General features: G+C 40.4%; 3 protein-coding genes and 1 pseudogene across 5 annotated transcripts; 2 read left to right on the top strand and 2 right to left on the bottom strand.

The window, feature by feature from the left end:
• Nucleotides 1–22,734: 22,734 nt before the first annotated feature.
• Nucleotides 22,735–24,073, top strand: LOC109196165 (ribosomal biogenesis protein LAS1L-like). Its single transcript, XM_019349503.2, has one exon. The coding sequence runs from the start codon at nt 22,930–22,932 to the stop codon at nt 23,986–23,988; it is 1,059 nt and encodes a 352-aa protein (XP_019205048.1). The 5' UTR covers nt 22,735–22,929; the 3' UTR covers nt 23,989–24,073.
• Nucleotides 24,074–26,286: 2,213 nt separating this feature from the next.
• Nucleotides 26,287–28,459, bottom strand: LOC100708935 (ribosomal biogenesis protein LAS1L-like; annotated as a pseudogene).
• A 3,875-nt stretch (nt 28,460–32,334) lies between these two features.
• Nucleotides 32,335–63,414, top strand: snphb (syntaphilin b). Of its 3 annotated transcripts, XM_019349908.2 has the most exons (7): nt 32,335–33,198; nt 42,731–42,869; nt 47,264–47,416; nt 51,731–51,910; nt 52,361–52,468; nt 53,298–53,447; nt 53,581–63,414. In XM_019349908.2, exons 2-7 carry the CDS (start codon nt 42,820–42,822, stop codon nt 55,571–55,573), a joined length of 2,634 nt encoding a protein of 877 aa, XP_019205453.1. In that variant the 5' UTR covers nt 32,335–33,198; nt 42,731–42,819; the 3' UTR covers nt 55,574–63,414. The 3 variants fall into 3 exon arrangements, with proteins under 3 accessions (XP_019205453.1, XP_005477990.1, XP_005477989.1); XM_005477932.4 differs by lacking the exon at nt 47,264–47,416 and having other exon boundaries at nt 32,337–33,198; XM_005477933.4 differs by lacking the exons at nt 47,264–47,416; nt 51,731–51,910 and having other exon boundaries at nt 32,336–33,198.
• Nucleotides 61,996–85,878, bottom strand: sdcbp2 (syndecan binding protein (syntenin) 2). Its single transcript, XM_003456965.5, has 9 exons — nt 85,719–85,878; nt 78,430–78,481; nt 77,559–77,655; nt 71,976–72,076; nt 71,027–71,191; nt 68,663–68,838; nt 66,677–66,848; nt 64,276–64,367; nt 61,996–63,528 (listed from the first exon to the last, which is right to left on the bottom strand). The coding sequence occupies exons 2-9, from the start codon at nt 78,478–78,480 to the stop codon at nt 63,474–63,476; spliced, it is 909 nt and encodes a 302-aa protein (XP_003457013.1). The 5' UTR covers nt 78,481; nt 85,719–85,878; the 3' UTR covers nt 61,996–63,473.
• Between the last annotated feature and the right edge of the window lie 19,441 nt (nt 85,879–105,319).

Raw genomic sequence — 105,319 nt, 5'->3', positions numbered from 1 at the left:
AAATAAGCCCTTCTAATTTTAAATTGACACTAAAAGTGAATTGTATAAAGATGACCCAAGTAAAAAGGATAAAGGTTTTTTAGGGCAGTGGTGTCCAAACACAGGCCTCGAGGGTCAGGGTCCTGCAGGTTTTAGATGTGTCCTTGAACCAACACAGCTGATTTAAAGGCTAAATGACCTCTGTTGAGGTTTAAATTTATAATCTTAAATGCTTATATGCTGATTATATTGCATTATATAAGAAAGGCCTAACTCTGAGTACACTCTGTGCCAAAATAGACAGGAAACTGCATGGTTTTGCAGAGCATGCTTTTGCAGCTAGAATGAAGTGAAAGTAAAACCAACTAGTCTGTTTGATCGAAACTTGTGTGTGACATCTATATAAATGACTAGGCTTCCTGTTTGTGCTTCAGACCTGAGCTTGTGTGTTCGTGTGTTCAGGTCTCCATATTCCGGAATATGTAAGTTAAAGATCATTTTAAAGTAAAAGACCACTTTTGAGCCGTTTCTTTCTTGGCCCTAAGAATACTAAAGAACTGGAATTAACAATTGGTGCCAGTGACCCGGATTCTTGTGCGGCTGAGGGCACTAATTTGGACCTTAAGGTATGATCTGATATGAGGTGGACAACAGACCGGTCTAAAAGAGTATACGTAAGCGCAAGCCTGTTGAAAATTGTGGACATTGGATGAATTCTAAATTAGTTGTCCACTGAATTGATGATTGTTACCATTAAAGTGGCTCAGTAGTGGAAATTAAACTAAATGATAAAATCTGTTAAGTAGATTTCAGGTGACATGTCCATGATAATTTGGGGAAACTAGAAATAGAGAAAAAGTAAAGTTTGGGGATAGGTGAGTAAATGTCTGTTTTGATTTTGGTGAAGATCTCATGAGAATTGAAGTTGAAGTAATGGTAATGAAACTTTGAAAGTGACAGTACTGAGATAAAGAGATAAAGAAAGGACAAGAGAAAACAGAGAAATGTTTAAGAGAATATAGAGTAATAGGTAATTGGTGAAGTGTTTGTGACTGTAAAGTCTCAATTGAATTTAAAGCCGGGCTTGGACAGCAATAGAATTGCTTGTGTGATTTTATGGGGTGTCTTCAAAGTAATTAAATTTCTGAAGAACGGAAGCGGGGCTTCTAATGCTGGGCTTACACACTGTGCGATTTTTGGCCCATTTTAAGCCGATTTTTGAGTCGTGCGACCGTTTTGGTGATCGGCCCGAGTTTGGCCTTCATCGTGCGTCGTGCATCATGTAGTATACATGGGGTAACGAGAAGCGATTAACACCTCATGACCAGCTCCCGACCATCAATCGGGAGGATTTCAAACCTGTTTGAAATCGTGAGGATAAAATCCTCACGACCGTCGTGAGGGTGTCACCGCAGCCGCTCACACTGCGCACGCGCAAACACAAATACGTCGGTGAAAAAGACGGAGTAGCACAGCAGTGCAGCGTGTGATCTGGACACAAGCGATGGAGGCACTTGTAGAACTTTGGAAAGCTCATCCAAGCCTTTTCGATGTGGCCTCACAAAATTATCACGACCACAACGACCGTGAAAATAGTTGGATTTACATTGCTGCTCAATCACAGCTGCCTGATCAATGTTTTTCATTAGCAATTTAGCAACGTTGATGGTGGTGGTGTGCGTGTCAGTGTGAGTGAAAGACAGAAAGGGAGAGCAAGCGACAGATTTTCTATTATAACCTTCATTTTATGGACGCACAGTGTGAGCACTCAGGTCGCATCAGAGCATCGGGCCGTATAGTGTGAGACCCTGCATCGTGACCTATGAACTTCTTTTTTTTTTTTTTTCTTTTTTTTTTGCCTGTCCCGTTTGGCTCTTTTGCCATCAGAATTATTGTCTAAAGGCAAAGAAAGATGCCCAACGGATTTACTTTACCAAACTGACCATCCCAGCCTTGCCGTAATGGTCCATTTGATTCACCTTTTATTGTTTATTTTATTTTCATTTGCTGAATACGGGACAGACTTTACTGGGAGAAAGAAAAGGGGAGAAAGAAACAGGGAAAGAAAAACAGCTCAGAAGAGGGACGGGGAAAAAAGGGCAAAAAACAAAAACCAACAGAGCAAGCAGACAAAAGAATACATATATCGATCACCTGGATCACCTGTTGAAAAAGAAAAAAGAAAACGAGAGTATTAGGATAAACAACATCACAACAATATATGGGAATATGGCAGTAAATACTAAATGTTAAACATTATTGTGCAGCACGTAAGATCGACAGCGCACAGTGTGCTTTGAGGTAGGAGCCAAAAAGGGTGTAGTTTGTGTGTGTGATCACCCGTGTGTACACCTGTGAGCATGGACGCGCTTGTTTTTTTTAAAAGGTTCCTTCATGTAATGATCTGCTAGAGGGTGTGGGGGGCCACTGCCCCATCCTCCAGGGCATGAAGCAGGTATGGAGGAGATCGAAACTCCAGACATCCAGGGGCCCCCAGAACACAAGAGACCAAGGAAGACCAACAGAGGGGCAGCCGCGCCACTATCCCCGAAAGAGCTGAGGAGAGTCCCAGATGAGGCGTCACTCAGCAGCCGCGGAGCAGAAGCCAGGGGGGTTGCAGTGACGCGCCTGTGGGTTCCGCCGGCAGCCAGCTGTGCCTGAGTGACCGAGCCCTAGGCCGAGAGGCCGAGGGCACCCCGCCTCCGAAGTGGCCCGAGCGAGCCCCAGGCTTCAGGCCCCAATAAGCAGCCGCCAAGGAGTGAGCCGGTGTGTACATGGGCGCCCATCCCTAGACACAAAGAACCACCAACGCACCGATGTCTGAGGGCGTCTGCCACCGGCAGGGGAAGTGGTGGGGGAGATAGGCCTCCAAACCTTGGAGGGCCTGAGATGTTCCCAGAGAGGTGGCGTCTGATACCCGACCTGACATATAGACACAGACATACAGGCACACACAGATACAAACATCCATTCCCACCCTCATGCTCTCATAAACAATTACTCCACACTCAACCAACGTGGAGACGGACATAAAGAGACGCTGTACACACAATCACACTCCCCAAGCGTACTCTTAGAACCGGGTCTAGGTACCCTTGCCCCTGGAGGAGGAAATTGCACCCAGACCCAGGTGGTGTTACCTTTTTCCCCTGAGGTGGGGAGAAGCAGACCGCCCCGACTCCGCAGCGGCAGGGAGGCCCCACATACCAGACCCCAGTCGGACGGCCAACTCCTCCTCCTCCTGGCCCCCCCCCGCTCCAACAGGCCGCAGAGAACAGGGGTGTGAGAAGACTCCAAACCTTCCTCCACCCACTCATATGTAGTGTTGGTGTATGTTTGTTCTAAGGTGCACATAAAAAGAAAAAAGAAAACAGAAATATTCAGGAATTAGAAAAAACCATCAAATCACTAGAAGAAGCCTACGCGTCCGACCAAGATCAGGAAACATTGAACAAAATATGCAAAACAAAACTAGAATTAAATGAGATAATTGATAAAAAAAACCAAAATTCTTAATACAAAGACTACGCTTACAAAATTATGAACATAGTAATAAATCCGGTCAATTTCTAGCAAACCAGCTAAAAATAAATAAAGAAAAAACAACTATATGTGCTGTTCAAGATTCATCTGGGAACACAGTATATGAACCAAAACAAATAAACAACATTTTCAGGGATTTCTATAAAACGTTGTATTCACCACAAATAAACCCATCTAAAAAGGAAATTGATCAGTTTTTAGACAACATAACTCTCCCAAAATTATCAGACTCTCAAGCAATTGCACTGGATTCGCCACTGACATCAGGTGAACTCCAGGAAGCCCTGATAAGTATGCCCAATAATAAGGCTCCAGGTCCAGACGGCTTTCCTGCAGAATTCTACAAAGAATTCTGGACGATTCTAGCACCAGTTTTTTACAGAACGTTGTTGGAAATCAAAGAAAATGGCAGACTTCCATCAAATATGAATTCTGCAAACATTAATCTCCTGCTAAAACCAGGCAAAGACCCTGTATATCCCTCAAGCTATCGTCCAATATCCCTTATAAATGTAGACCTCAAAATAATCTGCAAAGCCCTCTCGAAGAGACTAGAGAAAATAACCCCCCTTTTAATTCATCCTGACCAAACTGGTTTCATAAAAGGTAGGCGCTCATCAACAAATACACGTAGATTACTTAATTTGATAGACTACTCATACAGTAAAAACCTTGAAACTACAATATTATCTTTAGATGCAGAAAAAGCGTTTGACAGAGTTAACTGGAAATTTCTATTTACAACTTTAAACAAATTTGGTTTTGGATCTTCTTTCATCAACTGGTTAAAAATATTATATAATTCCCCAACAGCGTGTATCAGAACGAATGACCAGACATCCTCCAGCTTCTGTCTCCTGAGGGGCACCAGGCAGGGATGCCCACTCTCCCCTTCACTGTTTGCGATTTTTATTGAACCACTAGCAGCAGCAATTAGACAGAATTCAGTAATTAAGGGCATAAAATGCAAGAATGTGGAACATAAAATCAGCCTTTATGCGGATGATGTGTTACTGTATCTCCAAAATTCACAAACCAATATCTCTGGGGCGATTGAATTGATAAACTCGTTTTCAAAAATTTCAGATTACTCAATTAACTGGTCAAAATCTACAGTCCTTCCGATTAATTGCTCCTTCCATAATTCCTCCTCTTCTCCACTGCGATCGGGAAATATAAAATATTTAGGTATTAATGTTTCTCCCAAGCTTGCAGATCTAACTAAATTAAACCATATCCCACTTTTAAAGAAAGTAGAAGGTGATCTGACTAGGTGGAAATGTCTACCCATATCACTCATGGGAAGGGTTGCCGCTATAAAAATGATGGTCCTACCAAAAATAAATTATTTATTCTTAATGATCCCAACTAAACCGCCACAAGATTGGTTCAGATCTCTAGATTCATATATGTCCAAATTCCTTTGGAAAAATAAGCCACCACGTATAAGCTTAAAAACATTACAAAAGACCAAGGATAAAGGAGGATTAGAGCTACCTAACTTTCAGCATTACTTCTTAGCCAACAGGCTTCAGTTTATCTCAGGATGGCTAAAACATACCCTCTTAGATGAACCTTGGCTAGATGTAGAGCAAGCACTTTGCAATAATCTAGAGATTTCAGATCTACCATTTATCAGCTCAAACATCCAAAGACATGAATGCTTCAAAAGCGTCAACATCAGCTCTTCTCTGACAGCATGGTGGGAGTTTCTGAAGTTGACAGTCTTCATTAATCCCATGCAAACGTACACCCATTTGGAACAACCCTGACATATTACAAAACAATAATATGATAAACTTTACAGATTGGAGTGGTAAAGGAATCAAATATTTAGAACATATACTAGAAGGAACAGAATTTATTTCATTTGACAGTCTAGTTACACAATATGGGATCAACAAGAAAAGATTTTTAGAGTATCAACAAATTAAATCCATAGTAAAAAAGAAATTTAAATCGGGCCAAGTTGAACTACAAACACCACCAAGTGTGGTTCAATTTCTTACTCTTAAAACCCCCAAATTACTGTCCAAAATATACAGAATGCTTTCTAAAACAGATGAATCAATATCACTTCCTATTGCAAAATGGGAAGCGGATTTATCAGTTAACTTAGACCAAAACTTCTGGTCTCAGATCTGCTTAAAAACCTTTCATCTAATTAGAAATCCCAGTCTTCAATTAATTCAATACAAAATACTACATAGAGTGCACTATACAGGTCATCGGATGTTCAAGATGGGCTTTACGTCTACCAACAACTGCTCACACTGCCAAACCAACTCACCGGACAATTATATCCACGCTCTTTGGTTCTGTCCACCAGTTCAGAAGTTTTGGCGCGAGATATGTGAAGACTTGTCAAAGTGTCTGAAATGTAACATTCCAACTTCCCCTTTAGTGTGTTTGTTGGGCAGCTTAGATAATGTCACTACAGAAAAGAATATAGCCCATATGGTTTTCACTGCCCTATGCATAGCCAAGAAAACAGTCCTCATGAACTGGAAAAATAAAAATAATCTTAATTCTAACCAATATAGAAATTATCTATTAGATTACATTAGTCTTGATACAGCCTCTGCCACCACATCAGATCAATTGCTCTGGGCTACTTTGATCAGCTCCATCACCTAGTGGGGGTGGGGGGTCATAGTTTGGTCCCGCCTTCACTGTTGTGATTGGTGTGGGGGTAGGGACGGGCTTAGGGCGTCGGGGGGTTCCCCGGGAGCATCTTCCGGGGGGGGCTCAACCCAGGGTAGCGGTCATGGCCAATTGGGGGCTCTGTTGGCTCTTAGGTGACGCTTTCCTCGTGGCTGCGTGCAGCGGAGCTAGAGGAGGGTCTGTGCTGACGGACGTGGGTTACTGACCTGGTAGCCTGGCTGCCCCTGGGTGGGTCCGGGACGGGCGTGAGGTTCTGGGGGCGCTCTGTCTCTGGGCTGGGACCCTAGCCGGGCCTCGGGGGCTTGGGTCCTGGTTGGTGTGTTGCCGGGGTTGTGGGCGGGTGGGTGTATGGGGGCCCGGCTCTGGCGCGGGGTGCCGCTGGTGCATCGAGCCACCTTGGGGGGCTCTTCAACTGGTGGGGGAGGTTGTTACACCTCGCAGGAGCTCTCCTCTCTTCAGGAACTCTCTGCAGGAGGGGGAGATACAGGAGAGGTGGACGAAGATCTCAGCCTGGACGTCTTTTGTCTTGTGTAGTCTGGAAGATGAGTGGATGATGGGGTGGGTACAGTTTTCTCTGTGGTGGGGTCAGGTGGACTGTCCCGGGCTCTGTGGGGCCGGGCTGCGCTGCTGCACTGGGCCCCGGTCCGGATGTGACTGGGCCCCGGTCCGGATGTGCCTGGGCCCCCTTTCCCTGGCGGGTTGTGGAGCAAGGGGGTGCCTACTGGGTCAGTGGGGGAGCTGGCCCCAGGGAGGGGTCACTTGCCCCTCCCTTCCTTCCCTCCCCATCTCCAGCCGCCTCCCTCTTCCCGCTCCACCACAATCACCCACACATGCAGGGCCTTGGGGTGGGGGTGTATCACCAGGGTGCAGAGGAGGCATCCCCCCCCCTCTGTCCCCTTCTGGCTGCCTCTACCTCAATTTTATCCCACAACTTAGACATTCACATTACTCACACTCTCATTACATATAAATATAGGATCTTGGGGGTGGGCAAGCTATATGGAATCCAAATCACCATCAGGGTGTACACCTCACCCCTGGCGTCGTTGCCCACCTCTCAATTTTAACTACACATAGACATTGAGGGCTAGCAGGAGGGGCTATGCGCTTACCTGCTGCTCTCTGGCAGGTAGCTCCATGCCCTCCTGGGTTTTAAATGCACCTTAGACCTATGAACTTCTAACCCCTGCGAGTCAGTCGTACAGTTTGTGCAGAAGCTGAATAACGCGGCTGAAAAAAATCGCACAGTGTATGCCCAGCATAAGACTGCACCAAGTTCAGGGGTGGGAACCCCCTCCCTTTTCCAGACGTGGGAAAGGGTCCTCCGGCGTGAGGTTATCCCAGGTGGCACCTGCCAATGACTTGGGACCTTGGTTCAAAATAGCCACTGGTATCTACCAGTTTGTCGTCCGGGACGACATTGTGCAGTTTTTGGGCAGTAGAACCCGTGTTTCGGGCGTGTAACCTTAACTTAGAACTTCGGGAAAGCCTTGGCTGAGAAAGGCCAAAATAGAGCTTCAGGCAAAGTTTGGGTTGGTTGACGCTTTTAAATTGTGTTAGGGCAGTAGATATGAGGCCACGGTCCGGGACCGAGACTGGTTAATCGATCGCAAAAAACCTGGGGTTTATCCGCTGGGCGGTTATCGTAAATTTGTCGAAATTGTGTAGGTGTTAAAAGGGCAGGCCTGATAATGGTTGTAAATATAAGACGTCATTGTAATATAATGTGAGACATTTTATGTAGGGGAAGTCTGTGAGCTGAAAGTAAAGCTGAGAGTAAGCTGCAGTGCTGCGGCTATCTCTTCCACAGCATGTCTTTCATCCTGTTTTCCTTCTTTCACCCCAACCGGTCGCAGCAGATGGCCGCCCCTCCCTGAGCCTGGTTCTGCCGGAGGTTTCTTCCTGTTAAAAGGGAGTTTTTCCTTCCCACTGTCGCCAAAGTGCTTGCTCATAGGGGGTCATATGATTGTTGGGTTTTTCTCTGTATTTATTATTGTGCTATCTACTGTACAATATAAAGCGCCTTGAGGCGACTTTTGTTGTGATTTGGCGCTATATAAATAAAATTGAATTGAATTGAATTGAATTTAGACGGTGTGTGTGCGAAAATGCAAATTAGTAAGCTGTGAACTGCTTAAACCACCGTTGGTTTCACAAATAATGCTGCATAAAAAGTTGAATGCGTGTGTTTAAGACGCCATTTGTGTTTATTAGAGGGCATAAATAAATAAATAAAGTTTTGAGTTGTTACAGGATGTATAGTAATTGACTGAGTTTTGATATATATATTGAGTGCATTGTATATACCGAAGACTAACATATTACTTTCAATAGTAACATTTCTTCAGCAATAAATGCTGGTGTGTTTATTTTTTTCCATTTTATGTGTGTGCTGTGAGAATTAGTAGAGGTTTCAATTGTTTTTCTTTGACTTGCTCTTTCTGATTATGAAAAGCATGTCTAAAATACTCTTAGGAAAGGGTATTTTAAGTGATTTTAACTGTGTGAATGCTGTGAGTACTGTATTTGAGTGATCCTGTGTGATTTGTACCGAATAATAAATAAGTAATATTAACAAGAGAAGGTAAATAGTAGAGTGAGTGAAAAAGTGGAAGTTTGAGAGAAAAGGTGGTGTGTGTGAGACGATTCCTGATGTCTGAAAGAGCTCTGCTGAGCACGTTGAAGACGGTGATGTGAATGCTGACAAAGGCAAAGAATTTAGTATAGTTAAAAGTGTGTGTGAAATAAGGGTGTATTGTTTTTAGATCAAGACTTAGTAGAAGTAAAGAGGGTTTGTAGACTGTAAATACAAAGAAACAAGAGCTTGATTAGCCTGTAAAAACAGGAAAGATAGAAACAGAAAATATGGCTCTGAGTAGCTGTGTGTGTGACAGGAACTTTACATGCCCATAAAAGGAGCTGACTGTGTCAAGGGAGCACCCAGAGAGACAAACAGACGAGTTAAACTCTAGGCAGATGAAGCAAATGGAGGTTTTAAGAAAAGAAATGAAAAGGATATTAATTGTATGCTTTAGTGCAGTGGTTCCCAAACTTTTTTTGCCAGGCCCCCCTTTGTTTTACAAGAAAAATGTTCGCGCCCCCCCCGCACAAACGCATCCTCCAAACACACACACCCATATTTTGCTCCATTGCGGTTTATTTCACACCTCAGACATTTAGTAAACAATTAAGCAAATACAAGTAAACGGCAATAAATTACAGGTAGTAATAAAATATACTACTAACTCTTTTACGCTACGTCCACACCTACACGGGTATTTTTGAAAACGCAGCTGTTTCTACAGGGAGTGCAGAATTATTAGGCAAATGAGTATTTTGTCCACACCATCCTCTTCATGCATGTTGTCTTACTCCAAGCTGTATAGGCTCGAAAGCCTACTACCAATTAAGCATATTAGGTGATGTGCATCTCTGTAATGAGAAGGGGTGTGGTCTAATGACATCAACACCCTATATCAGGTGTGCATAATTATTAGGCAACTTCCTTTCCTTTGGCAAAATGGGTCAAAAGAAGGACTTGACAGGCTCAGAAAAGTCAAAAATAGTGAGATATCTTGCAGAGGGATGCAGCAGTCTTAAAATTGCAAAGCTTCTGAAGCGTGATCATCGAACAATCAAGCGTTTCATTCAAAATAGTCAACAGGGTCGCAAGAAGCGTGTGGAAAAACCAAGGCGCAAAATAACTGCCCATGAACTGAGAAAAGTCAAGCGTGCAGCTGCCAAGATGCCACTTGCCACCAGTTTGGCCATATTTCAGAGCTGCAACATCACTGGAGTGCCCAAAAGCACAAGGTGTGCAATACTCAGAGACATGGCCAAGGTAAGAAAGGCTGAAAGACGACCACCACTGAACAAGACACACAAGCTGAAATGTCAAGACTGGGCCAAGAAATATCTCAAGACTGATTTTTCTAAGGTTTTATGGACTGATGAAATGAGAGTGAGTCTTGATGGGCCAGATGGATGGGCCCGTGGCTGGATTGGTAAAGGGCAGAGAGCTCCAGTCCGACTCAGACGCCAGCAAGGTGGAGGTGGAGTACTGGTTTGGGCTGGTATCATCAAAGATGAGCTTGTGGGGCCTTTTCGGGTTCAGGATGGAGTCAAGCTCAACTCCCAGTCCTACTGCCAGTTTCTGGAAGACACCTTCTTCAAGCAGTGGTACAGGAAGAAGTCTGCATCCTTCAAGAAAAACATGATTTTCATGCAGGACAATGCTCCATCACACGCGTCCAAGTACTCCACAGCGTGGCTGGCAAGAAAGGGTATAAAAGAAGAAAAACTAATGACATGGCCTCCTTGTTCACCTGATCTGAACCCCATTGAGAACCTGTGGTCCATCATCAAATGTGAGATTTACAAGGAGGGAAAACAGTACACCTCTCTGAACAGTGTCTGGGAGGCTGTGGTTGCTGCTGCACGCAATGTTGATGGTGAACAGATCAAAACACTGACAGAATCCATGGATGGCAGGCTTTTGAGTGTCCTTGCAAAGAAAGGTGGCTATATTGGTCGCTGATTTGTTTTTGTTTTGTTTTTGAATGTCAGAAATGTATATTTGTGAATGTGGAGATGTTATATTGGTTTCACTGGTAAAAATAAATAATTGAAATGGGTATATATTTGTTTTTTGTTAAGTTGCCTAATAATTATGCACAGTAATAGTCACCTGCACACACAGATATCCCCCTAAAATAGCTAAAACTAAAAACAAACTAAAAACTACTTCCAAAAACATTCAGCTTTGATATTAATGAGTTTTTTGGGTTCATTGAGAACATGGTTGTTGTACAATAATAAAATTATTCCTCAAAAATACAACTTGCCTAATAATTCTGCACTCCCTGTATGCGTTTGGGCCTTTCGTCAACACGTAAACGGCGTTGCGATTCACCGAAAACGGAGATTTTTTAAAACTCCTTTTTTGCGTTTACGTGTGGACGAGAAATACAGAGTTCGTCACGCAACGACAAAGGTATGTGCCTCTTTTCACGTCACGCTGTGCGCCACGTTATTGTTTACATGAGATGAATTGCAGAATGGCAGATAGAGACAAAATACTGTTACTGTTCATCTATCTGCAGTTTTTACACGCTTACATACACACACGCAGTTACTGTCCCTGCATTTAGAAAGGCAGAGGCGTCACGGTGTAATTATTTTACGTGTAGTTGTTTTTTTCCTGTGTAATAATATTCAACATTGCTGTCAATACATTTTTCAAAAAATGCCTCTCTGTGCAAAATGGGTTCAAAAACAAAAACAGCTGTGGGATACTGTTTGTCCGTGATTTGAACCGGGGGAACAAATCGTGGCAGGATCAGCCTGATATTATTTGTATCCCACTGTAACTTTACTGTATAAAGAGCTAACATGTCCAAAATGTCAGGAGTAGTTATTACAAGAAGTGTTTGTCAACTAAAAATCAAGAATGTTGGATACTGTTTGTCCGTGATTTGGAGAGCCCAGCGCTGCTCCCGATGCAGGGAAACTAATTTTGCAGGGGAGACCTACCTTGGCACTTGTGCAGGTGAAGCCAAAGGGAAGATATGCTTCACCATATTTTCTAGTCTTTGGCTTGGAAGGAAGTTGGTTTGGAAACATATTTGGCGATGCTTCATCTCCTGCTTTGCGTTTATGTGGGAGCCCCGTCAAAAACCTGTCCACAGTGTCCAAGCCCTCTTTTTTTTTTTTTTTTTCTTTTTTCATACCGCGCCCCCCCTGCAATGGCTCTGCGGCCCCCCTAGGGGGCGGGCCCCACACTTTGGGAACCTCTGCTTTAGTGTGTCAATACAGGTGGATTTCTCTCAACATGGAAACTTGAGTACAGCGGCAAAAGGATAGATTAACAGAATTGGGAGGAAAACAGGCCAGGCTTTGGCTAAAATTTTACAGCTTGACCTCTCACTTTGTCCCTAACCTGAGAAGAAGCTTAAAGGACAGTTAATCTCCTGATGAAGACAGACAGAACATCGTGGACTTGAAGAATTAACAGCAGGCAAAAGACAGTGCAACTGAACCATAACACTGACGACTCCAGCAGCAGCATGAAAGAAAGCACGTGATAAAAACATGCACGGTGAACTGCAGGCTGGTAAGAACAGTGTGACATGACTGTTTGAAGGCAATGAATGTGATATTTTGCCAGGCTTGTACTTAACCTAAAAGGAAAATACTGAAAAGATCAACAGAGAAGAAACAGACTGTGTTGTTGGAGATTTTAAGGCCATACAGGACACTGTGAAGAGAGGGACAGGGACCAGTCAGAGGTCAAGCCCGGACGAGTTTGAGTGCGAGAATACAGGATATAATTGGATTGAAATTGAAGCCTGAACTCATGATGGTTTAGAGATGTCCACCACATCACAACAAAGAGGTAAACAAAAAGAAGGTAAAAATAATGAAAGAAAATAACTGACACTTACATTAATGAATAGAAAACACACATACACAAATTGTTACATGTGAAATTATTTTTGGAAAGAATCAGAAGTGAGATAGTTTGAATCCAGAGCTCAGTGAAAAGATGCATGAATTAAACCTGATTATAACATACCCATGCAATGAAGAAAGCAGCTTACACTCCATTAACATGAACGCAAGGAAGAACACGCTTACACTTATATACATGACATAAGTTGGTATTTCTGACCAGAGAGAGAGAAACGGGTCGTTTAAGCACTCATGATAATAATGAAAATGTCTGAGTTGTGTTATTTTCAGGGGCAAAGCAGACCTGGATCAATTTTCCACATGCAGCGGTCGGAAGAAAGTTATAGGGTAACATTACTGGGCGATGGGTCCCTGAACCTCACAAGCAAGCTCTGACTCCTGGCTGAAGACAAGGGATGCTGTTATTTAAGGTGGGAAATTAAAATTTGGGTTAGCAAATCGGGGAAAGAGAAAACTGACTGTTTAAGTGGAGAATTGTGAAGGGGTTTGAAACACTGCAAAAAGAAACATATACAAAATCACACACACACAAACAGAAAATGCATTAACCTTACAAAGACAAGAGAGCTCATGAAGATTAATGCATAGACATTGATTAAACCTGGCTAAGAACACAAACATATGCAATGAAAATCAGCTTGCTACTTTTATGAGTGACAGAATGGTGTGAATGTTTAATAAAATACACTCAAAGCTTGAAGTTGAGGAATAACTCAGAGAAGCTATATGACAAGGGAGTGATTTATGGGAAAAAGAAAAGCGATTAAAGTAGTTTTTATAAGAGTGACTTAGGAGTGCTCTTGTACTGATTGATAAAAACAAGTGATTAGTATAGAAAGAAAATGAAAATAATTCAATAATGTGGTAATGTTTAAACATGCATTTCTCTTGTCACGGCAACTTGTTGAGATATGACTCAGTATGCAAATTAGCTGAAATGAGTGGTGACGAAGAAGCTTCCTGTGTGTCTGTGTGACTGAGGCTTTCAATGGAGGAAACAGAGCAGTGACTTAGGATTACTTGGTGAAATATATAATGGTAAAGTAACAGGATAATTCATTACGGTGGTCAGATCTGTTCAGAGGGGCAGATTTGGACAAGAAATTTATAATTTAGTGATGACACATTGTTATAACGGGTTTATATCTTATGCTAAAACTAAGTATGTTAAAGTGCTTAAAGGGGAACATTATTGTGTGCAAAACTGTGCAGCTTTTGACGAGATTTTCGGTGCATTGAACGGGTGAAATTGTGTCAGTTGACCTGGGAGTGTCAGGACCCTGGTCGCAAAACTTTTGTGTGTTTAAGATTTTTGAGGTTGTTGTTGTAGTAATGGGTTGATTCTGTCGGTTAGGTTTGTGTTGTTTTCTTATTTTAATAGAGGGAGTTTTATTAAACATGGACATGTCTAGAATTGGGCCCATTATTTTTGTAACAGTGCACTTAGGGAAAACCTGTCAGGTGATTTTGTTTTGTGCTTTGATGAGCTAATAATCAGCTCTCTTTTTATCATTTTTGTTCTAAGCAGGCCTGGAACAGTGAATAACAGCGCTGATTGAACTGATATATTGTAGGGAGGACCTTGAGTGTTGATGGATAAATGCTAACACGCTTATACACATAATTAGGTTAATGTTTTTGACTAGAGAGTCTCGAAAATGATAGGTTGAACCAAGTTTGAATAATTAAGAGAACAATTGATACACATAGCAGACAACTTAGCGAGGCGTTGTAGGGGAAGGTGTTTGTTTCCTTTACAGGAGATTTTGGGACCACAGAGACGACCGCAGGGGTGGCGAGCCTGAAGGGAGGCGAGAATCCAGGAACCGACCAGAGGAAGGGGGACCACAAAAGAAGCACAGAGCACGACAGTTCAAGAAATGTGTTGTTTAGGAGGCTAAAAGCATGTTAAGGTTAAATGTGAGCATAAAAGTAATAAAGAGTAATGAGAGGGACCTCAGGAATAGTTTGCAGGATTGATATGTTATGTAAATTGCCCAAGAAATAGTGTTAAGACTAGGGATGCAACGATACCAATTTTTTCAAACCGATACGATACCGATACTTGGATCTGAGTACTTGCCGATACCGAGTACAAAAACCGATACTTCTACCACACACAAGTTAAACTTAACCAGTAGTAAAGAAACGACCCCAGACAACTCTTTAACACAAACGAAACGTTTACTGAACGTAAGGGCAGAGACAAATACTGTACAACGCATCCCTTTTTTAAACTCAAATGATATTCCAATTCCTTAACCAAATGAAAAACACTGTATAAATGAAATAATTCCCTTTGAAATTATATTAAACAACCCAACTTATGTTATCACCTTTTGGTAAGTGACTCACTAATATACATTCCAAAACACGTTATATAAATCCACTAAACACACAATATTCACTCATGGGCCCCACACACACTCACATTCACACTTGTTGCAGGCCTGTTTGCTGCTCACGCCGGACGATGGAGAAAAATCCTCTTCTCCCCAGTAAGAGCACAAAAGTCTGACTTACAGTTCCGTTACTCGGTAGGTCGCCGTTCACCAGTCCCACACTAAATCCACTCCCTGCGGACCCGATGCTGTCTCCACAGCGCGTTAGCCAGTCACTGTCCAGCTCTCCGACAGTCCATAGCAGCTGCCTCCATGGCGCAGCCAAGCAGTCCGGGCTAGCCTTTAGCATCGGCGGTCGTAGCTGGAAACACAGTTTTCCACGGTGGTGCGACCATTCAAACAAAAAGTCACTTCATCCACACTCTGTTGCGAAGCTCTCACACGGTTAGCTTTCTAGTCACACACTCTTTTGTGCTAGTTAACCTCAGTAAAACTAGCCGAGTCTCTCACTTTGGTTCAGCTAACCTCGTGCATCTCTCCATGCCGTTCTCTTCTCCTCCTCCATTGCAACAGATACACAGGTCCTGTTTAATGCTACCTTCACGGGCCTCCAGAAAATTAGAACTCTGAACAATATTTTAACTCCCTTCAGAGTTACATACCATAAAATAATACTTTTATGATTAACATAACAGTTTGATTGCTCTAATTACCTGTATTTACCTTGTGACATATTACAGGGCAAATTACATTCAGGGTAACATAACATCAACTGTGAACACCTTATGTTACCGTGGCGTTTAAGTCCATGGGAATTATGAGTATCTACTCCCAAATTCCCATCCGGGCTACATTAGTATCGGTTCATGGTATCGGTTAACTTTTACGAGTATGAGTACACACACATTTTACAGTATCGGCCCCGATACCAGTATCGGTATCGGTGCATCCCTAGTTAAGACTGGATTTATGTTACCCGTAGAGGGGGTGGGAAAGCTTATCTCTAAAGAGGCTGTTTCCAAAGTGATAAATGTAAGTAGGCCCTTTGACCAGGAAAAGCTAATTATATCTGTTGTGGCTTGGGAAATCTGGAGACTGGATTTCAGTCTCTAGATGTCCAAAGCTGGTAGAGGCATACCCTAAAAGACTGGCAGCTGTAATTGCAGCAAAAGGTGGTTCTACAAAGTATTGACTCAGGGGGCTGAATAATTACGCACACCCCACTTTGCAGTTATTTATTTGTAAAAAATGTTTGGAATCATGTTTGATTTTCGTTCCACTTCTCACATGTACACCACTTTGTATTGGTCTTTCACGTGGAATTTCAATAAAATTGATTCATGTTTGTGGCTGTAATGTGACAAAATGTGGGAAAGTTCAAGGGGGCCGAATACTTTTGCAAGTCACTGTATGCATCTGTAGAGGTTTACTGGCTCAATGGCGCCCTCTTTCAGAGGCAGTGGATAAAAGGCTGAGGTGAGCCTGAGGTAGCTTGTAGAGCAGAACGCTGAAGAAATTGCAATGATTTATTCATATTTATTATAAATAATTCTAATTATACATCTTGCTTCAATATTTGTATCTTGTGTCACTAAAAATACATTTTATTTTAGTTTTATACATTGATTAATGACCTGCAGAATCTCCTTATCATATTAAGTGATTCATAATTGTCACTTTATGCTTTCTCCATCTCTAAAGTGATAACATCCTTGCATTACATACTTTAGGTTCATTTTCTGCAGGCAGGTTTCTGACAGAGAACAGGCAGATTTACATTATAACATGCAGCGTTGTATAGATGGATACATAAAAAAATGAAAAATTACATGTATGTGCTAACTTTCTAAACACTTTGTTACATTTATGATAAAGTAGATAAAACACATTTATGTCGGCCTTGGCTCATAGTTCTTGTCTTTAAATTAACTTTGTCTGTGTGTGTTTCAGGTCCTGCACTCTCAAAGACTGAATGAACCAGCATTGCAGCCATGGGTCACTGTGAGCATCACAGGGAAGGTTGAAGCCGCCCACTGCACCTGTATGGCCGGAGTCGCACCCATGTCCCTGCTCTTCTGTTTAATGTAGAAGCAACAGTGTTGATCCGTGGCACAAGGACTGTTACAGATGAACCTGCATACTGGGTTTTGCTGGGTAATATGACCAAGATACAGCCAGAGGTTGGCCATAACATAGACTTCTCCTCTTCAGCTGCTCAAAAAAAGGCTCTTGATCAAAACATAAACAGACCATCCATATTGAAAGGTAAAAGGAGCCATCCTCAAAAAAGAAAAATCCCACCTGCTATAATACCATAATATTTTATCTAGGGGTCTAGATTTATGCCATGTAAATAATTTGCATTTACTGAGTATGTACTGACTGAGTAGCACTGTTCAAAAGTTGAATAAAGAAACAAACTAATTTTTGCCTTTGTTTTTTAATTAAAACCACTTTATAGAATATCACATCAGTTACAATGTAGAATCCATGTCATTTATAGTTTACAAATGACAAAATGTTTACATAAAATCATGACAGTGTTTACATGATATCACCCACTACTAACATTATTTACTGTATCTTTTGAAAAAAAAAAATACCACTATTTATACAGCAAAAGACTTAAGAATATTTAACAGGAGCAAGTTTCATTTTTCCCTGGTTTTACTACCACACTGTTCACCAAACCTTCACCATCTTATCCAGAAGGGTCACCTCTTCACCCTCACATGGAAGAAGTAATCTGATTGGCATGGTGGTTTGTTTGAAGCAGGACCCTTGTGTAGCGCTGGAACCCAGTCACGATGTGTTTCATCCATTTCATAGGCTGGTTTGCTGCAATAACGCCAAATAATTAGCAACTCTATAAATAGAAGATAGTTCTGCAAAATCACTCAGTAGGATGTTTGTTCTAATTTGCTATGACCTCAGAGTGCATCGCAAATAAAACTAATAGGCTATAAAGAGTGATATGAACATATTTAGAACTTACCGGAATGAAAATGTCTGGAGAACACCAACAGATATTTGGAGATGGAAGAGAGCTGGATATCAGCTCGTCTCACAGCTGCTATCCAGGCTAGACGCCTTAATTGGTAACATCCGGCACATCCGAGGAGGAGTGGGGAGGAGGGAGAGAGGGGGCTGAGTCAAGAGGGATGCAGGGAGATGCACTGGATGGCTGCCGCGTGAGGAGGAGAGGCACAAGGGTATATGGACGGAAGCATCTGCGTCACGTTACGTCAGATTGATCTTTTTAAAGGGAAACACTACTTCATTTGTCGGGCTTCAGTTCAGTGCAAGCTACAGTTCCCAGCTTCTTTAACACCAAGAATACTTTAGAGACAGGGCTGCTGTGGTCTGTTACTGTTACTAGGTAACACTGCAATAGATATATAGTTATGGCTATTGTGAAGATGTAAAATATTCGTTGGAAGTGATCGGCAGGATTTTTAAATGAGTAAATCAGAGGGACAAATATAGAGAGGCAAGGCACAGACGTGCAGAGGAGGGGAAGTGAACATTCTGGGTAAAGGATGTTGAGGTAGAAAAAGAGGAAGAGCACAGAGAAAGTTCGAGGATGTTGTGAAGGAGGAAATGCAGAGGGTTGGTGTGACACAAGGGGATGTTGGAGGATGAGAGAGGAGTAGACGAGCAGCCAGTGTCCAAACAAAAACTTTGAAAGACGTCCAGAAAGACTTTTGTACAGTCTTCAAGATAAACAAGAGTTAGTGAGTTTTCATTGTCCTCATTTAAAGTGCTATTAAATGGTTAAATGGTTTCTTCCTTTTACATAGACCTGTAATAAAACCTGACTTCCTTTTATTTATTTTTTAAGACTGTGCCAAATCTCAAAACTGTCCTATACTGACCGTCAACATTTTATTTTAATTAAAATATTTGCTGCTGTTTTTGGAGATAAGTGTGAGTGTGTGATATCTCTGGCTCTCTTCCACAGCATGTCTTTTATCCCGTCCTTCTTCTCTCTCCCCAACCAATCACAGCAGATGGCCGCCCCTCGCTGAGCCTGGGTCTGCCAGAGGTTTCTTCCTGTTAAAAGGGAGTTTTTCCTTCCCACTCTTGCCAAAGTGCTTGCTCATATGGGGTCATATGATTTTTGGGTTTTTCTCTGCATGTATTATTGTAGGGTCTACTTTACAATATAAAGTGTCTTGAGGCGACTGTTGTCGTGATTTGGCGCTATATAAATAACATTGAATTGGATTGATATACGGGCACCTGAGCTCTCTTTTAGAGCAGAAAGAACTAAGGGACAGATAAGTAGGACAGCTCCTCACAGAACGACGCTCAGTGTAAATTAAACAGAAGTATTGCCTTAAATTGAAAAAAAAAATCCTTTGATAATGTAAACCTGGGATAATGACATCGACAAAATCTTGGAGATTCACGCAACACTTAGTTTCAAGCCTTTAACCATCACTCAGATTCAAATGGATGGCTCTGGGGAAAATTGGGCATCATTTTGCCCCAGGACACTTCCGCATGCGGACCGTACAAGATGGGGTTTGTGTCACTAAAACTCTACCTCCTAATGCAGCTGCCACAAAGTGATCAAACTAAAAGAATCTTGAACTGATAGCCACCATCTTGCTACTTAGGAAATGGTAGAAATGTAAAATGTGACATTTTTAATACTCGTGAGATTTGATTGGTAATTGTATCTGTGCAGTTTTTCTGTAATTTAGAAATTGTTTCAAAATAACTTCCTGAAAATTGCCAGGTGTGTCTCAAGAGCTGACAGGACTTGATGGTACAATCCCATACCTAAAAGCACTGCCTCTTGCCTGAGGTCTTGAGTGAGAAAGGGATGTAATAGCAGCATTGGGATTGTCAGGTGGGCACCGTTCACTGTCAGCGTGTCACTGATTTAATCCAACAAACACTCCAGACTGCTCAACAGCGATGCACGGTGTCCTAAGTGTGTCACCTCTGCTTAATGGTCATCTCGCTGCCCGGCTTTAGTCATTCCTCTTGATTTACAACCATTTGGTGGATATGGATGAAGAGGACAGCCGCTTAATGCTGTCTATAGATTTAGATGAAGATCAAATCACTTTGTGAATAATTAACAGGGAAAACTAGCTAATTCCCATAGAGTCACCTTTTCATTAAAAAAAGACTTAAACCTGCTGAGGTCATCAGCGCATCAAAATTCAGGTGATGGATGTGAGTATTGATTGTAATGGTTGCAATTTTTCTGCAGCAATGTAGTCTTTATTTTCTGAGGCACTGCAGGGAATTGATAAAAAATTATAGTAACCTGCATAGATGTGAGTAAATAATGATCAGTGTTTCAAAATAATCAGTGTTCACTCTTGATTAAGTATAATAAGGTACATTTCTTGAATGGAATTACAACAACAGGTCTCAGTATACATTTGCAAATAAAACTGCTATTTAATACTTTCTACATTTTCATGGATCTGTGTATGTATGGCTGAACATTTTTACTCTCAATGCTGCTCCCTAGTGGGAAAATTAAGAAAACACCATGGCAGGCATCATGAAGAAAGATGAACAATGTGCACACATACAGTACGACTTTTCTTTCCTTATATCAGTAAAGCTGAAGTGCCTTTTCCACAGTCGGTGTATGAAGATAATTAGCTGATCACATGTTCAGTTCATATTTCTATTTGTGTTTATGTAAAAAAAATACACATACAGTGCTGTGAAAAAGTATTTGCCTAATTCACTGTTTCCTGTTAAATTTATCATGCTTACATGTTTAGGCGTCATCAAAAAAAAATAAATTTGTCCTAAGATAGCCCGAGTTATGATAAAATCTATTTTTCAAATAATGGTTTCATTTATTAAGTTTAAAAAAAGAAAAAGCTGTCTAAACGTACCTGTCACTATGTGATAAGTAATTGCTACCTAAACCCAGGGACTACAATAGAGCATTTGCCATAACTAATGATGAGGCTGTCACACTGCTGTGGAGGAATTCTGACCCACTCTCCTTTCTAAAAGTGTTTAATTTAGCCACACTGGAAGGTTTTCAAACATGTACGATCTGTTTAAGGTGATTCTAAAACATTTTATTCAAATTTAAATCTGGACGTGGATTAGGTCACTCTTAAACCTTAACCTTATTTTCATTGTTTTGACATGATGTGGACTTGCTAGTGAGTTTTGGGTCATTGTCTTGCTGTGTAACCCAAGTGCACTTTGTATCAGGCAAGAACTGATGGACATTCTCCTTTGGGATTTTCTGGCAGAGAGCAGAATTCATGGTTTCATCAATTATGTCGGATCATACAGGTCCCGAAGCAGCAAAGAAGCCTCAGACCCTCACACCACCACCACCATGTTTAACTGTTGATTTTTGTGAAATGCTGTGTTAGGTTTACATCAGGTGTAAGGGATGCAAACCTCCCAAAAAGTTCAAATTTTGTGCTGTCAATTCATAGAATATTTTCCTAAAAGAGACCATCAAGATGTGTTTTGGCAAATGCGAGTTGAGCCTTTGTGGGTTTTTTTTTTTTTTTTTTAACTCATAGAGCTAAAAAGGTTTGACAAGCTTTATCTTTGACCCCTCTGCAACCCTGAATTGGATAATAGGATGGATGTTTGCTGCTTTGGTGTTGGCTTTTTTTCTTTGTTGTTAAAAATTAACAAGAAAGAAGCAAACTGTGCAAACAAATGCACCTGGAAGTGTGACGAACATAAAGGTCGAAAACATCCTTGATCACAAAATATAAAGAGAAATAAATCCTTCAATAGACTAATGTGACATTAAATTGACATAAAATATAGGGAATAATTATTTAGAAAATATTACAGAGATGTTTTGTTTTTCTATTGCATGTTTCAATCTCTTAATTTTCATATTTGCCGGTCATAGCAGATGGACCCACCCCTCGCTGAGCCTGGCTCTGCCGGAGGTTTCTTCCTGTTAAAAGGGAGTTTTTCCTTCCCACTGTCGCCAAAGTGCTTGCTCATAGGGGGTCATATGATTGTTGGGTTTTTCTGTGTATGTATTATTGTAGGGTCTACATATAAAGTGCCTTGAGGCGACTGTTGTTGTGATTTGCCGCTGTATAAATAAAATTGAATTGAGTTGAACTGAACTGAATATTACATTCCCCAAATGAAATAACTCTTTGATGTAATACATAATTGCATTTTTCACCTTATTTGTTTCCCAAAGTTTGGTTTTCTTTCAAAATATCTTCATGCATTTGTGCTTCACTTGTCTGTTCACTTTTCTGTTATGGCCTACTGATACCCGTTACAACACTGTTCATGACATTTTATGTTGTCTGTTAATAAAATTCACAACATGGTATAATGTTTGAATTTACATAAAGGAAACTTGATTAAACACAAACATGTTGGGTGGGAAATTCACATTTATTTCTGCATGTCTGCCCCAGCAATTGTTCAAAGTCCAAGTAAAGTAGGAGTATCCTGCAAAGGATTCACCTGTGCATCCTTAGTCAACAAGCCTCCTCTCTCCTCTGTCCTCCAGATAAATTTCTGGATCACAGGCAGGAGGACGAGGAGACACAAAATAGACAAAAAGAAAAATGCTGGAGACCTGCCTTGTTCACAACAGAAAACGCTCCCTGCAGTCAGAAGATCAATGGAGAACTGTGGCTTCATTCACCACAGCCAAAGAAAGCTCGTTTATAACCAGCATCGTGTAAATAAGCGCTCTGCGGAACCATCGCTCCATCCTCCAATCCAGCAGGTAGCGCCAGCGTGCCTGCGGGGTGAATGTCAGCCGCAAACGAAGCCGAAAACGAACGTCAGCGTCATTTCCTGGATGCTGTTCGAATAGCAACGGTAAAACTCGAAGCTCTGAACGCGGTCCTCTGTCATATAAATCTGCGAGTGGTCTCTGCGTGGGGCGAGCGGCTTTTCCCGGTGAGTGAGCGATTGAGCGTCCGGAGCGCGCACAATGGAGAAAAAGGGCTCTGAGAAAAACCGCCATGTGGTACCATGGCTTAACAAAGCGGAGTGGAATCAGGTTCGGGACTACCTTTACTCGATGGACTCCTCTCTGCAGAGGTTTGCGTTAGACAGGATATGGGCTTGGAGGACCAGGTGCGCTGATAGTTTCCCCGTGGCCGTGGAATGCACAGTGTACCTCGTGCGCTGCCAGGTGGGGGACCGGTCCGGACAGCTTACCGGAAATGACTTGATCCTGATGTACGGGACGGCCCTGGTAAGATTTCTTAATGTTATCATGGAGGGGAGAAGGGCCCGGCCGCTGAGGCGACTGGCTGGAAACTTGAACATCCCCGAGTGGTTGGTGGATCTAAGCCACGAAATCACGCATGGGAAGCTTCCTTCTTTGAAATGGTGCCGAAAGGGATGTAAGGTGGCCCTGGAGTGGCTCCAGCAGGAGTATTGGTCCAGACAGCTGGGAGGAGCCCCCGATGAGCGCTGGGACTTGCAGTCGCATGGCGAGGATGAGGACGTCAAGCGCCAGGAGGATGAGCTCGTTGCCAGGCAGAAAGAAGTGGACACCTACAGAAAAGCTCGGGAGCTGCTGATCTCTTATGAGAAGGACCAGCACCAAGCTTTTGATGGGTCTCCTGAAGACAAGGAGAAGAGCTTGTGGCAGGCCCCCTTAGCAGACATGAGTTGGTTGCTGGGTGAGATCAAGCAGTTTGCACTGGAGTCCAGTGAGCTGTTGGTTGATGTGCTGCTGAAGGACGGATTTCTTGTTCCCACCATGGAGCAGCTGGAAGCATTAGGCTGTGCAACCTCTGACAGTGCCAGTCCCACTGAGCCCAGAGTCCCACAAACCTTCCTGCACTTTTGGCTGCCCCTGCTAAAGATGCTTAACTCTCCATCTTTCATTCACCTCTTCCTGGAGAAGCTCTTTGTGGAACTGAAGCTGCTCAGCAAAGAGCCCGACGGTCACAGGTGTTTCTATATTTCTGCATGGATTTCAGAAGTCCTCCTCTGCAACAACAACAAATTTGAATGTCGTCCTGTTCTGAGTCAGTGAGTCACCAATCTGACCTTTTGGCCCTCGAGGCCTCCAAACGTTTGCACATCACAGTTGATGTTGCTATAGAACACCCTCAGGTGTTAGTGATGCCGTACACTCTTCAACGAAGCTTTTATCTGATTTGAAAGTTAACAAAATAGTTCTTATGTGAGACTTGAATTGTAACTGGCAACATCCAGTCTGAAATGAATTCAAAGCTTGCTGTAACTCGTTGATATTGGCCTAGGTTCAAATGAAATATTACAAATGTTCCACATAAATACACGGCTGCTTCAGTGTTTGCAAATGACAATAGAAATGAATAGAGTAGAATAGCCTTTTACTGTCCTTCTACATGCAAAATGCCATGATAGGTGCTGCACACTGACTGTGCAGCAGTAAAATATAAACAGTAAGACAGCAGGAATGAATATGGAGTAAAATATGTCACATTTATGCGTCGTGACATCCAGTTTTGTGGGACTGCGTGCGTGGTATCCCCAGAGGATACCTGGGTGGGGGTCTCAACATTTGTAACTGGATAACTGTGGTCTGGAAGGGAGATGGTTTTTATGACCGGCAGGGAGTCACGTACACAGAGACACACACACACAGTGCTTAAACTGTTACACTCACACATCCACATGCACACTCACTCACGTGCACTCACATAGACACGTGGGTACGCGCACACACAGGCACTCACGTGCTCGTGCATACACACAGAGACAGAGTTTGGAGCACACCATGGGGGTTTTTATGATGCGGTCACTTTTATAAAGCTGGCTGTAACTAACAAAGGGGTGAAGATTTTTGCAGAGGGACACCGGCCTCGTCTTCCCTTCTAGAAGAATGCATGCTTAGATGAAGATGAATAAAGGTTTTGTGAAAATAACTACTGAGTTCCGGTGCCGTCTCTGGATGCCTCGACAAATAAAAGAACCGGGGTAAAACTGATTTCGCAACAAAGCCTACTTGATTTGTTTAACCAGGTTTCATCTGAATAACATCTGCATCAGTCCAATGTGCCCATACACGGAGCATGTCCATCACGGAACATAAGCTACCAAGATGGATATGATGTAGTTTAAAACATTCCCAGAGATAAGAAGCAGCAGAAGAACGACACGCTTCAGCTTAAAGATTTCCTAGAATTATTTTTTATAATATAATTCTATAAAATCATGTTTAAAGGAAAGTACAATTGTTGTGAAGAGCCATAACACAAATCATTTGGGGCAGTTCCACAAAAAAGAAGAACATGGGCACAGGTAAAGACTTCATTCACCTCAGTGCACCATCACTTTTGTACACCACGACATATATTTGCACACATGCTTGTCCTTATTTATATTCATACCTACATCTCTGTATTCATCTAGTCAGCTCAATATTTCTCTAACAATGTCTCTGCTTCTACACTCATTTTTATGAGTTTGTTGTATATTTGCTGCTCTGACAACTCAATTTCCCCTCTGGGATGAATAAGTTTTCTCTGATTCCAGTTAATGTCTATTAAATGTGCGTGATCAGTGGCATGCAATAGAATTTAATGGCAAAAAAGCATTCTTTTTTTAACACGTTGGGGGTTTACATGTTGTTTTAGTGAACAACCTTGGGTGAAACTAACTCTGATCAGCTGTATGGAAACAAAATAAACAGTCTTCATATCAGAAGCTCAACCTGCACGGTGCTCACAGCTCAGTCAGCACCAAAATCTGATTTGAACTGACCAAACTGTACAGTACCTGTATGAATACTATGAAGGCCGGAAGTGAGAGGCTGTGAACTGGGACGGTCTGTGAGACTGAGATTACCCAGAATGCACCACTGAACGACACAGGAAATCATTCCTGGCTGTGGACATCTCCCTGTACAGCTCCTCCATCTAATGCACGACACACACTTTTGTTCTACGGTGAAAATAACAATTTGTTACAGTTTAGCCTAAAATGTCAATGATATATATTTCTCCTCTGCAATATTTTGGACATTTATAATGGAGCTATTTATATATATTACAGCTACACCTTATATTTTGTAACTGTGTAATGTGTTATTTAATTTTGTTCAGTGTGTTACTGCTCTTATTGTCTTGGAGCGACTGTAACCACACAATTTCCACAGGGATTAATGAACTCTTCTTATTTCACTTTCAGCTCCAGCGTGCAGAGAATGTGTTAAACTTTTTCTCTGCCACCTACTAACAATAAACACAAAGAACATAAAGGCTTCCACCTGGCCCAAATGACCACAACTACGACACATTTTCAGTGTCAGTTCATCAGATGATCAGTTTTCAGGATGTGTTGTTTGGTCTATTAAATGTCACACACTTGCAAAGAGCATGGTTTATTTGAAAACACAGAACATTTTGTCTCCTGAACGTTTTATTTCTGCTTCTGCCTACATGTTTAGTTGACGAGCTCGACTGGACAGAAACAATCACAATAAACAGACTGTGCTGAACCTGCACTGTGCTCGTGGTTAAAGCTCCCACAACATTTTGTCTTCTGAACATTGTATTTTTGCTTCAAAACTGCTTCTAGCACAACAAGAGTCAGCGAAGGCTGGAATGAGACTTAAAACAGCTTCAGTCCACATTTCAGTCTGTTGAGGTCGCTGTTGCTCTAGCGGAGGCCCTCAGCTGGCCGGGCTGGAGCCGAGGCCCCGGGGATGCTGCTACGTGTCGTGCTGCTCTCCAGCTCCACTGGCTGGTCAGACACAGTCATTATCGAATAACTGTCCACCATGACGCACGACGGGTCGTCCGACTGTCCAGGAACTTTACCAATGGCATAGTTCTTCCATGAGACATTATCAGTGCACACCTGCCACGGAGAACCTCTGAGGGCAAGTGCTCTTTCAGCCTGCACGTCTGCCGATTTGCGCTCCTCACTTCTCTCCGAGTCCATCGGTGAGGAATGCAAGGGACGGGCGTCCTGCCGGGAGTGTTGCATCTCGTCCAGCAGCATCCCCACAGTATATATGGGCTGCCGCTGCTTCTGCTGCAGAGGTGTGCTGGCCTCGGAGCGCTCTGTCTGTGTGTAGATGGAGCAGGGCTGGACCAGCTTCTCTCTGGTTTCCTGAGGGGGGGGGGTGCTCCATGTCATCCAGGATAAGCTGGATCAGGTGAGGCGTGCTGATGCAGGGGGCATCCAGACATGCAGAGAGAAGCTGCTGCCACCTCAGCTGGATGCGGTTGATGAAAATCCTGTCCTGCGTTTTGGCTTTCTTCTGCAACTTTGTCTCAAAATGATATTCAAATTTGTTGTTGTTGCAGAGGAGGACTTCTGAAATCCATGCAGAAATATAGAAACACCTGTGACCGTCGGGCTCTTTGCTGAGCAGCTTCAGTTCCACAAAGAGCTTCTCCAGGAAGAGGTGAATGAAAGATGGAGAGTTAAGCATCTTTAGCAGGGGCAGCCAAAAGTGCAGGAAGGTTTGTGGGACTCTGGGCTCAGTGGGACTGGCACTGTCAGAGGTTGCACAGCCTAATGCTTCCAGCTGCTCCATGGTGGGAACAAGAAATCCGTCCTTCAGCAGCACATCAACCAACAGCTCACTGGACTCCAGTGCAAACTGCTTGATCTCACCCAGCAACCAACTCATGTCTGCTAAGGGGGCCTGCCACAAGCTCTTCTCCTTGTCTTCAGGAGACCCATCAAAAGCTTGGTGCTGGTCCTTCTCATAAGAGATCAGCAGCTCCCGAGCTTTTCTGTAGGCGTCCACTTCTTTCTGCCTGGCAACGAGCTCATCCTCCTGGCGCTTGACGTCCTCATCCTCGCCATGCGACTGCAAGTCCCAGCGCTCATCGGGGGCTCCTCCCAGCTGTCTGGACCAATACTCCTGCTGGAGCCACTCCAGGGCCACCTTACATCCCTTTCGGCACCATTTCAAAGAAGGAAGCTTCCCATGCGTGATTTCGTGGCTTAGATCCACCAACCACTCGGGGATGTTCAAGTTTCCAGCCAGTCGCCTCAGCAGCCGGGCCCTTCTCCCCTCCATGATAACATTAAGAAATCTTACCAGGGCCGTCCCGTACATCAGGATCAAGTCATCTCCGGTAAGCTGTCCGGACCGGTCCCCCACCTGGCAGCGCACGAGGTACACTGTGCATTCCACGGCCACGGGGAAACTATCAGCGCACCTGGTCCTCCAAGCCCATATACTGTCTAACGCAAACCTCTGCAGAGAGGAGTCCATCGAGTAAAGGTAGTCCCGAACCTGATTGCACTCCGCTTTGTTAAGCCAGGGTAACACATGGCGGTTTTTCTCAGAGCCCTTTTCCTCCATTGTGCGCGCTCCGGACGCTCAATCGCTCAATCGCTCACTCACCGGGAAAAGCCGCTCGCCCCACGCAGAGACCACTCGCAGATTTATATGACAGAGGACCGCGTTCAGAGCTTCGAGTTTTACCGTTGCTATTCGAACAGCATCCAGGAAATGACGCTGACGTTCGTTTTCGGCTTCGTTTGCGGCTGACATTCACCCCGCAGGCACGCTGGCGCTACCTGCTGGATTGGAGGATGGAGCGATGGTTCCGCAGAGCGCTTATTTACACGATGCTGGTTATAAACGAGCTTTCTTTGGCTGTGGTGAATGAAGCCACAGTTCTCCATTGATCTTCTGACTGCAGGGAGCGTTTTCTGTTGTGAACAAGGCAGGTCTCCAGCACTTTTCTTTTTGTCTATTTTGTGTCTCCTCGTCCTCCTGCCTGTGATCCAGAAATTTATCTGGAGGACAGAGGAGAGAGGAGGCTTGTTGACTAAGGATGCACAGGTGAATCCTTTGCAGGATACTCCTACTTTACTTGGACTTTGAACAATTGCTGGGGCAGACATGCAGAAATAAATGTGAATTTCCCACCCAACATGTTTGTGTTTAATCAAGTTTCCTTTATGTAAATTCAAACATTATACCATGTTGTGAATTTTATTAACAGACAACATAAAATGTCATGAACAGTGTTGTAACGGGTATCAGTAGGCCATAACAGAAAAGTGAACAGACAAGTGAAGCACAAATGCATGAAGATATTTTGAAAGAAAACCAAACTTTGGGAAACAAATAAGGTGAAAAATGCAATTATGTATTACATCAAAGAGTTATTTCATTTGGGGAATGTAATATTCAGTTCAGTTCAACTCAATTCAATTTTATTTATACAGCGGCAAATCACAACAACAGTCGCCTCAAGGCACTTTATATGTAGACCCTACAATAATACATACACAGAAAAACCCAACAATCATATGACCCCCTATGAGCAAGCACTTTGGCGACAGTGGGAAGGAAAAACTCCCTTTTAACAGGAAGAAACCTCCGGCAGAGCCAGGCTCAGCGAGGGGTGGGTCCATCTGCTATGACCGGCAAATATGAAAATTAAGAGATTAAAACATGCAATAGAAAAACAAAACATCTCTGTAATATTTTCTAAATAATTATTCCCTATATTTTATGTCAATTTAATGTCACATTAGTCTATTGAAGGATTTATTTCTCTTTATATTTTGTGATCAAGGATGTTTTCGACCTTTATGTTCGTCACACTTCCAGGTGCATTTGTTTGCACAGTTTGCTTCTTTCTTGTTAATTTTTAACAACAAAGAAAAAAAGCCAACACCAAAGCAGCAAACATCCATCCTATTATCCAATTCAGGGTTGCAGAGGGGTCAAAGATAAAGCTTGTCAAACCTTTTTAGCTCTATGAGTTAAAAAAAAAAAAAAAAACCCACAAAGGCTCAACTCGCATTTGCCAAAACACATCTTGATGGTCTCTTTTAGGAAAATATTCTATGAATTGACAGCACAAAATTTGAACTTTTTGGGAGGTTTGCATCCCTTACACCTGATGTAAACCTAACACAGCATTTCACAAAAATCAACAGTTAAACATGGTGGTGGTGGTGTGAGGGTCTGAGGCTTCTTTGCTGCTTCGGGACCTGTATGATCCGACATAATTGATGAAACCATGAATTCTGCTCTCTGCCAGAAAATCCCAAAGGAGAATGTCCATCAGTTCTTGCCTGATACAAAGTGCACTTGGGTTACACAGCAAGACAATGACCCAAAACTCACTAGCAAGTCCACATCATGTCAAAACAATGAAAATAAGGTTAAGGTTTAAGAGTGACCTAATCCACGTCCAGATTTAAATTTGAATAAAATGTTTTAGAATCACCTTAAACAGATCGTACATGTTTGAAAACCTTCCAGTGTGGCTAAATTAAACACTTTTAGAAAGGAGAGTGGGTCAGAATTCCTCCACAGCAGTGTGACAGCCTCATCATTAGTTATGGCAAATGCTCTATTGTAGTCCCTGGGTTTAGGTAGCAATTACTTATCACATAGTGACAGGTACGTTTAGACAGCTTTTTCTTTTTTAAACTTAATAAATGAAACCATTATTTGAAAAATAGATTTTATCATAACTCGGGCTATCTTAGGACAAATTTATTTTTTTTTGATGACGCCTAAACATGTAAGCATGATAAATTTAACAGGAAACAGTGAATTAGGCAAATACTTTTTCACAGCACTGTATGTGTATTTTTTTTACATAAACACAAATAGAAATATGAACTGAACATGTGATCAGCTAATTATCTTCATACACCGACTGTGGAAAAGGCACTTCAGCTTTACTGATATAAGGAAAGAAAAGTCGTACTGTATGTGTGCACATTGTTCATCTTTCTTCATGATGCCTGCCATGGTGTTTTCTTAATTTTCCCACTAGGGAGCAGCATTGAGAGTAAAAATGTTCAGCCATACATACACAGATCTATGAAAATGTAGAAAGTATTAAATAGCAGTTTTATTTGCAAATGTATACTGAGACCTGTTGTTGTAATTCCATTCAAGAAATGTACCTTATTATACTTAATCAAGAGTGAACACTGATTATTTTGAAACACTGATCATTATTTACTCACATCTATGCAGGTTACTATAATTTTTTATCAATTCCCTGCAGTGCCTCAGAAAATAAAGACTACATTGCTGCAGAAAAATTGCAACCATTACAATCAATACTCACATCCATCACCTGAATTTTGATGCGCTGATGACCTCAGCAGGTTTAAGTCTTTTTTTAATGAAAAGGTGACTCTATGGGAATTAGCTAGTTTTCCCTGTTAATTATTCACAAAGTGATTTGATCTTCATCTAAATCTATAGACAGCATTAAGCGGCTGTCCTCTTCATCCATATCCACCAAATGGTTGTAAATCAAGAGGAATGACTAAAGCCGGGCAGCGAGATGACCATTAAGCAGAGGTGACACACTTAGGACACCGTGCATCGCTGTTGAGCAGTCTGGAGTGTTTGTTGGATTAAATCAGTGACACGCTGACAGTGAACGGTGCCCACCTGACAATCCCAATGCTGCTATTACATCCCTTTCTCACTCAAGACCTCAGGCAAGAGGCAGTGCTTTTAGGTATGGGATTGTACCATCAAGTCCTGTCAGCTCTTGAGACACACCTGGCAATTTTCAGGAAGTTATTTTGAAACAATTTCTAAATTACAGAAAAACTGCACAGATACAATTACCAATCAAATCTCACGAGTATTAAAAATGTCACATTTTACATTTCTACCATTTCCTAAGTAGCAAGATGGTGGCTATCAGTTCAAGATTCTTTTAGTTTGATCACTTTGTGGCAGCTGCATTAGGAGGTAGAGTTTTAGTGACACAAACCCCATCTTGTACGGTCCGCATGCGGAAGTGTCCTGGGGCAAAATGATGCCCAATTTTCCCCAGAGCCATCCATTTGAATCTGAGTGATGGTTAAAGGCTTGAAACTAAGTGTTGCGTGAATCTCCAAGATTTTGTCGATGTCATTATCCCAGGTTTACATTATCAAAGGATTTTTTTTTTCAATTTAAGGCAATACTTCTGTTTAATTTACACTGAGCGTCGTTCTGTGAGGAGCTGTCCTACTTATCTGTCCCTTAGTTCTTTCTGCTCTAAAAGAGAGCTCAGGTGCCCGTATATCAATCCAATTCAATGTTATTTATATAGCGCCAAATCACGACAACAGTCGCCTCAAGACACTTTATATTGTAAAGTAGACCCTACAATAATACATGCAGAGAAAAACCCAAAAATCATATGACCCCATATGAGCAAGCACTTTGGCAAGAGTGGGAAGGAAAAACTCCCTTTTAACAGGAAGAAACCTCTGGCAGACCCAGGCTCAGCGAGGGGCAGCCATCTGCTGTGATTGGTTGGGGAGAGAGAAGAAGGACGGGATAAAAGACATGCTGTGGAAGAGAGCCAGAGATATCACACACTCACACTTATCTCCAAAAACAGCAGCAAATATTTTAATTAAAATAAAATGTTGACGGTCAGTATAGGACAGTTTTGAGATTTGGCACAGTCTTAAAAAATAAATAAAAGGAAGTCAGGTTTTATTACAGGTCTATGTAAAAGGAAGAAACCATTTAACCATTTAATAGCACTTTAAATGAGGACAATGAAAACTCACTAACTCTTGTTTATCTTGAAGACTGTACAAAAGTCTTTCTGGACGTCTTTCAAAGTTTTTGTTTGGACACTGGCTGCTCGTCTACTCCTCTCTCATCCTCCAACATCCCCTTGTGTCACACCAACCCTCTGCATTTCCTCCTTCACAACATCCTCGAACTTTCTCTGTGCTCTTCCTCTTTTTCTACCTCAACATCCTTTACCCAGAATGTTCACTTCCCCTCCTCTGCACGTCTGTGCCTTGCCTCTCTATATTTGTCCCTCTGATTTACTCATTTAAAAATCCTGCCGATCACTTCCAACGAATATTTTACATCTTCACAATAGCCATAACTATATATCTATTGCAGTGTTACCTAGTAACAGTAACAGACCACAGCAGCCCTGTCTCTAAAGTATTCTTGGTGTTAAAGAAGCTGGGAACTGTAGCTTGCACTGAACTGAAGCCCGACAAATGAAGTAGTGTTTCCCTTTAAAAAGATCAATCTGACGTAACGTGACGCAGATGCTTCCGTCCATATACCCTTGTGCCTCTCCTCCTCACGCGGCAGCCATCCAGTGCATCTCCCTGCATCCCTCTTGACTCAGCCCCCTCTCTCCCTCCTCCCCACTCCTCCTCGGACGTGCCGCCACTCCATCAGGCGGAGCTCTTGGTGGAGGACATGAGGGACACAACAACAACAACCGTGGCGATGGAACTGTGGACGGACTAACAGGGAAGCCGGGCACAGGTAAGCGGGGCCCGTTTACGGAAATCATCGGTGCCATCCGTGGATGCTGCAGAGCTCTCTCAGTGCGGAGAATCCGTCTGCGTGTAGTGTACAGAGTGGCTCACAGCAACCGTTACAAATAATAAGTGAATGGAGCCCCCGTGCAGGGAATTTGTGGAAAGTAAAGCTCTTGGTTGTCGGGTCAGGCTGTTTCCTGGCCTGTCTGTTTGTTTTGGTGCAGCTGATGGAGGCATGATGATGATGATGTTGATGCGCAGTGCGCTTCCTCCGGCAGATGTTTTCGCGTCTTGTCATCCTGCGCGTCCATGTTTGAACTCTCACGGGCCTTTGGGCGTCAGATACAGTACACACTGTCCACACAGCGTCACAGCTGACAGTTTTTAAAACCCCTGGCTCCGCATGCACAAGCAGCTCACACCAGCTCACACTCAAAGTGAGTGTCATCCATGTTTCCAGGCGGCAGAGTCGTGACGGGTTGCCTGGCGCTGCAGTTTGACCTTGCAGCATTCCTGTTTTTCCACTAACGTAACGTCCTGCCTGACAGATGACAGAGCCAGAGCTCTTTATTCATGTCCACATGGCTTTTACTCTGATCATATCACAGAACAGTCTGGTTTCCGTGAGGAAATTCATTTGCGCACAGTTTTCTTTTACGTGTTTATGACAAAAGGGTTTTATCAGGCTTAAGCCTGATTTTAATACAGTGGTAGAGAAGCGTAGTCAGTGAATGAATGGAGTTATGAAAGGAGTTTGATTGAAGATTCTGGCACAAGGATCTCCCTGAATATTCTTGGCACAGAAAGCATATTGTGCATTTCTGTGCCAGTGCTGACTGAAAGAACACTTTTCTTCCATTTATCATCATAAATGCTCAACTTTTTTTTTTTACAGTTAAGCAGGTAGACACTGAGAAGTACATCGTGTGCAAGCAAATACTGTTAAATACATTTGGACACTAATGCACTATGAGACAGTGAACCCATTTTCTTTCATCTCTACCATTATTGGATCTTTCATAGTTGTTTTGGGTCTCTGTAATTGTTTTGAATCATTTGTTGTCTTTTTGAGGAAATGCGTATATTTGTGCACTTGTTTTTAAAGCCATTCCATCTTTTGTTGGCATTTTAAGTTCCATTTTCATGTTTCATTTGTTTGTTGTTGAGTCTCTTTTATCCTTTCATTTTGAATCTCTTTTTAGATACCCTTCAAAAAGGGGCTACCAACCCAGGCACCCAAGGAGTCACAGGGGCTCTTGGACATCTGAGCCTGTTCCTTTAGGACTGTTCAGTTCTCCAGCCACACTTATGAACCTTAATTAATATATGAGGCCACATACGGTCAGTACACTGTCTGAAACAGAAGTCCAATGCATTGCTGCAAGCTGTAAGATTGAGCTGTCCTTTGCAGCATTGCCATCTTGTCAGCAGCAGGCTCCTTCCTTCATCCTGTTCCTCAGCGCACCCAGCCAATAGCCACTCTCCTTCTGGTCACGTTCCAAACAAGTGGTGGACTGACCGTTGCCATGGGGACTATGTCACCATGCCATTTACCCAGATGCACTCATGGAGAGTACATTTTAGGAACAACAAGCAGAATTATTCATCCTTCAAGTGTGACACTGCCCCGGTGGTCTCTCAGTATATGAAATACTCTTTGTTCTATTTGTTGTAGTGTTAATCACATCTTCAAATCCATGAATGCTGCAAAGGAAGAAAGGGTCTTCCCTTTTAGTATAGGTATAGCCCACATGTGCAGTAAAACATGTCACTTTGAATTCCAGTTGTTTGCACAATATTTCTACAGTAACTGGAGATAGAGTTTAGTGGTTATAAAAAAGAAAGAGCAAGGGAAATAGCAGAAAGCTTAATATTACATAATACTAAGTTTAATTGTATAAGTGGTTCTTCAGACCTCAGTTACACACCTAGAGACCAGTCTGCGGCCCTCTGGCAGCCTCGGATCACTAGGGAAGATTCCCTGAGCAGATAGTGATTTGTAGCTGAAGGTTGCTGGTAGTATTTAGTAGCAGTTGTTAGGTGAACCTGGTCATAAAGACAATACTGCACAAACAACCTTCATATAATTGCTTTGGTTGCTAGATTGCTGCAGTCACCTGTTGTTATTTGCATGGAAGATGATGACTTGCTTGCAGACAGGGTGGCTGTAGCTCAGGAGGTAGAGCAGGTCCTCTACTAGTCGCAAGGTTGGTGGATCTGTTCCTGGCTGTTACTGCTACAGTTATACTCCAGTACATCTGTTGGAGTATGAACTCTGGTGCTTCCATCAGAGTGTGAGTGTTTTTAGGTAGAAAAACTACATGTATAAATGTATGAATGAGGCAAGTTGTATAAAACACTTTGAGTGCTCAGGTAGACAATCAGCTCATTTACCACATACTCGCTAAATAACCACCAAGCAGTAGTGAAACCTGAAAAAGTGCAGCACAAAGAAACTGACAATGTTTGCTTTAATAAAATGTATGTCTTACTGCTGAAACCAACACATTTCCAAACACTGCAACTTTTACTATGAAGACAAACAGTCTCTGTTTGCATTCACACAAAATTCACCATCACTTAGAGACCAAGGCTAGTGATTGGTGGTTGCAAGGGGGTCAATGACCAGCCTCTATGCCTCTGTGACTTACTTTAGCAAAGGACTTAACAGGGAATGGCAGCAACCTCCAGTAACCACTCACCACTGGTTTCTCTAGTGACCAGTGTTTGCCTGGTCACCAACTGGTTCTAGGCCTGTGTAACTTGAAGCTAAATGATGCTACAGGTACATAAAGCAACTAATTTAACAAATTGAATCATTATTACAAATTGTTATTTGTAAGGTATTTTCAGTGTTTGGAATGATAATCGAGTGTGAGTATGCACCCCTGTTTTTACATTACAAAAACAGAGATTAAGACTCATCTTCACAACATGTTGGTGGAAATACATCACCACAAGTGAGATTTCTTATGATCTCATGAAATCTTCCAAGTTGTTCTACTGAACAAAGGAAAATAAATCAATAAAGGATTAAAAATAATGGTTTGGAACAGCCAAGTCCAAACCTTAAAGTTATGCAAGGAAACTTAGCAACATTAAAATATGTTATAAACTATGAAATGGGCAATAGGTCAATGCAGGACTCATCAACAATTATTCAAAAGATTAGCTGCAATTATTGCTGCACAATGAAGTCAAACCAGAGGCTAAAAGCAAAGGTTATAAACAATTTCCTCTCATTTTTTTCAGTTTATATGTTTAATTTCGGTCCTGTGACAAATTGACGATCTGTTCTGTGTGTATTCCATCTCTCGCCCTTTCGTAGCTGTTCACAGTGAAGAATTGAATACATACATTACTCAGGAGATGGTGGAGACCAACACAGAAAAAACAGAGCAGCTATTCTTCTATCCATCCAGTGTTCACAAAAATACCACTTTAGATGATACACGACTGAAATAGGCAGGAGAGATAAGCAATGTAAATCGACAGTGAAAGAGATTCATGTAGGCAGTGCTGAGTCGTACACTGTAATAATGTGATTGTGATTATTGATTTCCTGCTTTTATCAATGCTCTTTGGTTCACACACACTATTAGCACAATCATTTAGGCTGCAGCACTCTGGCGTGGTTTCATTTGCTGCTGCTTGGCTCACTAATGACAAACCTATGGTGTATTGGATATTTTGAGCATTTGACCTGATTATGCTCAGACAGCCCCTTAGAAATCCAGAAGTGCTTTTTAACCAAAGCCAAATGAGGGCAAAAGTCCAATAAATGCCTGATGTATGGAAACTATAAGAGCACCATTAACCCTGGTGAGCATAAAAGAAAAAAACAGAGTCTAGTTATTAATGATTGATTATATTTGTTCAAGGATTAGAATATTATTTTTTAATCCTCTTTGTTATGTTAATTAGTAAGAGCACTGCTGTAGCAGCTTTATTGCTGTGCTCTGCTGGACCTCATTCTGCATGCACTGCGGCAATAGGGTGACTCTGCAGGACTGGCCTGATCTGCGTTTGCTGTTTTGACCTCCTTACTGAATGTGTGAATGAGTGTGTATATGCTCATGGCTCATGTTCATGGGGAAAGGCTTGTAAGAAAGAGGAGCTGGTCTTTACGTTGCCATCTGTTTTGAGAAACTGACATTGCGTAGCCTTTACTGCAGTGTGTATTTGCATCACCATCAGTTGCTGCTATAGAGGCTCGCTGTGGGTAGGTTTATACCCCCTTTTTATTGTGAAAGAGCAATAAAAATTGATTATTTTTAATTGCACCTCTCTGGAAACCTCAATTCAAGATTTTATCGGTCAATACCAGCTATTTGCCAATGCTATCAGTATCAGCATTTGTAACGGAAGATAAATTAAAAATGTAAAAAAGAGACAAACACCCTTCATCCATGTAACGAGTGTTTACATTGCATAGTTTGTTCTCCACAGTGAACTCTGCAACTTCCCTGTCGGCAACATGTGTTTGGAATGCCACAAACACGACAACCAGCTGATCCAAGCAGAGTTGGGACGAGCATAAATCAAATAAGTACTGAACTTGATGCATTTTTAGAAAACTTCCACAAAGAAATGCAGAGGATTAGTGACCTCTGTGATTGTTATGAAACAAAGTCCCAAGTGTCTTGTCGTTTTTTCCTTTAGCTGTGCTGTAGACTACAGGGACCAAACCTGACGACAGCTAACAAACAGATCCACCAGTAGATTTTTAGTTATTTATTTACATGTAGTGTTTACATGTAATTTGTCCTTTGTTGGAAAAATCCAGGAAACCAGCACCTCTACCATCAACATCATAACCATGTTTTTTTTTCTTGTGTTGGTATTTATAGCACTTACGGTGGAGGGTCATATCATTATGTTTTTCCAGGTAGGATGCTACTAGAAGCTGCTGACTGTGCTGTATGTTAAGATAAAAGAATGAGTCATCATCCAGTGTGATAGAGACTGTTTACCTCGGAGAGCCGCAGTGTTCCATTCAGCCTACAGATTTATTTTTTAAATCAGATGAGGAGTTCACTGCTTTTGAATTCTTCGCTTTCACTAGTTTGGGAGTAGTGTAGCAAATAAGACATAATTAACCTTTGACCCCTAACACTCGGAATATATCTAATTCTGACACTGTGATGCTGGAGCCAGCAGCTGTGGTGGAAAACTTCCTGATGCCTAAAACATATCCATACCTTTCTAACACTTCAAATGGACACAGTGGTGGTGTTTCATTCATTGTGATCTGCTTTATTTTGCCACCTTTTAAGTACATTAAGGTATTTTTTCAATGAAGAATTGTCATCCAGTGAAATGCTAAAGACTTTAATTTAAAAATAATTACAGAAAGGGTTGTTTGTGTATTAACATTCTCTCTTTTTGTGTGTAATACTAACCCTGACCACAAGCTGAAACACATTAGTAAAGGACTGTGTTCTATAATAACACTTGTTGCTGGAGTTTGACCTATATAAAAATATATGTTATATAAAAGATGGATGTCACCACTGTGACATCTTAAGCTATACCCTGATTTCTGCTGATTTGCACTATTAATTATGACTTCAGTTGTTACTGAAATAAACTAATGGGAAATAAACTAATGGGAGACGGGCCTTTTTTATTAATAGACATCTATAAAACAAAACTGCATGTTAAAACTAATGGAGCCATGCCCTGGTGACGCTTAGAAAGAATGCAGGTGTAAAGCTCCCCCAAATTGGGTTTACGTTTAAGACCCGGGAAGCCATCTTTTATTTACAGTCTATGTTTGCCTTTTATTCGATCTTTCTCATTGATTATTGACCCCCTCCAAAGAGGAGATTTGTTGAATTGTTACAGAACAACCACAGTTGCTTTGTAAGATCAACACTCAGCCCACAAGCACATCCAAACACACACCAGAGGTGTTGAATGGCTGTTCTGGAATAGCAGCAGTGACTCAGTGTTCAAGACCCTATGGCTATCAAGCAGTTTATGAACCTCTGGTTCCCAGCGTTTTCCTGTTTATTAGATAGGCTTGCATTATGCATTCAGGAGGCTCTGGTAACTGGTGTGAGTCACACCTTCACACACACACACAGCCTCCAGTCCCCCTATAGGGTCCAAGTCGTGAGTTATGTTACCACTGCACTCTGCTCGATCTAGATGAAAGACTAAAGGAGGAGTTTAAATGCAGACTTCTGAGTCTGCATTCCTCTCACACATTATGCTGTGCATCCTGGAGTAAGTCAGATCCTTGTTACTGTTTAGTACTGCCTGTATGTACTTTCACTTACTGACACTGCAGAACATTTGTTGCAGATACTCTGAGATTCATCAAGGTCACATCATGGTTGGACAACAAGGACACACTGTCTTTCATGAGAGACAATGCACTGTGTGTTCTGCTCCAGACATATTGGGGGGTGAATAATGCTGAGTTTGTGAATGTGTGTGTATGTAATCATGCCATTCCATAGTCCTGTGTGTCCAGAATCATCCTTCTTTCAAACCTCCTTTCCTCAGTTACCACTCTTCTTGCAACACGTGCTGTCTTCTCCTTTCATCTCATTGGCTTCTCTTTCCTCCTCTCATCCTCACGTTTTCTTTTCTCTTACCTCCTCTCCTTCATATACCAGCTTTGTGTTTCCATGTCGTCAGCACAGAAGCTGCTTGCCTGTTCAGCACAGTCGGGCTGGGTATGGTGTTGCATAACAGGCCTAACTTAATAAATCATCTGCATCATGTGGTCTGGTGTGGTTTGATCTGTGGTGACAGCAGCCAAAGCAGGATGACATGCTGACTTGAAGTTAGATATAAGATAGTTAAGACAGCTAAGATTGGTAGATATGAATTGTAAGATAGGTAAATTTTACTCTAAAAAGTCAGAAACAGTGAAGTTAAGAGAAAATGTTTTAAATTGTCAAGGATCTTAGCCAAATGGTATCTCTTAATGTAGATTAAACACATTTCCATGCTGGTTTCACTTTTCAGATCTACAAGTCACATTCATTAGTCCAAACACAAAGAAGGTGTCTTACCAGCTAAATTCATCCTTTATATACCAATCTAATAATTACAAATACAAAACTAATAATCAATATAAAAGGTCCAGAAAAAATGGAATAAGTTCTCATTTCTTGCTTATTTAAACTCAGCTAGTTGAATAAATATCTCTGTAAGCCAAAGCATTAACATTTCTCCTCACTGCATCTAAGGAGCCCAGAAAAACAATGCCATAGCATTTTTTCTCCAACACTAAACTTTACAGTTGGCACTCCGGCAGGTAATGTTCTCCTGACATTTGCCAAACCAGACTTGTCCATCATAGTGCCAGATAACGAAATATGATTCATCACATCACAGACCACATTTCCACTGCTCCAGAGTCTAGTGGTGGTGCGCTTTACTCCACTCCATCTGACATAGCATTGTGCTTGGCAATGTAAGGTTTACATGTAGCAGCTCAGCCATGAAAACCCATGAAGCTCTTGGAACATAGTTTTTGTGCTGATGATGCTGCCGGAGGAGATTTAAACTACATACTATAAAATTTGCATCTTTAATGTTAAATGGGCTGACACTTTGTGTCAACGTTGCCATGGTCCCTAAACGCTTCCACTTTGCAATAAAACCATCTACTGGTGGGATATCTAGGAGGGAAGAAATGTTGCAATTCTGGCATCTAATTACAGTATCACACTTGAATTCAGTGAGCTCATTAGAACAGCCGATTCTTTCACAAATCTTTAAAAGGACATACTGTGTGGCTAGGTGTTTGATTTTATACACCAGAATACATTATAACTGTCATCCAGTACTTTTGTCCCTATAGTTGATTTCCAGGTCACGTCACACCATCAGGACCCATCCATCCATCTATTCTCTTCCGCGTATCCTTTTCAGGGTCACGGGGGGGTGCTGGAGCCTATCTCAGCTGTCTTAGGGCGACAGGATAAAAGACGCAGCATGTCTTTCATCCTGTCTTCCTTCTCTCACCCCAACCGGTCATAGCAGATGGCCGCCCCTCCCTGAGCCTGGTTCTGCCGGAGGTTTCTTCCTGTTAAAAGGGAGTTTTTCCTTCCCATTGTCACCAAAGTGCTTGCTCATAGGGGGTCATATGATTGTTGGGTTTTTTCTCTGTATGTATTATTATAGGGTCTACCTTACAATATAAAGTGCCTTGAGGCGACTGTGATTTGCCGCTATATAAATAAAATTGAATTGAATTGAATTAATAGGCAGGGTGAACCCTGGACAGGTCACCAGTCTGTAACTGGGCTAACGCACAGACACAGACAACCATTCACACTCACATGCCCTATGGGCAGTTTAGAGTTTCCAATTAACCTATCCCTACTAACTACATGTCTTTGGACTGTGGGAGGAAGCAGGAGTACTACAGCAGATTCTCTGTGGACACATTTTTCTGTGATGTGCTCCTGAGGCTGGTTCTCTGTCTGGTTTGTGTTCATACAAAAACACTAACATAAGGATCTTGTGTGTGTTTTCATTAGGATAGAGATTTGTGCCACTGCACGGGTCTGTGGTTTAGATTGCTCACTGCTAACTATGCAACAAGACATCTCAGACCAGCTTTAAAATTGCGATAGAGAGCCAAGGAACAATGGAAGAGGATTTAAAGTTAGAGCTCAGATGTGGATGAAGTTCTACAGTAGGTAGATTAATAGTATCGACAGGATTTGACAGAATAACTTTATTCTAGCTGTCTTTGTTCACTGACTTTAGAAGCGGAAGAGAATATGAGCGAGGCTTTTTGAGCCAGTCATGGTTGATAGGAAAACAACACAGCAGAGAAGTGTTAATGCAGGAAGCTGACTGACAGCAGGCGTCCTGCGTTTCCACACATACAGAAACCTGCCTCTCAAGGGCCCACCAAATTGTTTGTGGTGTATTATTGATGAGAATAATCCTCCTCTTTCCCCCCTCCAAGTTCTTCTTTCATTCGCTTTTCTCTCTTAGCCTATCTTTCTATCTCACAATACAACTCAGCAGGATTTTATTTCTAAATATTTTTGGACGTACTCACACTGCTGTGGCAGAAACCTGCAACATGTATATATGTGTACATTTACAGATTTCTTCCTGCTAAATGGGAGTTTTTTCTTCCCAATGTTGCCAGGTGCTTCCTCATAGGGCGCTGTAATATAAAGCGCCTTGAGGTGATTGTTGTTGTGATTTGGTGCTATGTAAATAAAACTGCACTGAATCTGTCCGGATACAGATGCAACTCTCACTTCTCTTTGCTCACCTCTACCACTGTTATTTGACCTGGAAACAGACAAAGGAGTGGTGATTGGCTAGTTGTAGCACATGATTGGAATGTGATTTGTTGCTGAACGCTGATGTCCGCTCTGTGCAAGCTAAGTGTCAGCTTGTGTCAGTAGCACAAGGGAGCCTGATGAAGGCATCTATAGCTGTGCACATGGGCAGTCAGCAAAAATCATGCTTTATTTGAGTGTGTAACAGTCCTCTCTTTCTTTGTGTGACTCTGTGTTCACTCACTGCCCATGTCTGTTTTCTGTCAGACTCCAGGCTCTCAGTGTAGAGCTGAAAAACTCAGAGAAAAGGTTAGAACACAAGAAACCTCAAGTTACACGAGACGTTGCCTGGCTCCATGTCTGCCCCTGCTCCGCCCAATCAGAGGTCTACGTCGGTCTCTCGCCGGTAAGTAGAGTAAAGACCTGTTTTGTGATACCAGTGCTCACCTGTGATAATTAATTCTGTGCACTGTAAGGTAACCATGGTTGAAAATTCTGCAGGGAATAAGTATGTCATATTGTGCTGTAGTGTCTCAGAGCCCTGAGAAATAAGTAGAGAAAAATTCATTTCAGTGATTCATCGTTTCTTAAATATTTTCTGTCTGTAAAATTAAAAAAATTAAGAAGCAAAAAAAGAGATTCATCTGCTAAAAACCAGTAACTTCTTTTTATTGTACTCAATTCGACCACAAGAGCCTAAAGTGTCCTGCCTCATGATCTAAACAGAGTGAAAAGTATAAATACTAAACCTGGGTATTGTGTGGCTTGCGGGCAACATCCAAGCCCAGCCTGGCGAGGTGTGAGGTGCGCATGAAGGTCAAACATAAATAAGTATACATTTTGCAGTTTATCTCATTTCAGACACCAAACACTCTTTGATAAACTCCTCATCTCCTGTCTTTTGCAATTTTGTGAGAAATCATAATTCAGCTTTTTTGCTTTTATTTTTCACTACTTTAAAAACCACATCATCAGAGACCAAAGTCTCAGTCTCTGATAATATTTAGGAACCATCGTGAAATGGAAGGAGAAATAGAAACATGTTCTGTAGCACGATGGATTGCCAAACATATGGTTCCCCAAAAACATGCAGCTTTCCGGCAGTGATAATAATATATACACATATAATAATAATAATATACACAGATAGGACTACATCAGAATACATACATCTCAAAATATCACCTTCTTATATTGTTGCTTTCTAATCTTGCTGTAGTATCCAAAATAAGGTCATGCTAAACAAAAAACAACAAAAGCACATTTAAATCAACAGTTATTATCTCTACTACTCCCAGACAGAAACATTGCAGTATTCTGGCTCAGTTCTGAAGACAAACCATATGGTGCGATGACCTATGGGCATCTCAATCCTGGCTGCCTAATGTCAGCCATATGTGGGCAACAGATTAGCTAAATGTCAGCCACAAGTTAACCAAATAAACCATAAGTGGCCTTGAGCTGACTGAAACATATGGTTTACAGAAACATGTGCAGGACTACAGTATTCACCATGTAACACATTTTTTGGTGTTGTGTTTATTTTTAAAAATGAATACCTGCTCATTCAAGGCTTTTTCTTTATGTTTTAATATGATGCTTTAGTATCAGTATAGATTTGTGTTACAAGCAAACAGACCAAAAAAAAAAGATCTAGCCTTTGATAACAGCTCAGCATACAGATGTGTGTGGACAACCTTCATCAAGGCAAACAATAGCTGCTTTGTGGAAACTGAAATATGAAATTTTTTTTATACTATTCCATATGGACATAGATGTAGTGCTATTTGTAATGACCATGTACACTGAAGTTAAGGCTAAAGTACAGTGTTAACATACATCAGTTCATGAAAGGGAACGTTGTTTCCCATCAGGTGTCTGGTTAGTGGATGTGTACAGTATCTTTCATAACTGTTTACCTGTGCGCATTCTAATAATGCAGTCTGAAAGTGTCTTTAAACGATAACACATCATCATAAGTGTTACTAGTTTGGGCTGAAACTGGGAACAGGAGCCTAAAGCTTTCATAGTCATTGTACGAAGCCTTACCAGTAGTTCTTTCAGCACAGTTTCTGGTGCTTGATAAATACAAGACCAGTGTTGGTCAAGTTACCTGAAAAAAGTAATTAATTACTGATTACTTCTCCAAGAAAGTAATCCTGTTAATTTACTGATTACTTATTTTCAAAAGTAATTAGTTATTATTACTTAGTTACTTTTTAAAAACATGATACACAACCTGAATACATAATAAAGCAACAGACCTTTCTGCCCAATTCTATTTTTTCTGCATAATCCATCTTATAAAATTGAATCAAATGAAAGAGTCTTTTTTTATTAGGTTTAATCTTTTAACTTTATGCACATTGCATCAAGCAAAAATTAAATCATATGCAACTGTCTTTGACTTGAAAAAATTTGGTTAACATTTAAACCTATTTTCTGCATATTCCAGAATATAAAATAAAATAATTTTTCGTGTTTACACTTACTCTTTCAAATAGATGCAAGTAAAACACAGCAAAAATAAAAAAAAATTTTAAAAAATGAACAAGATTCAGCAGCACTAACTCCTGTTGCTGTTTTCTGTGCCTCACCTGTTTAGCAGGAGTGGGGCTGGTGGAGGTTTGCCTGGTGTCAGTGGGGGCAAATTTCACATCTCCAACAGTATAATATTATGTGTAAGAGCACCCTGTGTGTGTGTGTGTGTGTGTGTGTGTGTGTGTGTGTGTGTGTGTGTGTGTGTTAAATCTTTAACAAATATTCATAGTCAATGTGGTGCCACTTTTTAATAAGTGAGAGAAAATAGGGTGTTTTGAAATTAATTGATAGTCGTTTTAAACAGTAATAAGTAATTTAAATCCATTAATGAGTCATTTCTAAATTCTAAAAATTTTCAGCAGCTATTGATGACGCATGGGGTGTGTTCCTTTAAGACTGCAGTGGGAACGGAGAGACTTGAGCTTTTTCCGACACGGTTAGCTGTCAGTATTTATGAAGGAGTACAAAAATATAAATGAAAAGTTAAGGCAACATTTACTGTTACTGTTACAATTTGTCGCAGGAATAATTAAACATTTACAAAATTACACCACCAAATGGCAAGCTGGCATTGCAGTTAGCACTGAAACTCAGTGAAACTCAGTACTTTCAATAAAGAATGTATAAAAATCTTGTGAATAAACAGTTAATGAAGCTGCTGATTGCAAACCAGGAAAAACTGTCATGTGTTCTTTGTATTGTAGCTTTATAAGTAAAATAAATATCTCTGTCTTTATTTAAAAAGTGGCCCCATGCTCAGTTTGTTTCTGTACTTCCTGTAAGTAACTCGTCTAAGACTTGTTGATGAATAAATGGACTTAAATTGAGAACTAGAGTGCTGTGAAAAGTATTTGCTGCCTTCTTGATATCTTTTTTTTAATTTACTACATTTACATGTTGAGATCATCACACATTCCACATTCATTGTGCCCTTTCCAAATGAGGTAGCACTCTGGAATCTCAACCCACAGTGTCCTTACAATGACAATAAATCTTACAAATTTTAATATTAGACAAAGATAAATACAAAATGCATTTTTAGATGATGATTTCATTTATTAAAGGAAATAAGGAAATATAAGGAAATATTCAAACCTTCCTGGCCCTACACGGAAAAAGTAATTGCTCTCCCTAATTAAATAATGTATAGAATAGAATAGAATAGAATAGCTCTTTATTGTCATTGTACATACAACGAAATTGTTGTGATCAACCACATTTTTTTTAAAAAAAACAGAGTTCACTTTCACTGGTCCACCCCTCAGCTTGTGTCCTGAACCTTACGCAGCATGTTACTAATCCAAAATGGTAAGTCCACCTATAATTTTGGAGTGTTCAAAGTAAGTCTGGATCTAAATCCAGTTAAGATGTTTTGGCAAACTGTGTGTTTGTGCTTGAAAACCCTCCTCTTTTTTGAATTAAAACATTTCTGTAAAGAAAAGTGGGCCAAAATTCCTCCACGGTGATGTGAATGACTCAGTGCCAGTTATTGCAAATGCTTGATTGCAATTCTTACTGCCAAGGGCGGCGTAACCCATTATTATTGTTCCACCAAGGCTAGTTAGGTTTAGATAACTTTTTTCTTTTAACAAATGAAATCATCATTTAAAAGCTGCATTTTATATGAACTGGGTCTGTTTGTCTAATATTAACATTTGTTTGGCGATCTGAAGGGTGTAAGTGGGACCAAGAAGAAATTGGGAAGGGGGCAAATACTGTTTTCATAGCAGTGTATGTTCTACATGCTGTAAATAGCAACCGACTTGAACCGAGTGTATTGAGTATATTGATGTTCTCTCCTCTAGCCACTGGACTGACTTGGCCTGTTTACTGGACATGGGATAAAGGATAAGATGTATTTCTTGTCTGTAGGGACCACTGTTGACTTTAGCACAACCATTAACTTGTTTTGGAATGTGAATGCTGCAATAGTATTGTACACATAATGTGTTGTTATATACTTAATGCATGAGTGATGGACATTGATTTTCTTCTGTGGTCCAGTTTGACACTAACAGTACTTTAATACCACAGAAAGCCAATGTGTTGTTTCTTTCAGCTGATGTGTTAAATAGTCATTGCTGTCATCTAGCAGTTGCTTGCTATGGTGTATGTGTTGGCCACAGACTGGTAAATGATCTCTCAAACTGGAGCCAAGCTGAATCTGTCTGGTGGGTTTTTACAGGAAAAGCTGTGTAACTGCAGATGGATCAACATGTAGTTGTGGTGTCCTCCCTCTCTCTTATTTATTTTCCTCAGATTCAACCCTATGAAGGTGCTGCAGCCCAAACGTCGCTTGCAGCAAATACTGGCGTCCTCGCCCGTGCCGGTACCCAAGCCGGCGTCTGGGTCGGGGACTGCTGTGCCAGCCGCCACAGCACCAGTGGCCATTCCTGTGCCCGCGCCCCCTGCGTGAGACACACTTCAGTTACAGTCTGAGAGAGCATGCTCCATAGCTGTAGCTGTAGCTTTGGCATGCACTGTAGCCACTAAAACCAAAATTGGAAATTAAATGTTGGAAAAATAAACAACAGCACACAGGCAAGTTATGGTTCTAACCTGTGAATAATGCGGTGAAACGTGATCGAGTAAGGATTTATCTTTGTAGTCAGGTGTGTGGCTTCTCCTGTCAACATCACCTGTTGCAAAGCTGCACAGGTCACCTTTGTCAACGATCAGGCAAGCGGTTGACACAGAGTAGATTTTTTATTTGAGTCTCCTGATGCTGTGAATCTAGTTAATTTCTCTTTTATTTGGTAGGCAGTAGTTTTCATGATAAAAAAGATGTGTTTGTTAGTTTAATAAAAAAGTTGGAATGGAACAGATCCAGATCTACTATAAACGGTGTCATAGGATCACAACTGCTAAAAGTAAAAGTCGATTTCTTATTTGATTGTTGTTTGCACTGAAGACTTTTTCTAAGACGCAGTACTGAAACTCAGAAGTTGGGATAAATATTTATCCCCAGCATAGATAAGAATAATTTAGCAGAGCCACAGACATGTATGTGCAGGTAAACTGAAAAGTTTACCATCAATAGCTAGCTTGTTTAGTTAGCTAGCGTTACCTCTGGATACTAGATGGGTACTTGCATGCAGTCAATGCTAAAAGACTTATTCTTGTTATACAGCGTAGAGCTAGTTGATGACGTATAAGGTATAGTGCTGTTATTCATTAAGAATTAGCTTTAAACTATGTAAAGCAACAAGAGACTTTCAAAAAAAGTCTATGTATTGAATTTTCCAAAATCTGCTATATTTTGGTTAACTTCAGTTGGTGTTTGGTACAAGAAAACCTGCACCATGCTACTGTTAACATAAACCCTAAAGGTTTATGATTAGTTTAGTGTGGAATTAGAATAATTCTGTATAGTGCATTAAAACTTAAAGCCAAGAATATGCTTCAATGTGGACACAGACATGGACTGCTGGAGACCCAATGGCCAAGTAGTCATTCCTCTTATACTTTGTCACCTGCTTGTTCTTCACCTGGGGAGCATGCGTATTTGTGCATTGTAATGTAAAAATGTGGTCCCAAAAAAAGCAGGCATGCCTGGAGTCTATTATACATAGAGCTGTAGCAAAATGACTCTACTTCTGTTTGACTTCATGACATCTTTATAAACATTTTTTGATTAGAGTTGTGGCCTCGGGTTGCTCGGTTCACGACTTGTGCAAAACAACATGATGTACTTTTTAAAATTATAGATCCATGAATAAGATAAACAAAAAAGCAAGGTACGGTTTTATTGTGTGACTACCATCGATATGATAAGTCACGACTGAAGTGTAAAAAAATGAGAATGGTCAAACCAACTTCCAACACATGTATACAGTCTGTGGCCAGTAAGGAGCACAGAAAGTGGCAAGAACTGTGTGCGTGTTGTTGTGTCACATCACCTTAGAGTATAGCGTCTGTGATACTATCATGTACTTATATGCAAGAATTGGTGCTAATCTTTCAAGGATTAGGTTTAGTGGCTACATGCACGGTAGAAATGGCACGTTTAATGTGCATACTGTGATCACTGGTTGACCGCAGCCACTCACTCAACAGCACTGTGTGAAACACTCATGTGCAGCAGCATTGCCTGTAATGCGAATGTGCTTTTGGTTTATCGAGATATTGTTTACTAAATCAGTTTCAGCCTCTTGAGCAAAGTTGCTTTCGTAAAGGAATGTCTCTTCACTCCTCTCCACCCACTCATGCTAACACCTGACAACTGGGAAATGCTTGCCTCAAGCAGACAACACCCACACCCCAGACATTAGTTCCATCCCAGCAGATGGCTGGGATGAACTGTCACGTCCTCAACACTGTTGTACTGTGTATTTTATCCCTTTCCAGGCTCAGTGTTTCTGCTGCTTCTCTCTCCCCATTTCTGTGCTATTAAGTTGAGTTGTCAGTATCTGGCTTCCTCCCTAATTCTGTAACACAGGACACGGTGACTCAGTTCTGTAGCAAAATATACAGTAAAAAATGGAAACAACAGGCGTGTGTTCATTAGTAGTTTAAATATAATGTATCTGCCTATTACAAACTGTCTCCAGCGGTTTATTATATAATCCACGTGACTAAGGATTTAGTTTTTCTTATTTGACCTCATGCTTAAAATGACTTTTTGGAACTTTTGCTGAACATTAGCTGCATGCTCAAACAAACCCTGAGTAAAAGTATTATTAATCTTTTACAGGGCACTCAAAATTCAAAATTTCATTTATAGTGTTACAAGAGTTTTTGTTTGTTTCTTTGTTTGGTCATTTGTTTGTGCACACATGTCCATGCATGATTCCATACACCACTGATTGGACTTGGTGTATTGCACCCATGCTTAATTTTTTTTTAAAAAAAAAGTAAATTAAAAAACTTTACCGTAGGTGCTTTGTGACGATAACAGGACAGTAATCAGCTTCTTCTCCGGTAACTTCCTCATTGTGTCGATGGACTTAAGCTCCATTGTCTTAGACGACAGCAGACCATAGCAGTCCTTGTTCTGCTCTAGAGACCTGGTAGAGTCAGCTTAGCAGCATTAGTTCTAAACCTCTTTGAAGTACTGATTAATGTGGCCCTCAATTCAATCATCAGCTGTTTCTCTAGTAACTTCCCCAGTCAGTAAAATCTTGTGACAATTAAAAACAGTCAAACAGTTTTGACCTGCAATTGTCAACCATGGTCTTCTGATAGTTCAACATAGCAGCAAATGAACTAGCTCTCCACCAGCAGTGCATTTTGGTTTAGAGTGAACCTTCAGCTTGTTCCAGATCTACAAGATTAGCATTGTAAGCTGCAGTGGAGCTGGAGAAAGAAAAGCTCACAGAAGAAGAAGCTGAGGACCGCCCAAACAGTTAGATGGTCACTTTGCCATCATGGAAACATGACATAGTTAACAACTGAACTTTCAAAATAGAGTGAAATGAACTCATGAGCAACTTAAAAATTCAATCAAATTGCAAAAACATTGTGCTTCATTAGTTTTTCTGTGTTGGTGAAATAAGTAAGATATGTAATTGTGGGAAACACTGACTGTCATACTTTGCTTTATACATAAAGTATGAGATACATATACATATATATATATATATATATATATATATATAGATAGATAGATAGATAGATATAGATATAGATATATATATACGTATATATATATATATATGTATGTATATATATGTATGTATATGAACAGACATGAACAGCAGAAAGTTTAAAGACAGAGACGAGTTATATACAAGACTATGTTTAGTGTTTAGTGCGTAGTTTTCGTGTCCTGTGTCCAATACCCTCATGGCTGCTCTGATTGACCCTGCTTGTCCTCCCCTCCCAGTGTGGTGGCCAGTGATTGGGCAACAGTCATGTCCTTTTAAAGAACAACAGTAACTCAATTGGTGAACATTCATTAAATACTTTAAAACCACACAGACGCTGACAGAAGTTGCCAATCACAGATAACCCTGCTTTTTTTCTAGCTACCACTGATATACTTAAACTGTACTAACAGTTTAAGTATAAAAAAGCCTAGAGGTGAAAATATATACATCACTAATTGTACTCTTTGATATTATGTGGTTTTACTTGGTCTCTATGGTGGTTTTGCACAGGTGTCAGTTGTCTTAGAGTTTAACTTTTTTTAATTCACTTGTTAAGCTAAGCTAGTTTGCACTTGTCATCAAAAATGGGGGAAAATTTTTTATAATTTTCACTTGTGTCGGAGGTTTAAGAGCAATGAGCAGCTAAACATATTGACAGTTAAATACAACAGTGTTGCACTGTATATTCTGACAGTCATTGTATCAGCTTTGTCAGAGATTAAATGTGTTTTCTATAAGTTTGCTGAGATATCTTTGTGAAAGTGTGTTGCGAGTTAGGATGGGGCTGTTATGAATATTGTTGTTGCCGCTGCTTCCATGTTACTCTTAGAAGACCTAAAACATTTTATCACTTGTAAATTGTGTTTCAGGATGCAGTGTTAGTTTACATTCCAGTAAAAGCCTCATAGCAGTAAACTGCTCCAATTAGCGGTGCAGTATAGGAAGCCAAACAGAGGAGCCTCAACATTGAAGCATGGCTTTTAGAAAGCAACCTCTCCTGAGCCACTTCACTGTTTGAGTTCTTACACTTTAAGATTATGCTGAGAAATGCTAAATGTCAACCAACCTTGCCTCCCTTCAGTGTGCAGCAGGCACATTGCCACCCTCTGTGATTTAACACCCTCTTGTCTCTGGTCAGGTTTGACTACTGCAGGTTCATAGAGTTAGACTACGTGCCCATGGAGTCAAGCTATATGGTGTCAATGCGCCCAACTAAAGGCTATGTATCTACCAAGTCACCGACCAAGGGATACGCTTCCACCAAGTCTCCGGATCGCCACAGTCGTTCAACAAACTCTCCCTCCACCCCTCGCTCCCGGTCTGTCCCGACACGCTCTTCTTTCCTCCCGATCAGTCTTGATCCTTTAAAGCATGGGAATGGCAAGATGTTTTGCACTGCTGTAAATGTTTTGTGTCGCTACATTCTAGAAAACATCCTGTCTAGTCTGACTCTCTTCTTCTTTTCTGTCTGATTGCTCCCTTTTAGTTCCCTTCTGGTGAAAGCTTTCTTTTTATTATTTAAGTAATGCTAATTTGATGTCCTTTTCAGTTTCAGCATTGTTGTGAGTGCCAAGAGGAGTGTGTGTATTTGTTTCTCAGGCCAACATGCTGAAATATTGTCCTCTGTGTATCTGTGTAGACCTGTGTTGTATTAGCATGTTGGTGGACCTGGACTGAAGTGTTTCCCATTCATTTCTGTGTGAACTGTGGATCTGTTTCATGGTGTTGCCAGGAACAGATTAACATGTCTCCTCTTACTGTGTACCAGGCGCACTCCAGCTGCGGCCAGTAATAGAGATCCCTATGGAAACGCTTCTCTCAGCAGCAGCAGCAACTCAGGCTCATGTAAAGGCAGTGAATGCAGCCCCACCAAAGGGTAAGAGGTGTAACACATGTCTACTAGCTCTTGTACCAGTGTAGTCCCAGTGCTAGAGCTAATTATGTTAGCAGATGCGGGCCACAGATTCTGCATTCTTCCTCCTAATGTTTCCCCAAATTCCAACACTAACACTGCAAAATAATGACTCCTCCAACTTGTTAAAATGTGGGCTTGTTCTCTAACAGCAGTGCACCACAAACTCTGCACCACTACTGCATTGGTGGAAAAGAGGTATAATGTTAGTGCCTTGGGATAGAAAATGAAACTCTTTGTGACTTTGTCACCTCAGTGAAAACAGAACTTAACATGATTTGCTGTCTTATTACCTCAACGAGCTATTTAATTAATATCCATCATTTTAAAAACTGAGGAGATATGGCTGCCAATTCACATTTCTGGAATCATTTTTATTAACTGTTTTCTGAATTTTAGCGATGATATGACATAAGCAAAAATTATTTACTACAGTTGGCTTTCCAAAAGTATGAAAGGCCACATTTGCAGTTTCTTCTTTTCTCAGTTTATGCTCATTGTTTGAATATGTGAATGAAAATATGGTGAGTGCTGTTAAAGAAAAGGAAAAAAGCCCACATTACTGATAAAACAGCAGCTCTGAGCCCCAACCTACTATTTTGAAGATAAGCAAAAAGTTATTTGTGAGATCATCATCACCGATGACTTAGACCTCAGAAGGTTAAGAGTGTTTGACACTCTTAATTCTGAAAATAGTGATGTTTGCTTTCCATCCATCCCTTCTTTCTTAACATCTCAAAAATTGGAAAACAGCACTTATTCTTTTCATAAACTGAAGTCCTGTCTGTTTTAGACGCCATCAGAAGTACACGTCATGTACAGACAACCATGGCATTCGGCCTCCTCCACCAGAGCAGTACCTCACACCCCTTCAGCAGAAGGAGGTGTGTATCCGACACCTGCGGGCCAAGCTAAAAGAAACCATCAACACCCTGCAAGACAGGTGAGATACTGAGACAGAATGAGAGACTGGCAGGTCCTAGAAAGCAAGGTTTTATGTTAGTTCTTCTTAGATCTTTTATATTGATCTGTGCTTCTTACAGGTTCTAACCATTTCTCTGTTGTCACCCTCTTAGGGACACGGAAATAGATGAGTTGAGAGGCCGGCTTTACAGAATGCAGGAGGACTGGGTTGAAGAAGAGTGCCACCGTGTAGAGGCTCAGCTGGCCCTGAAGGAGGCGCGTCAGGAGATCCAGCAGCTCAAAGAGGCTGTGGATACTGTTCGTGCCAGGCTGAGCGATGCCGGAGGCATCAGTGGAGACGTAGGGGTCCAGAAGTACTTCCAGGATATCAACGCTCAGAACCACAAGCTGGAGAACCTTTTGCTGAGTATGGAGTTGGCCCAGGCTGGATTAGCAAAGGAGGCGGAGGCTATGCCAGGCTGTCGGACCCGCGTTGGGGGTTCAGCACCAGCATCTGTTTCAGGAGAAAGTCCTGGCGGAGTACCCAAACTTACTGTAGGAGGAAGAGGGTCTTGCTCTTGTGATGGCTCCCCAGCCCGGTCTTTAACTCGGAGTTCCACCTACACAAAGCTGAGTGATCAGGCACTGGCGGACCGCAACGACAACGGGTCGGATTTTCCTTGTCTTTCAGGTGACGGCACCCAGGACAGCGGCTTTGTGTGCTGTGGGGAGAGTAACATCCCCAGCCGGGCTGACCTTCTGCTGGAGGCCGCATTCCTTTCTGAGGAAACAGCATCTTTACTTAATTCCTACACGCAGACCTTCTCCCACTCTCTTCCCCATTCTCATCCCCACTCTCTGCCAAACTCACTGTCTCACACCTACTCACATACCTTACCTCATTCTTTCCCTCACAATTTGTCCCACTCTGTGCCGCATACTATGCCACACTCTTCTACCTATGAGAAGCTGTGCACAGGGGAGCGGCTGGCACCCTTTCGTTGTGGTCTCGGTGGAGTGAACTGTATGAGCCACCCCTGCCTCTCCCACCACCATCTGTACCTGCACCCTTTAAGGGAGACTGGCATTCAGACAGAAAGCTGCCCCATCCCTACAGCAGCAGGGTATCCCTCCGATCTGGATACCATTGCAGAGCAACGTACTTTCCGGTCCCAGGCCTGCAGCCCCACTTCAACCTGGATGTCTGATGAAGGGGATGAGGAGTTGGACTCCATTACCACCACAACTTCAGTAACCACAGCAACAGTCATGAGTACAGCAACAGAGCCAATCCCCAAAACTCCAGTGGTCCCATCTTTACCACGGTCCGCCACTGTTGCGTGTTCCATGGAAAGTCCTGTGCATAAAGAGAAAGAGTATGGAGAGGAGGAGGAAAAGCAGGAGAAAGAGGAAAAAGAGAAGGAAGCATTTGTGGCAGAAGAGCAGGTGGAGATTGTTGTGATCAAACTGGCAGAAGAAAGGCAACAGACGCTGATTAGTTCAGTGGGAGAGAAGATAGAAGGGCAGGGTGCTGAAGAGAAGCTGGCTCAAGGAAAACTCTGTGATCTTGCTGAGATGCCAGCAACATGGCAGGGTGAGCTTAAGTTAAGAGGATGCTGTGGAGAAGGCAGGCAGGGTGGGATATCATTTGAAAACCTCGGAGTTGTGGACACGCAGCAAGAAAGCTGTCCTTTACAAGAATCAACCCAGGTAGAGACACCTCACCTGAGTCCGAGTCATAAAGAATCGCCTCCAGCTATAGAAAAGCCTCACACAATCCAGCCAAGAAGGTCTACTTCCCATGAGGAGATAGGTGGTGTTACAGTAGTGGAGGTGCACGATGAGGACAATGATAACGGTGAAACAAAAGAGCACGGTGCCACAGGGGACACTGCAGAAGAGAACGGAGAATCATCTAGCTCTGGGACGATTCAGAAAAGCTACTGGAGTCGTCACTTCCTAGTTGATCTGCTTGCGGTGGCCATTCCTGTGGTGCCGACGGTGGCATGGCTCTGTCGCGGTCCAGTCCGGGAAGGACAGCCAATGTATCACATAGGATCACTGCTGAGAGGCTGTTGCACTGTGGCGTTGCACTCGCTGCGCAGGGGAGGCGGGCTGAGGCACTACCCCGCAGGCGGGGGAGACCTAGGGGGATCACAGATATAAGAGGAAAATCTGTTCAGCACCTCTGTGGCCCTTAACCATGACCTTTCCTGTATAAGTTTTCTCTTGGAAGATTCAAGTGCAAAAAGACGAGGACTTCCTGTCCTGCAGTTTCCGCCCAAGAATAGGCAAGAGGGGTATAAGAAACAGGAAATGTGAAGCTCTTGGACTGGCAAGCTCTGCCCTGTTTTGGTTCTGCTCTGCAATGTCTGTCACCCAATGTTCCTCAGCCTTGCTACCAAGATGTCTGCCAGCTCTACTGGCTTGTGGAAAAGTAAATGAGCTGATTGAAATGAATGATGCCTGGATCTTTGATGCTGATTGTTTCTTTTGATCTTAAATGCAGGGAAAACTGTAAAAGATTCATTGACTACTTAACCTATGAATTCTAACACATTTGAATGGTTGTGTGTGCATATGTGGCATATATGTATAAGAGCTTGTATACATGTGTAACCAAGTTACAAAAAGCTACAGCTTCACCAAGTCATTAAGCAATGGCTGAGGGGAAAATCCACTCTAAATCAGAATTTACATGTTTCCTACAACTGCAGATGGTTTTCATTGATCTTCAAGACTGAAATCTCGGAGCGTGTCTGCCATCATGGCGGGATGACGTAGACACAAAACTCAGGGATGTTCCGAGGGTAGAAACACACAAACCTATTAAATTTGCTTCATAAACATTTTCCACACCTAACTGTGGCCAGTTCAGTTGTGCTGCCAAGTTAAACTCTACTTACTTTTAATCGTACTATTTTAGTATTTTAGTTGTTAGTTCTCTCTCTTGGCCAAAGAAGCATTTTGGTTGAACTCCCCCTCCTCCCAAAGGAATGTTGTTCATCATTAAAATGACCTCTGCCAAAAATCCTATGTAGATGTTTATTAATCAAACACAGTAGGTTAATCTGAGGTGTGTATACATCAACTGCATAGAAGCTGATTTCTAATTTTCTGCTGAGATTTTAGTTTCTGACTCTTTATTTCATGCATTTAGCAGTTTGAGGCATCTAAAAACAAAAACCATGATGCCATCACACTTAGGATGAGACTGTTTTTAAGATAAGTTAAGATAGATCTTTATTGTCACTGTTATAAGAACAATGAAAGACAGTTTGGCATCTCTCCATTAGCAGCATAGTAGATTTTTTTTACATTAAAATTACTTTATAATAAGAGATAAGAGATACACAGATACATACAGATGCCAGAGTATTTTCAAGCTTTTTAGAAATGTGTAAATGTAGCATTTCCACAAAAAAGCTTTTTTTCCTGGAAATGATTGATTTTGGCTATAAGATTGCATATGTGGCCAAGCATTCTCTTCTACTTATAATTTGCATAATCATCACTTGAAACAAAAAACAGGCTTTGTCCTTGTTGAATGAAGACTTCATGTTGCGCCTTTTGTAGGCAGTTATTTAGTGTGCCAATTAACCTGATAAAAGCAAGTACCTTGTTTGATTTCTGCAAATTTTTTCTAAAGACTGCTTAAACATTTCCCTGTACTTGACGTTGACGTTAGAATGTGCACTTTAATTTCTCTTAGCCTCTGCATACCCAGGAGGCCAGCCAGAATCTCATTAATAATGAAGGAGATGTTACTTATTATAGAAAGTCCCTGGGTGATTTACCTATTCTGCCATGTTCGTTGTGTTTCTACCCTGAGAGCATTATGATTAGTTCTCCTAAATAAATAAAGCTATTCAAATGTATTAAATTCAAACTAAGATCAATGCCACACTTATAACTATACACTAAAAATAAAGCTCAGTTGAGAGCCAGCCTGTGTCTTTGCAAAGATAAACTCAAAAGTTCAAAAAGCAAAGCTCTCTAAATAAAATCTTAGATTTGTTTCTGTAATCCATACAAGAGCTTTTGTTTTTGTTTTCATTTTATGTATCTATTTATTTATTGGGGCAGTCTACTTGTTTGGGAAGGTAATAATAGTAACATGCACATTATATTTTAGGGTGGAATATTTTCCATACTCAGTCATATTGTCTTATATGGGCCTTATCTGCTTAAGCTTGTATTCAAAGCAAAGTTGCCAGAACCAATTCATTTGGTGAAAATAACAGACCTCAGTTTGTGTTACTTAAGTTTAACATAAAAAGTCACCTGATTAAATCTAATTGAAATGTCATATCACGATCAAACACTTGTTTGTAGATCCTCACTGGCTCACTGTGGTATCTTAGTGTAGCTCTGAATGGAATGAGTTGTGCTCAGTCTGTGATCTGTGCTGTATATTTCTGCTAAACTTAATGCTCTTGTGGTGTAGTTTTAACCGTCACTCTGGTAGTATGTATTCCAAGTCCACTGTACAAGAGCTAGTCAGTCACTGCTAATAACTCATCTTAATTTGTCTAACAGATCATTTTGAAAGGCATTTACAGACATCGTGTGCTACATGTCAGTCGACAGTTCAAATGTACATTAATAAGATCTGGGTTTTAAACGCACTTAGCATCAGGGTATTTTTTTTATTTGTCTGAATGTGTGCATCACGAGAGGACTATGATGAAAGATGAATGTGTAAATGAGCAAATAATCAAATCATGGCTGGATTATGAATGGGCCTGCTGGGCACAGGTCTAACTGCTAAGACTGCTAGAACAAAACAAAAGGCTTCCAAGAAGTTGGAATGGGATCTGAAAGCTCACTAAAGAGCAATATGGCTGCAAGGAGGTGGAAAACAAACTGCCAGTAGCTAACAGATAAAATGCTATGTAAATGGACTAATTCTCATTTAACACTTTTCTCTCCCAGAGTACTCAATACAACATGCCAGATTCACCCAAGCACTGTCTTCTATGTTTTTAAGTGCTTTCTAACTAACATTCACACAAATTGATGCTGAGATGGGAAAGCAACTTGGGGTTATTATCTTGCCCAAGAATATTTGGTACGCAGACTATGGGGAGCCAGGGATTGAACCATCAACCTTTGCAATCAGTAGAGGACCTGCTCTACCTCCTGAGCTACAGCCACCCGTCAGTCATATGGCAATATGAATGATGACAGAGTTTAAAACTACTCCAAAAAGAAACCAAGCAACTACAAAAATGACACAAAACAACTACAAGAGACGTAAAACCAATGCAAGAGATGTCTAATGACTACAAAAAGATGCAAAATGACTTCAGAGAGACCTAAAGTGACTACAAAGTCATGTAAAAGGAAAAAAACATAAAGAACCCTACAACGAGACAGGAAATGACAACGAGTACTAAGGTCTGCAAGAGAGCTGGATAAAAAAAACAGAAAGCAACTACAAAGAAAGAGAAAGTCGCTGCAGTGATATAAAATGACCTCAAAGATGTATAAAACAAACAATTGTTGAGGTGCCTAAACTGTACAGAGATTAAAATGACTTCAAAGAGATTTCCCAAATGACTTTGAAGCAACAAAAACATGCAGAGAGAATACAACTGTAGAGATGTTTAATACTTAAAAGAGATGCAAAATCACTTCCAAGAGATTTGAAGTGGCTACAAAAATATGAAAAAATGACTTCAAAGAGAGCTTAAGTAAATACAAATAGATGTGAAATTCTATCTAAATGACTACAAAAAGATGTAAAAGGGCTACAGGAAGAAGAAAAACAACTGCACAGACATAAAACCACAAAATGACACTGAGACACAACCACAAAGATGCTTAAAACAACTGCATACAACTACAAAGACACACCAAAGAACTTCAAATACATGAGGAACAACCACAAAGGGAACCACAGCAATCAATAAAAGAAAAATCAACCACAGAGGGAAATCAAAGCAGCGCAAAATCACCAAGATGTTTGTGGAATGTAAAGTTACAAGCAGATGCAAAACTACTATAAAGTGACAAAACAATCACACCAAGTATTTACAAAATGTTTTGGTCTTCAGTGCAAACTCCTGTGCCCAGGGGGCGTGTTTGAATAATCCCTCCATGGAATAACTCTAAATCTGTCCCGATTTAAATGTCGAATGAAAAATGTTACAACACAACCAGCAAAAAAACAGAAACTCAAATTGTTCTGCGTTTAAAAAAAAGGCTTTTATTCTTTTTTCTATTCTATTCTTTTCACCATTTGGTTTATATTTTTTGCACTACTGTTCACTTTATGAATTTTAAGCAATTACTTGAAGTTGAGATTGTAACTTAGCACTGACAAGTTTGAGGTTAGCCCGAAAATTTCATGTTCTTCATAAAATGTCATAACTTTTTCAACATAAGTTGAAAGTGAAAAGATGAGAGGGCATCTGTTCTCTAATGACAGATTCTGATCTACTGGTCCTCTTGCCTTCAACTCCACTTTTTATTCTGGTTACAGAACTAAGCATTGTGTTGATGAGATAGCAATTGAAGTCGAACTTGGACTGGCAATACTTTCATGTAATACTAACTCGATTATGATTATTGAACAATTTATTGTCATTTAGAACATTTCTGGTAAATCTTATACGATTTTAAATTCCAACAAATGTGTGTTTCTTTAAGAAAGAAAGAAAGATTGTTCTGTTCTGCAGTGACAGTTTAAAGTGAGCAGCTGAAGCAAATATTAGGTGTAAATAAGATACTGCAGACATGCAGGTAGGCTTGTTCCTGTGAATGCTGTAAAGCAGTATTCTCTCATCTGTAATAAGAACTGTTTATTTTAGCCCTTCACATTTACATACATTTATGTATTAACATACATAGATGCCATAAAATTTCTAAAAAGCTCTCATTTCTAAAGCATAAATTTTTCCTCATACTGTGTGATCCGATTATGTAATTGTCAGATGTCAGTGACAATCATGATAATCTGAATTAATGCATTGCTATCCATGAAAAGATTGAATGAATGCCTTATGGACACAATCACGAGGTTTTCTCAGCATCGTTTGCATTGTTATGATTTGTGCACGAGCTGTGCGCCCATCATGCAGCTGCATTGTGGGAAAGGTTTGGCTAAAGATAATGAAGAGGCTAAAACAGTTCCCTGTTTTACCAAAAGCCATAAATCTGTGAGGGAACTGGTGTGACAATATGGAAAGCTACCTCCTCCTCTCAACATTAATGTATTATGTACCAAAATGTCTAATATAACAATCATGTAAGTGATCACTGATGTAAACCTGCACTGTACTTTGATGTGACAGTCCTGCTGTTAAGTGCTACTGACTTTTGAAAACAGGATGACAGAAGGACCAAAGGGTACATCTACCAAGCAGCAAATGAAAGGTGGCTGGTTTGATTCCAGACAGAGACACAAATTTTGTTTGCGTCAGAAAGGTCATCTGGTGTAAAATATCTGGTGCCATATCAAACATGTGGAGCTACCTGCTGTGGCGACCCCTTGTAACAAAGGAGCACTCAAAAGTAGCTCTTTAGCAAACAGCTAATTGTCAATGGTAGCAGCAACCATCTCAGCCGTCTTCATTTAGCACCATTAGGTGGGCACATGTTTATTCTCAAGGCTACTGTTCCTGAAATGTTTAATTGAAATACACATACTAGATAATGAAGATTTGACAAGTTGCTTTGATAATGACTTTTAGTCTCACATGCACAATTTGAATTAGATGTGGATTTTTGATCTTCTTGTTTAATTACTTTAAAATCTTAAAAAAAATTGGAATGCAAGGTACCATTCTTGAGCATGATAAAACGTATTTTGTGCATACGTCTTCTTTTTTTTGCAGCTATAGTAATATCTTCCAATGGTCACTTTTTAAAGATTGTTTTGGGACTTTGGAGATTCCGTATTAGCAGCTTTAAGTCTGTTGCATTAAAATATTCCTGTGGTGTATTTTTACCATGTGGAACTTTAAAGCCAAGGAGAATGCCCACGCTGGTACTGCAGGTGTGCTGAAAAATGTAGCTGTACCCGACTCTGTCCTAAGATACACCTGAACTTCCTGTTGTAGTGTGCTGTTATGTCAGTGTACAGTGTGTGGGGGTGACTGATTATATATACGTCCCCTGTAGACACGTGATTTAAATGCATATGAAAGGACGACAGAGGATGTTTGGGTTTGTTTTGTTTTTTTAAATCAGACAATATTTGAATGTGTACTGTCACTTTACGCTTTAGTCCTTGTCTGACTGTGTGTGTTCCCTAACCTATGTAATAGTAACTAACGTAACAGAGGTGGAGTCATTTAACATCCTTCCACTGAGGACATTCAATGCCTTGTGTAGGAATTTAGCTGACATCATAAATATTGCCAGATAATATCACATAAATGAACTATTTTAATGGCAACAGTAGTGTGTACAGGTAAAGACATCAGTAGGCTACATCTCCCACCACACTGTATAAAGAAAGAGCAAAAGCCCCTATATTAAAGAGCATGGAGGAAACCTCTGCTTTGCCTTTGTGTTTATTCCCACACCAGCTGATCTGAAGCAACATGAGAAATGCAATGCCTTGAGACCGAACACAAATGTGAGCAGAAAGACTTTATTTGTTTACAACATTATCATGGTTACATTCGTATATAAACTTTTAGATTTTTCTAGCGTTTATTTTTACAGAATGACAGCGGGTTGGGTTTTTTTGTTTGTTTTTTATCAGATTGCATACCTAGAAAATTAAAGGAATACATGCATCCGAACGCGAACAGCATTAAAAGGAGAAATTTTATATAACAAGTAGAAATTCACAACTGTGAGCTCTGCTGAGTCTTGCTGTGCTCATCAGTCAAGGAAGGAATTTTACAGAGGATAGGCCTTTAACAAAACTTAGCAGAGGACAGCAGTTCACTGGATAAACCCATGATGGGTAATTTAAATGCTTTCATTTGACCGATTGATTTTTCAGCATCAAATTTAAGCTTTCAGTTTTCTCTCATTAACATGAAGCATCACAAACACAACAATTATGAAAAAAAAATTGTTGGAACTTGAAATGGATATAGGAGAGAGGACCTCTTATAAGGTTAATGGAAAGTGCACTTAGTGGGTCTGCCTGGCGCCGACCCCTCCAAACAAAAACCAACTGTTTCCTCGATTCTTTGAAGCACAAAGCCTCACAGGACTCCTGCAGCCTGTGGTGCGCTGGGCACTTGCTAACTCATGTCTTTTACTCTGTCATAGCTCTTAAAGAGTGTTTGTGGACAGTCCCAGCTGCATAGGTTAATGATAATGTACTGCTGCTTCCTTTCCTTACACTTGCTCCCCGGAATGTGCACACGCACCATCTGCAAACTCAATGTCAGAGGCTGGAAATGTGTTACAAGGATATGTCGCCATCTCTTGGAAAAAGCGGAAACTGCTACTCAGACCTGGGTGGTGAAATGTTGGGATTCTTTTTAATGTTGAAAGAAAAAGAAAGAATGGTAAACACCACCATCACTTTCCCTGGCCATGTAAAAATGACTGTACACTGGAATCCACAACACATCTCTTCATATGAGTCTGCAGGTGTTAATTCAGCTCAGATTATTTACACGTTAGGGGTTGGGTGCAGGGATCAGGAGGGCAGCTGAATATCTGTGTGGACGGCTCTGATGGCTGTCCGTCAGCTTTTACAGCATTATGAAAAGGTGAATGACTCATCTCCACACTGAGCAGGAAGCTCTGGACTCATGATGGTATGCATGGCTTTTTAAAAAAAACATTTTTTTTGTTTTACTGTCCTTGATCTCAAATACAAAACAAGAAAAACAATAAGCATATCAGAGTACTAGGTTAACATATAAAACATACTAATGTCAGCAGGTGAGGGAAATGTAGAAAAGGTAAAGAATAGAAAAAAAGGCATCTTAAGATTATGTTAGAGATGAGCAAGGGCAGGGTTTGTGATTGTGATGTAAGAGGAGGTTTGGTTTGATGACAGAAATAGAGAAAAAGATAGATGAGGAAAACAGAGAGAAAGAATCTGCACTGTAGACATCTTGACATCCTCTAGCCCTCTTCCTGGTCCTCACACCTCTGGGACAGAGTGATCCATGGCTGACCGCATCAGGCCAGAGGACATCCTGCAACACAAGGACACAACCTTGTCAACAAAACGCTGCATGGCTTCCTGATCTCTTGAGCTGGGCACTCAGCCACTCTTTAGACGGCATCACTGTTTCACTTGTGGCAATAAGCACTGTCTGCCTCAATGCAATCAAAGTGCCACCACACTTCTGAGCATTTAATTCTCTACCCCACCATCACTAAACCAGGGTCTGTTCATGTGCACAGTGTGGCAAATGAGAGACCTGCCCCATGGCCCTGTCATCTGTGGATCAGGAACAGCAAAAATGCATCACAGATAAATGTCTTCAAGGGACTTGAAGATAAAATGTGAAAGATGACATTCTTGTGGAAACAATAACCATTATGTTTTTCTTTTCTCCAGTACCAAAAGCAGCACTGATAACGTTGGAGCTCATCTGTATTCTGGTCTTCGATAATTAAGCCCTGGGGTCCATTTCATACCTAATGTCAGTACACATTCCTATTAATTACTCATTTAAACCTTTAGATTGGCTCAAGGGTTGACAGGTTACTGCAGTAGGAAAACAAAGACTTGCTGGCCAATCACAGAAACAATTTGAAATTACCACTAACCGTGGTAAGCAGTATGTTAAGATAATGTTGGCTAGTCAGGCGAGAGGTGACTCAATGTGACTCTATGGCTTATTCCGCACAGATCAAGCCAAACACAATGGGTTTGACTTGAGATCAGATGTTAATAACTGATGCATGGACACAAAAAGTCTCTGCTGCATTCCTACCTCTTAACCATGTGCTCGTAGACAAACTTGGGCATGATGGTGATGGTCATGGTGGTTGGAGAGGTGGTCAGGATGTCTTTGATCTGAGAGTCCTGGAAATTTCCACACAGGCAGAGGGACATGTAAAGACTTTGTGTAATCAGTGCAAAACAAACACACTCGCTTCACAGTTTCACTCTGTTGTTGAGATGTATTCTCAGAAACAAGAAAACAAACAAACAAACAAACACTTAAGAATAGAGGAGACAAAGACTAAAACTGAACCGCCATGTGTAAGTGGACACCTTAATATGACCCATGTACTCAAAATCATCAAAATCAAAATAATTTCTATTTTCACCAACATTGCTTTAGTGTTCAGTAAGCACAGCTATCAGTCTTAAGACCAGGACACGTTTAGACGTGGTATGGTCTGAAATACAGCACAACTGCTCTACGAAGGCCGAGGGAAGCAACACAAACACAGCAGTAGCTGAGGAATTGGGGTTTGTTGTTTGAAGACTTAGCCAAACAACTACCAGGTATACAAGTACTACAGGAAACTTTGCCTTTACGCTTTGTCATTTTCAGACCTTTAAAAACAACCTACAAGTTGAATGCAATAGATGAATCGCTACATACAGGAGTTCACATATTTGTTCCACCAGAGTCAAGGGATGCAGGGACAGCACATGCTGCTACTCTGCTAAGCTAAGCTACTCATTAAATAAACTAAGGCTCAAGCCCAGTCACCACATAAGGCATTGTGTTCATCATAAATGGTCTTGTAATTGGCAGCTGGCTGCTAGTGGACATTCAGATGTGTAGGTCACTGTCTAATTTGTTTGCCACACTGTCACATATTTTGCTTTGGGTATCTTTTTTACCTTGAAAAATCATTTCTTGTGTGAAGATCAGATGTAATAAGATCTGGTCCAGTAAAATCTAGCTATTTTCCAGGATAGCTAAAACTGTCTGTACAGATTCCTCCGATATTGGTTTCCCTTCATTGGCTTCCTGTTAAATCCAAAATTGAATTCAAAATCCTGCTCCTCACATACAAGGTCTTAAATAATGCATTATGTATTTCTTCTTCAGTCACCTTTCTCACTCACTATGTGTTAATAGACCTCTCTGCATTTATTCATACTTGTTATTAATCTCTGGCTCTCTTCCACAGCATGTCTTTTATCCTGTCTTCCTTCTCTCTCCCCAACCGGTCGCAGCACATGGCCCCACCCCTCCCTGAGCCTGGTTCTGCCGGAAGTTTCTTCCTGTTAAAAGGGAGTTTTTCCTTCCCACTGTCACCAAAGTGCTTGCTCATAGGGGGTCAAATGATTGTTGGGTTTTTCTCTGTATGTATTATTGTAGGGTCTACCTTACAATATAAAGTGCCTGGAGGCGACTTTTGTTGTGATTTGCCGCTGTATAAATCAAATTGAATTACTCATGAAAAATGAACACTACATTGTGACATCTTCCACAAATTAGTCAAGTATCATTGTGATGCTTCAATCTGAGAGTTTTTGTCATCATCATCTTGTTTTAACACTGGAGTGAGGGCCAGATAAAACCACGCAACATGATGCTGCATGCTCAAGGACTAGCAGCTTATCAATCACATGATAAAGCATGACCTGATTTATGATCTTTATTTATTAAATGACCAGACTTTAAACTACAAACTAAACTCATTAGCTCATCACTGAAGGGTTTCCTGCAGTCACATAGACATATCAGGGGAGCTGAAGGCTATTCTCCCAAAGACTTTTCAGACCTGGATGCTACATCCGTCTTTTATATACTGTATGGAATTTGCCAGCTTTTATTCACATTTTTCTACAGCTTGCTTGTTTTTTTATTTATTTTTTAAACATCCACAAAACCAACTTGCCGTGATCTAATTGGATACTCTCACACAGTGAATCATGGTTCTATGAAAGGTCAAGTGGTGCAGAAAGCCAGAAATCTTCAAAAGCAAAGTGAATGCTTCTATAACCATGAGCACTGCAGAGGTGCATCAAATCGATGTGCAAACAAACCTGAGATAAGAACATGTTGCAAACCTGCATCACAGGGTAGACAGAAACTACACACCCACTGGAAGCAAACTACTCAACACTTACTAAACACCTCATAGCTGGGGAGCACTGCACTTACTTAAAACTGCTGGGCGTCCCTGTGTTTTATTACGTTCTCCTATTATGGAAGCAGCCATCTCATTGCAATCTTTAAAATCAGTCACCAAACATCTGATGAGCATTGCAAACGTTCTGAAGTCACTGTCATTTTCAGTCCATGGTATTCTCTGTACTGAACTTCATCTATCATAATACAGATTCCACAATACACACAATATGACAAAATATGCTACCAAACTATTAGATGGAAAGCCTGATATTTGCAGGAGTGAGAGTCTGACCTTGAGTCCGATGACGTTCTGTCCGTTGATTTCACAGATGTAATGTTCAGTCAGCAGGCCATTGCGGGCGGCAGAGCCATCTTTGACCAATGAGGTGATTTTCCCATTCTTGTAGATGAAGCCCACGTGACCAGAGCTGTCTTTGTGCATGGTGACGGTGCGCTGAAATGGCCTAGAGACACACACAGGAAACATCAATAATCCATATGAAGAAAGTCTTAAAGCCTTTGCTACAAACAACATGCAGCATACAACATGCCTGTCATCACAGAACTGTGACTCAGAAAAAAGCATTTCATAACAGTCGAAAAACAGAAACTAAGAGGAGAGATGACATGTGTGAAACAGTCAGAAGAGGGAGCCAAAGATCTCAGCTCCACAGATGCTATGATACTGCAACAAAACCCCAGCAGTTTAAATATTTTACAATTTTAAATTGGAAATCTGCTCACACATCGATATCACTGAGGATATGCTTTAACAGATTCAAGTTCCAAAGTGTAGCACTTCTGTATAAAAGGCAAGGTAATAATACATCGGCCAAGTAGTCAGAGATCCTTTGATCCTTTTTGTGGCTGTTATGTTTTGATGTGTCTGAGTTTTAATGTGCACTGTAATATTTATAATTTGCAAGCCCGCAGAAAAATTAACACGTTCGCGATAATTTGTTCTTTAACAAATGGTGCTTCCACTCAGCCTCCTATAGGAACACCGTAAGATACACTTATGGTATCAATTTCAAAATGCTACGTCGCCTCATTTTCAAGTTATCACATTCACAAACATAGGTGTCCAACCGTTTTACCACTGTCGAAAAGGAATTTTTGGTGACTCTCATTTCTGAAACAAAACTGAGACTGAAACCAAATAAAAAGACATCTTTGACATCAACACTGAAACTTAATAAGCACCCCTGAAAGTTAAAGTTGGACGAACAGAAAAACTATGACAAGAAAAGCAATTCATGAAAGCTTATTGGTGACCTTGTGAGAACCAACAGCACACTGTAGATGCTAGCTTAAAATGGACAGAGTCTGCTCAACTCCAGCTCCATATTATTATTATTTCAAATTCACAGTTAAATGTAATGCTTCAGTTCAGCATTTCTGCTCTTGGCAAATTGGTAGCAGAGACCTTCGCAGGTCTATGGGACCAGAAGTCTTTTTCAACTACAGCTATTGCCATCTGGTGGCCTACAGATAGAATGCAGGTGTAAGGCACTGGATTCATTTGTCCATGTGCACGTTTTCACTGTTTTTTGCTATGAGTCTGAGATTTTAAAGATATCTCTCTTTGAGACCATGCAGATGCATATATGTGCATGTTTGTGTAGCTGTCTGTCTAACATATACATATATATACATATATATACATATATATATATACATATATATACATATATATATATATATATATATAATATATATATATATATATATATACATATATATATATATATATATATAATATAATATATAATATATATATATATATATATAATATATATATATATATATATATATATATATATAATATATATATATATATATAATATATATATATATATATATATATATATACATATATATATATATATATATACATATATATATATATATATACATATATATATACATATATATATATATATATATATACATATATATATATATATATATATATATATATACATATATATATATATATATATATATATACATATATATATATATATATATATACATATATATATACATATATACATATATATATATACATATATATATATACATATATATATATACATATATATATATATATATATATATATATATATACGTATATATATATATATATATATACGTATATATATATATATATATACGTATATATATATATACACATATATATATATACGTATATATATATACACATATATATATACACATATATATGTATATATATATATACTACAAGTCTCCTCACCTGTCCCTGACCACCAGCTCAATGCGGGTCTCAGACGCAGCCTTCAGAGCCTTGTGGGCCTTGTCCGCACTCCATCCAGCACAGTTCTGCCCGTTGATCTGCAAGACCTGGTCCCCAAAGCGCAGCCCAGCCAGGGCAGCGGGGGAGTTAGCCTGCACCAGCTGGACAAACACTCCCTGAGAGAAATAGATAAAACATTCAAAGTGTGAGGAACGGAGGAAGAGACAGAAAACAGATGCAGGTAGTGGAAAGAATACAAAGGAAGGTGACAAGGACACAGAAATGGGCCATAAAAAGGTAAACAGGATGTTTATGTTCTAACTATCCAATAAAAAATAATTGTTTGGTGCATATGCGATATAAAAATACATAATAATCTCTATTCTTAGGTCTCTTCTCTGGATTCTATGTTAACCTGAATGCAAAGCAGACTATACTCCTTGGTGCAGATAGAAATCAAGAGTGGTTCATTTCAGGTCCACATTGATCCCCAACACACTTATTTCAGCTTACTTCACATAGGGCTCATTGTATCAGAACACAAAGTACATGATAACTTAACTACATTAGGAGCCTGTTAGCACTTTCAAACTACCCGAGCTGACACTCCATCTGTGGTTTGTTGCTGACTTTTTTTTTAGGTTTAGATATTCTAATAATTCACTCACAGCATCCCATCATGCCCATAAAAATGGTTGTCTTAAAAATGAAACAAGCACAAAAGCAGGTGGTTTCAATAGAGGCTTTATGAGCTTTATCAAAACACATAAATGCTGTGTCCAGTAGTAAGTTACTCATATGATTTCAGGTAGCACAGCCACACTTACAAAGTAAATGTGTAACTAGACCTTAAAAAGAAATACGAACCTATAATTTTTAAAGGAACTGTAACACCAGACTAAAAGAAATCAGCACAATAACAGTATTACCCAACAGACACAAGGCACCAGTATCCTGTATCATAGAGGTGATGTCAACACAAGACTCATATGACAGCTTCATAAACACGCTCAGGGCAGATGACCGACACTATCATCTCTGTGTTACTCACTGACGTGTTCAGTTATTTTTTATTTTTCTGATGCAAAGTATCACACAACCCTGCTCCATGGGACCCTGCAAGGTAAGAGCAATTCAAACATTTCCCTCTGCAATGCTGAAGAATTCTATGATTACCTCTTATCAATTCATATTACTTGGGCAGAGAACAAGACCTTGTTCCTTTGAGCCTATAATAATTATTTTCCATTCAATCATACAGTGTCAACACTGACCTTCAACCTGACCTAAAAAATCTTGATAAGCCTCACAATGTTCTCTCAGAGAAGCCTCCCCAGCTTCCAGGTTAAATCATTTCAACTGGGGTCTGTATTACAAAGCAAGCCCAACAAACCAAGGACATCTTTTCCCCATTTGGCCTCACTTACCCTAAAAAAGGGCACTTCAGCCAGGGTTTTCCAATCTGGCTATAAACATGTTCACATGAAAAAATAAATGCAGAAAAGGGTAGAAAAACAACAACAACAACAAAAATAGCCCACTGCAGAGTAGTCACATGGTAAAAGAGTAATTATTCATTTAAATATTTTATGTAGCTATTACTTGAAATTAAAAGTTAGCTAAAGTTATTATTTCAACCCATTTTCACTAGTAATGTTGCTAAGTTCACAAGTTTTATGGCTCCATGCAGATTTCTTTGGGTTGCTTAGAAATAGTTCTTTTCACAGTAAAGGTTGGAGACCCCTGATTTAGAGTGACTGCTGCTTACTCAGCACACACACACACACACACACACACACACACACACTGCAGTATTTCTTTGTGAAGACATTGATTAGCATTAATCTATTGCTAAGCCTCTTACTTCCCAAGTTTAACAATCATCAAGAGCCAAACCCAAATCCTAGAGAGAATTCTTTAACATTCCCCTTCATGTCTGGATGGAATGCTGCAACTCATAGTCTGGCCTTCTGGCACAGCCACATTTCTGACACACAAACAAGCATTCACCAAGCGTTTCCTTACAGCTTTCCTCTATTCAAAACACTATTTATGAGTACCTGCATGTGGCACACTTAGGGGACATCTGCTATAAAAAATATTCAGAGTTACACTGTCCCTGAATAAGCTCTGCTCTAGTTTAAGTAGATCAAACAGCTGACAAACCACTAGTGATTTATTTGCTGAAAGAAAAGATGTTTCAGACAGAGTTTGACCCACATCACAACTGTGATTCTGTGCTTAAGAACGCAAGACGTTAGTGTGGATTTCCTCAGTCACTGGTATGGTGTCAAAGGGCTGTTAATGACAGTCAGCCTGTGCTGAATAATTCATGAACGAGTTGGCTTTTGACTGTTGACTCACATTGTCGATGGCCCTGAGCCGGAGTCCAACCTTCTTGTCCTGGTCTTTGCAGAGGATGATCTCCCGCAGTCCTGGGCGGATTTCTGCCCTCCTGATGCCGACGTCTGCTCCGGTCACCGGCCGCACCATTCCTCCGACACCTGAGCCAGAGGGCAGTGCCACTTGCTGGTAAGGGCAAACAGCGAGGAAGGTGAAAAGGTTGAAAGACATGGGTTTAAAAAAAAAAAAAAAAGAACTAGCAGGGGTGATTTAAAACAGATTTAAGAGCAAGGCTACATTAATATTCAACTCAACATAAAAAGGAATGCTGCATCACATAGAGTGGGAGGATTCGGTTTCATCTCCTCCTCCACCAGAGAATGACACGCTTTAGGCTTTTCTTTCGAAAACTTCTGTCGTTAATATGCTTTGAAATTAATTTTTAAAAAGCAGGAAAATAACAGTGGAGGTGCAGAGAAGCAGCAAATGGCAAAGAACTCAGATGGTTAAATGCCAGGTGACAAAACTGAGCGGAGTGTGTAGTCGTCCCCCCGCTCCTACACACGCACACACACACACACACACACACACACACACACACAGACACACACACACACACACAGTGTTGGAGGGGAGTGAAGAGCTCACACCCTCCCACACAGTGCTCCGGGCCTGCAATGAGTCATTCAGTAATGTGGAGCTCCAGGAACACAGTACTGTTGCACTCTCACAACTCCTACATCCAATAAAAGCAGGTTTTGAATCTTTAAACATTGCTGGTTTGATGTGAGATTAATTATGAAGTTTTAAATTAAATGTGACCTGAATTTAGTGTAAATAAAATGGCAAAATGGCTTCTTTTTTTTTTAATCACAACTGTTAATAAATAAAAAGAAGTAACACATGCCATATATCCACACATATTGGGGTAGGATGAAGATCAAAACACACACACAGTTATAATGCTTACATTGTCAGCAACAGGCACCAGGGCCAAGTTCTTCTGCACTTCATCGCTGTTGAGAGCCAGCCCCATGTAGTCTCCCAGTTCCTCCAGATTTGGGTACAGGCCTGGGAGAACAGGCGGGACAGAGAAGGAGGTGAGTGGGTGAAAAACAAGGTCAAGAAGGAACTGAAATAAAGGGAGCAGTTGGAGGCAGACAAAGCAGGTAGAAGGAGGTTGATGTGGTTGGCAGGAAGGAAAAAACGAGCTTTCTACATAGTATGCTACCACTTAGCCACAGTATATAGAGAAATAGCATCTTGATCCATTGGTATGGCTGTGACCACACCTGTAAGACCACCAACACAAATCTGGTAATGTTGTGTGATAAAACTGACTCAAAATGAAGATGTCAGTGGTTCTGAAACATCCTAGCATTGGGACCTCATTTGGTCCTCATTTAGAGATTAATGTTCAATCAGTGGTCAGAAGTCTGTTTGGTATGATATGGATCTCACTTCTGAGAAACAAACAAACAAGAACATTGAGGGAAGATCGCTGCAATACAATCAATAAAAAGTTTTAGTGTCACACTCAAGATCATGTGTGCTTTCCTCTCAGTTAGATTATTGTAATGGCCTTTTAATAGGTATCGATTAGAAATCAATTAGTGAATTCTACATTGCCCAAAACGTGGCAGCAAGATCTAGGAGAACCAGGAAGAGTGAACATAATACCTCAATTTTGCTCTATCTTAGTGCTTTTAAAGCCCTTCAATTCCTGGACCCAGACTACACTATACTGGAATTGCTGTCCCTGTACCCACCAGTGTACAGCCTGCTAATTTCTCCCACTTCATGCTTCTCAGTTGCAGAATGATGTGCCTGGCATACTCCAGCTCGCTTCATCTGTATCTTTTTTTAAAATCCCCTTTTAACGACTTCGGAGCAGACCTGCTTATAAATCATTTACACTTTTTTAGGTTATTTTATTGTTGACTGTTGAGTCCCACTATAATTTATTCTGGACACTGCACTTGACTCTTGCTGAGACACTGATAACTTATCCTTGAAGTTTAAATTTTTGCTTTTTGATCATTTTTTTTCTTTGATTTTCTTGTTTGTTTTCTTGTTTTGGTTTTTGCCAAAATGATTATAATGTGCACTGTGTTTTGTAGCACTGGTTTTGGTGAAATCCCATACAAATACATTTTAATATTTTTCTAATTTATGCAAAAAAAAAGTAAAGAAGGTAAAGAAGTGCTTACTGTACTTCTACCCCTAAACATAACAGTGAAGACAGGTTTTAATCTCCCTCCTGCTGTCACAGGTTTACAAACGATTTAAGTTTGTTTAGCCGACCACCTTCTTTCCAACACTTTATGTTTTATTCATGCCATCCATCACTACAAGGCCACAGCCTAGCTATTAAGCTTTCCGCTGAAAAAATTTGATAATGAGCGGCCTGTGTTGCTGTGCAGTACAACCATTCGGACATCAGCACTGAGCTCCGTGTTATGACATCAAGCCCTCTGTAACCTGCTATGGAAAGGTTTGCTTGCCGCTTGTATGTGTCCATTGTGTGTTCTTGTTTTGCCTATTTAAATATCCCAAAGATATAAAAATATAAACATGTCGTTTCATGCAAAGTGATGATACATGCCTGCCTGAATTTCTTTATTTTGGAAAAAGCTAAAGGAAGAATGTGTATGGTAGTATTCAGAGGAGGGAAATAGGTATCAGCCATGTGGCTAAACACCTATGAAAGTAAGAATGAAAGCCACTTAATTACAAGTTAATCCCCATGTATGATGTTCTTATGTACTTTGAAAGCACATACAACCACACCCAGAGTGGATTGCCAGCAAATTAAGTCATATGTCTATCTGTTCTGTAGCTAAAATTAATAGTAGATTAAACAGGAAAATAATGAACAACTGGTAGCTGGTGGTGTAATTCTTGAAGTAATTTACTCACTGCTGACATGTTACCCAGTTACCAGAAAAGCTACAGCTTCAATTAGGAAGTGATTAAAGAGATTTAAACTGTACTGTCTGTGTGGGGGCAAGAGCCTTTTCTTTTTATTAATGGTCTGTGACCAGTTGTGTTTGACCCTATAATTTATCAGGAAGGTCTGACAGGAACTCATTGCTTTTTTACCTTCTCTGTCAAAGGTTGTTGCTATTGGATTCTGACTTCTTGTTTTATAATCACAGAAACTTTGTTGAAAACCAGTGAGGTCGCTTTTCAGAGGACAAAAGTGGAAATGAAACAAACTAAGCAGTAGATAGGCGGTATGTGTTGAGTGCACCAGAGAGTATGACAGGACAGCAGGAGGGAGTAGTTTAATGATTCTGATCTATTAATAAATCACTGAGACATAATCTTAGTATCATATTCTTATGTTAACATGATTTGAATATGCCACTTTAATAAAATATACACTCCACCCACACACTCAGAAATCCCCCAAGGCACACTAATAAATGACAGGTCTGATCATGGTATGGAAGAGAAGCATAGAGACAGAGAAGCACTCACAACTCGTTGGTCAAGTCTTAAGCAAACAACAAAATATGCTAATTCAAAGTGCAATCCTACAATAGGTCCTAATTAAAATCACTGAATGTGTTCTGTTATATCAGAAAATGAGAATACTTTGTCATAACAGTTGGCCTGTCCTCTCTGCTTTCCTGGTCTATCTTCCTATGCTCTCTTTTTTTATCTCTTTGGTTCACCTCTCCCACACATGCCTGCTCCACATGTTCCCACACAGCCAAGTATTAGGAATAATTTCTCCTTTTTTATTCAATTCTATGATTCAATTCAATTCAATTCAATTCAGTTTTATTTATATAGCGCCAAATCACAACAAAAGTCGCCTCAAGGCGTTCATGTGGCATTCATGATGTTCCGTTGTTCTCTCAAATTAGCAAAGCAAAGAAAAGACTACTGGGGTGAAGTATCAACAGTAACAACCTGTGAGCTCTGTAAACAAGGATCTGAATTCAAATCTCCACACTCCCAAGGATGATTAGGATGAGGATGAAGGATGAGTCCTGTTTTACATCTAGGATTGACTACTGTAATAGGGATAGGGACTAGAAAGAGAGAGCATCCTGTTAAATCCAGAATCGAATTTAAAATCTGTCTCTTCACATATATAAGCGATTAAAAAATAATCAGTCTGATACTTGGTTATTTGAAAAGTAGAATGTGAGGCAGAGCCTTCAGCTTTCAGACTCCTCTTCTGTGGAATCAGCTTCCAATCTGGATTCGGGAGAAAGACACCATCCCTACCTTTAAGATTAGGCTTAGAACTTTCCTTCTTGCTAAAGCACATAGTAAGGGTTGGATTAGGTGACCCTGAACACTCCTTTAGTTATGCTGCAATAGGCCTAGGCCAGGGGTCGGCAATCCGCGGCTCCGGAGCCGCATGCGGCTCTTTAGTCCTTATAGTGCGGCTCCGCGTGGTTTGGGAAAATAAATTAGAAGTATTTCGCTGAAGTGTATTTTATTTATGTTAGTTCTTTTAAACTTGTAGTTCTAAATTGGAAGATTATTGTGATATTGAAATATAAATATAAAATTATATTCTATTATTTTTTCCTCGCTCAATATAAGCGTCACACTCGCGGAAGCGGGTGTACCCGCCGAAACACCGTGCATTTATCGAGACTTTCAACCCCAGGTAGGCCAATTATGGATCTTCGGATCCACATTATGTCAGCAGCTCCACCGTGAACTATGTTAAAGACAAACACTGCTCACGCCTCACAGACGACAGATGACAGCTTACAAGTCCTGCGTAAACTGACTTCGCACAGCACCGATTAGCAGACGCTGTGAGCAGAGGTTCAGGATCAGAAGTCTCATTGTAAACACATCACGGCAGACCCGACGATGTTTGCATGAACGCGCTTTTCAGCATCTCTTTATTGACCACTTTTCACACACGGTTGCTGTACGCATACAGCCGGCTGTAGCTTCGCAGCTCACAGCCCGACACACACCACCAACAACAACAGCAGAGAGAGCACAGACTTTAAGGCGGCGAGGCGTGATTGCAGGTGCCGCTCAGGTGCGTCCGCCTCCCCTGCAGCAGCGCTGCAGACCACGCCCCCGCCGCACGCATTAACCAGGTAAAATACATATTTAGGCAGGATTTTGCAAATATCTATTTTTCATTTTTCAGCAGCATAGAGCTTTTTTGCCAATTATTTTTTAAAAGTCAGGTCAAGGCTCCAAAAGCCCAAAGGCGATATAAGGATGGCTGACAACAGTTTTTGTTTGCTACATGGATCATTTTAGTTCAGCTGGGTGTCTTTGCTTTTGTTATATTTCTTTAAGAGTTCAAAATGTGTTGATTACATAAATAAAATGTAATTTTCTCTGTAGCACTTCATGGATTTCATAAGCAGCACACCTTAGTTGTTCACACAAAGGTAGAAAACAATATATACAGTGTTATCTTCATTTTAGATGTCAAAAAGTATTTGCGGCTCCCAGTGTTTTCTTTTGCGTGGAAACCGGGTCCAAGTGGCTCTTTGGGTGTAAAAGGTTGCAGACCCCTGGCCTAGGCTGTTTAGGGCTTCCCATGATGCACTGAGCACTTCTTCTTCACTCACCTCTTTTCATTCTCATTTAATAATTAGTTATTATTAATATTACTTACTATTAATATAAATATGCTTGCTCAAAAGAGGTCATCTGATTGTTGGGAGTTTCTGTCTATTATTGTACGGTCTTTTCCTTAGAATATAAAAAACCTTCAGGGGATTATTGTTGTGATTCCGTGGTATAGTAATAAAACTAAATTGAACTGAAATGTTTCTGTTCAGTTTGTTCAATCGAAATGACAAGACACCCTGATATTGTTATTGAACAAAATGAGTATCTAACTAGGCTTATCTCCATCATACTGCCCCCTTTTCACCTCCTCCTCTTCCTCCCTCCTTTTCAACTCCGCCTCCTCCTCTCCCTTTTCCCTTCATGCCCTGTCCCAGTACTGCCAGAGCCAGTCTCCATGGTGACTCACAGACAGCTATGCTGAGGTAAAAACAAAAGACAGAAAAGCCCACAGGACTTTGCATCCAAGCAGAGAGAGAAGAAATTGAATGAGTGGGAGAATGGGATAAGGGGCAGTGAAAATAAGTGGTTTTCTCTAATCTCCAAAGGCCCTTTTGCCCACTTTTAATCTTTTGTGGGGTCGTCATTTCTCTCGCCTTGCTTCCACCTAAGTCCAACCCACTGCACAGTTCAGGCTTACATCCAGACAAAAACACAGAGAAACAAAAACAAATGCACAACAAAACAGAAACAAGTCACAAAAAGACAAATAATAGAATGTGTAAGGCCCCTTTACTCTAGTTATTTTCCTAAATAACTCCTAACACCACTCCCAGGCCTTTATCTTCCCGTTATACAACTGCAAGGTTCTTAACTAAAAGCTCAGAGACACAGGCCCCCCACACAGAGACACAAACACCAAGCAACAGAAACAAGAGAAAGAGAAACCAAAAGACAAAGAAAAAAAAGGTGGTGGTGAAGGTTTTTAGGTGACAAAACAAAAACACTTCTAAAGATTTTTAACAGTGTAAGTGACACTCACTTGATCCTGGCATCCCAGCAGTGGCAGCCTGGGGCTGGTAGGTTCCCTCGGTGATGGCTGGCATGGGTGTGGTAGTCTGGGCGAACTGGGCCTGGGCCTAAAAAGGAATCAAACACACAGTGATTTTTAAATACTGAATTAGAGATAACTGGGCTTAAACCATTACATAAGTCTTTTACTGCTGGTAAGGAGACTGACTGAAGGATTTCTTCACCTACAACAAATATCAAATGGCTTTGGTGTGCAAAAATTTCCGTTACTGCAAGTAGTTAATTTCCTGATTTCTTTCAATGTTCAAACTTGAACAACATAATTACTGGGCTATACAGCTCAGCTTGACCTCTGCGATTCATGCTAACTTAAAAAAGTTAAAAAGAATTATTAATTTTTAGCCTACAACCTTAACAGAAATTTTGACCAGGGGTTCTTAAACTTTTACACTGCCCAGAACGTCTTCTGTGGCAGGCAGGTTTGATGCTGATATCACAAAGTTATTTAGCACTCAGTGATTGTGATGCCAAGTGAGTGTTATGTTTATTATTATATGTTTTCTGTTCTCTCTGATTCCAGTGCCAAGTTAAATTAAAGTCAGAGGCACAAAGGACAGGTTAAAGGTTGGTGAATATCCAAACCTCCTGAGGAGGGACAAGTTATACAAACCATTTTATTAAATTACCTCCAAAAGGGTCCCATTCACTGCTTTAGAAGCTGTGGTGACTAAAGCGAGTTTCCAAAGAGGCTCTACAATATCAGTAAGACTTCTAATTTTGAAAATGAAAACCACATTGGGACCATATTTGTATATTTTACATCACCTGTTACTTACAAAGCCAGCACCACATTTAATATAGATTCACTTCAAAACCCTTACCTTGATGACCTTGTCGACCTTAAGGTCCTCGAGTGATGGGTACAGGGACATGCTGTGGAGACAACACAAACGGCTGTGAGTGGAAATAACAAGATAACAACCCAACCAGATAAGCATCACCCGCTCCTGACGAAAACACTGTCTTCATGTTATCCATTACAATTCTCTAATGGAATTTGGATGCTAGTGTTTGAAACGAAGAGTAATAACACAGATTAAGAGTGAATGATGCACACAGTCAAACACTCAGAAAGCCAAAGTAAGAAATTCTGCTCTTCTGCACTTCACCACAGAGTAAAACTGTATTTCTGGCAACTTTCTGGGGCAACATGGCATGTGTGTGTGCATGGGCAATAGGAGGAAAATCCATGCTTTCTAAAATAATGAACTAAAACAACACTACAGATAGTTAGAAGCACATAAAATAGTAAATAATTGCATAATAACCAGCTGCTTTTCCATTGAGTCCCTCATCGTGTGGATGGTCTCCATATATTAACTCAAGTTCCCAGGGAGCGTGGCACACTCACTGAGCTTTTTACATGTTTTAAAGACTTCTTTTAGCAACTAATTCAACTGTTGCTGTATATCGAGATGAAATAAATCAAATCAAATACATTTTCTTCACCCTCAGAAAATAACTGTTTAGCAACCTCACACTTTGTATTATCATATTGCCAAACTGTAAGCACATTAACACGGATTTAGAAATAGCATTTGGCCAGGCGGTGAATAAATCCAAGATAAGGTGACCTTTTGTCCAGACAGTCTAAGTCAGGGGTCCCCAATCCCAGTCCATGAGGGCCGGTGTCCCTGCAGGTTTTAGATCTCACCCTGGGTCAACACACCTGAATCACAAGATTAGTTCATTACCAGGCCTCTGGAGAACTGCAAGACATGTTGAGAAGGTAATTTATCCATTTAAATCAGCTGTGATGGACCAAGGACACATCTAAAACCTGCAGGGACACCGGCCCTCATGGACTGGGATTGGGGACCCCTGGTCTAAGTACATGGAACAGTTTTCCATAGTTTAACATTAGCAGCAAAGCTCCAGAAATGAAGAACCTGGCAACTAATGGGCAGGTGAACACACAGGCACTGTCAATATATGTAAAGGAGCATAGAAAAAACAAGGTCACTTATTCCAATGTGTGTCACCTAGGGACACAGTTATCTTCTTCAGTCTTGTTCTAACACTAGATGAATGAAGGTGTGCACATGTGTGTGCTGACTTTGAACTCACATTACCGTAAATGACGTATTCTGGACAAAGTACAGATGACACAAGGTATTTTGGTAGAATGTGTACAGTGCACAAAAGTAGGACAATATATAAGAAAGTCTTTTAATCATCTCCTCTAAACTGTGCTAATGATGAAGGTCTCTGCTAAGGTTCAACAACATTGCACTGAATAACACTCAGGTCTGTAAATATAAATGAGTTGTGCAGAGCACAGGCTGCTTGCCACACAACATAATATTGAGTCAACAAGGGTGGAGGAAAAAAAACTTATGGAGAAACACATAAGCAGAGTATTAGCTCTCAGCATCCTACAATGGCAAAACCCATTATAATGCAACCTGGACTCCTTTGTGGTTTTAGTCTAAACAAAATTCAGGCCAGAAGACATCATGAACACAAACAAACAGCTGGGTGCAACAGGAAGAGGAAATGAGAGGTAGTAGACAGTCAACAGTCCAGCAGAACAGGCTAAGACATGCAGTGGCATGGTTACACATTACAAGGAAGCATGTCTGCATCTGGTATCTGTTACTGTAGAACCTGCTCGCTCATTTGCTTTGTAGTTTAGTTTTAGATAATAGAAAGCAACCAAATGATAATCAAACTATGTTTGTCTCGTCTTGTGTTGTTGTTTGGTAAATTTGTCTTATTTTTATTTCCTAATTTGTGAAGTACTTTGATCAAAACTGTTGTTTTTAAATGTGCTATATAAATACATTTTGATTTGATTTTGATTTGATTTTGTTATACAATAATGCTCATATTTTCCTGTACTCTGGCGCCTGGTAATCTGACACAACAGTAAGTTAAAGGATGCTTCTACAGGACAACACCTTATGTTAAAAAAAAAAAAAAAAAAAAAAAGTTTATGTAAAATAAACCACAGCGTCCTCTGGTTATATGCTCAGGTTGCATGTTGACTCAATTACTTGCACTGTCACTGTAATGGAAGGTCCCGGCTTCAAACCAGCAGGTTTCTCTGGGTTCCCATGCTGATTCATCTCACCAGGACATCACAAAACAGATTCTCAAGAGTTTCCTGGTAAAGTTTCCTGCTGCTTTAATTTATTTTATCTATTTGCTCAATGTTTTATCCTTATAATTTTGTAAATTGTTATGTTTGTTGTTGTTATTGCTTGTGTACAGAGTCCTTGAGTGTTTTGAAAGGCGCTTTCTTAAATAAAATGTATCATCATTATCATTATTATTATTAAAGTAACTGGTGACCTTCACCGTATATCAACCAGACATTTTTGACCCATTCTTTTCAGTTTACTATTATTTCAACCTAAAAGCAAAAGATACTTGTATAAGTTAAAACCTGAACATCTGTCCCAATGTTTCTTGTAATTGCTATTTTTCCTCAAAACAGATTTATATCTTCTTCTTAATAATATTAACATCATAATCTACTTTACTTGTTAGGCACAATTTTTCTCAAAGAGATTTTATCCAAAACCAATCATTCATTCTGTAATAATCAAACAATCTGCTAACAAGATTTCTTAATTGGAATTTGTGACAGACTCACTGCTGGAACTGTATGTTCAATAACTCTATTTATGGTCACCACTCAGCAGCCCATTCTGACCCTGGAAAACCCCACCTTTGTTAGTCTTACGTTTTTTAAATAACCCAGAGAACGCTGCAACAATTCCACTGTACTTGACCAAATGCCAAAAAAAAGAAAGAAAAAACAAAAACAAAAAACACACACTTACCCACACTTACATATACCCACACATTACCATGTGGGAATATATAATAGTGAAAAGCAGAGCTTCATAAACTTTATCTGCCCACTTCAGCAGCTGATTTGCTGCCACACACACCAAAAACACTGATCTAAAAAAGGACTATAGATGTCAATACCACAGCAATAGAAAAGCCTGGTTTCCATACAAAATCCATATCCTCATATTTACCTTAATTTCACTTCATATTTTATGCTTGGTCCACAAAACGCCTCCCACACTGGTTCAGCCCCAGTTGCATGAGGGCAAACGCAATCATGGATCTATATTGCAAACTTCATAATCTATCTCTTTTTAATTGATAATTATCATTAGTAGCTGGAAAAGGTGAGCAGTAAAAAAAAAAAAAGTGTGGAAGGTGGAAGTAAGTCAGTTTTACTGAATATGTCCACTGTACCTGAACACTGAGGAAAAGCACAGATATCCTTTTTTGAAAATAATAATAATAATAATGGATTGCATTTATATAGCGCTTTTCAAGGCACCCAAAGCGCTTTACAATTCCACTATTCATTCACTCACTGGTAGAGGCAAGCTACAGTTGTAGCCACAGCTGCCCTGGGGCAGACTGACAGAAGCGAGGCTGCCATATCGCGCCATCGGCCCCTCTGGCCAACACCAGCAGGCGGTAGGGTAAAGTGTCTTGCCCAAGGACACAACAACCAGGACAGAGAGCCCGGGGATCAAACCAGCGAACTTCCGGTTACAGATGCGCTTCCCAACCCCCTGAGCCACGGTCCTTTTTCCTAATGAAGATTTCTTGGTTTCCATAACATCCATACTAAATACCCACTGCTCTCAACTACCAAAACACTATCTGGCTCTAGAAATTATTTTTATTTTATTAATGCGCAATGGCAGTTAATGGTTCATTGATGTTAAAAGGCCAACATTCACTACCTGGGGCTGCAGATCGCTGCACCCTTATCTCTCTCTCTCTCTCTTTATGAATGTGAGCCATAAATGAGCAGAGAGGAAAGTAAATACATGACAGCTGTGCTAAGCAGTGCTGTTCTGCAAACCTTTGACGTTAAATGAAAATGAATTAATAAAAAAATAAATAAAAAAGAGCGACTCTATGTAGGCTTTGTCAGAATAAACTGGAAAATAACCAAGCATTTGAAGAGATGTGTAACCATATTCTGCACCAGGATGTAGACGTTAGCATGGAAAAACCCAAGGCTATTGGTGCTAGCAGTGCTAATGTTAGCCAAACTCTGGACTTTCTACTTCTCTACAAGCTCATTTGTCACACCGTGACAGCTAACTGCGTGTCATGATCACAAGACATGTGGACACATATTTATCAAAACAAAACAGGAAATTGATGAGGAGGATAAAGGACAACTAGGACCAAACTAGGACCAAAACTGAAGCTGAATGGCAGAGTTCAGCAAGAAAGACAACAAAATGGAAAAACTAAATGGAGTCAAGTTAAAAAATAATGACTTGCTCTCCATCCTGCTAATGAACCCATCACAAACAACTTCCCAAAGAAAGTTTATCCACATACTACTGAGGCAAATATAGCCAATCAAAAAAGACTGGTGTTAGCAACTCGTAATACAGCACATGACTTATGGTTTAATGTCCATATGTCATATGATTCTTCTGAAATAAGGGTTACATTTTCAGTACCTGAAACTACTTTGCAGTACCTAAAATACTTAAATTATATTTTCAGTATTTTTAAATACCAAACATTACATGGTAAATGCTTTGTAACTGGCTGTATGATGCATTACCAAATTATTGTACTAATATGTGCAATATATCACAATCCTGTGGCAAGACATGCAGTCAGACACTGAGCTTAACACCAGTGAATAAAACTTGAACTCAGCCCGTAAAGTAAGCAAATCACTTGACCACAATAACATCTCACTCTCTCAGCTACTCCAGCCAATACTCTATTCTCTTCCTCCCAGTCCTCACATACAAGTGCATCATTGTGCCAGTGGATACAGAGGCACATTTTTGTACCTTCTACTGTTTACTTTTCAGCTCTGTTTGTTTGCTCTCCTTATATCCCTCCTTCATATCTGCAGGTTTTAGGTATAAGGGAATAACCGTTCGGGGAAAAAAGGAGAGTTTGACCAACTTTTGCCATGACACAATCCCATCCTTGAGTCACTTCTGCATCTGCAGCTTAAAAGAAGTGGGTAGCTGATATTTTCATCCAGACCCTTTACTCCATCAAAAGCACCAAGCACTGGAAATTTCATCAGCTAAATGCGCTAAAGTAAAAGCATTTATACTGCAGGTTGTCTGTGGCTGGTTATAATCTAAGATTGTTAGATTATAACCCTTGTGAGGAGCATTTCCCCAGCCTGTATTGTGAAAGTGTCACAATTCACAAAACTTCTTTCTTTTTTTGACTCTGCTTTTTTGGGATCTTAAGATAATTTCGAAATAAAGAAACCCTGTGGGAAAAAAAGCCAAAGGGGAAATAGCTCAGACATTCATCTGAAACCTACGGGGCTGTGACTAGGCAACCATTTCAAAGAAAACTTACACAACACAAAAAGTCCATATCACATGACTTTAAAGCAAATCTTCATCTGCATACACTAGAATAAGACATGGCCAGGAACAAAGCTTATTATAATAATTCACAAAAAACACAACTCCAGGCAGGTAATAAAAAAACGTTTTAGTTAACAGAAATAATTTGAAGTAATTTGTTTTTTATTATTAACTTGTGGGCATGTAAAATTAACTATGTTTTTTGAAACTGGTCATAACTGAAAGTCAAGGGTCGTATATATTGTACACATACTGCATATAAAAAACAGCTGTACCTTTGAAGTCTGAAAAGTGAAGCCAAATCAGGAGTGACTGAGACCTGAAATGTCTCTAATCGTCTGCAGGGGGAGATTCCTCACAATAAAAACAGACATTTAGTCGATGGTTGATCTAGTCCATGGAAAATGACCGTACTGCTGACCTAATCCATGACCTCAATAAACACTTTCCTATTTCCTGAATCCATGTTCTATATTGCTAGTTTTGAATAAAATACAACGTTTATTTTGGAAATTATGGTCCCCAAAAGAATCAAGAAGTTGGATAAAGCAGCGTATACTTTACAGAATGACTAAGCATGACAGTAGGTGGCTTTACAGTAGCAGCAGCCATCTTTTATATTATTTTACATTTATATTATTGTTATACCTAATATGAATTTGTTATGACTTGCACTTGACAAATATGCTCCCTCAACCCTTCACTTAATATGAATAAAAACAAAACTAATACAATACTAGTAAAAGTTTTTTTGTTTTTTTTTTAAAAAGAGCACAAAACTAAAGAGCAGACCCACTGTGGAAACTAAGACAAATATTTAAAAAGAAAAGAAATGAAAACAAAAACAGACAAAATAGACGAAACAACAATAACTCTGTCCTGGGAGTGTGAAGCAGGATCGAATAGAAGAGTGCAAGCAAAGTCCAAGTTCCCCAAAAACTAAAATACTGAATTAAAGCACTTTTCATCACTTCTATTCAGCCTGATAATATGGAGCCAGCAAAGCAAAAAGCTTGGATGGATAGTGGAAAGAAAAGAGAAGGCCAACTTCAGTAAGCCTGAACGAATTGGTTCGATCTAAGAATGTGGTCTTCCTGGCAGCTTATTCCGGTTTACTGACATGGCTGGGAAAACGAGAGAGGGAGGGAGAAGGTTAAAAAAAGGTTAAAAAAAAAAAAAAAAAGCCCACACCCTTGCTAATGTGCCCTATTTATCTGTACCACGTTACATTACAGGACTTAAGATAGCTAGCATACCGTTATGCTTTAAGCTGTTGTTTTAACGCTATAACAACACAGGAACTGCATTTTTCAGACGACTGGACAGTAATATCAGGTTCGCCATTGCCATAATACTCTAATAATGGCTAAGCGTCTTTATGACTTTAATGAGGTCGTTCAGTTGCGTCTAAATCATATGACAATCATTAAGTTTTACGACACTAAAGTGTTGCGAATAACCGTTAGCTAACCTTACCGCACAGCCATTAAATATTAATGAGGTGCTTTAAGACGACGGGTACATTTTGGACAGTCATAACGCTGCTAAAAAAAATAGCTGAAATGAGAACACACTGGGAGGTGTGTATATCAAGAGAAAAGCAGCGGAGGAGCCGAGAAGCAGACCCCCTTTGTTCCGACATAAACAGCAGGAACGCAGAGAGCTAGCCGTAACGACGTTAGCTTGTAAGGTACACGAAGTCAGGATGTAACAGTTAATACTGGGAAGGCTTTGCTACAACAATTTGGTAAATGCCGTCTTACCTTTTAAATTTTTGGTTGAAAAGTCAGCTTAAACGCTCCTGAATTTCAGATAGCAGCGAACGCCTTTATCTTTCTTGACTCTGCTTCGCTGTGGCTCTCCGCCGATCAAACCTGAAGGGGACTTCTGGAAAGTGATGTCACTCCTGGTTTCCTGGTCGTGCCAACCACGTCAATCAGTATTGACGTTGTAAGCCACGCCCAGTATCGGTCACATGAATATTAACTCACCAGGACCAAAATTATACGAAAACATTGTGATCATCGGTAATTATTAATAAGAAACAACAGTTCATTTTTGTTCTCTTTGGGGAGCATGAGTCTAAGACTTCTAACTCCAGCGCAATTCAGTATAAATGAATCCTACTGTACTGTGAAGAGGACATCCTGGGTTTAGCGAACAGACAACATGGACTTTTTCAGAGCGACGCGTCATTGCAGCTTATGGGGAAAAAAAGGAGGTTGATTATGTGATTATGTTGCAAACTGCTTCTTCAGTATGACACTCTTAACTTCAGGTTACAGGCATTTATTTCAAAACTAAACTTTAACTCGGAGTCCTTTGTAGTGGACAGTAGGTCTTACACATTATACTAATGTTGTCAAACAACTCAAGGATATTATACCAAGATCATATTATTGTTATTATAAGTTGAAACGCTTTATTATGCCATAGCAGTGTACTCATTGCCCTTGCATATCAGGACCTCTCCAACACTTGAGACTTTCAAAACACATCTAAAGACCCACTCTTATTCTCTGGCTTTTAAATCAAGATGACTTGTTCTTTCCATGATTCTATTTTCTCTTAATCTATATTCTATTTTATTTGGTATGTCTTCTGCTTTGACTATTTTATTGTACAGTACTTTTGTCAACAACTGTTGTTCTTAAAAGTGCTATATAAATAAATAAACTTGAAACTACTATCAAACTATAGCAACCCTACATGGGTCATTTGCCATTAATCAAAAAGTGGCAGAGATCTGGAAGAGAATATGTGATCTAAAATATGAGTTTTGGGCTTCAGTCTTCTCTGTTTAAGCACATCACCGTGTGATCTTCATATCACAGATGTGCCCAAAGCAGCAGGACATGTTGGCATGTTAGATAATCACTCACAAAAGGGGTTAGGAGTCCACAGCTGGTGCAATCTTTCTGCTACTGCCAATTATTGATCTGATACCAAGTAACTGCAGGATCAATACTGCCCATAACACTTTTGATACTGATTGGTATCAATCGATTGATCCGCCCACCTCTAGCAGACTGTGGTAAAGCCAGACAATATTGTACAGAAATGAATGTTGTCAAACAACTTAAGGATATTATATCAAGATCATATTATTATTATAGGTTGGGATCAATTTGGGATCAATCCGCCCACCTCTATTAACTGATTTTCATTCATGTAAAATGACTGTAGGATTGACTGGTTTTGGACATGTTTCCGCTGTTCATGGAATTGTAACCTTTGGTTTTAATGCCTGCTTAATGAGAGGAATGTGGATGCATGCAGGTCCAGGTCTAAACATGCAATACTCAGATAGCATAAGGTTTTTGAATCAGGTTCTTGTGATAGCTCTTCTGCCTCGGTTAGCCCGCCTTGTCGGTCTGAATGGAGGCTTTTTAGCCCAGGGGCGGACCTAGAGAAATTTTCCTGGGGTGGCATGAAAATCAAATGGGGTGGCAAAATCAAAGCCTTTTTTTAAACACGTATGCAGGTGTTACATATGGTTAAAATGATTAAAATGCAGTAAGTCTACACATGTTTCATATAAATATTGTCTATAACTTAATTATTTTCTGTAGTTCAAATAATTAAACAATTCAGTTACATAACACATTTGAATTTAGATTTTATGTACTGTATAGCCTGTATGATAAATAAATATTTACCCAATAAGTATAAAATCCAGGAAGCTACACAACATGGGGGGGGGTTCTTTACAAACACAAGTCTAACTTAGGTTTCACACTGTTAAATTTACACAAAATGTCAGAAATCTGCACTGTCATTAAACCTAATTTTTCATGATTTGTTGGGTTAATATTCTGAGGCCCAAAAAACAACTGGCCATTTTTGGCTACTTTTGATTTTACATTTGTATTTCACCTTCAAATTGTTTGTTTTTTTTTAAACCTTGCCTTGCTTGGTATCATTCTTTTCAGAACAAACTCACATGTCTGAATTTACAGTTACTTTTTCATTGACATACTGTATTAACTGATCTGAAATCACACAAAAACATAAAATCCTAGTAGGAGTTATATTTTCTTTTTACTGTAAAAACCACAGACATGTTTAGTAAATTATTTTCATATCTTGAAATGCAAATATAAATGGTAAATTTTTAAAACTTATGGACAAATTTTGTAAACAATAAAATTATATATAACTATTCATCTAAAAATGCAGCCAATGCATCAGGCGCTTTGTTTTTTTGTTTTGTTTTTTGTACAGCCATTTAAAAACACTACTTAACTAAAACGAGAGAACAATCAGGTGTCACAATAAGATGCCCCACAAATTATTTGTGCCAGTAAATAAAAAAATGTCCGCCACAAGACAGAGAAAAACAGCACAGGGAGAAACCTGCAGGCCTGACAGCAGGTGTATCACTCCCTCTGTTTTCCACCTGGAGACAGTGTTTACACTGCATTCTGCCTATGTGACATTCATTAGTGCCCTCACTGACACACAAAACGACGACTACACAACACACTAACCACACAAGTTAACACAACACACCAACTATACACTAAACGTCACAAATCTCTAACATCTCAAAACTCGCTCTCCCTCTCTCACTTGGTCGCTCGCTCTGTCTCGCTGCCGTCACTTCCAAAACTTTCCCCTCTTCCTAACCAAATCCCACTGTTTGCCATTTTTCTTTTTTCTTTTATTGGTCAACATGATACATTTTTCTTTCTTTACTGTTTACGCGCTGTCATTAGAAAAGCTTTTATTTTTCAAACCATGACAATAGTATTTAGAAAAAAGCATGGCTTATACATATTTTTTTAATCATAACTCTGGATTTAGCAGCCTGTCATTAAAATTTAAAAACTGGTGTATACTTTGAAGTCCAAACTTTCAACACAAGCTAAAATAGAGATTCAGCATGGCTGCAGCTTGTTGCTATGTCAGCTTAAATCAGTCACGTCATTTGGAGGTGGGTGTGTCCGTGGACCCCAGAGGGTTAATAACGCTCACCTTCATTCCATTTCCACAGTGCAACAACCAACCACCTGTGTGAAATTTGAAATGTCCATGGTGTTGATTCAAAATGTGCTCTTGCACAATCATAGGCATCGCTTACTACTGAAAACAAGAAAAAAAAAAGCCGGTCCGCGCTATGTGCTGAATCATTTGTTAATGTTCAGTTTTAGAATTTATATTCAGTGTTTATTGTAGCTAGGCTCAAACTGTTAATGCTGCCTTATTTTAATAAACAACACTGCCATATGCAAAACTAGGGTGGCACTTGGAGTGGGAAGAGCTCATTTAAGGGTGGCACATCCCACCCTTCTTGATCTGCCCTTGGACAGGTCCTCTATAAAGTGAACACCGCGGAATCTGGTGCTCTTCACTCCGTCTACCGTGACACCAGCAATGCTGAGCAGGAGATGGACAGCCTCGGTCTTCCTAAAGTCAAAAATCAGCTTTTTTTGTTTTATCAACATTGAGACACAGATTCTTGTCCTGGCTTAGCATATGTGACAGCCGCTCCATGTCCTCCCTGTATGCTGCATCATCATCGTCCCTGATGAGTAGCACCACTGTGGTGTCATCTGCAAACTTGATAATGTGGTTTGTGTTACATTCTCGGTCTACCAGTGATTGGAAAACAACAAGCGATGTGACACCCCCACTCACTCACCACCCAAGAAAGAGCAAAAACAGAGTACTTTTCAAAGTACTATGCAGCCATTTATTTACATCGGCAGTGAGCAATGCCAAAAATAACAAACAACAAATCCCTAAACATTCCTAAGCGTCCCTAAAAAAGAAAAAAAAATCCAACCAAAAGACAATTTACTTACCTGACCTTCTAAGTGAAAAACAGGAGAAAACTGAGTCAACAGTTAACAATTTATTAAGTTTTCAGACAAAGACACTAAGTAACACTTCGAAGCACAGACTGTTTGTTGGGTGGTGGAGGCTAGGAGAGAGGGGACCAGGGGGTTGTCATCAGTACTGGGGTGATCAACCAACTATTCAATCCCAGAACAGGAATGAATTCCATCCAATGACTCAGCAGGCGCTGGACTCCAGTAAGACACACCTAGGTGTCCACACCTGAGAGAGAGAAGAGAAACAAAAAACCCACAGCCAGCCTTTGGTGGGAGGAGTCCCACATAAATCACAAACAATCACAACATTGACTCATCACATGTTGGAGCTGGAGGTGCAGTCGTGGGTCAGCAGCGTGAAGAGTAGCGGGCTCAGCACACATCCCTGGGGGGGGGGGGGGGGGGGCTGTGCTCAGTGTGATGGTGTTGGATCTTATATTTCAGTAAGAAAGACCAGGATCCTGTTGCAGGTGGAGGTGTTAAGTCTGAGCAGGTCCAGCTTGCCGATCAGCTGCTGGGCAATGATGGTGTTGAATGCTAAGATGAAATCAGTGAACAGCATTCTTAGGTGGACGTTGCATTGATCCAGTTGTGATAGGGCTAGGTGGAGTGCCAATGAGATCGCATCGTCTTCGAACTGCGGCACAACAGCTTGACTCAGGGAGATGTTAAAGATGCCCGCTAGGACATCAGTCAGCTGGTCAGCACAGGCTCCGAGCACACGTCCGGGTATATTGTCTGGTCCAGCAGCTTTGTGTGGGTAGACTTTAGTGAGAGTCCTTCTCACACTGGCCGTGGACAGGGACAGCACTTGGTTGTCTGGCGAGGGGGTGGCCCTCTATAGTCCGTCTTGCATCCCATTTAAAGAAGTGTGTGTTCACACTGCCCCTGGATGTCCTGGCCTCTGAGGTTAAGGTGTATGGCTCCTGGTTGTAAACTGACCAATTTATCATGGCAAAGGCTGTGGTGGAAAAAAGATAAGAGGCTGATTATAAAAATGATCCATGCATGCCTTATGACCTATGCAGCATGTACAGATAACACAGCTAAATGGGTGTGAAATTGTAAAGTTACTTTTGAAATAAAGCTATTTAAAGTCAATTAACTGTGACTATAATAATAGCAATGTTAGCCAGCAAACAAAACGTTAGCACTAATTAACATAAGCTGCTAGGTGATGTTACTGTTTCAAGTTCTCTCATTGTTTGACATGTAGGGCAGATATTTTGGTGACACTGAGATTAGTGAGACACTAAACAGCAGTGTAACATCAACGCTAGATTAGATGTTTTCTAATCCGATAAAATGACATTATTCCTGTTTATAGAAGATGTTTGCCGTCTGTTCGTTTGACTGACAGGAACAGGAAACAGTGGTTGGAAATTACTGTTGGTGTTACATGAGGGTAAAGGAGGGCTTTAAGCACCTGGGTAAAAACTGGACCCATGATGAAACAGTACAACAAGTACAAAATATTCTTCAGTTTTAATATGTGACCATACTGTGCAGACTGCTGATGAGTTACACCGTTACATTTCATTAATCATTGTTAAACTAAAGTGTTAAGCAGTTACTTTATCCTTTCACTTAAAATTTCCAGGAAAAACACTAACTTGGCTACTTTTGTGGTTATATTTGATATATGCTGGTTCACTACTTTTGCACTATAATGCTGCTGCTGACACCTTGGTTCACACTGACGATTAGAAAAAAGCTGATGGGAAAAGAAGGATGGAAAATGCCTGGAATTTAGTTACACTTGCAAATACTGCTGCCTCCAAACTGCAAGCATCAATAAAATGTTACGGTATTGTTTTCTATATCGGTGGATATCATTATTGGTAGTTTTCTTGAAATAGAAGATCTTCATTAAAAAAAAATCGCTGATAACATTGATGAAGCTAGCGCCCAGCCCTACTGCACGTACTGCAAATATAAAACTGATATATACTTACATCATGAAGCAGTTGATGTCTGGTTTCCGACAAATGCAGTAAAGAGGTGCGTTCTCCCCCTCCATACCAGTGTTCTCAGGCACTGGTACATGGTCAGTGTCAGACACTTCACTGTCCTACAACATACCACATAGAACCACATTAGAAATGACATATATGTAGACATGCTAATTACCTGGCTAAATGGATGCAGTAACAAAATGTTACTCAGCTACTCTAGTTATTAGTTTCCAGTTGTGTGCAGTTGCTCCAGTCTTACTGACAGTATACTGTTTCAAACACCAGTGCCAACATTTTAGTTTTTAAATCTTAGTATGCTTCTGGACCAAGACTTGTGGCCTGTTGATCGGTAACTTATTGTCTGACTACATTAACTACAGTTCATAAACATCATTCATTTTCTGATACTTATTTTATTCAGGGTGCATTCCAGCTGTCATAGGGCAAAAGTACACCCTGGACAGGTCGCCAGGCTGTTGGACGGTTATTAGAGAGACCCAGACAACCACTCACACCTACAGCCAACTAACCTAACCCCGCGCATGCCTTTGGAGGAGTTCAACACCAGTCTGGCCGAATCACAGATAAGCAGGGTGTCTGGGCTGCAGAGCACAGCTGTGTCAGAGACTCTCTACATCAATGTAGCGTTAAGGATGCGGGCCAGGACACGTCGCATAAACAACTCTACTTCCGGTGGGAAAACTAATTAAAGGAAAAGTCGCACTAATAACACCTACCACTCACTTTTATAAGCATACACTATGACCACTTCCACGCAGTAACGTTGTAATAAATATAATCCCCGGTAAAGTCAGTTAGCGAACACTACTGGCATGTAATGCCAATGACGACCATTTCACAAACTGTAGAAAATGCTCAAAATGTTGTCGACACCAAAAGTGAAGGGCTGACAGTTGAGTTTATATACGAACTGTAAGCGCTAATGTTGGTTAGCATCAGCCAGGGGCGATTCTAGGATCAGAGCTTTGGGGGTGCTGAGCACCCAGAGAGCTGCCCAGCCAGGCAAGGTAAACTTTACACGTCACGATAAGACTTCTTCCCATTCTCTGTGAGTCCCTGCATCCTTAAATGTCTCCAGTTGAAGCACCCCCAAAAATGGGCTAAAATCGCCCCTGGGTCTTACTAATACCTCCACCCATATCAATATTTAAGTAAGCTGAGGGCTGAGTGAGGCAGGAAGGACTTTACTCATAGTTGTAGAAGAGGAGTCAGACTCAGACTTGTTACTACCAGAGTACAAAGTGAGGGAGGGCCAAATAGTAATCATCAGCCAAAAAAGTGATTTTCCAATGTTTCTGTGTTTTTTATGTCTGATATCTTTGCTTATGTCCGTAAATACCCTGTAGTCAGCAGGATGTATCAAATAAAGAAATTACCTGTTTTGCAAGAGGCTTTATGACTCAGCATTTTTAAGCCTACTCTGTGTTCTACATCATAATCAATCCAGTCCTTTTTGGACACTTAAAATATCGTTTGTAGAATTTAAAATACTGTCTGTCATTCTGTCTGTCAATACATCTATGTAAAGGAGAGGTCAGAGGTCAAATGTGACAATGATGTTTTAAACTTCTATACAGTATGTTCTACATATTGATAATACACAACACACTTGTAAGAATCATAATTTCTAAGTTATAAGGCACTTTTGTTGAATTTTGAACTAATTATTATTAAGCTGACTTTGAAGACCTCGGTTGGATGGGGAGTGTCAGTGCACAGCCATTTTAAGATCTCTGCAGAGGTTTTAAGTCTGGGATCTGGCTTGAACACTCAAGGATATTCACAGAGTGGTCCTGAAGCAACTGCTTTGTTATCTTGGCTGTGTGCTTTGGGTTTTTGTCCTGTTGGAAGATGAACCTTTGACCAAGTCTGACATCCAGAGCACTCTGGAGTAGATTATCATCAAGCATGTCTCTATATCAGAATCAGAATCAGAAAGGGTTTTATTGCCAAATGTTGAGCAGGTTTACAACATTAGGAAATTGCTGCGGTACTTAGTGCAAAACATACTGTCAGACAATGCTCAAATAAACATAAAAATAAAAATTAAAAGTGCTAAGTAGATATATATATACATGAATGCAGGTGGTGATCAGTGCAAAAATGGAATGATGCAGTGAACACAGTGTAGGGTCATGTGTTAGTGGTGCGAACAGTCATATGGTTATTGTTCATGAGTCCAATAAATTCCTGAATCAAACCCAACTAGTCTTCTAATTCCTGCTGAAGAAAAATATCCCCACAGCATGATGCTGCCACCAGCATGCTTTAGTTTAGGGATGGTATTGGCCAGGTGATGAGCAGTGCCTGTTTCCTCCAGACATGACTCTTGGTGTTAAGGGCAAAGAGTCCAATCTTCTTTTCATCATTTTGTTTTATTTTTGTTTGGAACAAAATTCAAAATTGGGGCCTGTGGGGCCAGTCCTGAAGGTCCTTCAATGGCCTACCCAATTTGTGGAGGTTGTTGATGATCAACGACTGTCAAATCAGCAACCTTTCTTATGATTGTGGTTGGGTTACCATATAGGCCTTATTAATGGAGTGCTGCAGAAATGGATGTACTTCTGCAATGTTCTCTTTTGTCCACAGAGCATTACTGGAGCTCTATCAGACTGAGGATAAGGTTCTTGGTCACCTCCCTGACTAAAGCTGTTCTACCCCAATCGCTCAAGTTGGTAGGGAAGCCAGAAAGGTTCATGGTGGTTCCAAACTCCTTTCAGTCATGGATGATAGAAGCCACTGTGATCACTGTGACCTTCAGTGCTGCAGAAACTTTTCTATACTCTTCCCTAGATATGTACCTCGATCAGTCCAGTCTCAGAGCCAACTGTGGGACCTTATAATGATAGGTGTGTGCCTTTCCAAATCATGTCCACTCACCTGTATTTACCACAGCTGGCTTCCCATCAAGTTGTAGAAACATTTGACAGATAATTAGTGGAAACAGCACCTGAGCTCAACTTTGAGTGTTATGGCAAAGTCTATGAATACTTCTGTTATATTTTTGTTTTTTCTTTGTAATAAATTTCCAAGAATGTCAAGCAAACCTTATTAATATCTGGGTAGGTTCTCAGTCATCCAGTTCATGGTAGTCTAATGAGCTTGGAAAAAGCCAATCACTTTCTTTCCAAGCTCCTTAAACCAAGTTTTTTAAACTTTATTATGTGGTTTTGTGTGTAGAACTTGGAGGGAAAAATTAATTTAATCCATTTTGAAAAAGGCTGTAACATGACAAAATGTGGAACAAGTGAAGGGCTGTGAATACTTTCCTGATGAACTGTCCCTGGAGTACATACTGGCCATGGATTGAACATAATTTCCCTGGTCGTTCATCTAGTAATTGGAAAGGCAGGGGTTTGATCCCTAGGTGCTCCAGTCTGCACCCAAGTCTGCAAGTATCCTTGGGCAAGATATGGGACCATGAGTTGCTGTTGGATGTGTTCATCAAACAGACTTTAAGACAAAGGCTAAAATGCAATGAATCTTTTAACTTTAAAAATGAAGGTGTAATGAGTTTTAAATCATTTTAAATTTTATTTAAATTTTAACCAACTTTGACTGGTGGGATTTGGCTTAAGTCACTTTGGTATTCCACAATAAATACCAATACTGATACTGCCGAACAGTTTTCCATATTGTTTGACAATCTCATGTCGTATTCTTCTGAGTTGCCTGCCTCAAATTACTTACTTTTGTACTTTGATTTTGCTTGTAAATCTGCACTGGATGTTGTTGCCCCATTGAGACTAAGACAATGTAAGTCCAAGACGAGGTTTTGGCTAACTGATTTCACTCGAGAAATTAGAAAACAATGTAGGAGATGTGAAAGACAGTGGAAAAAAGACAGGTTGCGTGTCTCTTTGGAAGCCTTAAAAAGTAGTTGGAAAAGTTATCAGAAGGCGGTTAAAGCCGATAAACATGCCTATCTTTCTCAACTTATTTCGGCCAACTCACACAATCCCCGTGTTTTATATACTATTATAAATTCTGTAATTAACATGGAGAGTTGTGACCTTCTGCCGGCCTCCAAGGCTATGTGCAATAAGTTTATCAACTTTTTTGTGAACAAGATTGCTAGCTTGAGAGCTCCAAAAGTATCTATTGCTGATTCAGTCCTGTAGTTCCCCAGATGATGTTGATGTTGTTACCCCCCGCTTTCTTCAAAAAGTATTTCCTACCATTGGACCTTACAGTCTGAAAATTATCAGTACTAGTTTGTTAACCAGTCAAGTTCCTAGTGGGTTTAAACATGCAGTCATACATCCCTTACTTAAGAAACCTGGCCTAGATAGTTCTGTTATGTCGAATTTTAGACCTATCTCTAAGTTTCCCTTCCTAAGTAAGATCCTGGAGAGGATTGTACATACCCAGCTGATGAACTACCTGATTGATTCACAACTGTCTTTCAATCTGGTTTTAAGCCCTTTCACAGTACGGAGACAGCTCTTGTCAAAGTTATGAATGACATTCTTGTTGCAACTGATCGTGGTAAATATGCTGTGCTTGTCTTATTGGACATGACAGCTGCATTTGACACAGTTGATCACGATCTCCTGATTTCCCGCTTACACCACTGGGTGGGAATTTCAAATCTGGCAGTGTCATGGATAAAGTCATACCTTTCTGACAGGAGTTTTTGTGTTAAGCTGGGGTTGGCTGCATCTTCTGTGGCCCCTCTGCCTTGGGGTGTGCCCCAGGGAGCTATCCTTGGGCCATTACTCTTTTCGCTGTATTTACTCCCTCTTGGTGCGATATTTCGAAAACATAAAGTATCTTTTCACTTGTATGCTGATGATTGTCAGCTTTATTTACCTTTTAGCCACCTGATTACTTCTCCCTGTCAATCTTTACTTGACTGTGTGGATGGCAAATAACTTTTTAAATTTTAATGATCATAAAACTGAAGCAATTTTATTTGGCCCGTATCACTCTATTGTTTCTCCAGATGCTGATTTCGGTGTTTTGACCTCCCATCTGAAAAGTTCAATCGTAAATCTTGGTGTGAATTTTGATTCCGCACTTACCTTTGATGGTCATGTAAATGGGGTGGTAAAATCGGCTTTTTATCACCTCAGACACCTATCGAAGGTCAAGCCTTTTCTTTCCAAACACAATTTGGAAACTGTTATTCATGCCTTTATTACCTCACGTTTGGACTATTGCAATTCCCTTTTAATTGGGGTTGGGTTGGGCACCCTGTCACGCTTGCAACGGTCTGGCCCCTGTTTATTTATCCGATTTGTTGAAGCCTCATGTTCCTACTCGTTCGCTCCGTTTAGCTGATCAATTGCTGTTGTCAGTCCTTAGGTTGCGGTTGAAACTCAGAGGAGATCGAGCATTCTCAATTGCTGCTCCGATGCTTTGAAACAACCTTCCCCTTCATATTAGAGAAGCGTGTTCAGTGCAGGTCTTTAAGTCCAGATTGAAAACCTATTTTTATTCCCTGGCTTTTAACTCGGCAGGAAAATGACATCCCCCCCTATTATTTTATACTATGTTTTGCTTTTCTTTGTTTTTGTGTTGTTCAGCACTTTGGTCTGACTGGTGCGTTTTTAAAGTGCTATATAAATAAACGATGATAGTGATGTTGATGAAATAAATAATTAGCAAATGGTATGAATATTTACAAAGGCATACACTGTACACTCAGAGGAATGTAACCATAGTTATAAATGTGCAAAAGTATATGTCTTAGATTCTAGAGGCAAACCAAGTGACAAATGGGGAGACATTTTCTCTGGTTCAATGAACTCATCACAATCTTGAACGTTTGACTGTGAGCAGACAATATCATCAACACGTTCCCATTTATTTTGCAGTTTTCCAATAGGGCCATGCTTTAAAACTAAATGCACAAACTGATGTGTAGATGAACTCTTTTTAGTTTGAAAGATTCATGGTGAGCCAACACACATCAAACATCAGAGTACCATGTCTTCAACAGTGTGTAATGAATGCACAGTTTGTTATTATTTTGACTGGCTTTCTGTGCTGGAGCTACAGATCAGGTTATGCCATAGGTTAAAACACAGGGTCAGAAATATCTACAGTTATGACATGAGTAAATCTACAGTGTACATAATATATATTGCACTTGTATTGTATATTAATCACTACTGTACTGGCTAAATAAAATCATTAGCAACATGTGTGAACAACCTTTGAGTAAGAAGTCATCTCACTTCTGCTTCCTGTGTTCATAACTATGCATCACAGTGTCAGAATGCAAAAGTCAGAATGAAGGTCCACCTCAGTACTTAAACACAGCCCATATTTATACATGGGGCACTGTAAAGATAAAAGAATGCACTAAAATGTTTATGATTTTTTATTGACTGGTTTGTCCTTGTTGGCAGCCTCTCAGCTGGTACTGTCACAATCTGGTTGTAGGACTCAGGCGCAGAGTGGTTAGACGTCTCCAAAAACAGTTTATTTACAGCACCAGTGCACAATATATACAGTGAAGGGGAATCCAAAACTCCAGGGAATCACAGGGTAGCTCTCTCACACTCACACACGTTCACACGGCAGGGAGGTCACAGGTCCGAGGAGGAAGGTCTGAAGCAGAAGAGAAGGGAAGTCACAAACTAATCACGAATCTCAAATTATTAAGCACAGGTTCGCAGGAGCTGTGAGGAAGACTAACGTCTGTAGTACAATCATCCAGCGACGAGAGGCTCTGTGTTCCAGCCTCAAATAGTACTCCCGTGATGACAGGTGATTGTTGTCAGGTGTGTGGGCCAAGGGCGGGAGCCCACAGTGAGCTCCGCCCAGGCAGAGAGAGAGAGAGAGAGAGAGAGAGAGAGAACCAACACAGCACATGTAGCCTTGTGGGGCCGGCCGGGCAGGCACGGAGACCATGACAGGTACAGATGGGGGCCCTGGGAATTGGATGATAGATTAGTATTGCAAATGTGCTTATACCAAGAAATAGTAACTATTTGAATTTATACCTAAAGTGATGCACGGGAAGGATAGAAGTTATAATTTAATGAGTGCCATATTTTAAGCACAAAGCAAATGTGCATCAGAGGGGTGTAGGGGAGATCAGTGGAGCTTAACGTCACAGTGCCATGAGGGCGGCTGTCTTTTTATCTGGTTAGATCACTGTGCACTGTAAAAAAAAAATAAATAAATAAATAAAAATAAGGGGGGCACAACATAAAAAGAAAACATTTTAGCAACAAGTAACAAGCTCCATGTTTGATCAACAAAGTGCTGGTCAAACATGGAGCTTCATGTTGTTATTTATTTGACACAATCTTCAAACAGATAAGTGGAAAAAACTTTTTATAGTTTAAATGAAGTTTGCTGAAATTATCTCTTGTCTCAGTTCAAGCTGGTCCAACTTTTCTCCCAGCTAAAATGTAAGTTTGCACATTTCTATTTAAAAATATTTTTATTACAAACAAATCTGCAGAAAGAAATAAAGAAGGGTATTTTAGCAGTAAACATTTATGAATACCAGTTAACACTGTATGTTAAATGATGGTGCCAGTAGAACAAAAGGTCCATAAAGACTGAAGTGTGTCTCTATTCATTTGCATATTCCATATTTTATACTGACACTTTACAGAAGACCAAACATCATAGCCAAAATGTGCTTAATAGTCAAATATGGATCCAAACATCTGGTGAGTCAGACTGATTTGTACACAGAGAACAGTGTGAGCTCTCAGCAGCTGACTTTAATAGGAAGGACAAACATGCCAGAGGAATTACCAAATGGAGGTCCCGCTAACAGTCTGCTATCCCCGTGTTGGTGTTATTCTAACAATATCTTGATTAATACTGTTCGAAGACCATCACTGCAACTGATCAATAACATTTTGTGACATCATGTGATGCTTTGTGACTCAGGGAAAGAGATGGAGCAATACTAAGTGCTTAGCCTAAAACTCCAGGTCCTAGTCTCTGGATTCTCAGATACTTGTAGCTGTCCTCGATGTCTGCAGTATTGCCTGGGAATACATTCCCTCAGTTCTGACTACTTTCCCTCTCTTATTTACCATCTTGTGACATGAACATTCAGAGGTCATTGCTGTATATTCTAGTAGTGTGGATCAGTGAATTGACGTCTCGTTCACTCTTGACATACTATCACTAGTTAGTCACACAACTATATATATCATATTCAGGTCAGACTTTGGGGAGCACTCCTCGTGAATCTTTAAAACTAAAAAGAGGACATTCTTTAGCGTATGCATGTAATTTTTAAGCATGACCCCAAACCATGAAAACTGCAAAGAAAATGGAAATGTGTTGGTGATATTGTGTGCTCACAGTCAACTGTTCTAGTGTATAAGGAGTTCATTCTCTACTTAGAAAATGTCCCATGTTCTTCCTGTTTGTCTCCTGTTTTGCTTCTGCAATTTAAGACCAATTTTTTTGTTACTGTGACTAAATTTTTCTGTGATGTAGTGTGTATATATGGTTGTAAATATTGAAAAGCAAGGTGACTTGAATGCCCCTTGAAAAAGTAGGTTGCTAGTACAGGTCTGCTGCTGACCCTGACTCTGGATCAGTATAAAGCATGATTCTTTTTATATAGTTTGTAAAAGATCGCTGATTTTTTTTTTTTTTTTTTGCTCTATACCAGGGGTCGGCAACCCGCGGCTCCGGAGCCGCATGCGACTCTTTAGTCCTTATAGTGCGGCTCCGCGTGGTTTGGGCAAATAAATTAGAAGTATTTAGCTGAAGTGTATTTTATTTATGTTAGTTCTTTTTAACTCGTAGTTCTAAATTGGAAGATTACTGTGATATTGAAATATAAAAATAAAATTATATTCTATTATTTTTTCCTCGCTCAAAATAAGCGTCACACTCGCGGAAGCCGGTGTACCCGCCGAAACGCCGTGCATTTATCGAGACTTTCAACCCCAGGTAGGCCAATTATGGATCTTCGGATCCACATTATGTCACCAGCTGTTCTCCACCGTGAACTATGTTAAAGACAAACACTGTGAGTAAACTGACTTCGTATAGCCCCGATTTGCGGACTCTGTGCGCAGAGGTTCAGGAGCAGAAGTCCCATTGTAAACAAATCACGGCAGACCCGACGATGTTTCCATGAGCATGCTTTTGAGCATCTCTTTATTGACCACTTTTCACACACGGTTGCTGTACGCATACAGCCGGCTGTAGCTTTTCAGCTCACAGCCCGACATACACCACCAACAACCAGTGTTGGGTAAGTTACTTTAAATTAGTAACTTAGTTACATTACTAGTTACTTCTCTAAAAAAGTAACTCAGTTACTTCAAGTTACTCGTTACTTTCAAAGTAACTAGTTACTAGGGAAAGTAACTTTGGTTTTACTCAGAATTCTCTTGTTAATGTGTTGCTTCCGTAACTGGATACCCAGCAAGATTGTCAGTCTTCTATCTTGCTTACATGCCACAAGTGCACTGTGCCACCTACCAATGGAAAGGAAAAAATAATGCGCACATTTCCACGAGAGAAATCCCACGCCTGGACCGTCGTTGACCGCCGCCATGATTCTAGCCTGCTTTTTTACATCCAACACAAAAACTGCAGTCGTGGTGCTTTTGATTGTACTCAGAACTTGGAAATTCTGCCTTCTGAATAGGAAGATGTAGGTAACACCAGACTGCAGATGAGCTGCATACAGACCTGGACTGGGACAAAAAAATCGTCCCGGGCATTTTGACTAGAGACCGGCCCACCATTATAGGAAAAATCATAAAGCCTTTGAATGAAAATAAACACTGTTGTGACAGTGATGTACACTGTTCTGATGGTATATATGTATCAATCTATCAATTGTTTGTTGTAAGACTCAGATAATTATTTTTTTTTAAAGCGAGACATTTTAAATGAGAATAATAAAGAAAAGTATTTCCTTGTCCCCCCCTTTCCCTGTTAATGCCCTACCTGCCCCCCCTGGCAACACTTTGCTAGATCCGCCCCTGCACAGTTACCAGCTGTCAGCTACTTAGAAAAGGATCCTGGTGTTATTTGTCTCTCAGAAACAGTTCATAACTTCCCTTCAACGCATTCATGTCACCTAAAAGGTAAACCTGTTTCTCCATCACCTGTTCAGCTCTGATGATTCAGTAAGGACATCTCCTGGTTTCATCTGCATGTTTCCCTCTCACCAGATAACCAAACCGATATCATGACCAGCAGCTTTACAGCTGTGGCTGTACATCAGCTGATACTAGAAATTAATATTAAATAAATTCTAACAACAGCTGATCAAGCTTAAACGTGCTGCTGTTGTTTAACGCGACACCCGCTGGTTTCCTCTTTCTGGCGCAAAGTGGGCGATAAATAAACAAGAGAGAAAAGCCGATCAGCTGATCATTGATCAGTTTCGTGATTGAAGTAGAAACAGGAGAGGAGAGAATGAGAGAAGAAGAGGCAGCTGTGCAGCTTCAGCTTTGTGTCTTTTTCATTGTAGCTGAAGTCCGGGACAAACTGTGTTCCTTTTCACCTCAGTACGAAACGCGTAATATTTTCTCTGAATACGAGACGATTCTGTTTTTTACTGGACGGTTGGCAACTCTGATAATTAACCGTATGAACAAAATAAAGTTCAACATCAGTAACATAGCACCCACCCAGCTGTATAGAAACTCCGTCATGCTAGCTATTACGCAGTACGAAAATGTCAGCATACCGAAAATAAACTCCACCTAAACTTGGTTTATATCTGACCCAGATAGACTGCAGGTCATAACTTCTTACCTGAAGTTCAGTTCACCTGACACGCGGACCGGCGGCCGCTTCGGGTCTCTCCTCTTGCCTCCCTTTTCCTTCATCCACCTGCTGGCTTCCACCACTTGCTAATGTTATTGAATCTGTGGAAGCTCCGCGATATCCACCACACGAAGTAACGAGTAACGAGCCTATCTAAATCCCAGTAACGAGTAACGCGTTCCTGGTTTTGGCATAATAACTAGTTACCGTGCTCGTTACCACAATAATAACGTAGTTACTGTAACGCGTTACTTAATAACGCGTTAGTCCCAACACTGCCAACAACACAACAGCACAGATAGCGCAGACGTAAAGGCGGCGAGGCGTGATTGCGGGTGCCGCTCAGGTGCGTCCGACTCCCCTGCAGCGGCGCTGCAAACCACGCCCCGCCGCACGCATTAACCAGGTAAAATACATATTTAGGCAGAATTTTGCAAATATCTATTTTTCATTTTTCAGCAGCATAGTGCTTTTTTCCAATTATTTTTTAAGAGTCAGGTCAAGGCTCCAAAAGCCCAAAGGCGATATAAGGATGGCTGACAACAGTTTTTGTTTGCTACATGGATCATTTTAGTTCAGCTGGGTGTCTTTCCTTTTGTTATATGTCTTTAAGAGTTCAAAATGTGTTAATTACGTAAATAAAATGTAATTTTCTCTGTAGCACTTCATGGATTTCATAAGCAACACACCTTAGTTGTTCACACAAAGATAAAAAAAAAAACAATATATACAGTGTTATCTTCATTTTAGATGTCAAAAAGTATTTGCGGCTCCCAGTGTTTTCTTTTGCATGGAAACCGGGTCCAAGTGGCTCTTTGGGTGTAAAAGGTTGCAGACCCCTGGTCTATACCATTAGCATAATAAGGGCTAATTTACACTACAGAGTCCTACTCTCAAAAATGACATAGATGTAGCTAGATTTAATAAACAAGGGCTATAAAAGTCTTGAACATGTTTAGTGCCATCGTGTGCCAGCACAGAACTCTTGAGTGCATTGCAGCACCCAGCATACCTCCACTCTTGCCGGTCAGTTCGCCTTTGCTTTGGAGGACTCATCAGAGGAAGCGATGGAAGCTTCGTCGGCTTCATCTTCATCTTTTAGAGCTATCCCCGGCAGACTGTTCATTTCTCTGTGCACCTCGGATCTCTGGATGAGTAGGGGGAATTTTAAATTGATTGAAAATTGATTGATTTTAAAGTGATTTTTAAAATACATTTTTATTCCAGATGATCACTTCGAGCTTTTACAGCTCTTTCAAGATGATTATGATCAAAATTGGAAGAGATCAGCTCATGTATGGTATTTTTTTTAACTTCCACTATTAAGTTTGACAAGGTCATCATTGTTGGGGACTTCACTATTCATGCAGCGGACCCATCAAATAGTATCACTAAGGAGTTCCTGAGCATTACAGACTCTTTTAACTTTGTTCAACATGTATCAGGGCCTACTCATATTGCTGAGCATACTTCGGACTTGAGTGCACTTATGGTGTTTCTCTTGACCAATTGAACATAAATGAAGTTGTTTTCAGTCACCATAAATCAGTCTCTTTTAATGTATCTTGCAATAATTCAGTTTCTTGACTTATATAATGAGTCAGTGAAAGAGGCTAAATACTCTTATTTCAATGATCTCATAAATTGTCATAATAATAATGCAATGTTATTCTTTCAGATTATCAACAGTATTGTTTGCCCTCCAACTCAGCCGTCTGATCATGATTGCAACACATTTCTCAATCACTTTGTAAATAAGTTGATGGACTTGAGATCCAAAACCTCCTCAAATGGCTCCCGTCATGAAGATGATCCTTGATGCCCTGGATCATCTACTTCTTTTTCTCCAATTACAATGAATGACTTAACTACAGTAATAGGTCAAATGAAATCCTTGTCATAATATCCTTAGATATATTACCTCCTTCTGTCCTGTCTGGGACTCACCAGCAATGGTCCCACATTGCTGTCTATCATTGACAGTTTACTGAGGCAAGGTTGTGTTCCATCGTATTTTAAACATGCCAAGGTAACTCTGAAGTAACAGAGATTCTGAATAAACACAATCTTCATGCAAGTTCTACTGTTAATTATTGGGCTATTTCAAAATTGCCAAGTAGAAGCAAATTATTAGAAAGTATTAGAAAGCAGTTGTAGAAAATTAGTTCTTGGGCAACACCATAGCGCAGTGATCAGTACTGTTGCCTCACAGCAAGAAGATCCTAAATTCAATTCCACCATCTGGCCGGGAGTTCAGCTGATGAGGCTTAAAAGACATATACTGCTGATTGTCATCGTCATAGAAATGATCAAAAATGTCATTAAAAGATTGAATAATGCCAGCTAGAGGAAGCATGTAGAAAGAAAATAATAATGGATCAAAAACTGAACTCTAACCGGCAGGTCAGGGAGGTGAACTTGTTTGTTCTAACAGTGAAGATCCTATCAGATAAGAAGAAACCCAGTCTAAGGAACAACCAAAATACACAAGTCAAAACCTTAAACCTATTAAGTAGGATTTTATGGTCAATAGTATCAAAGGCTGCACTGAGATCAAGCAAAATTATTACAGAACAATTCCCTGCATCAGAAGCCATTAAAAGATCGTTATAGATCTTCAAGAAAGCAGTGTCATTGGAGTGCTTTTGAAAGCCAGACCGAAAAGAGTAAAGAATCTGTAATTTGCATAGTAAAGATGAGAACTGTCCATCCATTCTCTTCCGCTTATCCTTGTGAGGGTCATGGGGGGCTGAAGCCTATCCCAGCTACCATAGGGCAAGAGGCAGGGTCCAACCTGGAAAGGTCGCCAGTTTGTTGCAGGGCTAGCAC

Source organism: Oreochromis niloticus, linkage group LG20 (assembly GCF_001858045.2).
Source record: "Oreochromis niloticus isolate F11D_XX linkage group LG20, O_niloticus_UMD_NMBU, whole genome shotgun sequence".
In the NCBI taxonomy this organism is placed as follows: domain Eukaryota; kingdom Metazoa; phylum Chordata; class Actinopteri; order Cichliformes; family Cichlidae; genus Oreochromis; species Oreochromis niloticus.
The sequence above is the reverse complement of the archived record's forward strand: the minus strand, read 5'-3'. Positions and strand labels throughout refer to the sequence as shown.

Excerpts from the sequence above, each read along its gene's own strand:
- LOC109196165 (XM_019349503.2), top strand. The coding sequence starts at position 22,930 with ATGGAGAAAAAGGGCTCTGAGAAAAACCGCCATGTGGTACCATGGCTT.
- snphb (XM_019349908.2), top strand. The coding sequence starts at position 42,820 with ATGTCTGCCCCTGCTCCGCCCAATCAGAGGTCTACGTCGGTCTCTCGC. Across the intron at positions 52,469-53,297 it reads GAATGCAGCCCCACCAAAGG|ACGCCATCAGAAGTACACGT; the intron begins GTAAGAGGTGTA and ends TGTCTGTTTTAG. Across the intron at positions 53,448-53,580 it reads ATCAACACCCTGCAAGACAG|GGACACGGAAATAGATGAGT; the intron begins GTGAGATACTGA and ends TCACCCTCTTAG.
- sdcbp2 (XM_003456965.5), bottom strand. The coding sequence starts at position 78,480 with ATGTCCCTGTACCCATCACTCGAGGACCTTAAGGTCGACAAGGTCATC. Across the intron at positions 77,656-78,429 it reads AGGTCGACAAGGTCATCAAG|GCCCAGGCCCAGTTCGCCCA; the intron begins GTAAGGGTTTTG and ends ATTCCTTTTTAG. Across the intron at positions 72,077-77,558 it reads TGCTGGGATGCCAGGATCAA|GCCTGTACCCAAATCTGGAG; the intron begins GTGAGTGTCACT and ends CTGTTCTCCCAG.